Raw genomic sequence first — 144,179 nt, forward strand, 5'->3', positions numbered from 1 at the left:
TGAAAATTAATACCTGAGAAAGATACAAATAAGCAGTGAATGATAAGGGATATATTTCAAACTATTATACTGGAGAGAAAAAAAAAAAAAAAAAAAGAAAAAGACATGACAATGTCTCTTTAACATCCCTGTTCCCAAAAGAGAAGACATGAGTTAACTATTCCTACAATTCAGTCATATATTTAAAATGTATGAAGGAATTCCTATAAATCTTACTTTTTGCAGTGTGCCACACCTCAAATTATTTGGAAACCTGAGCTGAGCTCTGGCAGAAGTCTGTGGTTTTCTTGCTGAAGAGTTCTGCTTTCGGGGAGTATGTGTATTCCAGAATTTCCTCTTGCTCTCAAAATGTTTCTGGTTGCAAATCAAGATATTACTTTTCTTTTTAAAAGACATGAGTGACTTGGAGGAAAACTTTGAGGAATGCCTAAGTGCCTTCTAGGTTAAGTCTCAGTTTTGAAAGTGATTTAGGCACACTACCTAGAGACAGACAGGTTCACCAAAAGACTTCCAATATGTCTAGGCAACTAAATGCTCTCTGTGATGTGGCCTCTTACGCTATGGATCTGTTCTCGGGATGAGCTGTGCTATAATCTTAACTCTCCTAGATCCTAAAGTGAGTGATGAGATGTCTCAAACTTTCACATCGACTTTTCTGTCAAACTCTTTCTATCTGCTCACACAATGGTGATGTCTCACCAACGTGTGACTGGGCTTGCTTTTATATTAACCATTGTGGATTATTCGAAAATTTAAAATATTTCTTTACTTTATCCCTTTATATTTTTTTTTCTCCTTCTCTTTCACACAGCCACTCTAATCCTAGATAGTACAAGTATTTAGAAAGTATATTTGCTAATGTACACAAAACTAGAGACCTGATCTCGAGTCTCCTTCTCAGAGTCTTTCTTCCTGTTAAAAGTCCTTGTTCTATCAGGTTTTTCTGGGGAAGATAAAATCTCCCACGTGTTTATCTTCCCACTTTAGAGTCTTCATTGCTACTAAAAGACTGTAGGCTGAGGATCCCAGTCTCCTTCAAGGAAGATAAAATCACTCACACTCTCATTTTTACTGCTGTGCTTTCTGTTTCTGAAGGTCTGCCCCCTTATTGAGATGACCTCTCTCTCCTAAAAAATGTTTGTGACACCTTTTTCATGTCTTTTTTGAGGCTGGCAATTTCCACTCCACAGCCGCCTTCTCTCTTTCCCCCATTGCTTTTGACCAGAGAGTTGTTAAAAGTCAACGGTGCAATTAGTAACAACCTCATTGCCCTGCCATTTATCACTCATGAGCTCCTCTCTGTCTCCTTTGAGCTTTTATTTTTGCTACAAAGTGGAGTTCTAAAATATAGATGACACCAGCATAAAGGAAGATGGCAAATTAAAAAATATAAATAAAAAATAAGTACTGACTCATGATATTAGTACAGAAATGTTTCTGATTCTCACACTAAGTATTAATTATCATTGTTGCTTTTGAGTATTTATTCTTTCCTATCTATGTACCTTTGGCGTTTGTCATATCATAAAAAATAACCAAGACATCCTATTGAATTAAAAAGTTAATTCATATTCTGATATGAAGTAATGAACCCTCATAGTGAAGAAAATCCTCTATGTTAATATCGAAGCATAGCTTTTTTTTTCCCCAAATCGATTCAAGATGCATTTTATCCAATTTTTCCAAGGGGCAGAACAAGAATATATGCCAGCAGAATAGCTGTTGATACCATAAAGCCATCAAATAAAGAACATAATTTCAAACTAAACACTGGAATCCTGTCACAAACTAAACACCCCATCTGGTGCCATTTAACTGAAATAACTTCTTCAAGGCACCACTCCCATGAAACATACAAACTTCAAACAACATTATTTTACTACAAATGTGGGCTATAAAACTTGATAGAAAAAAAGGAAACCATAAAGTCCTCAAGTTCCCTCTGAGCCTGAGCTAGAATCCAGATCTTCCTGAATTAAGTCACTTTCAACATGTTGCAACAGATCTTCAGACGACTGAGAGTCCCAGTAGATATAAGTTTTATTTTCATAATTCATCCTCAGCTTGGCTGGGAACAAAGTAGCCACCTCCACATTTTTGGCAAGAAAACTTTTTTTACTGGAATAAAGGTCTGACTCTTCAATGGGGTGTTTGGCGAGAGATCAGGAAAAAATAATATCTGATTTCCTTTACACTTGATTTCCCCCTTTTTTTTTTCTTTCAAGCTTTAGTAAGAACTCTCCCTTCATCCTTCAAATCCTTCAGCCAAACTATAATTGCTTTGTTAGTTCCTTTTTGATACACTCACATACCCAATCTTTTATACCTGCTTTACAAATATTGTATTTTTTAATGACACTGAAACCTGTGAGCTTTGGAAACCATTTTTTTGTCTCAACTTCACAATTTACTAGAATCTGAAATTCCTTTACCCGCAGGAAGATTATTATGCCAATGTCATAAACCTGTATTTTATTTTCCAGCGTAACAATGAGTTTTCTTTTACAAGACTTTAAACAATCATCAAGGGCCTTTGCTCAGTATATAACTCTTCTCCCTACAATGCCTTTTCCTTGGGTATTTTTCTACTCTAATTATATATCAATCTGTGCTGTGGACCCTCTCTTCCTGCTAGCCAAATTTAACCTTACCAGAACCAACGTGATATTCCTTCCATACTAGGCTCCACGTATTTATTAGTATTATAAAGAAATGCGAGGGGATTGCTACAATAACTCAGCCTTCATAAACTAAACATGAGTTCTGTTCCTGCACTAAACCGAAAGAAAGCACTAGAGGTTTTGGTGCTAGTTCATAACTGTAAAAATTATTCTGTGCAAATTTGTCCTTAAACTAGTCTGAACAAAAAGGAGAAATACTTAACTACTCAGATAGCAAAACTCACAGGTCAAGAACATGGGATCTCTGTAGACTTCTACAGAACACCATAAGCATACTGCTATCTACAACAAATTTCTCCTGACACAGACCATCTGTCTCATTTCCCTCTGAAAGAGAAACTGCACAAAAACCTGATGGAAATTCCCTGGCTTAGGAGACTAAACTAAGGAGTTCATGGTCTGTTTGGGGCTTGAAAGAAGCCATGCTTTAACTGAAAGTCGTGAAAGACAGTGGACTTGAAGAGGAAGAATTTATATACTGTGCTGGGAAACTCCTTGCTTTGGAGCTGAAAAAAAACAAGTACCTGCAGTTTTCACAGAGGTCTCTTATCCATGACATCAATGCTAAGATGCTTAACAAAAATGGATCTATTAAACATGATAGAGACCACGGTGAAAATTTAAGCAAAACCAACAACAGCAACAAATAAAAAAAAACTTTTGAGAAAGTTGCAACCAACTGAAGAGAGAGTTTTACATTACATTACTGTTCTCAACTTTATCCCATACAACCTATAATAGAGCAGAGTAAATTTGTTATTAGGCAACTCCATGGTGCTACAGGGGAATTACATATAATAAAAAACTAATAGAAATTTTAATAGTGGTGATGTACCAAGGCCAATTTTAAAATGCTTATAACTGTATTTTAAATTCCATAGTACTTGCAGGGATATATCTAAGGTTTTAACAGAATGAGATGCTGGAGGAAGCTCTCAAGGGTTCCTGGAAGCAACTTGTTAAAATTCTGTCACCAAATTGAAGGGAAATTGAGGATAATTTTAAAGTCTCTAATGCAATTCCTACTTTCTCTGGGTAGAAGGAACCATCCCCACTAGAAATGATTGGTCCCTGGTAGTCATGAAAACAACTAACAAAGAGTAATTTATTTTGCTTTTGGAACGCACAGCACTCATCCCAATTACATTATCAAAAATGTCTTGGGGATAATATAATCCAGACACCTACAAGGTCTTCATGTCCACTCCCTTTTCAATTACATGAGCTGAAGCTTGTGCTGTTCTATAGCTAGACTGCATATGTTTTGCTTCCTTGGTCGAAGGAAAACTTGTGGGGTTTGTTTGTTTGTTTATTTGTTTTTTAATGGGTAAGCATATCAATAGATTTTCTGGTCTAGTTCTTTTCTTGAAGTGTGAGGATGGTGGGTAACTTTAGCACAAACTGTAGGAGAAAATGAATGTTGGTGCCTGACAGCAGTAGAGTGTGGACAATAAACATGTTATAGCACAGTCCTCTTGATGCACTTGAGTATGCAGTGTCTTGCATATAATCCTAAAGACTTTGTGATTGACTTTGAAACAACTTTGTGCTTACATTCCATTTTACCATGTATATCATGCCTTTTACCAATACAGAAGAAGCTCTTGTGTGAAAATTCAGGCTCCAGTCCTGTAAATACATAGGACTTAAGCAGTTGAATAGGCCTATTGCTTTCTGGGGGATCACTCCTGTATTTGAAGTGAAGCGTTCACATCTGCATTTGCAATAGAGGAATTTAATGAAAGCATTTGGGTCAATGTGGATTAACATTACAAATTAATTTCTGTTGCAGGAGAATGGCTAAATCCTATCCTTTCCATAGCAGTGGAAATTGGAACTTAAAGTTTGCTTGCCGTTTTTCCTCAGTAGCCATATAACTAATCCTAGCTATTCACAGACCTCATACAATGTTCAAAACCTTAAAAACCAATGGTTTTTTACAGGTTCTGTCAATAAGAAAACTATAGTGGAGAAATTACATTTTTTCCAACTAATGCAATTTTTTTGTATCTTTTGTTTTGAGCTAAGACAAAGTGCAAATATTGAAAAAATACTTAAAACATAAGCAAGAAGTAGTAGTTTGGGGGAATGCACTACTAAGCCAAGACCAATAAAATACCTTTAATAGATGGTATTATAATAACAAAATCATAGATGTTAAACGTTTACTTTTAGTATAAAGCTCACAAAATGCACCCTGAAGGTACTTATCATCCAATGTTTATATTTTCAAGTTTCCCTGTAATATTGTGAGAATTTTAAAAGGCTGATACATCAGAGGAAAAAAAAAATATTCACCTTGAAACTATAGAAATCCATGTGCCCTTGGCCACCTAAACTGTTCCGGTAAATTTAGGTAGCCAAAACCCAAAATGTTGATTCACCTAATGTATCCCTAAAGTATTTCCTTATGTAGTCTCTTGTATGCCTTTTTAAGATACATATGACACAATTTACTACCTGCAATAGAAGCAAGGCAATCTGAGAAAATATTTTAATATTAAACTATAATTTTTCTCTGTAAGAAAAATACAGAAATACTTTACTTAGACTTTCAGTGGTGGTCTATTCAAACACTTTCAAGTTGTGAAGGGACTCTATTTTAATTTGGGTAATTTTCACAAAGATGTAGTAAATGTTCAGATTTTTCAGCTGTACCCACCTTGAATATCAATAACAATATTGCTCTTTGCTTTAATAGCAGCAAATCAATGCCGTGTCACAGCTTATACAAATGAACATACTGTAGCTGAGAGAATGGGAGTTTAGTCTGAATATTCCATCAGCCTTAATGCTGTCTTCTTACCTATCTGCATTAAAATATGTTTTTAAATACACTTTTATCAGGGTTATCCCTTCATCACACCACAGTTAGAGACTGAACATGTTTAACTGATCATATTGTGGTACCAGCTCTGCCTGGTACATATATAACATACTAGCAATGTAAAATGATTGCATTTTTTCAAGTGAATGAAACAATTTTATGTAAAACAGGAGTTTCCAAAGCCTGGGTCTAAGTTTGTGCCCATTAAAATCAGCAAGATCTCTGTAATAGTTAGAGTTAACTGGAAAATGTTATGCACTTTTGAATATCCCACCTTTAATTCTGTAAATATTGTAGTTTCACAGCTGGTGCATTGTATTTCAATCAATCTGCATTTCTTTTAAGCATTCTGGTCATGCTTCAAAGCATTGGCATGATTCTCTCCAAATAAATTAATGTGTAGAAGGGAATGAAATTATAGGAACTTTTGTTCAATTACAGTTTCAACTGATAACACTGTGCCATACATCACCACAATACCTCTCTGTTTCTCCTGGCTTAAAGGTTAAACTATGTCAAGACAGAGTTCAGATGTTCACCATACATAAGAAAACCTTCCAAGTAAAAGATGTGGGGCAATGGTCAGTCCTAAAGAGAACACAATCTATAAACATCAGGTGGACAGAGCAAGTTTTAATTTTACTGAATAAAGTAGCTATGAAAACAGAAAGACGAGACAGTGTATGTTTTGTGAGTGCTCCATAGGCTTCAAAATCATCAAATAAAACACAATACTCTTGAAGCCATAGTTTTGACAGACATTCAGAGGAACCGTTGCCCTTAGTTGACAAAATGCAAGTCATCAATACCACTGACCCATGTGGTCTTTCTTCTGTAAGTTAAATTCCACTTTTCATCAACATCTTTGCACATCTTCACATTTTCCTCCAGAACAGGCAACCAACTTAATACTCTTCTAAAGGAAATTTCACATCTGTGGACAGTCAAATGCCAGCTAGAACTGATGGACTGATAGAGACTATTTTACCAGCAGTTAGTAAATATATCTTGGTACAAGCTATAGCTAAGTGCAGCTTTTTAACTAGCATCAGTGACCACAGATCACATCAAGGAAGCTGTTTTATGGCAACAAAGATGTATGATAGAAGCATTCAGCCTCCAGAAACAGGAGGAACAGACTACTGGTGAAATGGTTCCTCAGAGCTAACAAAGGAGAATTAGCTGTCTCAAGTCTTAACAACTGTCAATCAGAAAAATGAAAATTGGCTAATCATAGGAAGATACTACAACTATCCTATCATCCTGTAGTTCAATCCTCTTTGAAAGAATATGGACATTTCAAATATGTGCATGCATGCATTTATACCTATATGCAAAATACACAAAGCCAGGCTGTGATGTTCATATAAAAAATTCAGCAAAGCTGGTATAACTCCTCCAATGTTACTCAGCCTGGAAAACATGCCTGTTTCATCCTGATGTAACTCAGATAATTTACTTAGTCTGAAAATTTAAGGCTGTCCTGCCATTGAAGTTGACCAAGAACTAGAAAGTATCTTCTAAAATTGGGGTTACAGATCTTGTGTATGGATGGAACTGTAGAGTTTTAGAACTAATGTCACTCTCCATTACTTTTAAAATTTATGCCTTCATCCAACAGAGATGTATTCTTAGAATTAGTCCTTTGACAAATCACAGCCCTGACAAAAGAATTGAGAGACGGAAGGTGAGCTGCTTTGGATTTTAAATTTGGCAAAATGCTCTTAAGATCACCCTTAGGAAAACATGTGGTGGTGTTACTCCATGTGGTCCCAAGCCACCACCGAGAGATTTGTTATTTCACTTTAGGCTATCCTTTTTTTTTCCTGACGATTGAATTTTAAAGATGAAAACATTATAGTTTAAGGACAAAGGTTCAACCTGAACATCCATTTTCCCTGTGGGTTTCAGCGAAATTGTTTTTGTGATCTTGTGCCTAAAAATGAATTGAATGTAACACAGCAGGCATTGGGTAACACAATACTGACATTCAAAAACAATTAAAGTGGCCCCAGCTTTATTAATAGCCAGGGAATATTCTGTTTTCTGAAACAGATGCTTAAGTTATACCACAGAAATGTAATACATGACAGTTGTTATAGAATCAAGGCATACAGTTTGTAACAGTGAGAGTTATTGATCATTGTCTTAATTTAATTTGCTTTATTTGACCATTCACCCATAGTCTTTCACAGGCTATATTAATTATTTAAGCTCGAGATATCTGATAATAGCTAATTACTCATTAGTATAAGTCAGTGGAACAGATTTTTTAATTGGAAGAGTAGCTTTTATCCCATGTACCAAAGTGAGAAATTAATTTAAGCTAGATTAAGCCACAACTCTTCAAGGCATTTGGGGGCAGAAGACATCACAGACCAGCAAAACTTTATGTAATGGAAGCCCACATGAAGAAATGAACAAAACAAGACAAAATTTCTTCCAATTTTTTTTAGTATTGTTTAAGCAAGATTGTGGTTGGAAGTTGGAATTCCTGGCATGTTTCCCCAGATACATTCTGCAAATATATTCCTACTTTGTTGAAAGCACATTTCACCTACTAACATATCTACAACTACATGCTGTTCTGCTGTTATGCTTCCTTAGGTAAGCTGGTATTTTCAAGAGACAATCAAAATGTATTGGAAGTTTTGCTAGCACTTAATTTAAAATGTTGTACCTCAGTCTGTGCAGATGTTTTATTTGCACAAGGTCTGTATCGCTCTGCTCTCTGATTCTCTTCCTTGGCTTCTTTGTCTTTCACATCAGGCCTGAACTTCTGTCCTTGGCCTTCAACTTCTTCTTCTTTGTCATCCCGACACAGCCTGTCACAACCTCTGGGTTACTTTTGCGTAGCTTCTATGTATCTGTCTGTCCTGGAATCAGCCCCGTGTACTATTTAAGTTAGTTAAAATCACTTTTTTAAATTAACTTGTTCTGTCCATTATGCTAATTAATTTCAATAAAGTTGTTATCTACTCAAATAAAAACCTATGCATTTTGGGATGGATTTATCTGATCTGCATATTTGGACTGTAAAATCCTCATGGCAGGAGTTTTGTCTCCATCTTTTCCTGATTCTGTGAAGCAGACAATGCTGGCACCTAGCAAATAATTTGTAATAAGAATAATAAGCTGTGTTTTGTCAGGCATGATCTAATGGTGTCCTTACTAAGGTTATGTGGCAAGTATCAGAGACACCAGGTACTTTTTTCCTGAATGAGGATGGTTTCTAAGAAGTATTCACATTTTAAATTGTAAAACTGTGATCTCTTTTTTTTTTGTTTAACCAAACTGTTCTTTTTCAGACTAAAGCTGTTTAAACAATACAGCTGACCTGATTCTCACCTCAGATAACTGGCAAAAAAGGCACTTTCAAATCTGGGACTTCAAAGTGTTCCAGAAAAATCTCACATGGATTGCTGCTCACATTTGAAGTTAAATTAGACCATTAAAAAGGACACAAATGAGCTCTAAACACAAGGAATTCAGAGCTTAAAGTTAAAATAGCGATAATTATATCATTATAATAATAGTACAATTCTTCCTTCTTGATTCTCAGGCTTTGCACCCTTTGACTGCTGGGACTGTTCAAGGTAATAAAGTTAAGTACATCCATAAGTATCTGGAAAACTTAGGCCTAATTTTATGTTGTGTTTTACAGTGCATGGTGGGTTTTTTCCAGTGTTGAGGCATCTTTTTCCTCTCCAGAACCCAAACTCTTTATATGTATGCGAATGTTAAAGGGTATTAATTGTTTCCCTAATTCAGTACTAATATATGATATAACCCAAACTTTATAAAGTTTGCCCTGAAAAAAATCCCACATATCAGTGCTGGAGCCAGACAATACCTGAGGAAAGGCACTCGTTGGGCGTTCTTGCTTTCCTTTTGAGAATGAGACTTTGCTGGTTTCCGCTGGTTACACGGTAGCAAAAGCAGGGGAAAACTCAAAAGCCACTTTATTTCGCCAAGGATTTTGTCAACCTTCTTATCAGTTGCAATGGCTTTTGTACTGTTTGTAGGCAGCTAGTGGTAGCTCCCATTGGCATGTTCATTTGCACACAGCTCCTGCACGTAAATCGGTGTCAGGCAAATACTTTAAGAATAAAGACATGGGGGACTGTCAAGACAACAGTTTTACTTTTGCTTTTTAAAAAATGCCGTGTGAGTGAAACAGCATGTTAAAAATACCTTTCTAAATATTTTATATTATTGCTTCAGAAGATAACAATAATCATAGAAAGCCTAGAGCTACCAACCACCATTATCATCTCAGCATTTCAGCTAGTTCCACAATGACCAATTTAATAAAACCACGTCTGTCAGAAGTATTTTTAAGGAAAGCGTTGGCCAGACATATGTTTTCAGGTAACGCTTCCCATCCACATACAAACTGTTCCTTCATCATGAAAGGATTTTTTTATACAGCTAACTATTTGTATATATTTTAGCTTTCATACATATGTATGTATGTGTATATATATTATAGGTTTTAAACATAGTCTGAGGAATATTTCTGCACATTGAGGAAGGCACACATTTTATACCAGGCGCTGTGAAGTATTAAATAAACCACTCAAGGAGGTGAGCCTGGGCTCACTCACAAATATGTGAAGGGTGACCCTGATCTTGGAACTTATGTGAAGCTTACTGAAGGCAATGAAAAATCCTCCATTCATTTTTTAGTGTGCTTTTCACAAGGCTTCTAACTATTCAAGCACATTGTCCTTAGACCCGTAACGAAATAATTATGGTGCTAACCATACCTTAGGGTTTGCTCCGAATTTATAGATCGAGATGTGAGAAGTCAGGAGAGAAAATTATTCAGAGTGGTTTATTAAACATTGCTAAGCTGTGATCATTTTTTCTATTTATATCCAGAATTGTATATCTCTCCAAATACATTTCAATTTCAGGATCTGATTATGAATATTAAGTTCATCCAATGGATTTTGGATCAGGCCCAAAAGCCAAATCAATAGTTGGAGCAGTCCTGCACATGCAGCCGATCTTTTTTTAGTTACACACATCAACTGAAATTACAATTAATTACAATTTCATATATTAATATGCTGAATTCCTGCCCAGAAAACATCCACATTATAGTGGCGTACTCAAAGTTCTACCTGCAGTTGCAACTCTTTCATAGATAACGGGGTTGCAGATAAGCTTTTCTGACTTCTTCAAGGGCAGATGGTGCAAAAGGAGCCTGTGAAGTGTTCCAACTGGAAAGGACAGCAAGCGTCCGTGATGGGTGTTTGTAAAGAAAGCAAGCAAACATGTAAAACTGTAGAGCATGCTTCCCCCTGCTCCAGGCCCTGGTCAACTTGGGCTTCTCCATAGCAGTCCCTGCAGATCCCTTTTTTGCTGGAAATACAAATTACGCAGAAATTCCGAGAGCATCCTTTGTGACTGATGCTCTGGGAACATCAGCTGGTTTCTCTGTTTCACCAAACCACTGATTACCCAAAAACTTCTGACATCCAACTCAAGAACCCAAAACGGGGGCAAGGGATAAAATTATTTGGGCTGTCATGCACAGACTGCACCGGCCAACCTTCTGATCTGTCTGTCCTCAAATTACATAAACATTTTTAAAACTGAAACTGTACTGTCCTGTGCCTGAACACTTCAAAGAGGGGACAGGGTTTATACAGAGAAAAGCAAGAGCTCCCAGGTGGAAATATTTTATTTTTGCAAGCATTATTAGTTTCAAAGAGAATCTTATATATGTGGAGTTAGATAAGACCTGGAATTAGACGGATGAAATAATGAGAAATGCCATCAGCAAATGAATGGAGACAGCAGAAAGAAAAGACCACAGAAAACAAAACTAGTGGAGAAAGCTACCTTCGGAAGAGCATCTTTTGCAAAGCACTATTTTAAAAAATGTTTGTATTCAATAAGAACAGGTTAAAAGTGGACAAAGGACTGATAAAAAGGAGTTTTGAGAAGACACCTGATGTTGTAGAAGGTTGAATGACTCCCAAAAGGAAAAATGACCTCTGATTAGTAGGAGGCAGCATAAGCTGAGGGTAATATGAGAAGGCTAATGGCTAAACAACAGAACACAAATCATAAATAAAGGGGAGTAACAGAAAGGAGGGATGGAAGCGTGACTGTCATGGCTTGAACTCTTTGTATCAGGAGCCAAATAGATGTCCTCCCAAGCAGAGAAGGTGGGCATCCAATGCAGTGAAAATGATTTATAGGAAAATGGCATGCATAAAAGGAAGAGGCAAATACAGAGATGTAGATAAAAAGGAAACGTAAGGGAGAGATTATTTAGAAATTTAAAGATCCAAAATGTAGCTCAAAATTTTGCATAAAATATGCATTTTTTTCTCAGATATTTAGCGAGAAGGACTGTTCTACAAAAACTGAACATATCACAAAACTAATTCCTCTCACAATATTTCTCTCAAGGTTGCTTAAGTAGACTATTTCCATGCTTTACAATGTACAAATAAAAATGAATGTTGTCCAAGCAAGAGGTGTTTCAGGAATTAGAAGAGATCTCCAAAAATTAAGGATTTTATCAAAGAGGGAGTTCACAAAATAATAAACCCAGAAACCAGCAACTATTTTGTAACTTTAGAAAATGAAAAAAATCTCTAATTACAGTGAATTCTTATTCTAAGAAAGTTTTCCTTTAAAAAACCAACCAACTTAAAGAAAGAAGTCTCTTCTTTATGTGTTTATAAATGTAAGGGAAATATGAGTTACTCATATTGCTAGTTTTAAGAATATTCCATAAGCTAATAGCTCACATGATTAATTTGAAATGGTTTTTATAATTCAGGAAAACCAAGTGTTTGTCTACAGTTTTAAAAATGGGAATATATTTCACCATGGTCAGAACGTAACTTGTGGGCACCAAAACAAAAAATTATCACTGTCACAGACTTCTGTCATACTTTCCCCTTCTGTAAAGTAAGACTAGATTATTTTGGCCTCTTTCCTCTATCTCTGCTACTCAAATTGCAAGATCCTTGAGGAAGGGAGTCTATTTTGCTATTTGTCTGTGGAGCGCCAAGCAGAGTGAGAATTTAGCCTCACCTGGAGCTTCTAAAATAAATAAAAATTATTGAAAAGAAAACCATGAAGTTGATGTTCAAAGCTGTCCACAAATGCCATATTCAAAAGGGCTGTGAATGGCAAATATTTACTCAGTGTATTCCAGATAAATCAGAATAAACCCATTGTGCTATGTGACATTAGGACTAAAAAAACCTGCTGCTGCGAATGGGCAAGACATAAGGATCCATTATTTTTCTTCACTGTCATTGTCTGGAATCATTCCTAATCCCAAATTGTAAACTTTTATTATTGTCATATTTTTAGATGTTAGCCACCTCAGCATATTTTCAACATAATTATGCGTTGTGAGATTGGTATTTTAACATGCAGTATATCTATATAATCGCAATCTATACCTCAGAGCTCACTTTTCAACTTCTAAATTGAACTACAAACCTCTGCGGTATTGTTTATGGAAAATTCCATATGCTTTTTAGGACTTTTGACCTAGATTCCTTAATGTTTTCCAAACAAGAACTTCCCAGACTTTACCAAGAGACTTGTTAGGGAAAAAAACACAGGAAATAAGAAAAATAGATTTCACTGCTTTGTTTTCTGAAGTTAAAGGTCTCATAATACAGAGGAAAATTCAGTTCTGCCAACATTGCCACTGTACAGAACTGCCATCTGTAAGGTGATAGGTGCCAGTATCCTATTGATATAAAAGTAACACATGAACTCAAATAAACAGCGATTGCAGCTAAAGGAAATGAGGAAGCTATTGATAAATGAATTGACCTTTATGAATAATTTTATAGAGAGATGGCAGTAAAGAAGTGCAATCATAAGGAAGACCTAACAGTTTCTAGAATTTCTTTTCTTCGTCTTACTGAAAGCCTCAAAATTCTTTTTCTGTGAAGGACAAAGACAAAGATAAAACCAGGGTCATACTATAAGAAATGCATATTAATTTATAATGTATTGCTTAATGGTTTCAGCCAATGGTAACAACAGGGCTTACAGCCTTGTGAATTATTATCAAAAAGGGTTAGCTTTTCTGATGAACATGTGCATGAATATGCAGTGGTACAAAGCTGAAGAAAAATCTGGAAGTCTCTGATCTCAGGTTACTAGAGTTCTTTTCTTTAAAGACTTACTTGACCTTATGATGGCATGTCAGCAAATTAGATTTAGGTAATGCTGTTCCCAAGAGCTCTAATTATGGCTCATATGTATATTCTGCAATTCATTAAAAAAACATGCATTATAACAGCCTTACTGTATAGTAATTTGCATACACATCAAAATAGAATCTGAATAACCAGAATTTACAGAATGGCTTTAATTTTTCTGAAGCATTTAGATGTTTCATAAATACCCGTAACTATTATTCACTGTTGACATGCATTTCTTGAACTGTCTGAGCAATGATAATTTACATTTATTTTTGGAAGTGGCCAGCACAGATAACTGGTCTGCTCAAGGACATGTACTAATATGAAATATAATTCTTTTAAAAAAATAACTGAACAGATTGCCCTGGGTATGACATCTATGGAGGACAACGAGAATACAGTAATGAGAATGTCTTACGTTTGCTATTCCTCATTCACACTGAAAACTTGTCAGAAAAATGGATTACCTGCAGTTCTGTGCTGTTTGCAATTCTTGTCATGGTAATAAGACATCAGAAGTTTAATGTTTAATATATCCTGTTAAATACAATAGTATATAAAGATGTGTGGATATCAAAATATTTGCTGCCTTAACTTCTTCTCTTTTACTGTGTATTTACCAGGTTGACAAATCAGCATCACTTGTGGTGCTGCCTACAGTTTTCTAGTTTCCGGGAATAACGTTACATGCTTGCAAGTATCACAGACGCATGGACCTTGACACATAAAAAAAGCCCCTTAGAAGGTGATAAGCATTTTGGATTGCTGGCAACCCCCAGACCTGGCGTTACCTAGCTGATTTTGGTGATATATTTTTGTATTAATGGACTAGCTGCCTTCACCTTTTTTAACTCAAGAGGAAAATCTGCAAGCTGCTGAGTGTCTCTCGCAATGGGCTGTCAGTTCCTGGTTTCTGGTGACCGCAAGGAGACCCTTAGCATCCTGGCAGGATGACTCTGTATTCGGCTAATTTACTAACAGAAGTTCAGTATTCAGGACTGAACCCAATGAAACCAATTAATTTGAGGATATGAACTAAAAATGCTCCAGAGAGATGCCGCACCATTACAAGTCATATGGATTTAGACTTAATTGGCCATACCTTAACAGGTACTTCAAAGCTGATGGAAGGGACCAGAGGGCTTTTAAGCCAAGAAGTTAAGTGGCTGTGTCGGAAAGCCATATACCTAGAAAGACATGAACCTCTTGGAACATGTCCAGAGGAAGGCCACAAAAATGATCAGAGGGATGGAATACCTCTCCAATGAGAAAGGGCTGAGAGAGTTGCGGTTGTTTTGCCTCTAGAAGAGAAGGTCTCCAGGGAGACCTGTTTTGTGGCCTTTCAGTTCTTAAAGGAGACTTATAAGAAAGATGAGGATAGTAGGGTCTGTGGCAATAGAACGAGGGGTAATGGTTTTAACCTAAAAGAAGATAGATTAAGGCTAGAAATAAAAAATATTTTTTTATATAATAAGAGTGGTGAAACACTGGAATGGGTTGCCCAGAGAGGTGGTAGATGCCCCATCCCTGGAAATAGTCAAGGCCAGGTTGGATGGGACTCTGAGTAACCTGATCTAGTTAAAGATGTCCCTGCTCATTGCAGGGGGGTTGGACTAGATGGCCTTTAGAGGTCCCTTCCAACCCAAACCATTCTATGATTCAATTATTCAGTGATTCAATGATTGGTTGTCTATCGGTAAGTGTACCTTACCAAGGCTTGCAATTTAGGGTGCTATGGCTTCTCTCACCTTAAGTGTATTGCCGTTGGTGTTCTAGCATAGACAGTTCTGTTTATGGACTGACACTACATTTACTTGAAAGTGTGTTGAATTAATGTTAGTAAGAGTGGGACTGAGCCCATAATTATCAACATCTAAATTTTGTGTGTCTTCAAAATGCCTTATAGTTATGGAGTTTTCTGAGCTCCTCAGTTCAAATGTAACCTGCTTGAATAGCCTCAAACTTAACAAAAAAAAAAGTAAGAAAAAAAAGACATAAGAGTAAGGCCAAAAAAGTCAGACAAAAAGGAGCTTTTCTGTGGCAGTTAAACAAAAGCAGTGCAAATTTATGTTAACAATAGAAAAAGTGACACAATCTTATCCTATAGAACCATTGCCCTAATGTAAGAGTGTGTGTAATCCTTCTAAAAATGTCATTAGAAGAGAATTTGTCACTCCAAACTGTAGTTACATTTACAGTAGAATATTTGTACAAGCTGTTTGCTGAAATACGTCTGTTTTGATTCCTCAGTAAAGAGAGGAAAGGCAAGAAGCTCTGGCCTGTATTTACCATGGCACGGACTCAAGATAAGCCTTAAAATTACTTTTTGGTGTCCAAACAGTGTGGTTTCCCCATCAAAAGGTTATTTGTTATAAAAGAGCTTTATTTGGCAAAACATTGGGAACATTCACTTTTTAATTAGAGCAGCAAACTTCTGAGCAGTCTGAGGCCAGAGTTATGGCATTTTATGATGCTTCTTTTCCTGATTATAAAAGAAACAACAAGTGCAGCAGAATCTATTTCATCCCCTGGGAATTCCCTATAGGTCAGTTACACTATGAAAAAATAAACCAGAAACTGTAACACTGAGTACGCTTTCTTAACGTCTTGAGGACTTGTTTAAAACCTGTGGAGCTTAGCTCCTGGTGATTTTTCTTTGTTTATTCTCATGGTGCTAGAAATTTTAAAAATGCGTTTCATTAATTTCCTTTTCCTACATACGCATATCCTTATTTTTAACTCCATTTTTATTTGGAGTGTTTTTGCATTTAATTTTATTAGTTAAGTGCAAGTGGGTCAAATGTCAGCTTAAGTGTCTTTCTTGCTCTGTCCTTGAAGGAATGGGAGCTTTTGTTTTACTGGATATTTTTAATAATACTTGCTGCTCCCAGCTGGATATTATGCTGAGTGATTGCAAATCTTTAGGTAAAATAAATTCAGATCTAGTTGACTGACTGTGAAAACTGTATCTAAACCGTCCCAAAATAATACATGATTGAAGGAAATAGTTGACATTTTTGAAAAAATATACTAGATTAAACTAGATTTACTCTTCCCCAAAAAAATGAGGTGAAACTACCTTCAGTTTTTAGACACAATAGATTACATTCTGCTTGTCATTTCACGTGATAAGACCCGGTAAGCCCATCAATTAAAACAGCCACAGAGCATCTGCAGCAGTTTTGAATGAGTGCAAGGTCAAAATTGTCTGTCTTTAAGGATTAATATTTTTGTGAGAAGGTCAAGGGCCTCGTTACCTGCCCCAGAGTTCCCCTCAGCTCTAGAGTTTGCTTTTCTTGGAGTGTGATTAGATGCAATGGTGGTTATCCAGACTGTGTTTATTCTTAGATATCGAGGGTAATGAAAGTTCTGCTTTAAACATCCCCCATGCCTGAGAGCGTAACATTTTGCAAAGCATGTAGGGGAGGTTCAATTGTAATGCTTCAATGTTTGAGAGGCACACCTACCTAAAAACTACCATAGATCACTGCAGCCTGGGCTGCTAGGCAAGATTTGTTTGCCTGGAAGTAGCATGGCTAAGAGTTAGAGGGCCTTCATATTGAGGCAAAAGAACCTTTATCTTAGTTTTAGTTTTGGCAACTTTCTGAGAGATATCTGTAGCTCTGGGCATTTCTGGAATAAAATACAGCAAAACTACCAAAAAGCTGATTTGTTTTGCAGTATGAAAAAAATACCGAGGTTGCTTGAAAGTCATTTTGGGTAACATGAGAAAAATTAAAAGACAAAATCCTATGAAAAATCTGCCATACTGATTTGCTGAAATAACTGAAATAATAAAAATAAATTTAAAAGAAGGGTTTTAAAATAATAGGATAGATTGACCAATTCCCATGGAATCATCCATCATGCCTAAGCAGTTTGGCTTATCAAACTGAAAGCGAGTTTTGGAAAAGGCACAAAAAGGTCCATTTGAGAAAAGACAGTAGAATTAATCAAGGCAGTTTTCACAGGAATAAACCTGAAAAACTACTCAAAGGGAAAAATAGATTTGAGCGTTCTTCAGCTGGTGAGAGTATTAAGGCTTTTATCAGCAAAGATGTGCAACTGAACTCTTCATCAACTCTTAAAACCAGAAATATAACAAAGAATATTCTTATACTGCTGTTTAGGTCTGCATTGGACTAAGACCTTGAACACCACGTCCAATGTGAACAGGTTTCAGCAGAACTAGAAAAACTAGAAAGAAAAGATAATCAGTACTGTGGATCAGCTGAACAGAAAAGACGTAAACTAGGACTCTTCAGCTGGCAAAAGACAGTTGAGGAAGGCTGTGATAGAGATCCATAAAAATGAATGATGAATAAAACTTTTACAGGCAAAGAGGAAGCAGCATGCAAAGAAATTATTTTACAAACAAAAGGAAATGCTTGCATAAAGGAGAGAATTAAACCATGGAACTCAATAGCACAGGATGTTGTGGAGGCCAAAATTGTAAATGCCTTCAAAAAAGGACCAGACGACTTTCATGAAGGATAGGCCCGTTGGTAAATATTAAGTTTGATGGTCTATGCCCACCCTCTGACACAGGATGTCTTTAAAAAACTGAATGCCAGGAGCTGAGAAACAACGGTAAGTGAGGGACCATTTTAGAAAGACTGAAGAAGCAATGCATGGAAAAACAGGTCAGTTGAGGTCACAAATACAAAATCGGGATACCGTATGGCAATATCAAAGGCTCAAACAGTGCCCACTGACCTATAAAGGCAGTTAAGAACATGAGGATCCAAGGCAACAGAAATGCAGTCATATCCTGCTACTCATGGATGTATTCCTGCAAAGTGCGACAGTGATATGAGAGACAGCAAAGGAAATGTTACAACAAAAAAAATTAAATATGCAGACAACATCCACTCCAACTTAAGATCTTTCCCACTTGCTTTCTTCAAACCTGTTCTTTATGACATTTTCAGAAATGCTCAAAACAGCCATGCCTTTCTGTAAAAGTCTCTTCCTTGTCCACAACAGAACTCACAGTCTCTGTCTGCCTGAAGCCCACAGGCGTGTAGCCCTTTCCCTTCTGGTGAGCTGACACGCCAGCAAATCCTTCTTACGCAGTTCTTCAGTCCCGGCCCACAGCAAATGTTTCATTTTCCTTATGGCAGAGCTTTTTTGCCATGTGATTTTCTTTGACAACACGAACATATAGCATGGTTGGGGGATGGAAAACATGCCCTAGCAGAACAGACTCTTCCCTTCAGGTAGGCCTAATAGCATCCTTCCAACATGTACAAGGAGATCATCAGGAAGATGGAGCAAGGCCCTTTGTGGCAGTGAATGACTGGAGCATGAGAGATAAGGGGCACAAGCTGAAAAAGGAGTTGCTCAGACTGTGCATAAGGAAAAAAAATCACTGTGTGGTACAGTCAAACTGAGAAGCAGGTTGCTCAGTGAGGTTGTGTAACCTCCATCTCCGGGGAGTTTCAAGACCCGACTGGTTAAAGCTGACCTGATCCCACAACTGACCCTGCTTTGAGCTGGAGACTGGACTAGAAACCTGAGGTTCCTTCCAGCTTGAACTTCCTTGGATCCTGTATTTGGCACTCTCATTAATTCGGTCCACACTCATAATCCATAACAATTAATGTAATAAAGGCAGGAAGCACACAAGATTTAAAACCAACACACGGTTTAAATATTCTGAGATAGTATATTGCTTATTGGGCATACTTCAGAATGACTAGGTGGCTCAGGGATTTTTTTCAGTGGTAGACGGTTTCCAGGAGGTAAAGGATGGAAAAAATAAATAACTGAGGAGGAAACAGCAAAACTAGTAAGACAAGAGACAGAGTGTGATGCTACTGCAGTACTTTTCCTCCAGTCTTAGGGACTGTAAAGGAATTTTGTGTCAAAATCTTCTCAATAGCTACAGTGGAAATTGTCACTGAGAACAGCTTGCATGTTCTAAGGAGATCCTGCTAGGAAGCTGGCAGCTCAGCGTTGTCTGAGACACCTCCTGCTTGAATGTAAAAGAGCTGCTTTGACATACCAGAGTCCTTGCAAGCAGTGGAAGGTCTGCGTCAGTGTTTTCCGTCTGTTACAGAGAGGTTACAACACCATGGTCTATGTACCTATGGTCTGGGGATAGTGGTGCTCGTGTTTCTTAGTACAAGCTCTTTTACTTAAAGAGCATTATTTTCTTCACAAATATTCATTATTTCCTTCACATTATTTCCTTCACATTATTTCCCTCATTATTTCCTTAACCTATAATACTATGCATATTTTATAAGGTACTTGAACAAGTATGTTCGAGTACTCCAATACGGGATATTACAGGAGATGGATACTTCGAAAGCTCTCATCTCCTTTTCTTTTGTCTTTGGCTACTTTTTTCTACCCTGCATCTCCGTGTTTCGTATTCTTTATGCCCACAGAATTCTTCACGAGGCTGCTTTGTGAAGTGGATCAAGAAAATTATTTAGACTAAAAATCACGCTCCAAAAACCAGGGTTATTTTAGTCTGACAGGAGGGAGATGGAAATTTTATTGCAAATGTTTGAATAACTGGTAACTTCCATACCAACATTCTGTTCCAGTGCTGCTTCGTTCCTAATTTTGTATCTGTATACTTCCTACCAGAAATGGCTAGGTATGCGCTTACACTGATACATGATTACAGCCTGTTGGACCGTAGTTTGCCACAGACATGGCTAAGAAGAGTTGCTTTTTTTCATTGAGAAAAGCTGAAGTTTCTAGCTTTTAAATGCCTATAACTGACAATAATCATGACCTCTAAACAAATAACAGAGTAAACTTCTATATTTTTGAAGCTGAACACTACAAACAGCAATAGACCATAAAAGTAACTGGCTAATTTCAACGTTAAACATTGACAAGGAAATATAATCTTGATGCAGAGGTTTTCCATAATGATATGATAAAATATGACTCAGTACATAGAAGAAAAACCTGTTTTTTATTGTTTATGGTATTTTATAGTCTTTGGGTGTATAAAAGATTGCAACATATTGTCATTCTATGTTTTTAGTAACTAACTGGTAATGTGCAATTAAAAAACAAGTAGTAGTATGCCAGCTTTGCCCAGAGGGTACTCCTCCGGGACAACGATACATACCACGGGGCATATCCTCAGGTGACTTTTGGACAGTGCAGCAGGAAACTCTTATTAACTGCTAAGATTTTTAAAGCACATAGATAGTAATCAATAAAGGAAAGAAGACAGTATAGTAAGATCTCTGAAGTAGTTTGAGAGTTAATTTGATAAAGATTGAATATTTAACTGGGAAAGCCAAGTCAAATCATACCTCAAACAATTCAGAATGTCAAGAATTACATGAATTTATATAAGAGTTTGGACACATGTTAAGCAAAAAGAAGTTTCCCAACCTCTTTACTAATATGATACTTATGGCTGGATCCTCTCAGGTTGCATAATCACATAAATACGGGCTTGCCACACTGGTTTGTTCAAACCTGTCACCATCAGTTCAGGCAACACTGAGGCAGCTGATTTTTCCTATTTAAGTGAAACTTGATTTCCTCAGGATGATTTACCATTTAAAATACTTTTTTGTACAAGAAACTGTTTGTAAAACAAACTGGGATGGATTTCTGAAGCAAAAGATTTATTTTCCTACCTTCACACAGCAGTGTGGAAGTCTGGCCTTCTATTTTTTATATGGAAGATGATGTTTGCTTAGTTATACCTCAGTTTTTAACCTATCAACTTTGAATTTTTATCTGGCATCATTAGTACTGAAGTGGTATAATGTTTATTAGAAATATCCCTAAGATGGTTTGTGTGCCCAGCGATTTTGAGCTACATGGTTATAACATAGATCATTGATAATAGTGGAACAACTTGGAGTCTGTCATCTGGAACAGGATAATAAATCTGTCACAACTGATCCTGAGGTGGAATATGGACCATATGGTGAGATACTGAAAAAAAGTGCAAAAAATTGCAAATGTGAGGTGTCAAGGATCATGAAAACATTGATTTCATGGTGTTTCAGAAACTTAACTGGGATAGAAGGCTGTCACTTCAGGATGCGCACATTCTACTACCACCAAATTCCACCTGCACTGCAGAGTACTTACACAAGCAAATTGCAAGCTCAGGAAATCTGCCCAAGTAATCCGTTTTATGAAATTAAGTATGATTGTGCTTGTAACCTGTGACCTCCATGCGGGGAGCACCTGCATGATGTTCCATGTGGAATCAATGGCTATAACACTGTGAGTTTATTAAACCATCCTACTACAATGTCAGAGGCTTGAAAAAACGCCATGCTACACAAAACATGGAAATATCAGCCATGCTGAAGAAAAAATATGTTTACGGGCCTCTCCAGAAAAACAATACCTAGTTATTTTGATGCCAACCAAGTAATACTTTAGGTTAGCGCCTGGAAAGTGTGCTATAATTTTATTTTATGTTGTGTGTTGCTCTATGCATGATCTGTTTTCTACTCTCCCCTGATCCAACTTCTAGCCCATGGAACTAGATAGTCTTCCATTTTACACCCAGCCTGACTGTGCTTAGAAGAGGCTCTATTTAATGATTTACTACAAAGCCAGTGCCAAAACCTGACATTTCTGTCAGCTTACACTTTCTGAGTACTAGGTAAGTGGAAAACGCAGACTGAGAACATTTTAAGGATATCACCAAAACCCGTATTTTGACTTCTGTTTCTTCTGAAGACTTCTGTCAGGCTTCATTTCCTTTCTGTGGGTCACCAAAAAGAGGAGTCTGAACTGAACAGTAACCTGTCCATAGCAAAACTTGCTGGTAAACATGGTAGCAAGACATTGCAAAGGTCATCAACTCTGCAAAGTCAGCATAACCTTCCACCTATTGATTCTGCAAATCAAGAGACTCGCAAGCTGCTGCAAGTAAATCCAAATCCTATAAATATCAGGAACATGAAGGTTCCAGTAAATAATTCCTGTCAAAGTCAAGTCTATAAACAACTTGTTAAAACATGTCAAACTGTCAGACGTCCTTTATATTTTCAGTACCCTTTCCAATATAGGAGATAAACAAGGACTTGCTGATATTGCCCCACAGAAGGCTGCTGGACATGCTGGTGCCTTTCCAAAGGTCCTTAAGAACTTTGGACCAAAAGGAAGGATCTGGCAAATTTCTTTACAAATACTCATCTGTCTGACAAGCCACCCAAAGAATATAAAGTTGGAAAGGTTATGATCTTATAAGCAAGCAAGGAGTCTATTCTACCATCTAGCAGTCAATAGGTTTGACTGCATAGTGCTTGTCACAGCTTGGTAGAGGGCTTCCTCCTCAAGCAACATAAACCAGGCTTGGAAACAGCTGTCCTAATAGAGCAAGTAAAGACTGGATTTACTAACAATAGCTCTGGTAAGGTTCTAGCATAGTCCACCTTTACTGAAGTCAGCTAATGAAAGAAAATTAAGGAACAGTTGCATTTGTTATGTTTGATTGCCAGCCTTTGCAGGGAGAAATGTTTAACAGTTCAGCTTATTTCTATGTTATCAGACATGCTTAACTTCCACGCAGCTCACTGTTGAACAAAGTGCCCAGCAGTCGGAAATCTGCATACTTAATCAAATTTCTGAATGAAGGCCTCCCCCAAGACCTGCTACTTTTCAATCAGTGATACTCTACCTACCAGTTACTACAAGGTTACTTCTGCAAATGACTTAGCACGTGCAATCAAGGCTGGTGGCTGCTCTGAGGTCAGCAGACGTTCCACAATGATCCTCAGAGCACGAGAATGTATCTATCCTAATTGACAAATTAGACCAGGGAAAGCTCAGCCCTGAAGAGAAGTCACATTGTCCAGCTCACATCTCCATGGAAAATCCTCTTCCCCTGCAGGAACAGGATGGCTACATCTATACTACCTTTTGGGAATGGCCTGTTGGAAATAGCCACTTTGTGCAAGAATATCCAGGCATTTGTCTGTTATCTGGTGGGCAAATCCCTAGCTGGGAGGGGCTAAGCTGTGCCAATGAGTATACTAAAAGTTAAATAGCAAAAGCAGTTGTGATCCAGTGCTCAACTCCATGCTACAGCCCTGTTTTATTCCAGAACATAAATGTAGGCTTAGAGACCAACTTCATAGTTTGGAAACTAAATCCACCATAACTTCTGCTTTCTCCCAGAACAGGCAGAAAATCATAGATAGTTAAAAAAGGTAGGAACTCGTAGGAAGTCATAAAAAGTCTCAAAAGGTTTGTTCAGAAATACAAATTAAATTCCTGAATCAGAGAATAATTCAGGTTAGAAGGGACTTCAGGAGACCATCAAGGCCAGCCTCCTGCTGTAAGCAGGGTCAGCACTGAATAAGGACCAGCTTAGGGCTGTCTGCTGAAGCGTGTTGGAATCTGACTGAAAGCTGCTCACAGCTGCCAAACACATTTTGAGAACAAGCTAAATACAAAAGCCCAGATCTACCCATTAGCAGGTAATGGGAACTACCTGGGGTAACAATGTATGTGCCCTGAAGATTTTAAAACAAGGATTCATCCTATCTACAGCAGACGACTGCTCATCTGTTTGATATAACAGCCTTCATACATAGTTGATCCCCCCTGAAATAAATAGCTCTTTGAGAGTAATAAGCAGTGCATTAAACTCAAATCCAATTCCTTGGCTTTCAATACTATTGAGCATTCTGCCATCCAAATATTAAACGTGAAGCAGCTGCACTATACCAGTGCCAGAAATTTATGGTCAATAAAGATCTGCCACTTGAGGCTAACATAAATGAAGAGCAAGCCATCTGCCTAAAATCCAGAAAACTGCTTTAAATGTATGCCTCAAATCTTTGGGCAGAACAGAAAGATCTAGCATCTTAATGAGATTTAATATAGGTATCCAGTAGTATCCTAAGTAAGAAATGCATTTTTAACCCCAGATAGTAATGCCAGGATTTACCTCGCTTTGGCAATAAAGTTTTATCTAAACTAATTTGCAGCCAAAGAAGTCATGGAACGTATACACATCTTCTGCATAAGCAGGGATAACTTTTTGAAGAGAATTTCAGAGAACTTAATAATTTACATTATTAAACAACTCTGGAATGTGCAGTGATGTAGGGAACATGAAAGAAATTAATCAGGCTGTCCCAGAGTCTACGGTAGGGTTTCTGTGAATATATAGTGTGTTGTTGCTTTTTTGAATGCCTATGTAAGAGAGACAGATAATGTTAATGCATAAGTCTATAGATAAATGTTATTTTATAACTTATTAGGTATTTACAATTTTTATATATGTGGCATTTTTTTATCACTGCTGCACTTAGGTGCTAGGAGTTCTGTGGGCAATGTATCCGCCATTTCCACAAAAGTTCCCTCTTACTATACAATGAACCAAAAACAGATGATGGAGAATTTCTATCCTTTCTATCAGAGATAATGAAAGCATGGGAAGAAAAAAGAAACTGTAAGAACTGTGTTCAATCTGTGGAAGTCAAAGGCCCTGTTAAAAAGTTAAAACCAGAAGGACTAGTGTTCTATTTTGTTATTACTAATTTTGGAACAATATTGGTTTTTTCAGTGAAAGAATACCTTAATACTTCTGCAGAAATGTGAGGAAGATAACAATTTCCATAAAATCCTTTTTAATGATTCAAGGTTTACAAATAAATCTTAAGAAGTTGCGGTTGCAGGAAAAAAAGATATGCATTACAAAAAGGATAAAGCAAACCTCATCCTAGAGCAACGGTGTGAGGATGCTGAACTCTTTTGTTTAATGTAACTTTTGTTCTCAAAGATGAATTGAATGCTTTGGGAATGCAAATTATCCATAGTGTTCAGATCACGTTGTAGACTCATAGCTATAATGCCTCTTTAGCATTACAATAATAAATAGGTATTTAGCAGTATAGAGATATGTGAACATTCTCCCATAACATGAAGCGATCTTCCTCCATGAAAATAAGCTATTTTACAACACCAGAATGTACCTGGAAAGGTTACTTTGGAACTGTTATCAGAAGTTATTTTCTTCTCTTTGTAAAAAGATATTTTGAAAAATAATTTTTTCCTACATCTCATATAGGACACACTGTGTGTAGTTATCAGGCACTGTGTATAATTGTGTCATTCTGACCCTGATGCAATCATTCTAACACGGACTAATTTTTCTAGAGAAATTTCCTAATGTGATATTATTTATAGTCATCAAGAACACCACAGGGGCTTTTTCGTAATTAAGTTTTAACATGGCAAGAAGAAAAAGGCCACATGGCCATCTAGTGTTTACTGTGAGAAATGCAAGTGATCAACTTCAAAACATTACTCCCCATTTGACGATGACTTCGCAGATCTCCTTTACCAGCGAGAAGGTTTTTGGGGCGCACACTATTTCTGCAAAGCTGAAACCTGAAATTCTGGCTGTAACCTAAAAGCCGTAGTAAACGGACTCATTTCGCAGCTTCGGTTATTCCTGTTAACTCTATCCTTGTGTCCAGACTTTCGCGGGACACTCATCAGTGTGGAGCGGAGATACTGGGGCACGCAGCTGGGATTTTCCAAGGCTCACTTGGGCATTGAGCGAATAGGTTGAATTTTGGTAGCAGTCAAGTGCCTATCTCCATTGGTTATGGAAATAACACCAGCTGGTATGCTGATACCCCAAATCACTATTCAAAGCCAAAAACCAATTTCTTGTATTCTCACATGCACAGGCTCTCTGAAGCCGACGACTACCTCCACCCTGCTCGGAAAAAGGGTTGTGCTGAGCAGCCTGGCAGCTCCCCGCCACGCAAACACACCAGGCGCGTCCTGGCATGCGGGGTCCGAGGACGTGCTGCAAGTCTCAGGTCTGGTCTTGCTCTGAGGACAGATTCAAACCCATAGCAAAAAAAGATCAAGACAGATGTAACAGGATGCTTCGGCTGCAATATGACCTGGTGCTGAACCAGAGCAAGTATTTACAGAAGATCCGTAAGTCAAAGCATGCTTATGGCTGTTGGTACGTGTCAGGGTGGAGTTATGATAAACAATTGTTATGATTGTATGGTAATGTTTGCCTGTACATTGTATAATGTATTCAGTGCAAAAAATTCACATGCCGCCACAAACAGAAGTCATTTTGTTCCCTTTGAAGGCAAGAGGAATTTTACCATTTGACTTTGGCAGCATTACATTTCTTATGAAATTAACTCATTTGTGCTCATACGGATTTATCGTATTAGTTATCTTTCACAGAAATGCAGAAATTATCATAGGCTCATAGAGTACATTAGGTTGGAAGAGAGGTCCATGACCTCCAGCCCCCATGACCAGCTGGAGAGGAGCTCTTCTCCTGCCTCCAGAGTACTTCCTGACAACATCACTCAGAAACTCAGAGGCTGAACCTTTTTTTGCAAAATTACATTTTTAATAGACACTTTATACTTCAGCACGCTCTGCCTGTCACTGCGTGGTTCCACATAGAAAGCAACGGTACTGACCGAAATCCTTCAGCAAAATTGACAACCCTTCCTGAGAAGAGAAATCCCTCATGAAAGCTACTTTTAATGCATCTGAAGATGCAAGAGACACAGCTAAACGTCTCATCAGTACATGTTCATTAGGAATGGCCCTTTTGTGCATAGTGATTTTTAATTAGCACTACCTTTGTCCCTGCAGGGGGTACTGCCAACGACAGCTGAGTTCACTAGCTTGCTGCCACTGGGTAAACACTGCGATGTCTCCCACCGACATGGATCTCTTCTGCACTCATAAATGTGGGTTCTTGTCCTACCTCTGCCTCGTTTGTTAATTATGGCCACCGAGAATTTCGCCATCAAGCTTTATTTGAAGGTACTTCCAGCATAAAGAAGGAAGAAATTAAATGACACTACAGCTAATGAGGGACCACCTGAGCCCTATAGCAATTTCTACAGGCATATGGGATCTGGTGGGCTATTCAAGAATGTAGAAGAAACATCTGAGGTGATTTAATTCATTAAATAATTCCCTAGGTTCCCACTAAGTACTACACATACACAGGTCACAGTGTTCTCCTTTTCTTTTTTCCAGTGTACAATTAATGAGATAGCACACTGAGGAGTGGTTGGATTTAAATGTAAGAAGAGATGCCACATATGCAAATGTCCTGAAGGAAGCCCAGGCGGGCATTCCACAGGAAAAACCTCAGTGTAACCTGGCACAACAGCATTCTGCAATCTAGGTAACTGGATTTACCCCACGTAAGAGAATATTACACTAAGCCAAAGGGGAAATCTTTTAAAAACTATCATCTCAGGTGTTGGAAACACACGCTCCAACACATTTAGTGAAAGATACGTCTAAGTCCCTGCAACATTTTTAAAAATCCGATCATCCTATCATCCAAATATTTACTGCTGCCACATTTCAAGAGACCAGATTCAGTCCTAAGAAAGCTGCAAAGAACAGTTCAGTGTAAAGAAAATAGTAGGACTTGAATATGATGGGAATACTACAAGCACTTGTGACTATGTGCAGTATGTCCAACATGCCCTCTAGCTCTTGTCACTTCAGTGTCTAGATAAGGGATGGTGTAGAAACCATAGATAGCACTGTAGCTCATTTCCATCTTAACCTCTCAGGTTTTCTTCCCATAAAACCACAGGAAAAGAGGTAGGACTGTTGACTCCTGTCTTACCTAGGTCTCTTAGTATAGACATAATCCAAGGGTCTAAATTTTCTCCTGCTAAAAACTGCATTGGTTGTACTTCTTTTTTTTTTCAGAAAAGATTGAAATGAGAGACAAAATCCTCACCTTCCCTGTAAAAAGTAGAGGACAGTGTTCACGGCAAAACTCTTTGCTTAGGCCAGAAAGCAGCGGACAAACCCTTTGCTGGTTGCAACTACATCAGTGACTAAAGGAGGACAAAAAGGGAGTTTGTTTAGTGCAGTCTGCTGTGGTTCTATGACCATATGGACACATCACATGCGTAGTGGCAGTCAAGCTCACGCTAGTTGCCAGTCCTGCGTGTGTTCATACACCTAAACTTGAAAGGCAATGCAATGCAGATTCCTATACCAACAGCCCAAAGTGCCTTGCTGCTCCTACCAAAATTCCCTGCACATGTCAAATGCAATCTCCTGGGGTTCCTCGTGTCCATGCTGCAAGTGGGGCGCAGGGGATGGTGGCCTAGCAGGACACTGAGAAGAAAACTGTTTTGAATTCATCCTCACAGCACCAGAGTGTGTACATACGAGTCCAAGTACAGAGAGAAGGCAAGTTCTTACCCAGAGAAGAACCCTCCAACACACCAGATCACCACTGTAGATGTAGCTCTGGTTCTATTCTCCTCCTCTGCACTTTGATGAGAACAGCTTCATGTTCACATGAAAATACAGAAGTACACCTATAAAGAGATCAATCAGAGACAGATGCCACTTTAATTGCTCTTGAAATGTTTCCCTGCAGCCACGTTTAAGGAAGGACCCTTCAACCATTAAAGGGTGAATCTTTGCATGGTCTTACCTCAGCTTCATATCTGACTCCCTTATTGCCACTGTATCAGAACAGTTCATAATCTCTCTATATTTGTCTGTATTCTATACTACCCTGAGACGGGAAAGTATTTGCATATTTTCCTGGTAGACAGGAGAGAAAGGCACAGAGACATTCCTCTCTCTGGTTGAGACCCGTGGCAGAGGGAACAACTGAGTAAAAATCTTTGCAGTCACAAGGCCCAGAGTGCCACTACCTTCTGGTAAATAGACACAGACTCGATTAGTACTATACTATGGTGTAAAATTCCAACATGAAAATATACTTGTGAGAGATTATCTTTCGCTTGCTCGTTTGCTGAATTTTCTCCATTTTCCCCAGGAAGCATAAAGTTGTCAATATCTTACCACCAGCTCAACAGAAGGTTATTATATTGCATTTAACTTCCTTAGTTGTTTCAAGGATTTCATGATGCCTTTTGAACTGCTATTTGATGCCATTTTGCAAATGAAACAGCTTAGGGGATTGGTAACAGGATACACGGCCTTCGCTTGCAGGTCTGTGGTGGCCATCTACCTTCTGTCAATACTGATTACAGTAATGTGTGGTTGCTTGCCGAAAATGAATTGGAATTCCAACTCTGCTTGCTAATTGACAGCAACTACATCAGAAACTACCCTGACAACTGACATCTAAGTTGTGATGCCTCAATGAAATGGGTGAAAGAAGAAGTACCAGACTCCATTCTTATCCTTCTGGGACAGGGTTGGATCACTAGATAATTTGTGGAATTACATACTACCCATACAGTACCTAGTCAATCACCAAATAAGGAACTTCACTTTACAGGACTGTCAATCTATCACTTTTCAGGAGCATTAAGTTCACTTAAAAAAATTAACTTTAGCAGAAAAGGATGTTATTGCTTTTACTAAGGTCACTGAAAGGGTAATACCATTCTCAGTGATGCTAATGTGAAGGTACAGGGGTGACATGAGTTAATTGCACAGTTACCACTCTATTATTGATTTATACTCTCCTGACATTTACAGAGAAATAAAACAGAGTTTACATTTTACACACTCTCACAAAATATAAGCCACAGAAACTACTGCAGAGAGTTGGACTTCAATTTGTTAAAACTGTTAACATGCAAAGGAATGAAATTAAGAAAAGACAAGATTTCTTCTTTAAGTTTCCGTTTGTGAAGGATTAAAACTATAATTAAGGGTTTTGAATGAAAACAGGAAAAGGAGATTCTTCTACTGAAAAAAGTTTACTCTTCCAATATCTATGTGCATATAGAAATGTTCTGACTCTGTGATTAGCACAATTGTCATAATTAAGGCTCACAAGAGGGCTGCATAAATGTATTTCAGCTATACATTTTACTCTACATATATTCAAGTGTCAAAAAAAAAGGCGAAACATGAATATAACTGAATTGGTGTAATTTTACCTGTTTGAAGATTGACAGTAGCTCTAAAGCATGCACATAGTTGTTCTTCCCTTGAAAAAGTTTCTTTCAGCAGCTTATTCAGTCTGATAACTCAATTTGGTCACACTTGTTCATTTGCAAGTCAGGATGAGAGACTTTTTGAAAGCAAGGTTTCTCGAGAAGCTTCACCCGAAATTTTCTTCAGTCAAAGGGCTCATTTAAGATTCACATTTCTGAATCCCCTTCCCTGTTTCATCACATTTTCCTTTATTGTGTGAGTCTGGCCTTCTCTCCAGACCTTCTATTTGTCCCAACATGAGGAAAATCCCATTATACCAGATACATGAATCAGGAACTGGAACACAGAGAGCCTAAGAAACTTGGCAAAATATCACACAGTAAGTCTATTGAGAAAGCAGGGGAAGTAGTACATCCATACAAATGTATAAAAATATATATATATATATATGGATCATGTCTCAAAGACAAATCAGCTGTTCTGGGATGATGGTAGCATAGACAAAACAGCAGCAGCTGTTCCCCAAGGACATCTTTCTCGGAGGATCCAATGTATTCCGCACTGGGGAGAGAATTTCCTTTCAATATACTCTTTTCCAGCAAGCCTGTTTTGGTTTACACCTTTTGTATTACAGAGGCAAACCAATAACTCTTAAAACTGCTATTTTGTAATGAGTTTGATGCATTCCATTTATTCTAACTAACACATCATCTTGACTTAAATGGTCTTTTAGTTTCCTTTTCTCAGGGAAAGGTGGACACGCTCAAATTTACTCATGTTAGCATGCTATCAAACTACACATACAAACTTCCTGGGAAAAAACAATCTGAGTATTTCACTAAAACATACTACTGTCAGGCTGGCAAAAACATGCATCGATCTCTCCCATTCCTTGAAAGAAAATGCTTGTTTGTACAAATCAGTATGAGAAAATACACTGAAAGTTAGGAAGTATTAATTTATATAGTGTGATATGATTTATGGAGTGTGGTTATTTTTACGGTGACCTCAACATATTTCCTGGGGTTAGTGACTGAATTTTACAAATGATTTAATAGGTAAATATATTGTCTCTTAGCAATCTTAAGTGATGTTTGCTTTTACACTTTTTCTATTAAGCTTTTAGTTTTATGTAAAATTTTTAAACAAACGACAACTTTAGGTTCATCCTCTAGAATATAAGAATGCCCATACTGTAATTAGGCTTTAGGTTAGACTGAAGTGAGAGTGCCTTGTATCACACGGTTCTTACTGAAAAATGTAAATGTGGAGTTTTAAATCAAATGTAAATGTGGAGTTTTAAATCAAATGTAAATGTGGAGGTTTAGATCTATAGTTATGCTAAATAGCAGTGTTAAGACAAATTTATCGAAATGCCATTCTTCTCCATTTTTTGTTACCTTAGAAATAAAATTGGTTTCTATTATTAACATAAATATTAACATAGGAGGGCTTGATCATGTGTTCTGAATGTTGCTGTGCTCTGTACAGAGCACGAGCAATATACGATAATCACAGCTGTAGCTGGGTTCTTAAAAACTTTGGTAATTGTATCAGCACATGCAAGGCTGAGGTACGTATAAAACGGACTACCCCTTCTCGATCTGGTGACTTCAGAACTTGAAGATACAGAGAGGTTCACCCCCTCACAGATGACTAAAATCATCCCTTCAAAATCTCCAATACTGTGGTTAACCCAGAATACAGCCACTCATCTTCTGCTGGAAGCTGCCTGTCCTCTTTTGATCTGTATTTTGAGCATTATATCCCCCCTTCGCTTCTCGTATCCTAACTGCACGCGTGCCCAGTACTGTTAGAATCATCGGATTAAAAAGCAAAAAAGTTGACATAATTTTTAAGTTAAGCTGGATCATGTTGACATGGTTGGTGGCAGATCTCAGTAACTGGCAGCTTTCAGCTAGAGGGTGGACAACCAAGGAAGAAGTGCTTGGAGAAAGGGTGGGACTGGCAGGGCTCTTCGGCACTCACCTGGCTCATTCCCTTCAGCCTCCGCTGCTGTAGCCAACGCTCAGGTCTTCTTCTGAGCTAAAGACCTGAGCCAACTGTGTTGAAGCTGTTAAAGTGCAACCAGTTCAACTGAAACCAGCAGGAAGGAGTTGGCTTGTGTTTTCCTAAAGCAGAGCTTTTCAGCTGGTGATCTGTGAATCACTGTGGATTGCGTAGATTAAGGAGAATGTGAGGGGTAACTAAGAAAAGTAAATAAAAACACGAGTATTGCCATGAGTCTGTACCCCCACTGAAAAGAAAAGGTGGTGCTCTACGAATGGAATAAGTTAAAAAACATTCTTTTAAACAACTTAACACCCAAAATGGGCTCCAAAGCTATTCTGTAATTCTTTAAATTCAGTCCCAGTCACAATGCATTCTGGGTTGCTATAAAAATAGCTGCTAAACTTTAAGATTTAGGCAAAATTGAATTGTGTCATCTTCTCTGCATCCATATGAGTGTAAAAACAGCCCAGACAGACCACTTAGTTTTAGCCATTGTTATTAACCCAGACTGATGGAATTTTTTTAAATGGTTGACGAGCCTTCTAGAGTGCTTTTTACGTGCAGAGTCCAACTGAAGTCATTGCAGAAGTTTTCATCAATTGGTGTCATGGAGATTGAATTATTCCCAACTCTCAGCAAAAGATGATTTTCATATGGCATGTCTACACTGTCAATATCGATGTATACACACTGTTTATCAGTATACGCAGTATGAATTATACTCACTTATCGGTAAAAGATGATTTGCTTTTGCCCTGCCTACATTTTGAATTCAATCATCCCTAACTGAATCAATGAGGTGGAACTACTCTGTGTACAAATTATGTATCAGATGCATGCTCATCCTGTTAATCTCTGTTCTAGCCTATTTCAGTTTTGCTGTGATCTCAACATTGGTACTGTTTAAATCTCTTTCAATGGCAATGTCAACTGCTTACCTATTTTACAGTTTCCAAGGTATCTCCCAAGACCTGTATCTCCTGAGAGGCAGTCTAAGACGACCACTGCGTATTCAAACATAGAGGGAGAAGTCTCCACTTGAGTAAGGATCATTTCAGAGTAGCCCATATCGGACAGAGCATGTAGACCATCAGATATGTACCCAAGATGAAATTTCCATTCATATAAACCTTTTTGATTGTTTTTATAGATGAGGTATATTCTAAATCATGTTAAAGGCATCAGATAATGATAGAACAATACGCTTCACAAGTGTAGACCAAGCAACAAACCCTTAGAAAGCTGATCTGCTATGACCAGTGCTTTTAGATATGGTATATTGAAGTACTTACCATAACTATGATATATTTTTCATTTCATCTTTTGTTCATGCATGTATCGACTATATTTTGGGAGGAAAAGAAATTAATTGCTATTTGCATAAAGCATACCATGAACATGGCCTGGATTAAGCAACAAGATCAAAATAATATATCCAAATACGCAGTTACTGTCTTCATCCGGGGAATCGTTTTCATTATATTTGTTCTCATTACATCGGTAACAGCATTTGTGCTTCTGAGCCCTTATTCCTGCTTTAGCCTGGCAGGATTTTTAATCAGAAAAACAAACATGGTGAACATGATTTGTACTTCCACGTATGTTAATGACAGTGTCCTAGATGATAATGTGCCCCCCACCCTCTATTTGCATGATCAGGGGATGTGCTTTTTCCAGAGGCGGGATTGATAGGATCACCGACGTGGGTCAGGCGGAACAAACAGGACGGAGCCCCTGGCTCTCATACCCTATTTTGCAATCTATCTACATGACGAATATTTGTGGGGTGAAAGGGTCAAGATGGGGCGGGGTGGGGGAAGTGAACGAAGCATTCAGCCAGCCTGAAACCTTTCGGCTGCCCATCCTTCCCTTTCCCCCTTGCGACGCGTGGGACCCCTCGCCTCTCACACTTGGGCAGGATTTTTCTCACTTAAAAAGGCGGTCGCTACCGGCTGGGGCGGCAGCAACCACACCCCCTTCCCCCCCCCCCCCGCTACAGCTGCGGGCACCCTGCGGTTCTGCTGTGCCGGGGGCCGGGGGAGCAGGGGGGCGACGGCAGCGGTGGGCAGCGGACGGCCCGGCACCGCTAGGTGGCACGGCTGGGTCTCGCACGGCGCCCGCCGCCGTCTCCGCGCTACCTGCGGCTCTGCCCGGCCCTTCCCGGCGCACCCCGCCGCCCCCGCACTGCCACAGCCCACTCCCCTCCCCGTTAGGTAGAGAGGGGGCCAGCAAGAACCCCCGCTTCCCTCCTCACTCCGCTGCTAATGAACGGAACGGCCCGGGGGGGGGGGCGGGGCGGGGGGGACGACGGAGCAAATCATCTTAAAAGGAGAGGCAGAGAATTACCATGGGCAACCGCCACGAGGCTGGTTTTGTTTCTCCGCTCTCGCAGTAAACTCTTGTAATCTGCGGTCATTAGCATAATCTTCAAAGATCTTTAGGGGGATGATCTTTAAAACGCCTAGGGTGCTCGCTTGTGAGGCGCCTAAATAGGATATCACTGGAGGACCGTCAATACCCTTTGAGGTGTCTTTCTTCGGATTCGAGGGGTTCCTCTCTGCCTTCTGCTGTGGCGGACAATAATGTAATCTCCGCCTTGATGGGGGTCAGGAGAGCACCGCGGCTCTGAATACTCAAATCTGCTCTCTCGCGGGCTTTTAATTTACGAGGGGGAAAGGCATATATTTTCCCTCGAAGTTTACTTTTTCGTCAAGGGTAATTATCTCACTTGCATTTGAACTCTTCGGGGGACTAGAATGAGTTTCCAATCATTTGATTCCCCTGCCTGAAATCTATAGCTCTTTTGTGTGAACCTTCAGAGCCCTGGAAATGAACAACCCAACCCGCGGTTTGCAGAAATGTTCATTGCAGCGAAGGGCGTGTTCGGAGAATACAAACAGCACCCACAGATAGTTGCCAAGGGCACCTAATACATCTTTGCATTACACCTTGAACCAGTCTGCCCATATCGCCGAGTTTTTATTGCACGGATCATAAATGATTGTAAAGTCTGCAAATCTTTCATGAAACCCTGGCAATTAATAGTTTAGCCAGGGAACCTTTAAAGAAAACAGAGTCTCTAAGGCAGCCCTTGAAATCGGTTCACAGCCGCGTGGTGCCGGCGTAATCTCACAATTCAGAGTTTTAAGAGGTTTACAGCTTTTCTTTTTCTTTTGAACAATGCACTTTCTCTCTCACTCTGTTTTTCGAGGCAAGAAAACACAGAAACATTAGTTCGTACCAGAATGCCAGGTGCTCCCTGATCGGGGGGAGGGGGAAAGGGCTCTGCAGAAGTCAGCTTGAACGCTCCATACAAGAACCTGTAAAATTAGATCGCGTTTCCCATTTATAGTTTCAGGTAACCACATAAAACTAGCTGTTTCTTTAAACCGGTTTGCTCCTGATCGTTTCCTGTATTGCGCTTTTAAAGCCAGGAGCACCCCGTGACCCTAAGTGACTATAGTTCCCGGCAGCCGTTTAGATGGTTTTTGAAGGCACGTTGGGGTCCTTTATCAATTTTTCTTGTTAACAAAGAAAAGGTGCTTGCCTGAAGATGGGAAAGTTTTTCAAGCGAAGCTCCTGCGAGAAGTGCCCAGTTCCCCATAAATGATTTACAAGGGATGGATCAGTAACAGGCAAAAAGCAGCCCAGGGGAGGGAGAGAGGGCACACAAACAGTTGCTTCACCCGCAGGTTAATGATACCGGAATGAAGCCAGCGGAGGCCGGGCGGGTTGCCGCGATGGGGGACCGCCCGCCCCCGAGCCTGGCTGCAGCTCCAGCCCCTGCCCCGCCGCCTGCAGAGGCAGCCCCCGCAGCTCCCCCTGTTTTCTCCCCAAATAAACTGCCGGGGGGTCTGCCTGGCGAGGGGCTGACAAACGCTGCCCGGAGCGGGTCGGGGAAGGGCAGACCCTCGCAGAGGTGGCCGGTAGCTGCCCTGCGGGGGTGTAGCGGGCTGCGCGCCCGGGGCGCGGGTCGCTCGCCCGGCGGGTACGAGGGGGCTGAGCCGGCGACGGCAGCCCGGCGAGCAGCCGCCTGGCAGGTGTCCGCGGCCACAGCCAGGGGCAGCCCAGTGCTTAGAGGGTCTTCTCCAAATTGGCGCAGAAGCTATACTGTCTGGGTCTTCCCCCTTGAGGTCAACGCCTGGAAATATTCGTTGTCTCCGCTGCAAAAGGCTACGTGGATTTCCTCCCCTCCCTAACCTCGGTACCGTCTCCCAGTCCTGCCTCCTGGGGTGTAGTTCGGAAGAGACAGGCTGAGCAAAAGGGGGACAGCTGGTGCTTTCAGGGATCCCGGGGAGGGCGTCCCCGCCGCTGCCCAAGTGCCCTTGGTGCTCCATCCTCAAGAGAGGGGGAGCAGGACTGCAGGTGGCGGGAGCAACCACACTTTGGGGGGAAAGCTGGAAAGGGCCCCGGCCACGGGCGCCGGGGCAATTCACAGCTACTGCGGCTCTTTGGGCAGTCGCATGATTTCATCGTGGAGGTGACACGTGAAAATGCTGCTTCAGAGGTAGCACTGGCGGCGAGGTGACCGTCAAGGGACTCTATGCTGCCCCCCACTCTTCCTCAAAAACGTTGTTGATAACTAAAAGAGGCAACCACTTCATAAAAACCATTTAAGGAAACGCTGAAGTCGAAATGAAAACCACTAGTTACATTAAGGTTAAATCAAACGTGGCCTTATGTGATGAGAAATACGCACGCACAAATATTCCCCGCACAGGAAAGAAATTCCATTTACTATTCTGCAAGCTATTTGCTTTTGGCACGAAGCAGTACCTTTCCCGCAGAAAGAATAATAATAACGTTTGTATACGCTGAAGTGACTGGAATCAAAACGTCCTGAGCCCCTGCCCTCCCCCCCCCCCCCCATCAAATCTGCCCGCACCGAGATGCTAGTGTGGAAATACAGTTGCTACAGATGACCACATGGCTTTAGTATCTTAACTTTAGTCTAATTAAGACAGCAAAGAAATTCCGATCAATCCTCTTTATTCATGTAAGAAAACTGGTTATTAGCCCACGGCATGTGGCGGAGATTCTCAGAAGGAGGATAAAAAACAACCCTCACGTAAGTGACAGTCACTGTTTAAATCGGCTATTTGCGCCTGCGGATCGCTCCGAGGCGCGCTGTAGCCAGCAGCAGCAACGTTTATTTCATTGTCAGTGCTGCCCTTGCCTGCAGTATTTTATCTGCGGCAGGAGATGGGCAAGAACTCCTCAGGAACAAGTCTTCCTCGGCGACTTTTATTGGCCTTTTAAAAACCACCTTTGAAATAACACCGGAGGACTTTGGATGTATTTACACCTTCCTTGTGGCTATCTGGGCAGTTATTTCCCGTGATTATTAATGTTTCGTAATGGGGGGGAATTGTCAAGCAAATTTCCCTTTGCTCCCACCAAGGGACAATCGAAAGCCCCTAGAAATTGCATCCAGAGTTTCCACGGGCAAACTCTGGAAATGAGGAATTGGCCATCTTAACGAGATACAACAGCATGGCAAGGTACCATCGGTAAGAAAGTAGAGGAAACTCGCTGATCTCCTCACTGGGGAAACCAATCCATCACCGGCCGCTTTCAGAGGCTGGAGGAAGAGAACATTTTTCATATTATTTTTTTTCCAATCTCCTTCCTTTGTAGAGCCCGCGTAGTCCCTCTCCTGCGAGAGTGTCGTTAAATCACTGACACGGGTGTGCAGTTATGGGAGTCAGGCATGTTCACGCCTCCACGGCGAGACAGTCCCTTTCTACGGGGACTTTCTTTATTCTTGCATGGGAACTTCTGCAGAATATCCTCCTCTCACGTCGCCAAGGAGCGCCCCCCTCCCCTCCCCCCCCCCCCCCGATGATTTTTGGAGTGACAAGACACCACCTTCACTGCCTTGAATTATTTCCATTCTTCCTGATGCTTCTGTGGGTGTGAGCTGGTGATATCATAGGCAAGGCGTTAATTATTGTTTCGAGTCTGTGAATGTTCAATGTCGGAGGACAATGACAATTATTATTTTATAAATACTTCCTTGTGTCACGACCTTCCCGATGGTAAGAGGCCGACGAAGTGTCTCTAGCGCAGGGAATCCAGGGTTTGCAGTGGATCCCCGCACTTGACCCCGTTTCCTTACATGACCAGGCACCTGACTAAAAAGAAGGGGGCTTTTTTCCCCCCCTGTGACAACTTCAGTGGTGCAAACGTTGCCCGGTGGGGAACCCTTGAGGTTTGGGCGCCCGCAAATCTGTGGCTACCAAACACCGGGCAGAGCTGAGGACCGCGGTCCGGGGGGAGGCAGCGGGGGCGGCCCGGCGGTTCGCCGTTCGCTCGGGCCCTGCGAGGCGGCTGGGCTCGTCCCCCGGGGGCAGAACAGGGCGGGCGGGGGGGTTATGTCCTCGCCCGCCGCACAGGAGCGGTGTCAGCCCGGCGTGGGGCGGCGGGGGCGGTGCGGCCGAGGGAGCGAGGGACCGGCCGCTCCCTGGCCGGGCGGCCGGGGGGCGCTGCCGCGAAGCCAGACGGAGGGCAGCGGGGTTCGGGGAGGAGGTTGAGGGGGGGACGGACAAAGCCCCGCCGCGACAGCGCGGCTGCCGCCCGCCTCAGCCCAGCGGGGCCGGGCCGGGCCGGGAGCGCCGGGCCCGCCCGCTGGCGGGGCGCGGGCTGCGCGCAAGGGCCAGCGGCTGTCGGCGGTGGCAGCAGCAGCTTTCGGTTTTCATTGAGGCTGCTGGTTACTGTTTAACATCCCCACCCACGTTTCAGTTTGTTTAGTAAATCGATCTGATGCTTGGGCTGAGGCTGCTGCCCTGTCGCCATTGAGCAAAGTTAATTCCCCCCCCCCCCCCCCCTTCCACACACTCTCTCCTCCTCCTCCTCCTTCCCGCGACAGCATATGGTAGAGACGGTGCCAGCCACACCAAACAAGTCAGGCAGCCCAGCGCCGGGACGCCCGCGGGGAGCCGGGGGGTGCGGGGGAGGCAGGAGGCCCCGGGGGATGCCGCTGTGCTGAGCTGCGACCGCGCCGCCGGAGGCCGAGGGACGGGGCGGCCCCGCCGGTAAGTTCCCGGGGGCCGGCGGCGCCGGCGGCCACCGAGTGACACAGCCCCGCGCAACCCGCCGCGCCGGAGGAGGCGAACGTGCAACGTGGGGAAAGTTGACCCGGCTCGACAGCAGCCGGTCCGGGGGGGGGGTATTTCCTTTTATAATTTTTTTTTTATTTTTTTTTTTAAATTTTATTTTATTTTTTTTATACGCCTGGTCACGTGTCCCCGTTGTCGGCGCCCCGGGCGCTGCGGGGAAAGGCGCAGCCTCGGTGTCCCGGGGCGGGGTGTGCGACTGTCCCGGCGGCGGGACGAGGCCGCGGGAGCCCGGCTCAGCGCGGACCCGTTTCGCGCCCCCGCGGGACGCCCCTGCCCCGGCGGCCGGTCGCGCTGCTTGCCGGGGGCTGTGCTGGCATTCGTGACTCCTTAGTAGTCGGAGTCACGGCTTTGCACCGGGTTGAGGACGATTTTCTATTATTTTTTTTTTTTTCGGTTTTGCCTCCCTTACTTATTTCTCCGCCCCCGCCCTCATGGTCACCTGTGCAGCAGATGGATTTGTTATTGTAGGGCTGCTCCTAGTAAAAGCACTTGGCCAGTGCTGGACGCCTTGGTAGAGAATCCTGAAATAACGTCTCTTAGGGGAAAAATAGTTATAAAAGAGAAAAATTCAAACATGAAACGGGCAAAGCAAGCCAAGGATGAGTTTTGTAGGCGGACCCGGCAGTGTTTGCAGTGCTTTTACAGTGTTGCAGGTGCAGTGTTTACAGGGTACCTTTGATGAAAGTCAACTTTCAGATGTCACACCTGTGAGTCAAACATCTGTTCCTGTACACTGAAATGGGAGGTATAGTCAAGCATTTTGTGAAGCAGACAGTACTTCAGAGACACTTTTCACATTTGCAACAGTGAATACTACTCCATAGTAAATTATGGTTATGTTAAATTGGACGTTCCTTTGTGTAGGCCTTTTCTGGTATGATTCTGCACATACTTTGATTTAATGTGGTTTCTCATCTATATTTCAAAGACAGTAGAGTAGTTTAAAGTGACATCTCCTTTGTTATTGGTGCTGAGTTTGTTAAAACTGAGTTAGTGAATAAGACTTATTATGCTACACACAGCTTTCAAAGTCCCCGAGTCTCTTATGAGCTGAGAAAACTACAAAGTGCTATGTAATTCCCCATATTCCTTAAGAACAGAAGTTCTTACAACTTATATAGGAGGCATATGAAACATTTATATACATGCCGGTGATTTTCAAATATGAACACTATTTTGGTCATTTCATTCTTTTCCCCTTTCCTTTCATAGTCATAGGCTAAGGGAAAAAGGGGCAAAATGCTTAAAATGCTCTGTTGTAACTCAGTTCACACTTCTCATTATCCTTCAGGCTCTGAAGCGTTGAGAGGAAATAAGAATTTTAAAAGTGCTATTTCCATTGCCCAGTACTCAGCTCGCTGTCCCTCTCTCCCTTATTGAAGTGCACGAGGCTGCCTAAGGCTCACTCCATACATATATTTAAAAAAAAATAAATAAATCAGGTGTAGGACAAGATGAGGATGCTGTTATCTTGTTCATGATGTTACTTTTGATTTTAGCAGCTCACGCATTTGGACTCATTTTCCAGAGCACAAAGTTTGTGTTTCCTTACCACAAAGCATAACTTTCTCTGCACCTCATCTCACATAAATAGAGGAATATCTCTATTCCAAAATTTTGTGCTTAGTAGCAGTAGTCTAAAATCAGAGCTACGCAGAGGTTCAGTTTGCATTAAGTACCCTTAGGCAGTGCATTGGGAGTAGCTTCAGGTGGCATTGAGATACCACTGCCCTCTCTCCTGCCTCCCACCGTGGAAGAATGCAGGAGGTACAGTGAGGAAAATGGGGTTCCTGTAGCCTGGCCATAATGGCCAGTTCCTTGGATGACCAAGTGATGTTTACTGCTAATTTGCACACATCATTAAATCATCTCCAGGCCAGCTCCCTAACAAAGGCATTGTGGTATAAACACATCTTTGCTGCCCCCATTCCTCAAAATATGGCCTAGTGTGTTGCTTGGCCAAATTTGAGTCTCCGAATCAAATCCTATTTGATCCCAATGAGTTTACCAAACAATTATAGTAGTGCACGAACAGAACTTGGTCCTTGTGCTTGACATGTTTTCAGTTTAAAACTTTCCGGCAGAATTTATATCAGGTGTATAGGGGCTCAGCATTACAAGAAAGGGGTCCCTGTTGTCTCTTCAAGCTCTTTAGGACTGGGGTGGAAAAATGGCGTCCAGCACGTATCATCAGTGTTACTTGCAAACCTGCATCATGTGCATCAGTTTCTACTGTCTACAGGAAACAAACCATTACTTTGAACAATATGAATTCTTTTTAGCAGGTCATCCATCAGTAGAAAGAGACTTCCTTAAAAAGATTCAAAACTAGTAATGTGGTAATCCACGTGATGGAAAAATCTTCAGCTTCTTGCTTGTTTTTGTTTATTTGGGAACTGAGTCTATTATAACAAAACAATAATAACTCACAACGGGTTTAAGACTGCATCGTTAGTATAATGTGGTTCTGAGCTAAGCAGATTGTGCTTTTACATCTGTCAATTATCAGGGGCAATGTACTCCATTTACTAATTGATAAACGGACTCTTTCAATGAGGGGATCTCCGCCTCAGTGATTTCAAAGTTCCGTCTCTTGCCAGTGAGCTTTGAAATATTCTCTGACTTCTTTATTTTCATTTTTTATTTAATGAAGTGGTTTGGCTGTTCAGAAGTCTTCCATTTCTGTGTTTAAAAATGAATATTAAGCCTGAAAATTAGTTTGATTTGTCTATGTTCTGTGATGTTGATATGTAATATTAGATAATTGCATTATTCTGGTAATGTAGAGTGATAACGTAGACTGCTTTAGAAGAAAGGTGAAGAAAGGTAAAGAAAGGTTTTATTTCTGTGGTAAATTACCATGTACAACAGGTAATATGTTCTGGGATAGAATTTAATTTCTCAATGAAAGCATTGCTGCAACATAAAATAACATACGGTTGCAGGAAGGTACGGCTCTTCGGTTTTAATGTATCTTAATGAATGATGCATTATATAACATATCATGATGAGAAAATACAGAAAAGGCATTTCTAACAGATTAAGATGTTTGAATGTCTTGCAACAGCTTTGATTGAATCAAGTATTTTTCATTTCAAATTTTCAATTTTAAAACAGCACACCCTAAAAATCAGGTCAGAATGCTGTATGTAATGTCAGAGCTGAGATCTATCAAACTGAAAGGCTCCAACAACATTTTCAAACCTTTCTCAATTGTCAATTTAAGTTAATTGAAAATGAAAGGTCTCGCTTTCAGGATTGGGCCATTTAAATAGAAGCCTGCTGCTTTCATTTTGTAGAAGGGCAATCTCCCTCCACATACGTGTTTTTAAAAGGTTCATTCATAATTCTCCCTTCACACTTCTATTGGAAATGACAGAATTCATTATTTTGAGTTCTTGAACTATTTTTCTGCAACTTGGGTGATGAATTGTATGAGATCTAGTTCATAACGTGGCACGGCAAGCCGCAAGATTTAAAATTCTCCAGGCTCGATCTGTCTCTTCTGGCACTCGGCTGGCACGGGTGCAGGAAGCCTCCATGTGCATCTTCTGCCTCTTACGGAGTAGGAGGTTGGGATTTTTTTATTTAATACTGACTAGGAAGAAGACTCGCACCCTTGCTCGGTAATTCACTAGAGGTATCCAGGCAACAAGGACATACATTACAGTCAGCAGTATACGAGGTGCTGTGTGAATTTTCCTTGCCTCCTGTTATCTGGGAATCCAACTGCAATAGACGTATACAAATAACGCTGTTTCCACTATGTATTTCTAGCATGCTAAACTTTGCCCCTAGCCTTCTGCTTTTTCATTTGTATTTAGTTCTCTGATGGAAGCGGATTTCTTGATGTGCATGTATGACAGTACCTGCCCAAACACAGGGGTTCAGCTCAGGTGGGAGAGGAGGATTGAGCCTCCGTGGAATGACAAATACGGCACAGCTTGCAATTGATAGTGCGTCTATGGCAATATCGCACCGAGAATCCCCTTTTTGAGAATCATTTTTGTATGGGGTTGCTAGGCTACACCAGCCTGGTTTGTACTTGTCTGAGAGAGTAGCGATGTCCATCAATAACCCGCTACTTGCTAACCAAAATAGGCCTCGCTGGCAGAAAGTTATGCAGATTGAATTTTCCTTTTTCTTCGTTAAAGAAGACATTTTTTCATTAACTGCTGACATGTAAAGTATCAGCACTGGGCACTGCGTGGGACCAGTTCATACTCTCAGAGCTGGTCCAGATACTTGAAGACTGCTCACTGCAACGACCATGTTTCCTCATGTATCTCAGGCACTTTTTGTGCCTCCTGCAGCCGCACCGTTTCTTTTTTTCTTCTTTTTCTTTTTCTTTTTCTTTTTCTTTTTCTTTTTCTTTTTCTTTTTCTTTTTCTTTTTCTTTTTCTTTTTCTTTTTCTTTTTCTTTTTTCTTTTTCTTTTTCTTTTTCTTTTTCTTTTTCTTTTTCTTTTTCTTTTCCTTTTCCTTTTCCTTTTTTCTTTTTTCTTTTTTCTTTTTCTTTTTTTTCTGAATTGATGACTATGATGAGAAAGATGATTCTTATTGATACTATGTGTTCAAGAATCACGCTCCAAAGTGTCTTGCAGACAGTGTCTTTTCCTATGCCCTTCAGGATAATAATATCTATTCCTTTTTCCAAGGAAATGTCAGACTGACATTACATTAGCAGATGAAAATCCCTTAGTAGAGGTCTAGACACTACTCAGAGAAGTGAGATGGTGACCACGCTGTGACTGCACATTAACACACACTCACTGTCCTCTCTCTGCACCTGATAGGGATAGTCAGGTGCTGGCTTGTACCTGCTGTTGTAGTTCCAAGTGTAAAATTATGATTTTGTAAATGGGTAGGATTTTGTTCACCAAATTGCTGAATACGTCACCTGTTTATTCCTTCCCTGCTCCCAACTGCTAAACAAGTTGAAAACAGCCTTTTCTGCTGGACCGTTTGGTAGCCACGCCGTGACCCTGTTAGGCGGGAGAGAGATCCCATACGTTGTTGGCTGCGTGTGTTTCTGGGCAGTTACCCCTCAATCCGTGTTTCTTCTTTTGTCCTCACAAAATATGGAATTAGGCTTTTTACGTATGGAAGGTGAAAATAACGCATAGCTTTTACTGCTAGTTCTGGTTTTGGTGGTAGATGCTATCTACATAATAGGTATGTATTATCCTTATTTAATATCCTTCTTGCCTTTTGGGAGAACAGTGATATTCCAGGCTTTAATGTCCAAATCCAAAACATTTCAAAAAGATTTACATTTTTAAAGAGGCTTTAATGTCTTCCGAGCCTCTTGTCTCAGTTCATGTTTTACAGTGTCTTACCCTATATTATTGCTTTTAACTTTCTTTTTTTTTTCTTTTTGTCTGACTTTCTGAGCTTCAGTGACTTTTTATATTAATATTAACCATGTAATTTCAACAAGTGGTGTAGGGAGACTTAGAGACAATGCTTTTTAATTTTCTTCAGTTTTGAAGTGCCAAAACTTGCTCTGACGTACGTTTAAGGCAAAACTTTAGATTTGATCATAGCAATATGAATAACTTTGACCATGATAGTAAGACGGGAAAAAAAATGCAAAGGCAGGCACTCAGTTTTAATATTAGATTTATCTTGCTATGTTTAATTTCAGAGTCTTCTAGATAAATTACAGGGATGCAAACTAGTCCCTTTAAGAGTTCGGTGTCGACATCCATACTTGCATGGAAAACCAGATCATTATATCAAAGACAAAACACTATCTGCAAAAATAAAAAAATAAAAGGAAGCCTCCACTGGAATTTCCCCAAAGAGCAAAAAGCAGCCTCAGGATCAGGGGGAAGAAGTTTTAGTTGTAAGAAAGTAAAATGCATTAAGCTAATTGCAGTTGTATTAGGCTGACTTTGTGAGTGGTTTTTGCTTGTTTGTTTGTTGGTTACGGCTTTTTTTTTTTGGTTTAAAGTGAGTCAAGATGAAAAGAGCTTATCTCAAATAAAATGTACTTTACAGGGTCTGTATCTCCTTAACTACTGTTATTTAGCATTGAGAGTAAAGCATAAATGGGATGAACCAGAGCCCCAGCTCCCAGGAATTTACAATCCGTACTACATTTAAAAATCTAGGTGCGTTCTGTACTTCAGAAGTCTGGTTTGAGCTTTTGGGTTAACTTGGGGCCCATCTCCTCAGCCAGATTTTTCATGCTTCATTCAGATGGCCTTGCTTGCAGGTAAGAGCGGAGAAGAAATGGCGCAAGTTCCCTGGCGCGGGCTGATGCATTTCACTTCCATTTTCAGGCTCAGCCGAAACAACTGAGGCAGTTTAAGGCATTAGCACCTCTTGCTTGTCGACTTCATCTCCCACTTCTCCTGAAGGTCATTGTCCTCATAACAAAGGCGCCAGTTTTAATACATATCCTTGTCTGCAGCTGAGATAGTGGCTTAAATTGCCGAATACGGGGACGCTTGCATTGATCTACCGGGTGTTGAACTTCCACGGCTGAGGTCCGGGCGCGTGCCCGCCTCTGCTCGCCCCGTTGAAAGGAACGGTCAGTTCTGAGGAAAGCCAAGGCTGAAGTTTTAGGGTGTTGCAGCCAGACCTCAACAAATTGTTCTGTCAACAAAATCAGTCGTTTCTTTTCTTGTCAAAACGAGTAAGCTGACTGGTGGATATATATTGGTCGGGGTATTTGCCTGCTCAAAAATCAATTGAGGGCAACTCATTTCTCATTTTTAACATCACGTTGATTAATGGTAAGTAGAAGAACAAGTGACTCCACTATAGTAATCTTTACAATAGCAAGTCTATAAAGACCTTTTTAATAATGGAGCAAAACTGGGAAACTTTCAACTAATAGGCTCACATTTCAAGAGCAGGGAAATGTTAAGCAGTTTGCAGGCTCTCGCTGAGAAAGGGATTCAAATTTTAAGAGAAGTTTTACCATGAATTTTGTTAGTACGGGACTTAATAGTAGAGTTTTTATCTTATTTTAATCCAATAGGTCAAGTAATTTTTTCTCCCAAGATGTTTTTGAAGCTGAAAGAGTGTAGAAAATGAAAAACATTCCCAAAGATCATTCCCAAGTTTCTATGGTACCAGAGAGCGTAAATGAGCGTTCTGAAATTAAGATGCATGTATGAATTGCAAAAACCTTGGCAGGCAGAAAACGAGCACAGCTTCAAATGGCCTGAAGAACATATCTATGAGATTGCAGCAAACTTTTTAACCCTTTATGGTCTCCTTTTGCATCTAGTAGCCTTGAATTTGTAAGGCAGAGCTCTTGCTGTCCATAAGAGGATCAAAATCATCGTTGTGGAGCAGTTCAAGCCAACTTGGTAAACCTCAGCTGTATAAGGACGGTCATGAAGGAAAAACTCTCCGGGTAGAGAAGTATTTCCTTAGTTGAGCAAAGTAACGTAGTTAAATAGTTGTAGGGAAGCTGCTGTTTAGAACTAAACACGTTATCAAACCCAGAAAGACAATGTGCTCTAGGAAGTCAGTGTGAAAACAGCTTCCCTGTCTGCCTTGTCTGGTAATTTTAGGTGGTCAAAGTAATAGATTTCTATTTTTCAGTTTAAAACCTCTGTTCTACCTCAGACCAGTAGGACTGCAAGCAGAAACATTCGGGAGCCCTGGCATCAACCCACTAACGGGTCAGAATTCTTGAAAACAGATTGTGTGGTGCACTTCTCTGCAAAGGATACGTCTGCCCACCACAAATGCAACTTGTGATCCTTGAAAATTAAAGATGCTCCATTGCTCTTAGCTAGATAAAGAATTCAATGTGTTCTGTAATCCTTGATAAGTCAAGATATATTTTTTCAGATATCAAGAAAAATCTGTGGCTTGCTAGTGGCTGCTGTTTGCAGGGATACCTTTCTTTCAGCTGAGATGCTTTCCATATACACTTTGGATTTTGTGTGCCAAAGAACACAAACATCCTCATCTTTGCCTCTTTCTCTGTGTCCTGATCCTAATAGCACTGAATTCAAAATCCAAACCCATTTTGGGTCAGACCCGATGTTGGCTATTTCAGATGACCGTGGTCCTAGAATTGGTGTAGTTACATTAGAACTGTAAGAGGAGCTTGTGTACGTACCGGGATGTCTTCTTGCTGGGAACACTGGGAGGTAATTATACCGTATCTCAAGCTTTAGATAGAGCATTTGGATACATATATATTTTCTGTATCTGAATTATACAAGTCTGCAAGTTGCTTGTCTTCTTGCCCTGATAGAAAACATTTAATGCTGTTATTAGTATGTGACATAGTTAGATTCCTGTTGAAAATCAATAACCTTCCCATAAAGCAAGCCTTACATCCTTTCCTAAATTCATTTAGAATCATTTTGTATGCCTCATTAGCCTTGTAATTTAAGAAAGAATAAAAGAAAAAGAAAACAAACCAGCCACCTAATATTAAACAGTGTATGTAATTTAATTTTTCCAGCCAAAGGGGATGTTTATGACACTAAATATATCTGCTAGTCTATAAATACCTGTGTTTATAGTTGAACAGAGCAGAGGTTCTCAAACTGCGGACTGTCAGACACTTAGTGACGATACACAGTGTGCTCTAGGTACTACGATGCCACTGCTACCTTTCTTCTTTCTTTCATCTGCTACATTGCTTTCATGGAAATGAAATGTACCAGATTAAGTACATTCCTAAAGATTTCGTGCAGTCGCCCATTAGAAAGTGGATGGTCAATGTGAATAAATATAGAAATTGTTTTAAAGACAGGCCCTATACTTCAGCACAGTTGACACTTAAAGCAAAAGGTATTAAGTCCCTGAAAGCAAAGACACCATACGACATAGAAGAATATTGTTGATTTTTATAGAAAACTTCCAGTGAGCGTTTTGGAAATTCTTTGAGCAGATTATAGTGAGCGAAAGGGTCACTTACTTATATGCATAGTTGGTAACCTTTCATGATACTGAATCTTTGAGATTCCTTGCAGTAACCCTGTGGGAATTATGCCAAATGAAATAAACGGGACAGGGTAGATGATGACCTACAGAAAAAACTGAAGATAGGCATTATTTGAGTTTGAAAAATATTGAATGTCATCTGTAATGAATGTGTGAAGAAACAAGATTTGCTATGCTTATAAGTACAGTGACACCTACTTTTTTGTGTAGTAAAATGTGCAGTAATACCAAAGCAGATGCAGCTATACTAGACATAGTTGTAAGAAAAAACAAAGCCTTTAACAGCTGCTTTATTAAATAATTCTTATTTTAATAAAGTATATATACTTTATATATTATTTTTATTATTTTTATTTTTATTTTAAAATGCAATCAGTGTTTAGGAATATAAAATTAAGTAAATTCTTTGCTTATTTAAATTTATTTTTTAAGAATAATCTCCGCCAAAATAAATCCAAAAGCAATAAATATTTCAGTGTTGTTTTTTTTAATAGATCCTTAAAATAATATTTAAAATTAAAATATAAATTTTAAAATAAAATTGGACTAAATGATTGACTAATCTAGGTCTTGACCAACAAATTTTTCAGTTTCTAGGAACTTCACTTAGAACACCTTGGAATGATGTAAGAACCTTACTCTAGACTGTTACTAAATAAAAACTTAAGGTTTAGTAAGTTATGTTAAGAAATGGAGTTGGTTGTAATGAAGGAAAGAATCCCACACATTTTAAATTCCCTGAGCAGTTTCTTGATGCCTCTTGATTGAGCCTTGATGCCTGTGTTTGTCCAAACAGCTCATTTCAGGCTTTCTGTGTGTGTCTCTAAAGGAGAACAGCTATGCACATTTTTTATTTAAGCAAAATTGTAAAATGTTTAACCTGTAGGAAGGTAAAACTTGACTTTTCCTGTTATATATATTTTCTCCCATTTTTAGTATATCTGTCTAATTCCATCCAAATTTCCTTGCCCTAGCTGAATCAAGATAAGCGTGTGCAAGTTATTTACAGACATTAGAATTAATACATAAGAATAGCGTGCAGAGGTATCTTTTGCTGTACAAAGGCTGATCATATATGCTTTGGGTTTTTTTTTTTTGTGCATGTGTTTAGGAGTTTGTTTGGCTTTTTTTTCTTTTCCCCCGGTTTGTTTTGTTTTTCTTTCGAGTGGCCCACCAACTTTTGCGAAAGACAGAAGGAGAACAGCTGGCTGTGTATTAAATGTAGCTGGTGGGCAGTCACAGCATGAAAAAATGTGGCATACCACGTTCTTCTTGCATCGCTGTAGATTTCTTGCAAGCAAATTCTTTGGAGAGGGAGAGGGTTAACGTTAGAGGAAATTTATTCTTTTTCGTAACTTACTCGTGGGAGAGGAGCAGGAGCATCATTCTGTGTGTTAGAGGATGGATTACAGTCTGTACATCTGTAGGACTGGAGAGCTTGGCTTTAGGGCAAAAAGAGATGTAGCTGAATTGAAAACAGATGAAAGTCAAGATGAGGAATTTGGTGAAGATGTGTGTAGGGCGTATTTCCAAAGGCTCTGCTCTCCCACCTCATGTTTGGAAGGGATGAAATGAAGTGGCTGGTCTCCAGCACCTGGAGTCGCTATGGCCAGGAAGATCACAGTTCAGACATCAGCCACAGCAACTACTGAAGAGGGTTGGAGTTCTAGGTAGAGTTATCTCCAGAAAGGGACAAAGTCTGCAAAACTTTCCGTTGCTAGGTCTGGGATTCTGAGTAAGCTGTTGCCCTCAGAGTTTTTGGGGAAAAAAAAGCACACTCCAGCTGTGTGCCAAGGCAATTTTTATATACAGAGAATATTTCAGGAATCAGCAGTCAGTTTGCAAGCAGATGAGATGCAGGAGGAGAAGAACCAGATTGATGCTGAAATTATGAAATATGGAAGCAGTTGAGAAAGAGCAGAGAGAGGAGGTAAATAATGAAAGAAATGCTTTGTTTGGGCACATCTCGAGCTTTGGTGTTGTAAGCCAAGAGGAAGCCTAGAACTTAGTTGAACAGCAGGGGCAAAGGAGGAGGTATGTTAAGAGATGTTAAAGTGTCTACAAATAAGCATCACTGAAGCTGATGTGGTGGTGAAGATCACAGGTGACCGATGACCTCAGGTTCAGTGCTTAGGAAGCAGTAGGGTGATGACCTGGGAGAGAACAGAACGGAGGGCTCAGAACAGAGCCTTGCAGGAGTCCACAAAGGAAGGATTCTCTGCTTAGAAGAAAACAAAATGTTGAGACATGAAAAATGAGCGTTTCCCAGAAAAAGCAGTAGCAATAGATTTATGTTACAATACAGCAGTGGGAAAGTTGAAGGAATTAGAGAAACGTGTGTGTATTACAAGGTGTGTATCCGTATGCATGTTAGAGGCTTAATTTTAGTGTGTTACAGCTTGTCGAGTTCATTAATGTCTCATGCTATACCATATGCACACTTATGGAATCACATCAGGGTAAACCTGATAAGAAAGAAGTACTACCCTGAAAAGTCATGGAAAAATGCTAGCATTTTTTCACTGCAACCTAACATTTTAAAAGCTCAGATGAAGAAGTGAAAAATAGCTTTATTAATAACATTTCCTATTTGCAGCTGGATAAAGAATTCTAAGTACAGCTTGTCAACAAAATGAAACTTTTAATAGTCATGGAGACTCCAGGAACATCAGTATCAATATGCTATTATTAGTACTGTCACAGCTGTCACGTGGCATGTAGGAATATTCGCTCCAGTCCTGCACCCACTGTTGCTGATTTCTCTTCTGACCGAATTTCAATTAATTGAGTTGCACCAATTTAAAAATCACTGTGATAGAAGGAAAGATGAATTCCGCCATTTTCATTAAAACACACTTCCATTGTGTGAAACTAATTTTTTAATTCAGTGCTAACTCCCTTTGCATGTAGTTCAATTGAAGTAATTGTATGGGCTTGCCTAGCTTGTACCTCAACAATGGCACAGTATGGATACAGACAATTGCTTGTTCTTGATTGCAAAAAGTACTTACAGCCATTATACGACAAAGTATTTTCTAACTGTAGAGAACTTTAATTGATTCTTTGCTGAGTCCTTTTAACTCGCAGGTTCACGTATAGTGTCTCAATTCCAGCATTTGTCAATGTTTGCTAAAGAAGTGCTTTATTTTTGGCGTTTTTCAGATTTTCAGGTGAAGGAAAAGCTTCCTAATCCAGTCCTATGAGTTACAGCTATTACGGCTTTCTTGGGGAGGCTTTAGCAGGTGAGGCTCTGCACGACGCTATTAAAGGCATATGAAGAGGAGAAAAAACGCGTGCAGAGAGTTGAAGACAGAAATTGCAAAGCTTTTAACAGGCAGTATAAGAAAGTGCAATAAATGTCCTAAATTTTGAAACAAAAATTAATTCGTCCCTATCTAAAAGTTCTTTCAACTGTGGGATCCCCTGCAGCTCCGTGCTTTGTGCAGAGGAATAAACAACATAAACGTAAAGGTTTTTCTTGCCTTCCTGGTTACTAGGGGTGTTAAATGAGAGAAAGCTGAGACGAGCACAAAGGATTTCTAGGTGTTACCATTGCAGTAAATAATTACTGTTTGTAGTAATCATAGTTTAGCAGCAGTAATTCCAGCAGATGTGTGAGAGTCTGCGTCCGCCTTTATTTAAACAATAAAATTTCAGCTGTTTGTATTTCATTTTGAAATCGCCTTCAAGATCAAGAACTGTATTTCGGCTAAATCAGTGATTAACATTGACACTCCAATGTCCCTGGAAGGAGGTCTTGTTTTTATTAACGCTTTCTCCTTCGGCAACGAGAGAGGTGATAGCACCTTCCCGTAGTTCAGGTTTACTTGATGAAGCAAAATAACTTGCAGACCTTGTGAGCATGGGACCCATAGGATTGGTTGTGGTCCACTTTCTCATTTGTGATTTTCTCTTTTTCATTTTGTTTTAGATTGAATTTGAGAGAGAGCTTTGTTCCAGACAGTAGTTTATGGCAGTGGGCTGAAGAGATGAGATTTCATTGAATCATAGAACTAATACACAAAGAGAAAATATGTGAAAATTGAAATGACAAGGTAGAGTAGCTTGGTTGTTGAGGTAGATAAAATAACTAGGTTCTCAGGGAAATGAGGTGGGGATTTCTTTCCTGAACTAGATTTAGTTTGAACAAGAACAGTTGAGATGGAAAACCTAGACACTATAAAAACTGGATAAAAACAAACAAAAAAATATTCGTCCCGCTTTTTCTTGTAACTTTGTGTTGAAGGATCTGTAATGGTGTGATCCGGCAGCCCAATGAAAGCAAACCAGAGTCCATTTTTTGTCAGTGTAACACAGCTAAAGGAATAATAAATAGATTTGATTAGAGTGGATTTCTTTTTACTTTATTGACTATGCAACATCGCTGTCAGAGCACCTTGAGATATTGGTGCACAGGAATGCCGGTAGTACTCAAAGAAACCTGTGTGTTCTGCCAGTTGGTTTGTGTATTATTTTTTTTAAATCTAGAATAATAGTATATTTATTTTCTTCCTTTTTCCTTTGGAGTCACTGGGGCAAGTTGTGGCTGATCTAAGACATGCGAAGTACCCCTTTGTGAACAGAAGAATAAAGTCGGCTTGATGCAATCGTGCCGCAGCACTGTCGGAGATGCACAGTTTTGAGCTAAAAAAGCCAGGGGTGCTGCCAGGGCTCTCCAATTTACAAATAACTGTCCCCTCCTCTCTCATGTGGCTGGAAGAGAGAGAATTATTTTGCTTTTGATTAATAAGGAGTTAATTTCGGTAAAGCTTGCTTTAGCTCTTTTACAAAGGCTCGGGGAGAAAGCGGCTGGCAGTGGCCTTGGTGGCACACAAGGGAGTGCGCTGCGCCCTAGGGAATGTGGAACTTCGTAGCAGGCGGAACAAGCCTGGGCTGAACCCCCAAGCAGGGCAGTATTTCCAGCTTTTTTATGTTCTTGCTTTTAGTGCCTGAAAAAAATGTCCATTGCAGTCAAATCTCATTGACTTTGAACTTAAGAGGACTGTAACAAATTTGTCAGGTTTTGTCAATTTGCTAAGGTTTTCTGCAGAAATGTGCTTTTTTTTATTTGTTTGTTTGCTTTTCAATTTCCGTGTTACTTCCACTAGATTCCCACGCAGTACCCACAACTACCCTGGATAATTTTTTTTCACTCCACCAAAATTATCAATCTGGCACAGAGTAATCACAGTCTCATCCTAGCACTTTCAGCTCCCAATTACTTCCCCAGTGAGGAAGGTTTAACGTAATGTGACTGTAGTGAGCTCCTACTTCTCTCGCATAAGCAAAGGGGGATGTCTTACATTATAGTTTCACTCTCCGTTTTGCTGCTGGTTAAAGTCTGATGTTGACAGCTGCCTTAATTTAGAAGTATCTATGGAGCTGTACAAAAATCTATGATGGGGAAAGTTTAAAAGCCAGTAATTTAATTTGCTGACTTCTAATTTACCCTACATCTGAGGTTCAGAGCAGACCCCAAACTGATCTGAACCATTACTGTGTTTTTCCTATGTTACAGTGATGCTTGGTGGCCTCATGAGGCTGAATGCCTCTTGCTGCCATAATAAAAAGGTAGCCTTTGCTCTAGGATCTTTAGTGCTTGCTAAAGTATTATCAGGAAAGTTAATATTTCTACTGCAGACCTGACTTTCACAGCCCCTTCCCTTCTTTATTTGCCAAAATAAATCAAATCGGCTTCGTTTTCCACATGTGGAGTTTTCTGGCCAAACTGGGTTAGATTTTGAGAAACAGAGTTAACTCGATCCACCTGTTGGCCGGGCTGACAATTTACAACGGGCGGAGAACTTTTAACTTTTTGAAAGTATTCTAATTTGTTGTTGTAGTTGTTTACAACATACCACACTAATTTTCTTGGTGTAAAATTAATTAGCTTGTCCTTCTTTGAAAGTGCCAGTGCCTGTGTTTTAGGAAAGCTGATAGCTGGGTGTTTGGAGCTGTTAAGTAAATGGAGGAGGCTAATGTGTAAATTTGAAGAACCATGCAATGTAATCAAGACCTACAATGTTGGTTGTAGCCATCATGGTCTCTATAATAAATTGACCAAACATTGCAAAATAATGCAAAAGTTAGATTTTTTCAATTACTGATGACATTTTACCAATCCTGTCCCCCCCCCACTTTTGCTGCCACCTGCTGAGGTGGGTTTTTGTTTGATGTTTATACCTGGCCCAAAGGAACTTGGCTGGAAGTGACTCCTTTGAGTCCTCTGGGGACAGCTGGTTATTTGTTAAACAACCGAGTGGGACTGCCAAGTTCCTTCCTTAAAAACCGTGAGGTTAATTAGTCACCACAGTTAGAGCAAGAGGGTGATGAGGCATATTTAATGTGAGTGAGAAGAACGATTGTCATAAGAGATAGTTAAGTTGACCAGGGTGATATTTTCATTAAATTCACTTTCTCATTCTTATGCAGTACAAACATCATAGATGCAAACAGCCCTGGTAACATCCCTAAGTCTTCCTGCCCTTACAAGAGTGTGGCTGCAGTTCAGGTTGTGCTGGGGAGGCTACAGGTAACTGCCACGGTGCTTTCAGAGGCAGAGCAGATGTGATCCCTGTGAGGTACCGACGAAGGAGCACGACATTCCTGCTAAAGCTACTCTTGGTTTGACCCCAGATAGCAGGTAATAAATTGGACCAGAATGGTATTTTCAGGCCTCAACCACCACCACAACTTCCTATCAGCCGTTTTCTTATGAAGTACCTTCTATTGTGTTTGACAATTACACCTTTTGAAAATATAATTTTACTCCTTGGCCAATATTTTATCTTAATTTTATATATTTTAACTTAATTTTTTTTATATATATACACACATATATGTATCATATACATAGACATGTATTTTATGGGTGTGTATATCTATGTATTTCACATATTTCAGTAGGATTTACACATTTCAGCAGGACTGAAAATGCAGCGGTCATTGTCCGATAAAGGAGGAAGACGCAGCCCATTTGATGAATGTTTTCAACTGACTTAAGAAATAAAGTTGTTTTCTACAGTTAGCTTGTCTTTATTCTTATCAAAACTGTGGGGCTTTCCAATGCCAGGACACTTGGTGGGCGGATACTTCTCAGAAGAATAGAGGACTTATCAGTGTTTGCTTAGGATCTATTACATTCTCAGCCATAAAAGTAGCTATGCTGTCTATAGCACTCATAAATCTTCACCTAGTCAAGGCTACTGTCTCTTTCTTCATGCACGTTGGCGTTTAAAATAATGAGCATAAACCAATTGCGTGAAGTAATTATAATCTCAAAACACCTAACTTCTTCATTGCTGGTTTTGAAAAGTGATGCCATAATTCAGTTTGCAAAATTGCCCAAATTACTTACCAGCCCTGCCAAAAAAAAAAAAAATCTCTCTCTTTACCCTTCTAATGACAGTGCATTTCTTGGGCACATACTCACCAGAGGGCACTGTTACACATACTCTTACAGATAATTTTCTTTTGGTGAAAATAATGTCTGATCTTGGAAGAAATGGGGTGTTGGTGTTAGATTTTCATGCACGCTTTTCTTAAGGGAGACGTTGCTAAAAAGGTAGTTTGAACTGGTTTAGTCTCTTTATCCAGATAAAGTACATTTTTCCTATTGAGAAGTGGCCATTGCTACCAACGCTGACATTTCTGTAGAGGGCTTATCTTTATGTGCGTTAATTAACTCCATCATATCAGACTCCATGTAATTTATAAAAAGTGAGTCTAAAAAGCCCGGAATCTTTAGATTTCCACTAAAACAGTAGCAGAAGGGTAAAGACATTAATCCTGCTGCTGTTTATTTTTGTTCAAGAGAATGGACAGGTAATATCAAGTAAAACCAGTAATTCAGCTTTAGATAATTATTATGTCTGCTGTTTATTAATTAAAAGCATGTACTTAGGCAATATGATTACACAAGAGATCTCTGTATCTACGCGGTTACACAGTTTCATATTGCTATTAGGTGAATGAAGATAGTTAAGACAACTAAATAATGGTAAAGTTTATGCTTCGGGCTATATTTTATTGTGGAAATAGGTTAGTTTTGCCAGATGTCTTAAGACAAATCTTATTTCAGTGTCTTTTCTGCCTGATTATGTGTTTCCTGAATTTTTATTAATATTTTTCATAGCAAAAGGTGTTTCAAGTTCTGTAGTGTCGGTCTGGGCTTTTGCATGTGTATTTTTACTTCATGTTTTAGTATTTCCCAAACCACCCCAAACAACAAAAATTAAATAATATGCACTATATTAAAAGTGGACCTTCCACCACAGATGAATGCAGACGTTTTTCCATGATCAGCTACGTTTCTACTGACTGTGCTCCAGCATCTATTATTTGTGAACTTCAGTGGCTTTTTGATCACAGAGTGGATTTTTTGTATTTAGGTGAGTCCGTCAGGTTGCCCAGAGAGGTGGTGGAAGCCCCATCCCTGGAAGTTTTTAGGCCAGGCTGGATGGGGCTCTGAGCAACCTGGTCTAGTGGGAGGTGTCCCTGCCCATGGCAGGGGGGTGGAACTAGATGATCTTTAAGGTCCTTTCCAACCCTAACAATTCTATGATTCTATGATTCTATGATTATCACTGGTCTGTTTGGCAGTGGCTGCAGAGAGAGAGCTGCCATCTGGAGCCCGAGGTGGCTGGGCTGCATTTGGGGTGACCTGCAATGAGATGGTTTCCTGTGCTGGTGTGGGGACCATCAGCAGGGGGGCAGGAGATGGGGAACCAGGATTCTTCTTGCTCTACCTTAAATGTTTTCTGTCTCACCTCTTCAACTTTTCCACATTATGTTCTTGCATATAGTACTGCTAGAACAGGCATTATTCCCAAGTAGGAAGGTATTTGAAGGTATTCTCATTTCAACTATCTTGTTACAGATCAATTCATATTTACTAATCTGTCTCACTGGTCTGTGCCTGTTATGTCACCCTGTACCCCTGTATCAAAGGACCAGAATGTCATGGAAAATGGCAAATGGCATGCAATTCTTTTTAATTTTTCTTTCTTTTTTTTTTTTTTCTAAAAAGGGTTGCAGATGAAATCTGTGGAAGTACAGTGTGAGCTTGCTGCAAAAAAAAAAAAGTTTAAATCTGTAATAACAAGAATTTTTGCAGCAGGAGCGCACACTGCATAAGCTTGCAGGTCTTTCAAGGAGTTGCTAGGTATAGGGAGAAGGATATGTTTTTGACATAGGTGTGCCTCAGTGGATCTTCTGGTGTTGTGTGCTCCCTGTGTCCTGGTCTCTGATTGTCCTGTCTTGAGAGAGAAATCAAATGCCATAGCTCCTCTCCTGCCAACAAGGGTAGTGAGAGGGAAGTGAGGGGCCTGGTGCCCTTCCAGATCTCATCCCAATACAATAAGTAGAAAATCTGGGGGTATGTCAGGCTCAGGAGCTTTGCAGTGCTTTCTAGTTGTGATTTTAGACATTGTCACAGTATAGTTAATTTTCCAAAAAGCCTTTGGCAAATTTCCTCAAAAAGGCGCTTAAGTAAACAGAGCTATCATGGGTTAAGATGGAAGGATTTTTCCTGGATTAATGATTGTTTAATAGATAGAAAACAAAGGGTGGGTCTAGGATTGGGTTTAAGGTTAGCTTTCATAATGAAAGGAAATTGCTAACGAAGTCACACATACACTTGTCCAGATAAACAGATATTCCTGGGACTTCTGTTGGTCATTATATTCATCAAGGCTCCTTGAAAGAGGTTGATTCATGAGGTTGCAAAGTTTGTCGTTGCTGCAGACCTACTGCCACAGGGTACATCTAGTGTGCACCCACATCTTAAGTACTGGATGTGGACCTGTGAACTCACTGAAAAAGTTGAGAGAGAGCTTGCAAAGATCTCTTTACACATCATTTTAGCGTCAGTCAAGATGGCAGCCATCACAGTGACACTGGACAGGTTTTTGCAACTATTTCACTAGCTCTGGGTAAGGAGCAGGGCGCTAATGAGCACTGACACTCACAAATTCTGCACTGAAAATCCTAATAAAACAGATGAGTTAAAGCAGATGAACAGCACTGAGTTCATGGGACTTCTACGCATGTCACTTCCTTTTCTATTAAGTGTTTTGTAATTTCTGCTGATTTTTCTGCAAGCCCATTTGATTATACTTAGTGCAGCCTTGATGCGGTGTGCTTGAATTGCTGTATCAGTGAGATTTGCTAAAATAAGTCACACATGAATTGTAGGCCATTATCTATCATTAACTCATCTAGAATTTCATGGCGAACTAAGTGCTATGTATAATGTGTTTTCTCAATCACTACTGGCTGTATTGTCTTAGTATAGCAGAATGTGGCTGATAGTAGAGTCACATGCAGTTCAGATACATGGAAACCAATTTGGGGGAAAAAAGGGTTTAGTTAATAATTGCAAATATTTAAAATCATTTCAGTTATTTCAATTAATTCAGAGGCATTTAAATTAAAATTTATCATGTATTTATTTTAGACTTGTTAGCTGCATACAATGCCCATGACATTCATATCCATGCAGAAGAAAAAAAAAAACAGAAAAACAAACTTGAGCTCTTTTTTCAGGGTATGTCTACTCCAAAAAAAGGCATTTTCAGATTATTCGGTTGATGCCTGTACTTTCCGAGACTTTGTTTCATTAAACAGATTGCATTTTCACCTGGAACTGAAGTCTAAGAATTGCCTGCTAGCATTTATTATTGCTTTAATCATTTACAGTTAATTGCCAACTGATTAGCTCAAGACTAAAAAGAAAAGGTCTAGCAAATGCAAAGTCTTACCATCACGTTTCTGTAGGGGATACTTAGGGCTGGGGTCAGATTTTTAAAGGGGCTCATGCATCAAAAGATGCAAGTGGATATCTAGTGAAATACAGTCTACCTATCCTACATGGTGTCTGGAAACTCATCATCCTGTCTGCCAGCAAAAAGGAACAGAGTGATCAAAACCATCATAAATAGTTGTGGTTGCTGGTTCTCACGTTGAGAATGGTGATACAGTGAATACTGTGGCTACCTCTGTGTGTGTGTGTGCGTGTGTGTGTGTAAGAGGGAATCCTCTTTGGTTTGGAGAAGTCACTGTACAAGACATCTGCTCTTATTCAGCCTTTTCTGAATGCCAGCGATCCTGTCCTTCCCTCTTTTACTCTTTCAGTTGAGATTCAGTTGGGTATCATGATTTTCAGCGTGCTGGTTCCCAACAGGATGAGTCCAACCATTACCAAGAGTCGTGGAGTCTCTTACAGTGTGTATTTGCATCTTCAGATGCCTGAATACTTTTGAAAAGTCTCTGCAGGTCCTTTTATAGGGGTACTTGACCTTCTGCTGGCTTGTGGTTTGTATGTGCTTCTCATTTCAGTTTGTCCACTGATTTTTTGTTGAGAAGATAGGTTGTAAACAGGTCTAAGATCTCTTTGCTCATCACCTTCAGTGTTTAGAACTGGTGGGGACAGAACGTTCTCTATGAAAAGAACATCGGTAGGCTGGTATATCTCACTGTTTCTTCTTGTTTCTGTTCGTTGCATCTCGTCATCTCATCTCATCTCATCATTTTATTTAATTTTCTGGAGACTAGCTACTGCTTTGCACAATGTTTTCTATACCATGTCTTCCAATAATTAATGGACTGTTTCAATTAAAATCAATGCCAGCCTACAAACACATTAATAGATATTTTTGTGGCATAAAACAGTAGCAGAGTTTCCCTTTTATGGCATAAAACAACTGCAAAATTTCTCTTCTTGGTCTGACTAAAATTTGATTATCTTTTATCAGACTTGCCATCAAGCCATCATCACATGAGTTTCTATTTCTAGATTTACATCTATTACTAGACTCAAATTTGTCTTTTCTAATTCTACTTTTTACTAAGAGTTTTAGATAGCTTTCCCCATAGGCTTGTTTTAAGGAAGTATCCCGAATGTTACACCTTTTTTTAAGATTGAAAGGGATTGTATCCTTTGTCCCTTAGTACTGCCTAGGAGATAGTGCATGTTGCTATTGTTTCAGTTATAGCGCTCCTTTGTAATAATTTCCACGTTTTCTGTGTGTATGTGGTTACTGAGTGGTATACTTTATGACTACGTTCAGTTAAATATTGGAAGTTTATTGTGTGATCTTATTTGTTTATTAGTTTATTTGTTATTAGCTTAATGCAGACATGTTGGAAAATCAAGAACAGTGGCTTGGTAACGCACCAGTCTGCTAACACTTCTGATAGAAGTAATACCGTTTGCTTTTACATACCTCTGATGAGCAATGGTTGCACCCATGAACTTGTCAGAGCGAGTGGTAAAAGTCTGTGTTCATTAACATAGGAAAATAAAAGCCTAATGAGATTGAAAAGGATAAGGAACAAGAGGACTGACATGAAAGGGTAACAGAATGAAAAATTCCAGGGACTTGAGTGACTCGTAAGTTGCGACGTGATTAATTTCATCCAGAGGTTGTAAAAAAGCTGGTTGGTCATTCTGCTCCTCATTGGTCTCAAGTTCCTAAAGAGAATAAAGATTAGTCTTGTTGGCTGGCTGGGCAGGTGGACTTCACTGTGCTGCAACTCTGTTGTATCTCTATTATTTTGCAGAGAAGAGGTAAAGAATTGGTAGAAGTGGAAGTAAATATGCACCTGGCCTCAGTGTTGCATCAACTATTGTTAGAGCTAGTTAGAAAAACGCTTCATTTGCTAATGTTTTAAAGGACTTTTTTTAAACTTTGATTAATAATTTTTCATATTTGGATTAACTAACGTTTTCTTGATTTTGAGAACCAGATTGCTCCCTCCGTTTTTCATTTTTCACTGCCATTATTTTGTGGATGCTTTTTCAAAAAATTTGTATATATTAACCAAATTTTTGACTTAGCCTAGAAGTTATCATTCTTGTCAGGTTTCTCTAATGATGTTACTTCAATAGCCAAAGATTTAGTATGGTGAATGTTTACAGAATTTTGGAAGTTTGCTGCTTAGAAAATCCAGACTTAATTCTATTATATTTATATAAATGTGCATTTTCCAACTTTTTAATTTAGCACATTTCCTTAAAGATAATTTTATTGCTTTTAAACATGACTGTCATAAAATTGTCCCTAAGCCAAACTGCATAACACTTCTATCTCTGTATGTACACAAAAGCACCCTATATATGTGTGATAAAAATAAAATTGCTATATGAATCTGTAGACATTAATTTTTCAGTATATTTTGTTAATTTATTTACAGTATCCAGGTAAATTGACATTGATTTTCATTCTGGAAACTAAAATTGTAACTATTAATGTGAAAATATTTGCTTATCCAAGACTTCAGTGCCAGCTTTAGCTATTAAGATTAGGTAAAGTACATGTTGGCCACATTTTAACTCTGAGTTCTTACAATAGTTTAAACATGTAAGTAAACAAGGCACAGTATAAATAGGCAGTGTAATTTTTTTTTTTTAAAGGTCATCTGTGTAAGTCAGCTGCAAATCACTTTTTTTTCATTGCCAGTCAAGTCTCGTTGCCACTATTTATGTTATGAAACTTCTCTTTAAATAAATTACAAATATTTTCAGGTTTTTTATTGCTGGATAATTCAGACCCCGTTACTGACATTGTTTCCTGATTTATTTTTAGTTTCTTTATTCAGAAAAGTCTTCTAAATTTAGGGAGGCATAAAGTTGACAAAAAGCTGCATATGTTTTTCCAACTCTCTTCCAGTTGCCTGACACTTTGTCAAGAGTGTGTAAAATCATGTAGCAGAGAGTAAAATACGGATTAAACAAAATTCAATCATCCTGAAAGGGCCACTGCTTTGTTTTGGTTTTCTCCCATTATTTTCTTTTTTTTTTTTTCCTCTATCTGTCCATGTTTTGTTCTCCCCTGCTTTTAAGCAAAATGATGTGATTTATCACAGTGCTTTACTTTGGATCCTAGCTCAATGAAATAATTCAACACATAGCTCTTTTTTATTGTTTTTATTTCAGCAAGCCATTTTTTGCACAATAGTGTGCTGTTTGGACACTTGAAAATTCAAATGAAATGGGGAATTTTTTCCTCGGAGTAGTTTTTGACCAACTTTTCTATTTAGAGCATGCTATTTGAAGAATGTTGCCAAGCTACATGCATTTTCTATATATCATGTGCACTTGTTTGCGCAAACACAACCTGTTGTATGTTTTGCTTACAATATTAATGCACATATCACATGTTATCTGGGTCACGTAATTTAGTTGTTCTGAGCAATTGCTAGTTTATGGCTGGGCTTCCACATTTGTGCAACTCATCCCAATTTGAAAGAGGACAGGTTCCTAAAGCTTACAGTAGAAGAACAAACCACTGCTGAAATCTGTTGTAAAAACAATCTCTCTGACAAAAAAGGCTAACCAAAAGAGGGAAGATATCTGGAAAAGTGTAGAGAAGATGGAGAGAGCCAAAGAAGAACAAGCAATGCAACAGGTGTGTCATATAGCAGGGGAAATGCAGTTTAACCCCCACTGAATTATTTTTTAAAAAATCCAGATTTTTTTTTTTCAGACTAAAAAGGAAGGGATTCAAAGACCAGTCCCATTCAAATTGCCACAGGAAATGCATAACTGCACAAACAGACATTTTATAAACATGTGTTATGAAGGTTTTAAAGAAGACAAAGTAAAATCTACTGTCATTTTAATATAATGTAGTAAGAAATCCAACAGTTGCCTCTTCCAGGTTCAGAAATACTATGATTTTTTGATCCTGAAAAATAGTTCTGTGAAAGAATTTCTCTAATTTCAACAGTACTCTAAAGCCATGTTGGCTTCATGATATATATATATAAAAATTATTTTGAAGTGATTTTTGTATGTAGGGAATTAACTAAACAAAAAGAAAAAAACAAAGAGAGAAGAGATTGACTGAAGAGGGGCAAGTGGGACAGCGAAAGAAAAGAGAGAAAAACGTTTGCAAGGAAAGACTGGAACATTCATGCCACATGGGTGAAGTGAAAGTAAAGTGACTCTGTAGACATTTTACATGACATAAAGAGGCAACCCGAAAAAAATAAAAGGGATTATTTTTTGCAAATAGGAAAACCCAACCAACCAACCGGGGATGGTCCAAAGGTGAAACTAGAAGTATCCAGACTGGAAGTAAATGACTGTGTTTTGGCTGTCACTGTAATTGTGACTGTCACCAGTCACTGTGCTGTGATTGGTCCCTAGATTTTTTTGGTAGATTGTTATTTGCCATTTTTAAATCAAAATGCGTTCTTCTAAAGGACAACTACATGTTCTTGGTCCCCATTAGGAATAACTGGATCAAGTTTCACTTTTTTGTGTTATTTAGAAGTCACTGTAGATTATCAGAGTGTCCCCTTATGGGAATTATGTTGCTTAAAGCTTCTTAGAAAATAATATAAATGGTGAAGTAAAGACAGAGGAAACTCTGCTTAAACACTCAGTAGATAACTATAGCTCTTTAAATGGAAAAGATGTGGTATTTTAAAGGAACGGATTTTAGATCGACAGAGAAATGATTGTAAAAATAATCACAATATGCTATAGTTAGTACAGCTTAAATTTGACTGCTTGTCAAGTATTTTGAGGAGAGGAAAATCTGATTTGCCATCAAATTCACAAGTACATAGTTAGATTTTAAATACCTTTCTTACCACTAAGGATACGTCTACAGTCTAATAACAACAGCCACCAATCTCTGATGTTTCAGCCATTTAATGTACCTAATTTGGACAGTACACTCGAAGGCTAAGACCCACATTAACACATTTTAACACAACCTCGGTGCAGCTATACAAATTTTGCGCTGCATCTAACTCACCTCCAGCTGGGTCTCAGTATGGGCAGCAGAAGTGCAGCCAGTACCCGTCTGGTGAGGCAGACCCGATGGCCGCTTCCACCACCATTCTGCCACCCCTGAGTCAACTCCTTCGGTATTGCTCTAAAAGCAAATGGATTTGGGCTGAATTTGCAAAGCATCCTCCCCGTCCCTTCCCCCCAGCCCCCCCAAACTAATCCTTCTTTCTGTGAGGGGTTTTTTGGTTTGTTGTTGTTTTTTTTTTTGCATGGTTTGTGTGAAGCAGGCTTTAAAACACTGGGCATAAGTCTGAGAGTTATGATAGCCAGGGATTTGAGATGGAGGAGAATTAGAAGCAGCTCCGGGTATCAGTGGGTACGAAGGTCTCCGTCATTAAGGACCACGACTAAATAAACATGCTGCGATATGATTGCTTTATTGCTCTTTGCTCATTTTATGTCATTTTATTGCCTTACTAATGGCTATAGGATTAGGTGTATAAGGGGGTGCTGAAAATGGAGAACTAAAAGAGGTACATAAAAAAGTGTGCGCTTCCCATAGAGATTCCAACTTTTCCTCATCATGGATGATGGAGAGGCTAATTTACCTTGCATAGATAAACGAGGGTAGGGAGAGAGGCACAGAGGGACTTAAAGAACATATCCATTTCTAGGCTTCATCCTCACTTTAGTACACCTGATGATTTTTATGTGCCTTTATAGTGGCCCCAGTGGGAGAGGCTGTGTCATTACAAGTAGTGCTTTTTTCCTCCACAATTAGGCAAATGGTATGTTTCTGATCCAGGGTCTACATGTGACAATATGCGGATAAGAATTAATTTTATATATATTTAACTATTAAATAAAACAGTCTGATTTCTGATATTGCCAAAATCAATCTGGTATGCTGGTGTAGCTGTATCACTTCTGAGGACAGAAAGTACTGATGGGCTAATAATTTTACTGCTTGCTATTTTGCATGCACTGCAGTTTAGAAGATCAATAAAGAATGTAGTGCCTCAGCAGACCTACAATTTAGACTCCAAGAATCTCTGTTCTTGACTAAAGTCCTGTTGCAGCTACATAAGGGGAGCTAGTTTCATCCCTGGTGTCTAGAAGTGATATTCTACGTTGGCAGTTTCTTCCAAGGGAAAGAACGATGTATGATGCATAAGGTTTCTGGGAAAGTAAAAAGCCAAGCAAAAAATGCTGTCTTAGCTGAAGCCAGTGGATATATATATATTTTTTTTTTAATAGGAGAACCTAAAAATGACATGCTTTTATTTGGATCTTAATAGCATGGAGTTACATTTGTGATGCAGAAAAAAAAATGTCTTTCAGAACTTTGTGAGTGGTCAGGGTATATTTTATTTGTATTTAAGAATTGCTCATAAATGCATAGACTACACACATATAAGAATGATCAGAATTGATAGGTAGCATTGACATGAATATACATAAAACAAACAAAAAAAGATAGTGACAGCCCAGCTAAAGCTTAGCATTTAAAAGTGCAGTTCACCCAAGAAAAGTCAGCAAACCTGCAAGAGTTGTAAAGTAGTTCTCAAGGTTACTACAAAATGTCCCTTTGTTTCCTTCATGCCTTCATCGTTCTTGAAACCCTCTCCACATAGTCAAATTAAACTTATTTCTCTTTCAGTCCTTCCTACTACAAATCCTGTTTTACTATGTAGTTTACCCAGTACCTAAACATTAGTCATCCAAAGAACAGGGAATCTTTTATTCATACACTTCCATGTCAACAGTTCTGCAGTCTGAAAAAACATTTTGTCTTTTATTCCCTATATGTAATCCTTCCAGATAGTATTTCAAGACATTGTATAAATTCTATGCTTTTTTATTCTACAAGCAGAAGAAAATCTGGCATCAACATTGTCTGATGACTTAAGCATTTTCTTGAAGTTTCTTTAATCTTCAGAAATGCCTTTGTACCTTGAGTGAAAGCACTGTATTCTCAACGTTTATAATCCAAATAAGAATTTTCTGTAGGAGCATAGTTGGTTTGCATTGCAGGTAGCTTAGCATTTATTTTACTCTTATTGGCTGCAGGTATTACCTAGAGGTGAGGATGGAAACACAGCCTAGGAAATCAGCCTTCCCTCATCTGTGTATGGAGAGCTGAAGCTTCTGTACTCTGTTGTTTTCTTTTTTGAATGTAAGTAAAATTTTGCTGCATGCTTCACTAACCTCCTTGCTTGCTAGAGACTCTATCATTAGCAGTCCTATTTCGACACGCCGCTCTCAGAAAATGATGGCCATTTGGAGACACAGCTGTTGGAAAGATCATGTGCTCCTGAAAGCCACATAAATACCTATGAAATCGGAGAAATTGGTGGTAGGCTGGTGGAAGGTATGCACACCCCAAACATTTTTGCTAAATGACAGTTATGTTGCTCACCCAAAGCCGTGTGTGCTCTTTATCAGGCAATTGCTTCCTCATCGTATCTTATTACTTTCCTCAGTTGTCCAGATTTTTCAATATCCTCTGGGAAAGATGAACAGAAGACCTGTGAACCGCTAGTTTCTTCTTCCTTTTTTTAATTGGTATACTTTAGTCAGTTAATTAAGGACTTTGCAACTCCAACATGTATTGACCTTGAAGACCCAGTCCTTGAAAGGTGATTATTTTTTTCTATTGATTTCATTAAATTTTGCATGATCAGATATTCTTCAGTTCTGGGCCCTAAACATACAAGACTTCAAAAAGTATTTTTTCCACTTTCTTAAGTGAATTCTACTGTGAACGTTTCCCTCTGTCCCCCAGTGAACTCCATGATTCTTGTTCCTTCCTACTCAGCAGCAACTCGTGTGTTTTGAATTCAGTCCCACTTGTTCATCAGGATGATTTTTTGCACATTTTCCCTGTTTAATTATATAACGCCACATGTGCTCAATTTGTGCAAACATCCTTTGGACTTGTTACAATTTGATTTTCTGTCAAGGATAGTTCCAAAGAAGAGCAAATGATGGGCAAAGGAAATGATGCTGGTGTGTATCTCATTTGCAATTCTAATAGCGGCTTTGTGAATTTGAACACGTTAGTAAAGAGCACTTCACTCAAGTGCACATTACCGCCGAACTTGCTAAACATGTCTAAGAATAATGCTACTCCAATCTGGGCAAATTAGATGGATAACATCATTTGCAGCAGTTGTTAATTATGTATCAGCTGCAGTCACAGCGTAATTCTGCTAATTGCTTATCGCGCTAAGGTTAACTTTCTGTCATTTATATTTGTTTAATTCATAATTAGAATAACACACTTGATATTGTTTGCTGTCCACTTTTAAAAAAAAACATTAATGATGCAAATGTTCAGCAACATAAGACTAGAAGAGATCTCCTGAATTATCAACTTTGCTGATGTCATCAACCCACGTAATATCTTTCATAAATTTCTCTCTGTGTCTTAAAACCAGTTAGATTCCTCACCTCTGCTACTTAAATGGAGGTTTGTTACAGTGTCGTGACCCTGCCATGTTTAGATGCTTTCCACTTGCCAGCCTCAAATTTATGTCTTTGTTCTTTTGGCAGCATTGTTTTACTGTCTAAATAATTTTTCCCCCTATGATGTTACCATGCATGATTTATTTGTAGAATACTCTCTCACTTCTCACTTCCCGGAGATGGGCAAACCAAGTCCTTTTAGTCTCCTCCTGTAAGATCTACATTCTCATGCCCTGAACATGGCTGGCAAGCCATTAGTGCTCCTTAATTCCAGCTGTAATGGCAGCTTTTAACTCCCCTGCCTCGTGCAGATGGAAGTAGAAATGCCATTCACTGTCAGACGAATGACAGATAGCAGGAGGTGTAGATGAGTTCCGCTGGCTCTACAAAATGTGTCCAGAAGTACTGGTGGAAGCGACTGGCTGACTTCTTATTCTGGCTAAGTGAACAGATATGGCAGTATTTTAATGAAAACTGTTTGAGACAGCTAAGTCAATCTTTTCAAACCAAGTCCATCATAGTAGCTTAATTTATGTATACATCTGAAAAATAGGGAATGCCATAGTAATTTAGCCAGGGGAGGCTAGAAAGGTATTGTGATTCTTAGAGAATAAAAATTCAATCAAGACTTGAGAAACTGGGTGACAATTGAGAAACAAATTAGGGCACTGGCTGGAGAGAACTCTGCTGAGAAGAACCAAGGGGTCTTGGTAGGCAGTGAGGAGAGCATGAGCCAGCAGTGTGTCCTGTGAGCAGAGGGCCAACAGCATCCCAGGCGGTATCAGCAGGATCAAGGGAAGTGATTATTCCCTTTTACTCAGCACTCGTTAGGTAGCATTTAAAAAGGTGCACCCAGTTTTACCCCCTCCCCGCCCACCCGCACCCTTCTTTCTTCCAGGAAAGACTTGGATAAACTGGAGGAAATTCAGCAGAGGGCCACCAAGATGGCCAGGGGCTGGAACAACCTGCCCAGTTGAGGAGTAGCTAATGGACCAGAACTGTTTCAGCCTGGAGATGAGATGGCTTTGGGAGAGGGGGCCTCACAACAGCGTCTGGTACCTCAGGGCAGTTTGTGAAAATATGGAGCCAGGCTTTTCCTTGTGGTGCAGGTGGGAGAACAGAGGCTATGGACACAAGTTGAAACAGGAGAATTTCAGGCTGTATGTAAGAAGAAAATTTCCCCCATCTGAGGACCAGGGGGACCAGGTCCAGCAGAGGAACACGGCGCCCAGAGGTTGGGCAGTCTCCATCCTTCACCGTATTTCATGATATGAGTGGATAAAGCCCGTAGCAGCCTGGTCTGACCTGCATTGAGGAGAAAGTTGAACTCTATGATCTCCTGAGCTCCTTGAAGTTAAGGAGTAGGAATGTATTCAGGATTCCTCATGTCTATTATGGTATTTCATATAGTTCCTCCTTTTGCACTCATGAAACTGATTATTATGTGTCATAAAAATGCCCAGCCTTTCAGTTCACTTCTGTAGCTCGGCTTTCTTGACTGAATTTTATATTAAGATCCCCTTCAGCAAATAACATCAAGACAGTAATATTTTTCATAATTCTTTTTTCATAATTTTTTCTTTTTCTTTTCCTTCTTTTTCTTTTTTCTTTTTCTTTTTCTCTTTCTTTTTCTTTTTCTTTTTCTTTTTCTTTTTTCCTTTTCCTTTTCCTTTTTCTCTTTTTTCTTCTTCCTTTTCCTTTTCCTTTTCCTTTTCCTTTTCCTTTTCCTTTTCCTTTTCCTTTTCCTTTTCCTTTTCCTTTTCCTTTTCCTTTTCCTTTTCCTTTTCCTTTTCCTTTCCCTTTCCCTTTCCCTTTCCCTTTCCCTTTTCCTTTCCCTTTCCCTTTTCCTTTCCCTTTCCCTTTCCCTTTCCCTTTCCCTTTTCCTTTTTTTTTCTTTTTTCTCTTTCTTTCTAAAACAAATGAAAAAAGTGACTTCACTTATGTAAAATAAAACTGCTTACAACAATGATTCTGAAGACTTGGGGGTCCCAAAGTAATTATTTCTGCCACACTTCCTAGGAATGGTTTGATTTCAGATTTTTTTTTTTTTTAACTGTTCTTTCCAAGACAGCAGTAGACAACAGTGCTGTAGTTTTCTTTCATTTTTTTCCCCAAGAACACTATGCAGATCAAACAAGGCAAATCACATCAATCTTTGATTAGAAAGTATTTACTGTGTCTTCTATCCCCGACATTTATTATATGTAAAAAAAAAAAAAGCGTAAAAAAGAAGTTGCAGTGTTTTAGTTGCACTTATTCAAATGCCCAGGCAAGGCCAAGTTTTAGCAAGAAGTTGCATCTTCATTAGACCAAGCAGGACATCCACTTCAAACAGCCAGTGTTGACATTCTCTTTGGTGCAGCGATTGGGTTATTGCTGTTATGGCAATCAGTCTGTACAGTTAGACCTTATATCACCTGAAAAAGAAAATCCTGTTACGCCTATTTTTTCCACTCACCTGCAGATTCTGAAAGTTTTCAAAATACTTCTTCATGGTATTTGTAATAAAACCTTAACATAAATGGTTAGGATACACCCAGCAGTGACCTTTTCATCACCTGACTAAATGAAGTCATCTTTGTTTCCTTGCTTGCACACCACCGCTACTGACTCAGCCTTCCTGATTCCTAAACAAATATGTTCTGCAGTTCCTTCTGATTAGGACATTCTTTTCTACTGTGATTTTGCTGCTTTTTGGAAGTTGAAAGACTTAAGTTTTCATAGGAAGTTACTTTTGCCATTCTCACAAATCAGCTAGGGATATTTAAATACTAATGTGTTTCAAATGCTGACGTATTTACAGAACTTACTGATCAAAAGTGGACTGTCACCTTAGATATTTTCTCAGGTGTCTAATTAAAGCACTGTTATCTGGAAGATGAATCAGTTTTAAGTGTTGTCAGGGCATTTAATCAGTAAAGAGTACAGTTTACAGCTGCTTTTTCTCCTTAATCAGATGAAAAGAGGGATATCTTTACTGCATGTTTTTGAAAAATCACCAAAACCTTGGAGTGCAACAACTTTTGTGTGTCTCCTGTGATAAATTTAACAGATTAGTTGTGATTTCTCCTTTTTTTTTTTGACGTAGAGTGTAGCTTTGGTAAGGCAGCTTAACTTCCAGTGGAAGGCCATTCCTGTGGCTGTATCTACACTCTGGGGTAAGTGCATCACAGTCCTGCTCCCAGGAGGTGCACCTGAGTAATGTCTCTGCAAGGTGGGGAAGTGACCTGTGTTCTCCGCATGCCTTGTATTTCTGGTTCCCTGGGCCAGAGGGGGTATCAGCTAGGCTCTGACTTTGTGTGCTTGGTGTACTTCCAAAGGAAAGCAGAGAGGCCTGTCCTCCAGTCACAGGGATTTTTGGGTACACATTCAGAAGCCAGGAGTGCAGGCAAGACCATGCAGGATAGCTGTCCCACAGTTAGGAATGGTATCGTAACATTTGCTTTGTTGCTTTCTGCTATGAGGGATGATCTTCACCTAGCTTTTTTTTTTTTTGTTATATTACATATCTTTCTATTTTTATCAAATGCAGAGATACCTGGGTCTGATTCTGTTAATCCTCATTTGGTATAGTGTCCATCATTTTGTGACTGCACACGTGGCCATTCTTTTTAAGTTGGCTGACCCTCTTACTGAAACTCGGGCCCTCTGAAGCATAACTTAAGTTGGAGAAAACATTCATTATGTGAACTAGGAGTATAGCGATATTTGAGTTTGTTTTAAAATGTGATAAAGGTTTTTTTTTTCTGGCATTCATAACCTGTAGCAGGTGGGCTATAAGATATATTTTCATTTTTAAGGAAGTGCTCAGGTGGATAGTGCAGGAGGTGGGTCTCCAGCCAAGGTCTCCACCTTCACGTCTCTGGTCAGATTTTGGGGAGTCATTTGCGTAGATTCACCTCACCTAACTCTAGATGTCTGTTGCGTTTGTGTGAGCACTTTAGTTAGACAACCAGCGGGAAGAAATGGGTGTTTCAATTCAAGAAGTGATTCAGTTCAACCTACTGTTAAAGATAAGTTTGATGAATCTGTTTAGATGTGCCTGTTTAAGATATAGAAAGGGAGTTAGGCATTTACTTTACGTGCAGATGACTATATTGTAGACACGTGGACTCAAGTGTTATAAACACTATCTTTAGTTGTCCTTTGCCTCAGTTCTCTGTTCATAAAAAGGGGAATGTAGTTTGTGCCTCTCTCAAAGGTATGGAGATAATGTTAGTGACTGCAAGGTTCTCAGATAAAGTGATGGAGCCTACCTACATGAATACATTAAAAACAAGGAATACAGCCACCTGAATATGTGCAGAAAACCCACCCAGACACAGCTATTATCTGTCATACTTAAAGTAGGCCTGATCACATAGCTTACATTACTGCAGCTACACATAACTTTTCAGATTGTATCTTGATGATTTGCATTGTGTTTTTTCTCATAACTGCAGCTGTGACCATTTCTCAAAGTTTCCTCTTACCTGCTCTTAAGATAGAGACTAAGCACAACTTTTCAGGACTGCTTCTTTCATAGTTTCCATGCCAGGGAGTTTTTTTTCCTGCTCAGCTTGATCGGTGTTCTGGTTTTATTAATCAGAGATGCAGCCCATCTAATTTTTCTAACATTTATCATCAGCTTTTAAAAGGGACTTTTACTGGTTTTGAGCTTATTAAAATCACTGTTAAAAACATCTGTTGGGAGAAGATATATCTGCATTTCTTGGAAGTCACAGAAGTTAATGTTTTATTCCTACCCGAAACACACCTAGCATGTGTTAAATTAAGAGATAACCACTGGCCAATTGCAGAGTGGATCTGTGTGTATACAGCACAGAATAGGCTGAAGCTCCTTCTCCAGAAGATTGTGTTTTATGTGCACTGGGGTCTGAATTTACTGCACCTACAATGTAGATGCCTCTGCCCATAAAGATATCAAGTGTTCATGGCCTCCCCAATCCTTAGGACAGCCCTGTTGTTTGTATTTTCAAGGAGATACTGTTATTTCATGTTTGCTGAAACCAAGAACGACTTTGTTCTCTTAAGGAAAATAATTTAATAATTTTAATGTGAAATTTCTTGGTTTATGACCTAATGCAATGGTTTCCTTGTCCCAATTTAGTATTTTTAGAAGCTTTGGGTTGTTGTTTTTGATATACTTTATGAGCTATATTTTCAGCAGTACTCAATCTCGTCATGTATTATTGTTCTCAGAGGGAAAAGCATCCCTTTGAAAATCAGGGTATTTTACATGCATGCTTCCCCAGGAGGTGAGTTGGTCTAAAAATCTTCATATGTATTTGATGGATAAAATCAAGTTATTTTGATACTTTAAAGAGCTGAGCCAAAATATCATTGAAACAGAAGATATGCCTTTATGCTTTCGTGTTGTTCCTTTAATCGGGTAGTATTTTGAATTTTCTCTCACTTTTTCATATTTTCAATTTAAACACATAGGCTTTAACATGCTCTGAACTTCTCATTAACTGATTTTTGTAACAATGAAAATGAGAGAAGTTGTCAAGTTAAGCATAACCATGCTAGTGTCTTGGAAGAGTTAAATCAAGTGTGTTGACACAACGTTCTTTCTGCAGGAATGTGATGAGTCAGTTTAGACTCTAGTTAAAAATTTTAATTTTAGACAGAGTAACTGAAAATAATGGGACTTGTGTGACTATTCAGTTATTTAATTAGCCTTTTACGTAGGACCAAGAGTTATATAGTCACTAGTATGGGCAGAAGTGTACCGAGTTTGTTTTGAAACATTACGTAGAATATATAACTCAATTCATCAGGGGATAGAATATAGAAATCAGAAGACTTGCTGCGATTAATTCATCACACAGAAAAGAGAGATTCTAGGCAGGCCGAAAAAAAAACCCAAACAAACCTTGCCTTGATACTGGTTAACCTTTTTTTGAACTCTTTTATTGCGTATGACAAAGGCAAGGGTGTTTATCTGTGAAAAAAAAAATCTCATTATATGGTATTTTTCAAGATAAATGTGGATAAATTGTAAGTCGAGTTTATCTAACTGGCTATATAAAACATTGTTTATGAGCAAGTTTGCATAAAAACCTGCCAAGGAGTCTTGTTAAGACATTACTAATCACCCGGGGATGACTGAACAAGTGTTTAGTCTTCCTTATCAATATCACGATGGGTTGGTTTTATCTTACACCTGAACTCTTTCCTCTTTTCTTCTCATTTCATTCTGCTCTCCGGAACAAGTCTCTGATTAATTTTTCTGTGTGTACCAGAAAATAAGTTACCTGATTTAAGCAAATAATTAACAAGTGACTCCAGTTATTTAACTGTAACTCAGCAAATCTCACCACAAAAATCTGTGCTACAAAAATCCTTTAAGCCCTCTAAACTGGCAACACTTCATGGCTATTGTGAGTTTTCAAGAATAAAATGAACTAAAGAATGTTAAGTTAAAATAGAAATATTAAATACTAAAGTCTACCTAGTAGTAATTCGAATACCTAACCGTAAACCTTATCTGTTGCTATGTAAAAAGCAAAATTATCCTATATTTTGTCCTTTCTCCCCATGAAAATGCACAAGTTTTTGATAGTGCCTGCTAACCCCAGATAGGGTTAGCAAATTTACTGTTAATCTGGACACAAAGCCAGCACAGGAATGGATTGAAGTTGCAAAATAACAGATTTACTACTAGCTCATGGAGAGAATCTGCACATGAGCAATACATTGTCAAAAATTATTAGGGTCCAGTTTGGAGGAAGGAGAGCTTCCCCTCTCAAATCCATTTTTGTAGGTATAATGGATAATTCAGGAGGCAAATCCAGCTGTCACAAAAACACCGCAAATGAATTCCTGTGTGTACATCTATACATATACCCATACTTATACATATGTATATATTACCCAAGATTTTAAATCTGCATAACATTTGGTATCTATATATGTTGCAGTCTACTATGGGCAGCCTCCTGGAACAGCTAGGTAAAGGAGTATGACTACTCTGTGTCCTCAGTCTTTACCTCCTAACCCCTGTACCTGGCATACTGTGTTCTGACTGACTAGACTAGACTAGACTAGACTGTTTCAGTTGGAAGGGACCTACAATGATCGTGTAGTCCAACTGCCTGACCAGTTCAGCACTGACCAAAAGTTAAAACATGCTGTTAAGGGCATTGTCCAAATGTCCTCTCAAACACTGACAGGCTTTGGGCATCGACCACCTCTCTAGGAAGCCTGTTCCGTGATTGACCACCCTCTTGGTAAAGAAATTCTTCCTAATATCCAGTGTGAGCCTCCCTTGGCACAGCTTTGAACCATTCCCGCATATACAATCACTGGATACCAGGGAGAAGAGCTCAGCACCTCCGCCTCCACTTCCCCTCCTCAGGAAGCTGTAGACAGCAATGCCACCCCTCAGCCTCCTTTTCTGCTGACTGTCATCAGGCTTCCATTTCGCTATTAGCTATCCCTCTAAATATTCCCATAGAAATGTCTTTCTTCAACAGGCACCATCATGGCCTTGCCTCTTCCATCAGCCAGACACACTGCTCACCGTAAGTGCAGTTGCACGGCTACTTGTTGGCATTTTGTGGTGGCCTATATACAGTGGTCCATGTATGATGTCTCGGCTATGAGATGGCTTTTCCTGGACTATTTCCTGCTCTTCAGCAGTGGTATTACTTGGTGAAAGGCTGTCTTATGCTAAATTGACGACAGAAATCTCAGAGGAAAGTTTTAAGGTTATTAGCTGCTGACACAGAGGAGTTATAGGTGTAATCCAGCTCTCCTTAGTTGAAGAAATTCGCTGCAACATGAGGATAATAAAAAAGTGAAATAATAAGAATAGCAAAAATCTTCCTGAATCTGGTTGGTAATCAAGGGCTAGAGAGTGCAGCTGCAAGACCACCACACACAGGGGGACCACTGGTTTCACTAAGCCATTGACAGAAAGTAGCACAGAACATCTGGAAAATACAGAAGAAATGTCAATAATTTTGATCTGTGCAGATTGTGGTTGAATGCAATGAATACGAGAATCATCCTCAAAACATACCTTTCTGTTAGAGAGAGCGCAACTAAGGGTTTGCGAACTGGAATGTGCCTTGTACTTTGTGAGATGCTACCCAAGGCACTCACTGATGTGTGTGTGCGTGTGTAAGTGATAAATAAAATCAGATAAACCAGATGATAGCTTTGTTTACCTTGACCTGAAGTAGCAGATATAACGTCTTCCCTTTGCATATGACACCATTATATTGCTGCTGCTATGCTAGTAGCATATCCCCTCAATGACAGTGTGGCATATAAAGCGAATAAATCATTTATCCTTTTAGAATAAGCTGCAGAGAATGATATTTGGAATAGGGAGGGAGGATCTGAAAGCGAGCTATATCCTGAGACAGTTTAAATTATCTTCAAAATTATCCTGCAGCAACTGTTCTTCAGGCTCAAAATACTTTAGAGCTTTCATATTCCTTTGCTATTTCCCCTCAAGTTACAGACAGGGCAAAGACCCTACTGGATGCAAGATTAAAATTGTAAATTTCACTTCATAGAATTTGGAGTATAAAGTCTCTTGCTCTGCTTTGAAACTCTGATGTAGACTGTTCATTGACATCTTCATAACTACTTTGGGACTACTTCAGTCTTGAAAAACATGCTAAATAGGGTGGGTCCATAGTGTTTGACAAGTCAGAAGCCAGGCAAGCTCTTTGTTTTCTGTGTTTATTCATATTCATGGCTGCTGAAGTTGTAGCTGGGTGTTCCAAAAGACGGATACTTTATGAAGCCAAAAGTGTAAATAGAAAGACAATTCAGACCTCGCAGTAACGGTCCTTTCCCTGTTACTCCAAAATGAAAAAAAGAAAAAACAACCCTCATCATAACTTATAAAAGCAAGCTATGTCTTTTTGCTGTATGATACAGTGGAACTCAACATAATGAATCACCGATTCAAATGAAAAAAGAGGCAGATTCAATATGTGCAAGAATCTCATTTTTATAGAATGCCTGGGGTGGTCTAAGTGTCTAAAAATGTGTGTAATGGAAAGAGGCTTAGCCTAGATTTCCCACAAAGATTTGTACTTATGTTTCACCTGGCATGATTTGTTGCAGCTAATCTTACCACCTTGCCTAATAAGTGTGCCGTGAAACCCTGTTATTCAATTCTGGTTGCTTTAGCAACTTTTCTAGTGTTTGATATAGCCACTATATTTTTAGGACAAAGTCAAAAGGAAGATGTAAAATGAAAAGGCACAGAAGCATCTAAGTGCCATAAATTTACTTGGTGAAGCTGATGGCTGATGCTGGGTTTGAGAAGTGCATATGAGACGGTGCCTTTGATCATCTTACTGGAAGCAGTTGTTGTGCTGTACATTTACTCTCATGATTCACAAATTGTTCTGAAAAATGCTTTAACCAGCTCAAAGGCAACTTTTTCCTTGTTTGGCTCTCAACTTTTTTTTTTTGTGGGGAGGGGGCATGACGGTATTGAGAGACTTGCTGTAATGTTTTGGAGTTGTAGAGGACTCTAGCCATGTTTCCATCATGGTATCTAGGTCTTGAGCACAAAAGGCTATTTATTTTACAAGAAGTCTAAGAAGGTTGGTAATACACGTTTAGATTTTATCACTGATTTTTAGATGTGATTCAGCTCTGACTTTTTTTTTTTTTTTTAATAAAAAGCCACCTATCTCTAGCAAATAAAGTAATACCACAGTGTTACAAATCACGTCACAATTTTATATGTTTTAGAATAAGAGTAAACATTTCCCGGTCATTACTCATGGACCATTTATGAAATCCATGGGGGTGTGTAGCAGCGGAGATGATGTGACGGTGACCCGCAGTGTTCCCCCGGCGCTGAGGGTGCGTTACAGGAGGGGGACACCCAGTCTCTGTTATTACATGGGCGTGTGTCTTTGCAAGCCAAAGATGAGATTCCTCACTGGCGTGCAGAAGTTTGCACACCCTTTCCTGCGTAGCAGGCTTTTGGCAAATAAACTCCCTAACTCGGAGATCTTTGAGTTTACGGTAGTAAGGAGACATTCTGGCTCAGCTTGTATGGATTCGTTAGGGCTGGTTAGTACAGACTCCCTGCGTACCCCGTCTCACGTGTGTACCAGCAAGTAGGAGGGGAGACGCATCAAAATGTGTGTTTTATCAACATACTGGATAAATACGCCAGCTTATTGACAGAAGTAGGATGCCTTCCGAGTATGTCCACCATAACTCAATGTACCTGCAAAACAAGCAACACTGTGAAGCTGTGTTCCTTACTCAGAAGACATGGGAAACAAAAAAAACCCAAACCGTTTAAATTAAGACTTTCTTCTAGGGACCTGCATTTCTTACTAAGCTGGAATGATGAAAGGACATATTACTACCTATTAAAAAAATCAGAAAACCAAAACTGTTTTCAGTAGTGATAGTAGTTTGAGATTTATTTTTATTTTCAGGAAGGCTTGTATGGAAATAACCTTGATTTTATTAGCTTGTGTTCTGTTTTATACCACAATCAGAAAGAATGATTACATTTAATATGGAGAGCTGAACAATTAACAGAGTTAATAGTCTTAAAGATAAGATAGGAATGCTTTCTGTATGTGATTGTAAGGTCATCAGATTTAAAGAAAAAAACCCAACAAAACCACATGAAGAAAACCATTATTGTGTAGCTTTCTCTTTCTTCGCAATTACTGTGAAATTTATTTTGAAAAATCATTTCTCGCTCAAGTTTACAGTATCAGTTTTCTCAGAGGAGTGGTTCACAGTTTGACTTTCTGCTGAAACTTCTGCTTACCTAAGGCTAATATTTCTTTGCTGTCAGTAGTAGATGACTTGACTTAGAATTTGAGAGAACATCTCACACAACAAGCTGCAAGGTCGTTCAGAATTTGAAAAACAGCGTAGGTGTCCAATCTGAAAAGAAACCTCGGTGTGGTGGTCTGAATACTAGTGAACATTATAAAGCTTGGACTGACATAGGACCAAGAAGCTGTTCATCAGTATCTTCTTTCCTCATCTTCTCTAATTCCAGGGCTGCATTCTGATCCACCTAAGGCAGAAAGAAAGCATATTAATATTTTACAGTAGTCATTTAGTATACATTAATTGTTCATGATTTACTTCATGATGCCGAAAATCCCCCAGAAACCAGATTTTTACAAATGCAAGATTTGATTGTAAGAAGTTTCCTTAGCAATACAGGGGAAAAAATAGTATAAAGAACGTCTTTCCTGTAGTGCACATTTTTCCATATTAAAAAATCAATTGAAATGAGTTTTTATATGACAGAAGTATGAAGGGTCAATTTATTCCCTCTCTTTAGTAGTCACTGAGGGACCTGTTTTGGCAGCACTGAAGAAGTTCTGCTAACAGCGGAGGGAATAGCAGGATTTGATCATGTCATACATGATTTCTCCCATCTTACATTCGTGCCTTTATTTCAAATTTACTCATATGCCAGAATGTTTTTGGGACTGGAGTTTTGAAATAAAACTAAGCTAGTCTTAGATATGTTTGTATTTGTGCAGCATACTATTTTGATATGAAAAAGCCGGAGATTATTTATAGAAAATCTTATCAAAACTTATGCAAAAGATAATTCTGGTTAACATACAAACCTTTGCATATCATTTTAAGTAGCATATTAATGCAGTGAATCATTTGTCATGTAACTAGTAACTGGTTTTGTAGCAAATGCTGTACAAATACAACAAATTTTAGCAAATGCAAGAAATTCTGCTACTGAAGAAACTTTAAACATCGGGTAGCATAAAATTATTCCATCTCATGATGAAACTACTGTGATTTCCTAAACAAATAAGGGCTGTCAACAAAGAGCTTTTCATCAATCTTAATTTAATATGCTTCTTTAAGAAAAATTAAAAAATACTAGCTATGGTTAAAGACAGTGAAACTTCGTACACTTCCAGTACTGTGAAACGATGCTTTCTGAGTAGAATTTCTTCCATGATTGTAGGCATGAAATATTCTAACATTTCAGTCATAAACTTAAATATCTTATAAAATTCCCTTATTTTATTTGTCTCCTTGTAGTGTATAGGAAGTATTTGTAGCTACACTGGTCATTAATAAACATGCTATTCATATGAAGGCAGAACATTATAAGTTTGCCCTTTTAAAAGTAGTAACTTTTGCAGTTTTTTGATATCTCATTGAATATAATAATGGATGAGTGGTATAAAGGAAAAGGAATAGCAGTAGGTTGACCCTCCCAAATCTGCCGAGGATTTGTGCAATGCTCTTCAGTTTGGGGATAGCTCTGTGACTTATACAAGAATCCTGTTGTCATAATTACGTCACTGGACTCTGCTGGAGTCAGGAGGAGAACTGGCCTGAGACTACATCTGTGTGTCCACAAGGAGACAGGATGATTTCTGCCTCCGGTAACCCTGGGGACTTGGAAATAAGAAGAGTGAATTTCAAAAGGCTTTTTTTCTAGGTCTTTTCCTGTAAATTTTGCTTCTTCTTTTTTTTTTTTTTTTTTTTTTTTTAGTCAAGGAGTTATTTTTTGGTGTCGTTTTGCAGCTAGTTTTACCAAACAGCAACTGCAGGCATTTTTTCCATGCAAATACGGATTTCAGTGCTGTGTATCCAATTACTGGCTCTTATTAATTAAATGTAAACTGGGCAGTTTTCCTATATGTGTAAACTTTAATTAATTAATCTGTTGTTCAGCAGTGTAAAGGGTAGTTTTCTGTAAAGAATTTATGGAGAAGTAATAACATTTGAGATTCTGCTATCCAACATTTAAAAGCACCTGATGAGCAAGTGAAATTCAGCTCTCTTGCACAGATTCAAGCAGCTTTACAGGAGGGTTTTTAACTGGGTCTGTACATGGCACGTGTACCAACTGCTGAGCAGGGGACCTACCCAGACATTCTTCTTTTCAGAGAAGGTGAATGATATTATTTTTCCGTGTACACCTGAACGGTGCTTGAAAGCAACATGCTGCCATCGCATCTTGTATGAAGAAGGGTTAGAGCAGGAAGCCACATTCTGAGCGCGTTCAAGGTCCCAGTGCCTAGAGCCATCGGAGCGACACAGTGTGTGATGGGGGGGATCTATAAACTGGCCTTGCTGCAGAGTCCGTGTGGCTTGAGGTCTTGGTTCAGCATGCCTACATGCTCATCGCCACAGTTAAAGCAGGCTAACAGTTGTGAAAACGGGAGGTTTTGCAGCTGCCCTTTAAAATATGATGGTGGACGTTTTGGGTATGAGGATAGTCCATCATCGTATCACACTTCTTTATTGTTCTGAAGAGGGAGAGCAAAATGACATATGAACATACAGTCTCTCTACATAGAACAACCAGAGAGGTTTGTTAGGACCGTTTCTACCCCACATTGAAAACAGAACGTGTAGCAGGGCATGGGAGATAGGAAGCTTCCTGCATGTCCTTGGGTTCACTCAAGAACTGGAACCAGTACAACTCCTGATAAGGTCATTCCATAAAGCATTCCAAGATTATCAGAAGGGTTGCACTGTATCATAAAAGAAAAAAAACCACCAGGTAGAATATAGCATGCAGAAGCAGTTTTCCAGCTCCTCCCATTGCAGCACGTAAGTGACACACAGTTATAGTTAACTTTGGATTATCAATCACTGTGAAACAGAATGGGAAGGTTGTGCATTTGAGCAGCTTTTTCACTGGTTTTGCATTCAATGATGAGGCTCTCGGAACCGATACTAGACATGGAAATGGCAAACTACAGTGAAGTTTTAGATCCGACGTATACGGCACTGGAGTTCGAAACTATGCAGATTCTGTATAATGGCAATGGTGAGTTCTGCTCCATGATGCAAAATCAAGCCAGTTAACAGAAAAAGTGGAGTTTAGCAAAGCTATAAGGTGTTAGCTCAATGTTTTATTAAGGGAGCATTTGGGGGTTGTTTTCAAACTACAAATCGGCTCTTTTACACTTCATCACTAACTCTAAGTTAATAACATTATAATTCTTTAACATTAAGGAAAACAAAAGAGAAGTTATATGTAATAAAGTAACTGAACTGTACTGTCACCAGTCAGTTAATCAAAGGAAGAAAATGGTCTATTCAGCAGTTGTTTTATTTACTGTAAGACAACTGAATAACTAGTATTGACAGTTTGGACATGAAACTATATTTCATATATAACATTCAGAAGGACGGGAAGAAGTTATCCAGAAGCTTATGAAAAAAAATTAGCTACTGTTTCCTGATGCCTAGTTTCTAATATTTTATTTATTTAAATATTAATATAGCCTTTCTAGGTATGTGTATATATGAACTAGAGTGATTTTTTTTTTAGAAATTACATTGGCTTTCTAGAGGGTAATGTTTAGCTGAGAAAAACTATTTGTGTTTGTCTAATGTAGCACTTTAACTTGAGGTGGAATTTTTAATGCAAAAAATTTTTGAGAAATTGCATCAATGTTATGCTTGAAATAGGAAGCACACCATTTCATTCTGCCATCTTGAGTACCTACCAAGAAAAAAAAAGGAAAAGCCAGTCTGTTAAAGTGAACAAAAGTATCAGACAAATGAAACCACTCTAAAATGACTTTCCAAATCTTCTAATATACTTAAAAATAGTTTTATTGCATCATAAAGTATAATTCATAGATCTATGGTAGTATGTATTTTTAAAAGGCAGAACAAATATTTAATGATTTTCAGGAAAAATATTTAGCACATGCATTTCCGCATATTCCTGCCATATACAGCCTAAGTTGCTTTTTATTGCTGAGCTTGAAGTTTTATCTGAATTTCTGATGTTACATTACAGCAAGCTTAGTAAACAGAAAGGTAGATTTGATTGTTGGTTTAGGAAGAAAAAACAAACTTTTATGCCCTAAGTGATTTGGAAGCTATCAACAACGATTATGCAACTTTTAGATGATTTCTCTGCTTTTTGTTCTAATATGAATGATTTCATTGGTCATTTGTTTTTTTGCTGAATAACACCCTTTCAGATCTGTTAATGTTACATAAAATGGGAAAGCAGATTAAGGAGGTTACGCTGTGTTGCGTTACATGCTGGTGATAGAGCTAGTTAAACTATTCACCGTAAGTGATTAGTTTGATAATTATTAGGTGTAGCCCTTTTCTGTTTAGAGCTTGCTTTGGGTTTAGCCTGAGTCTTTTCTTATAGAATTTATAAAAGCATTGTCTTGTAGCCACAGTGCTAGTCTGGAACGAAAGCTGCCTCTTCTGTGTGTCTTTCCTAGCTGTCTAAATTAATCAGAAACACTCAGAGAAGTTTAACAAGCCACATTCAGGCAGATTATGCAGTTCTGTTGAAATCAAGGAATTTTGCAAAATCAGGTCTATTTCCCAGACAAGGAATACTAAGGAAAACAAGTATATCCTTCTGTATATACACAACTTACATTGCTATGAATTATTTCATTACTAAATTTAAATATTGTATTTTTAATTATTCTGCTGTATTATTATGGTGCAAAATTACAAAACTCCAAAAGAAAGGTTTTATATTTTTCTAGCTAAAGTAATTCTGTAACCCATTTCTAAAAATAATTTTCCAATCATGACAAACCTATTTTTAAAATAAAATCTTTACAGAACTGGATTCTTACCTCTAAAATTTCATTTTTATGAATAGTTTTTTAATATAATTCCTATCAATTATGTGTCTGTAAAACTGAAAAAAAATGTTACTTCTTCTCCATTTGTCTAAAGAACTCTGTTTAATTTGTAAGCTCTTCAGGACAGAATGAAAATTTTATAGTGTATTTGTGTAATGCATTCCAGTTGGATCTGAATGAATAACAATATGTATCAATATCAACAGTTTTACTTTTTGACCTGTCCACTCTTCATGAGCTCATGTACTTGACGTTTGAATGCATGTTTGAATAACTAATTAACATGGCACTCTTTCCTCTCCCTGCCTGAACAACTGTGAATGTTTAGGGCATACTGCAAACAGCTTTCCTTTCATAAAACCAGAAGCATAACAGAAAAAGATATTTTGCAATTATTTCTTTGAACGCATCTGTTAAGCATTGTGACTCAAAGAAGAATAAATAGGTCTGTTTTGATTTCAGGTGAATTCCTTCCGTATGGCTTACAATATTCAGTGACTAATTGTTGATCACGTAGCTAATATTCTCTTGTGCAAGTAAAGTCTGCACCAATGTTCCTTTGGAAAACTAGTTCAAGGAAATAACACTTAGACAGTCCTCTTAGCATGCATTTTTCCATTAAGTATTATGCAAAAATTGTGTGGGGTTTTGTTTTTTTTTTTTTGGTCACGTATGCAGTTGTGTATTTGTATGATAGTTGCCAGTTATTGCCAGCTCCTACGTGAACTGATATATGAGATCTTTGCCAGCTTAATAGGCAACACTGCTTTGTGCCAAAGTTCCTCTTCGTGTTAGCAAGAATGTATACAGAATTATACATGCAGAGTTACACTTGAATTTTTAACCCCTTGTAGTCGGCAAGAGTTCAGAGTAAAATTATTTTGTGTTGCAAACTTCATAAATTCTGCTGACCTCTTTATAACTTTGCAAGTGTTCAGCTGAATGAGAACCAGATGTAATTAGATATGCCACGCTACATAAATAGTAAGTGGCAATTAGAAGAGAAGAGGCCAGAAGAGGCCTCTATTTAAGTGCAAACTGTTCGTGGGGTGGTTGTTGAAAGTCTTGTCCGTAACTATGTATGTTGTTTTTGCCTCTTCTCAGACAGTGCAGGAGAAGCTGTCAACATGAATGCTGCTGACAACGGGGTCAGCAGTGTCTGTGCAATATGTGGAGACCGAGCGACTGGAAAACACTATGGTGCTTCCAGCTGTGATGGATGCAAGGGATTCTTTAGACGCAGTATACGGAAAAACCATGTCTATACATGCAGGTATTTAAAAAGTTAATCTAGAGGCGCTAAATTAATGAATCCAAGCAAAAATTGCTATCGCACCTTTTCAGGCTTTTCAGAATTATGTAGGGGTGTTTTCAGCTTTTTCTTAAGGAATTCTAATCAACGCTTTTAATGAGCATGTGATTCATGGTATATTCTCATGGTTTGGAAAAAATGTCTTTTATTCAAGACTACCTGACACTACACATTCTGCATTCCAGATGTCTTTTGATATTGTTGATATCATTACAACACTCAAGAGCTGTTTCATTCTTTTATTTAGAATTAGAAAGGTCATCTCCTGGAAAAAAAAAAAAAAAAAAAGAAAAATCCTCAGATTTTCACTGGCAATGTGAAAACTGTAGTTCTTAGCTGTTTTCTAAGAATTCCTTTCATTTTTTTTTTCTTATGAAGGCCATTTTTGAATAGAAAGTCTAAGATTAATGAGTCTGGTTTTATAGAGTGTACAAGTACATCACTTTGGGTGACGCACTGCTCTTTTGAGTGACTGTTTTGCCCCGTCAGACTGAATGACAGTTGCTAATTTCTGGATGTCTAGCTGCCCAAATTATCATACTGCAGGTCTGTGCACCATGTTTGGCGAATTGCCCTGTGCGTGCATGAGTACATAAAATGTCAGTTTTAAGCTGTCTGCAGAATATATGTCACCTCTGTGAATTTAGACAAATCAGAGAAAACTTTTTCTAAGAAATGCTTGTTACTGGAAATGTTTGCTACACTCTTCATTGGTTGTTTAATACTCTTATAAGGAAATCTTTACCTTATAGACATATCACGGTGATATAGCATAGACATATTCCGAAACTGATGTGACAAAAGCTGATATAAGTGATTCTAAGAAGAGCTCTGCAAAACATAGACCTATTTATCTAACAAACACATGCACAACAAAAAGGCAGAAAGGAGGAGATGCCTCATATACGTTCCCCTTAGGTACACATGTAGGTATGCATGAGAGCTTGGGAAAGCCTTCTTGCAGCTTCATGCTCTGTGTGTTTCCTCATGTCTTTATTTCATTGTGGTGTTAGAAAATTTTCTTCCCATTTCCTGTTTAGATTGTCATCTGTAATGATACAACTTGTAGCTTGTTCATTGGTCTTTCCCAGAAGGAGTAAACTTTGCCAGCCAAAGGTACTGATTTCGCAGCTGAGGTCTCCTCCGTGCCAGTGACCCTTGGCATTTCCCTTGATTGTCCTTTCCTTTTTCTATTTGTAGCTTTTCTTCTTTTTTTTTTCCGCCATCCACCACTATTCAATGCAGCCAGTTACAGACATATCTCACGAGTAAACTGAGGTGGAAATGATGCACATAACTCTAAAATTTTCCCCACCTGCCCATTCGAGTGCATACATGTATCTATACAAACACATATATTCCTGCAAATTAAGCACATACAAAACGTCTCAAAACCGATTAATAAAAATTTAAAAAAAAAACCCCACCAAAACAACAGAAGAAGCAAGTCTGTTGTTACAGACGTTATTCTGACAGGCCAGATTAGTTGGTTTTCTTCTTTGCAATCAGGGTGCTGCTTTTTTAATGCTTTATACATTTACCTTTTCTTGTCTCTGATAGATTCAACCGGCAATGTATTGTTGACAAGGACAAGAGGAATCAATGCAGATATTGTCGCTTAAAAAAGTGTTTTCGAGCAGGAATGAAAAAAGAAGGTAATGGAGTAATTTATTATTTTATATGCAGAGAGAAATAATCTGAATTAGTTTTAAAACGTAATAAACATTCTAAAAAACTCCAGCAGAGTAATTCAATGGAAAGTCTGCTATAGAGCCTTCATGATAGAGAAATGCTTGCATATTGAGGTGAAATATGCATTGTCTAATTTTCAGGTGGGTAAACAGTTCTAACACCTTGAGCATTAGCAAATATATGAGTTTAAAGTAAATTTGCAACTGTTTAATCCATGAATCCTGGCACCAAAATTCATTGGTTTCTAAGTGTCGAGGCATATCCTGGAAAAGTTCAGTGCGAGTTTTTAATTTTTACCAAATTTGAGTGATAAAATCTCTATCTGGGATTTTGTTTCTCCCTTACTGAAGTTATGGCAGTGCCAATTTACTGGTTCTTCCCTTAAATTTAAATGTTTGAAGCATTTAAACCAGAGGAAGGAGTGTGAAGTTGAGTGAAAAAGTGGTGAGAACAGTAGGGCTTAATATGGGATTGTTAATTGTGCATCTCACCGACAGACATAGAGAAACATGGGTGTCACAGGGATCCTTCTGTCAAAGTGGAAGCACCAGATGACCAGAAGAGCGGAACAGTAGGGAAAGAAAGGCAGTGGGAATATCAGAGGATTTTTGTAGCAGGCTACTGGGGCTATTGCTTTACTGGCAATTATGATGTAGAGGCAAAAGATGTCCTGATCTGGTTTAAATAAGCACTCAAAAATGGTTCATCACAAACTTTGCTACCTGTTTTGTTTGAAGCATGGTGTTTCTGCCTGAAGGCCAGTCTGCAATGTGAGTGTGCAGTTCTGTACTGCAACTAGGCTGTTATATTTTTAGTCTATACATAGCTTTCCTAAGAAAAAGGAAGCTGTTTCTTTATGTTCTTATATATCTATACTATAGTATTGCTTTGCTAGTGATCAAGTTTTACTATAAGGTAAAATGGATTTTCTCCTTGCAGCTGGATGGGGATATTCTAAACAGCGTTACACTGTGTATGTGTGAAATAGGTTTGCTAATTCTTGTGGATCTCCTTGAATACAGATTATCCTTTTGGAATTTGAGCCATTAAAATCAGTAACATACTGTATATATATTAGCAATGTGACTTGGAGAAAAGGTGTGTGTCCACAGCAGCCTTAAAAGTTTTGCCAAAACCCAAAGCTTCACAAACTTTCAAAACCTAGAATTAAAGAATAGTCTAGCTCAGAAGAGACATCTGGAAGTCATCTAGTCCAGGCCCCCATGTAAAGCAAGGCTAACGTCTAGGTTCAGTCAGGTTGCTTGGGACCCTGTCCAGCCAGATTTATACAGTCCCTGAGAGGGATGATTCCACAACCTCTCTCAGCAACTTCTGCCTGTGCTTGACCACCCTCGTGGGGGAGAGTTTTTTCCATATATCAAATTGGAATGTGTCGTACTGCAGTTAGGGTAGTGTCCATTGTCTCTTGTCCTTTCACTGTGCATCTGAGAAGAATCTGGCTCCATTTTCTGTAAACTACAGAAATCAGACCCCCACCTCCGCCTTGGTCCTCTGTTTTCCACATAAACAAAGGCGTCTCTCTCTGCTTCACCTTGTGCATCTTGTGGGTTACGACTCCATAGCCCTCCGCTGGACACTGCCCAGGTTTCCAGCATCTTTTGTGTACTGGGGAGCCCAAAACAGAGAAATAAACACTGCCCTCAAGATGCTAATGCAGCCCGGTGCATGGCTACCTGACATTGCCATGAGGCACGCTGCTGACTCATGTTTATGAAGTGAAGATGTATCCTGCACAAAACTTTTAACCTAATTTACACCTCTCTGCCTCCTCTGGTCCCACTAGCTATAAAGCTTTAATTTTTCGTAGCGTCCTAGCCATGTTTATTCAAGGCTTCCCAGTGCTAAAGTAATTCAAAATGCTGAACTGTGAATTTCACTGCTTGTGTGTTGTTTTGTACCTCTCTACACTGTCAGGGGATGTCTCATAGCATAAGTGTAGCATAGTCTATATGATAGTTTCTTAGCTTTTTTCTAGCAAATCGCTTTATTTTCTTCAGGGTGAAGGTGAGAAAGGCTTCAGCTGGTGAAAGCTATACAAGCCCTCGGAGCAAATATTCCCCCTTCCTCACAGAGCCTCTGTTTGAGGCAGTTTTAGCCTGAACTGACAAAAAGGCTTTAGGATAACAGTCAATCCATTCTAATAATCAAAAATTATGCATACACAGGAGAAAACTGAAGAATTTCCCTATGATTCTCAAAGTGCTCCACCAGTGACTTTCACTAGTGATTGTCAGAATAGCTTACTATTTTTCTAATACTAATCAGCACTGACCTTATTTTAATTTTCTATGTAGCACTTAAGCTGCAGAGATTCAGTGAATGTTTTTTTCTCCGTTCTTTTTAAAAAGGTTATATTTTTTGTTTCCTGTCCACATGAACATTTAGCACTTTGTGTTTATCACTGCACATTTCTTACTGTGACCTTAATAAAAGGCCCATCAGTGAGTGTCCTTGGCAAAAAGTTAGTACACCTCTGGAATAAACTCTGTGCATTGTTCAGATAAACCCTGAAAACTATTCAGTGTATAGAATATTTTATTTTTTTTATTGAAGCCTTTGGTACTAGTCCTAAATTCTGTAATGCAGATTGTTTCCCACAAAATAGCAAACATATCTTTGGAAATAAAGCAGCTGCTCTTAAAAGATGATGAGATTCCTTGTGCAATAAAAAGATTTTGATCAGCACAATTCTTTTTTTTTTTTTTTTCTTTTCTTTTCTCCTTGGCCTAACCTTGGACATGATCTAGGTTTTAGAAAAGTCTGATTGATAGTTTTATTTTTTCCTCTTCCTTCAATTCAAAAGTAAGCCTTGTTGCTTCATAAGCCTTGCATGTGCTGATTAAGGATTCCTTATCCAAAGCCTGTTCAACTGCCTTTTTTTGGTTCCCATGAAACAAAATTTACCGGCCTGAAACTTTTTTGGTGCTTTTTAATCATTTTTTTTTTTTTACTTAGTTAATGTTCTGTAAACTGGCTAGGAATGCAGCGTCACTGAGGAGGAGCATGAGATTTAAGTTTCAAAATTATCTTACTAGTGGATTAAGTTCATGATTCATTCCTGTTTCAGGGTTTGGCACAGGAGAGCAGTAGTAGGGCTTTCACGCTTCCTCTGACTGAGACATTTTGTCAGCGGAGGTGCTGTATCTCTTGACCTGTTCAGCAGTCTGGAGGTGTCTGTTTCTACCATTGTCATAAAGCCTTACTTATTAAATTGGTTAAAATAAGAAAATGACAGCATGTGTCCAAATTCAAAGGAAGGAGGAGATTTTACTGTAATAAAGCTAGTCACAAAAGTGCTGATAATTCAGAATCTATTTACAGTTGCTTTTATGTAGTTTTTACAGGCAAACAGTATACAGATAAAGAAGATAAATGTATCGTCATCCTTCCTCATTACTTAGAGCAAAAAGCATAAGGTCTTTTTCAAATGTCATAGCTTTTGATTCTTATAGTTATCTAATAAACTTCTGAAATGGTACTGTGTGGCAATGTCTACAAGTCCATAAATGAGATGATTATTCTTTTCCAGCTGTACAAAATGAACGGGACAGGATAAGTACAAGAAGAACCACTTACGATGGCTGCAATATTCCGTCTATTAGCACATTGTCACAAGCTGAGACACTCTCCCGTCAGGTACTGAGGTCTACCACAAAATTATTTGATGACTAAGACCATTTTTTCTGAAGTTAAATACTTCTCAGTTTCTTACTGAATTAAATATAATTATTGAGATTACTTTTTTCTACTTCCAAAATGCACAGCTTCCTCTTCCCAGTGAAACAATCAGTAATAGAATACCTTCTTAAAGCAAAGTCAATAAAAAAAATCCTGCTTTGTCCAGGACAATATGTCCTAGGCGCCTTTCTTAATAAAGCTTTATGATTCTTACTGCTTTTAAATCAGTTGCTGTCTCAGACAGATGGTGGCATCTCTCTATCCTTGAGGCTGGCTTTCCCATGAAACATTAGGGAAAAAATTGTCCAAAGCCATTACATTCAAAGGGGTGTGGACACTCATTTCCTTACATTCTTTTGAAAATCCCATTTTTAATATCCTTAGACATTATAAATAAGGCAAACAGAAGTGTTCCAGCTACAGTCTATTCACATCTTGCTTTTAAATTTTCTTTGTCTCATCTGAACTTCATTTTCTTTTTTTCTTTTTTTTTCCCCTATCCAATCAATTGCTGAATGGAACAGTCTCCAGTCCTTTTCTGCACCTCAGATAAATCATGGTCATTGATTCTGCATTCTTGCACCTCTTACTAACTTACTTAGAATTTAACTGCCACCTTTATGATTTCATGCTGACTGATTTATACATCCCCAAATGTTTTGTAATCTCATCCTTTATCAGCATCTCTCTTAGGGTGGAACTGTCTGTAAAGAATTGATGCAGGAATTACTGGGTGATAGTCTTTGGTACATATTGCATGTCTGGGCAGACTAGATGAACATAATGGACCTTCCTACCTTTCATACCTATACAGTATAAAAAATATACCTATTTTTACCTCCTTAGTAATTCTTTGAACTTGCTTATTGTGCTTTTTTTTGTGTTACTCCCTTAATCATTTCCAACTGTTATATGCAATTCAGGAATAAGAGCTGTCTTAAACAGAATCACATCCTCAGCCTTTTCTGCCACACAATTCTTTTCAGGCAGTAGGTTCATGGCCTAAAACATCACCTGGAGTATACACAAAATTATTCTACTTGTTATTTGGTATCATAGAATCATAAAATCATTTAATTTGGAAAGGACCTTTAAGATCATCCAGTCCAACCAGCACAAAAGAGATCAAAAGTGGGAACGAGAAAGGGAGAGAGGTTGAGACAGGGATAAAGAAAGAGACCGCCAGAGAGACTGGGATGACAAAGAAAACGGAAGGGAAGACCACAGGAATAAGAAAGAAGATATCCAAGAAGAAAGAAGTTCAGGATATATAGATGAGGAAAGAAAATCCAAGAAGAATCACAGAAATTAAAGCAGTCCAAGTCTTCATCGGTCACCCAAACATCGCTGTGAGTGACGCTACCAGGAGCGACTCTCCTGATACTGATGCTTACCCCAGTGGAGATGATAAAAACAAAAAGTACAGACTTCTGAGCCAGGTTGTGCAGCCACAGGAATCCTGGTCACTGAGCCACTCTCACATTAAAGAAGAGCGGCTGTGTCGCTGGAAAGAAGAGCAAAAATCAGACAGAAAGGAAAGTTCCCAGTGTCATGAAGCATCAGAGTTTAAAGAGAGGGTTTCTTCAGAAGACAAGCAAAGAGAGCAACCAGATGCTTCACAATGCTCCTGGTCCAGGGTTCAGGCAAATCTTAGACATCACCACTCTGAAGAAAGATGCCTCTGATGTAACGCATGATGACAGCAAGAAGTCTAAAGTACAGAAAAGGCACAAAGAAGAACAAAGATAATGTCAGTGGGGTGGAAAGGTACGCTAATGAATCAGTGACTGAGGAAAGCCAGGTCTGTTCACCCAAGAAAGGTCAAAAAAGGAAAAATGTAGAGAAAAAGGAAAAATGTAGAGAAAAAGCAGAACAGGTCCAAGGCTGATTCTGAAGTTTCTGACAAAGAAATTGTTCCATATCATAAAAAGAAGAAAGGCCCAAGAACCCCACCCTGTTACAAAGGAAGGATTGGTTGAAGCACCACCTGAGAAAGCTGTGGCAGAAGTCCCCCCAAAAAAGAGAAGATACAACACTTAGTGACTGGTTTGTTGTAGTAGGAGAGAATTGCTCTCACTATGCCAAGCATATATGAAGACACATTCTTGGCGTCAAAGACCAAGATGTCACTTTAATGTGATGGAAAAGTAAAGTCTTAAAGGTCCTTGTTTTTCCCTCAGTTGAATGGGTCTGTAAGATGAGTTCAGTCCTGAGGAGAGACTTGGAGGAGGTGGCAGCATCACAAATCATTGGCCAAGTCCTTCAGCTATGAAATAAGGAAGGAGGTGGCATCCATCCTTTTTAAAATTTTCATATTAAAATAGGGAAAATGCATTGTTTTTTTCCCTGAAGATCCCTTAGAGGGGGCAATTGTACAAGTACAATTTTTCTCCCACAGACCCAGGAGAGGCTTCTAGGATGCTGGACTCTCGTAAGAGTAAAGGCGTGTGTCTCTGATGGTTCTCAGGACAATAGGGATCTAGTGTTATATTGTCATGCTGAAGTCAATGTTCAATGTTCAAGTCATGTCCGATGTCAATGGGTACTAGTTACATGGGGAGAGGTTTCAGCTCAGTACAAGAAAGCAGTTTTTTACAGTGAGAACAATCAATCACTGGAATAACCCTCCCAGGGACGTGGTGGAGTCCCCATCACTGGAGGTTTTCAAGATATGATTGGGCAGGGTGCTAGATAATCTCATCTAGGCTCCCTTTCCCATGAAAGGTTGGATGAGATGATCTTTTGAGGTCCCTTCCAACCTAGGCTAGTCTATGATTCTATGGATCAGCAACTCCTGTGCTGCACCCCAGAAATGAGAGGCATGTTAAAGCCATAGAGAAATAGAAAGGAAAGTTCACAACTTCGTATCTTTGTGAAGCAATGCAACCCTAGGAGTTCATAATGAAATCCATGGGAGTCATCCCATGAATCTCCAGCTGAATTACCAAGTAATTTCAGCACGGAGTCTATAGTTTGTCCTATAAGACGTAATTTATAAAGATGCATAGCTTTATTTAGAAGATATTAAAGGAAGGACAATCTATTAAGTTCCTGAGTCAATAAGTCTAATGGTTAAACAATCTGTCTGAAGAATTAACTTCTAGTTGGTGCATGGTGGTATCTTTTTCTCGTAGATCGGAGTGCCTTCTGCTGTCAGAACTCTCTTCTTTGTGTAGGTACTTTTGAATCATGATCAAGACTCCTCTTACTCTTCTGAACAAAATGAAATATATTGAATTGAATTTCTTTACTCTCTTTTTGTACTGAAGGTTTTCTAGACCGAGTCATTCTGGTAGCTCTCACCTGAATGATATTCAGTGTTTTCAACTTCTTTTTTGTAGAACAGGTGCCAGAAATGGACTCATGATTACAGCAGGGATCTCACAAATGCTATGTCTACAGAGAGACAATACCTCTAACCCTTTCTCTATGTGATAGCCTTTGATTATATGTCTGAGGATTTCTTCACCTGCCTAGCTGCTGTATTTCCCTGAGAACTAACGTTCAGCTGGTTAACTGCCATTAATATCTAGGCTGTTTTCAGTGTTTCAGACTACTGAATTACGTAGGAAGCACTGAGCTTTAGTTCAGAAGTGCAACTCCTTTTCACCACCCAAGGATAATGGGATTTCACCACAGACCCCACTGGGGGATTTAACATGCATCTGGGAATGAAGGGGATCTGGTGGGAGTCAGCCTAAATAGCATCCACCATCCTTTGTAGGAAATTTGTAGGTACGCAGTTTTAGAAGATCAAACAATTGGGGTTTTTTTTGGGGGGGGGAGGATAATCAAATTACAGAATATCCTGAGTATGTTGACTGTAAGGTGAAAGTCAGTTTTATAGGCCTTGTACAGTGGTGGGGTTTTATTGTTGTTGTGATGGGATCTTTTCCTTTTTTCCTTTTCCTTATCCTTTTCCTTTTCCTTTTTTCCTTTTCCATCCCCTTCCCCTCTCCCTTATTTCTTTTTCTTTTTTTCTTTTTCTTTTTCTTTTTCTTTTTCTTTTTCTTTTTCTTTTTCTTTTTCTTTTTCTTTTTCTTTTTCTTTTTCTTTTTCTTTTTCTTTTTCTTTTTCTTTTTCTTTTTCTTTTTCTTTTTCTTTTTCTTTTTCTTTTTCTTTTTCTTTTTCTTTTTCTTCTTTTTTTCTTGTATGATATCAGTTATAAACTGACCTTCTTTTCTCAGGCTTGGTTTTATCTTAAGTTGTCTTTCCTGCCTGGCTTAAGAGCAAGCCTGGTTTTGTTCCTTTTCCTTGAAAAGTCATTAAGAATTTCAGGATTTGGCTCAGTGATTATGTGAAAGTGCCCCAGCTTCAAGCCCAGAAAGATATTGCTCTCTTCTTATTTCACAGAACACTGTTCACTGCAGGTGGTCTAATGCACACTCATATCCTTTACATTTGCTCTGAAACGTCTCAGGCCTCTGCCTATACTGCTGCTTCATCATTACAAACCATTCTCCTCCAGGCACTAAAACCCCCCTGTTTTACCTTCTAAAGTTAATGATACTTATCTTTTCACTAGAAGAACATGCTACCCCTTTATGTCTCTCTTTCTTTGCTCTTAATGTTACTGCGTGCCCCCGTGAGCTCTTTTTTTCTCTGAAATGAAGTGAATGTCAATCATTTTAAAAGAATAAACTATCACCCACCATCCCCACCCCCCCCAAATAATAAGGGCTCTGGTATATTTTAAAATAGTATTTTGGAATGAGAAGATATTGCATCATGATATGAATAGTGTAATTTTAACATAGTGTAATACACACTGGTAATAATGAGAAATAAAATTTTATAATTTATGTGCAGACTAACGGTCCATATGGTCAAGGAATGTCTCAAGAGTATGCATGATTACTGCTGCCATTTTTTTCATAAATATGCTGTTAACCAGTGAAAATGCAATCATATGAAATTTAACATTGTTATTTTTTTCTCTCACTATGGCCAGATCTCAATCTCCAGTCCCAGTGCTAGCACTGACATAAATGTTAAGAAAATTGCTGGCATTAGTGATGTCTGTGAATCTATGAAGCAACAACTTTTGGTCCTGGTGGAATGGGCTAAATATATTCCAGGATTCTGTGAATTACCACTGGATGACCAGGTATAAGAGGAGACCAAAGAGAGAACTTTAATTATTGTCCTTTTATTTCTGTGATATTTAAATGTTAGGATTAAACACTCATGTATTGTCTGATCAAACAGAGCTAGGTGATAGACCCACCATCTTAAATTTTTTTTAAGTTTTGAAATCACACCACCACAAAAAAATTGATAAGACTCTAGCACGTTAACAAAAAGAAGAGGGAAACTAGTATATATTTCAGTGTTTTGTGCTTTCTGTATTCTTTTGGAAGTGGAGGTACCAAGCTGCATGAAAAAATTAAAAATATCTTGTAAAAAAAAGCCATGCTTTTTTCTGACCTTGCAAAGTATTTATTTCATGTTCACCTTTCATTATAATATGGTTTAAGACAGCATGTTGTTTAATTTGAAGCAGCTCTTCTCTACCTGCAAAAAATAACAGCCATTAGAACCTCAAACAAATGCCAAACATACTGATATCAATCCATAGCAAATAATGTTTCATATAATACAATGTACTAAAATGATTTTATATATAGTAAGTGTGGGGGGAAAAAAGCATCAAACCTTGAAACTTCTTAAGGATTTTTATGACAGAGGTCTGATCTATCATCGCATCTGTAATATATCCTAACTCATCACTGGGTTTCAAAGTGGTGCTGGCACACTCGGAACCAGTGTCTCCCCATTGGGGTAAGCAGTTCTCTCACTGTCCTCCCGGGCGGGAGGTTAATTCATGGCTCAGGATCTCTTGATTCCAGACCACCAAAATCTGATGCAGCTTGAAAATGACTCCATGAAGTTGAATTGTGTAATTCCTCCTTTTTGGCTCTTCAGTCTCTCGGTTTTTGACAAAATCCTGCAAGGAGAGTTAGATCATCCTTGGGTTTGAGACTCAAACTGAGCTCATTCCCTATTATAATCTTCCTCGGGAACATGGAGATGTTTCAAGCCAAGGAGACCCCCCCAAAACAGGAGCATAATGGTGTCTTTGCAGACCCACAGAATATTATATGTGTGCACAAACTCAACGTACTGGAATGAGTTAAAAATCCGTTCATGTGAAAGAAGGAGAATTTTAAGTGCAATGGTTACACAAGGGCAACAAAAACAAAAAATATATTGCTGTTTTTATTGTTAAGGTGGCATGAAGGAAAAAAGAGATCAGACCTAATTAAAAAGTTCCTGTCTGTATTATAAATAAATAAATAAATAAACAAACAAACAAAATCAGCTTACAAAGATAGGCTGAAACACCACTTGAAGAGTCCATGTTGGGATATACTCCGGAACTATAAGTATCTTAGAAGAGTAGAGACAAAGGTATTGGGAGTTAAAACAAATGCCACTTTTGCATTTGTGATAGCCTCTTTCTAAGGGGCATTGTTCATTTAGTTATAAAATAAACCATCTTGTTATGAACAAACGATTCCTGATCTGGGAATCAGCCTGATTTGCAAACCATAGAGCAGGCCAGAGCAGATAAGTTAACTCTACTGAGAACCTGAAAGGTCTTAGCGCCTTAAGTATTCCTAGGTGCTGTGTACTTTTACATCACTCATAAAGTATTGTTTTGGATTCATAAGAAAAGAATTACTTGCCAAGACAGGAGTTCGTTGAGGAAGTAGAGGCCAGCACTGGAGTTTCAAGCTGACATTAAAAACAAAGGAAAGTAAATATGTGACAAAGAGTAAACTAATGATCACATTTTTAAGTGCCTTTCCTGGTATGAATCAGGTTTCTTCTTTGTTGACAGTAGTGGATATTTTAGCATATTTGGGGAAACAGCTCTTTTAAGTGCCACATAAATTTTTGGTTCAAGGTGAGAAAAATGAGACCCTGGTAAGGCTGCATTTACTGTAGCGGTTCATTCCAGCCCACTGGAATCTTTAGTGTCAACTTAAAATTCCAGAGAAACCTTTATTAAGGGAATAGGCACAAGGAAATAAATGCAAGGATTGTATTTATGGAGAAGTATTTTGCAGAGATGATATTTAAAATCTAGACCAAATGCTAGAAGAGACAGAGGATGACAATACAATTTAATTACAGTGTGCTGTTAGTACAGTGTTAAGGTTTTTACACTCACTGTACATTTTACGTTAGAATCTTAACAGTCTTAAACACGTACCTATAGCTGAATACACTCATGGTAATATGCATCCTCATTTCTTTTGCCCTTATTGGAACTTACTGCTTTATCTTCTAATGAGTCTGCTGTTTTTTTTCTTGAGGTTGCCCTGCTAAGAGCACACGCTGGGGAACACTTGTTGCTTGGAGCAGCGAAACGGTCCATGGCGTATAAGGATGTTTTACTTTTAGGTAAATATTGGTTTTGTTTTAATTAATAATGATGATATTATAGTACATTAGCAACCATGTAATCACTTAAGTGGGACGACTGTTCTGGCACAATCAAAGCAATGCATTCTGTGAATGCTAAATAGCTATTAATGACATATTGTCACGTGCCAGCAAAAGCAAGTGGACAGTTTTGTTCCAGCAAAAGCAGGTGGACAGTTTCCTGGGAGTTTACATGGCTAAAGGTTTATTGGATACCAGAAACCACAACTTAAGGGAGTTCCTGGCAAATTGTCTCCTTATGTTATCATCCTTTCTGCACCGTTGTCCCGTAAAAAAAACCAACAAAACAACAACAACAAAAAAAACCCCAACCAACCAATGAACCAACCAAACAAAAACCCTTTGCTTAACAGAGGAGCAGCCAACCTGTGGCCCAGGTTTTTGTCAGTGTTAGGTTGATGGTTGGGCTCGATGATCTGAAAGGTCCCTTCCAACCTAGACAATTCTATGATTCTATGTACTAATTTCAGTCTTCATGAAAACCGTTTATCTGGAGCTTTCTCAAGAGCCCTTCAGACATAGAGAAGACCCTGCAGGCTAGGAAACTGGATAGCCGTGTGGGAGATGGGTGCATCCATGGCACAGGAAGGGCTCATGCCTGCATAAGCATATTCTTGGTCACTTGAAATGGCTCCTTCACTTGGTTATACGAAGAGGGCATAGCTGTTTGGGAGGCGGACGTTGTTGGAATCATGGTGGAAGCATGTCTTCCTTTCGTTCATACAAGAGAGGCACAGTAATACGATGAGATGCATGCCGGTGTGTATAGTGACGTGATGAGGCATTTGTTAGCATTGTTTGACACAGCACCCTGCCAGTCTGAAGTGCACCCTGGCAAAAATGATCTCATTAAATGTGTGCAGCACTTGGGCTGTTTTGTGAGAAAGGGCGTAGGTCTTCTTGGACAGGATTTTTGATGTGAGGGAAGACTACGAGGTGTATGGATTCAAACTAGTTTCTTCACTGGTGGTGTGGTACAGGGAGGTTTTCTACTATTTCTTCTTCCTCTTTGGTCCTGCCTTTTTTATAGCTCTAAATCAGCTTGAATCTATTTTTACACATATTAAAAGGACAAGAAGGGCTTGTTCTGGAGATATGACTCGCACCAGGAATCCTTTCAAGTTAAAAACTATACAGATGACTAGTTCTTTCTCTAGATACAGTTTTACTGACAAAATTAACGGAAATAAAAAGGAAATATTGGCAGTTTTATTGGGATCAGTAGGTAATAAGGAAAATAAGGATAAAATAGTAAGCAAAAAATTATAGACAGTATCACCAACATCAGCATATATAGCAAAAGAAGAAACAATTTGAGGCTCCAAGGTTTATTTCTGATACTTGGAGGTAGATATCTATAAAGCTTATGAGTCATTTTGTCATGGATCTCTTGTGATATAATCATCAGCTTTTCTTTCAAAAACTGCTTGGTGGCTTCTGGAAACTCTGTGGCTTTCCCAGTGTTCTCACCACTTATATCAGATGATTTCTGGACAGAATGTACATTAAGATGCCATGATGGAGACTGCTCCAAAATGTAAATTTAAAATTAAAAGAGATGGGAGAATTAATTCTTTACTGAAAATTTTATGATGCTTCTAAATTTTATTAGGAGTAACAGAGGCATCTGTTGGAAAAACAAACATTCCTAGTGTCTCCTCTGGAAGAAGGATTCTTTGTCCATTGGCAAATTCTGGTCATTCAGCTTGGGATATATTATTTTAATGGGGGAAGTGAAATTTTAAGATCAGTTTACTATTACATTTATCTGTTATGTAAAGATAAAGGCCTGCTTGCTCCATACGTGTGCATTCAAATATGGACCTGAGTCTTGTGGACTAATAAGTAACTGTACATGTTGGCATATTTACATGCACAGATTATTTACTGAGTGACAGCTATATGTTGCACATACGCTCTGTTTGCAAGGAACAGTTTTGTATGAAATGAAGGAGAGTTATTATTTAAAAAAATATTAATTTGATTAAGCAAAATGAATTGTCCTTTTGAAAATGGTTTTCATTTACTATGTTACATCAAAGTCTTTCTATCCATCCACATGTTGGTATTCTTTCTCTCGAAGGCAACAATTACATAATCCATCGCAACAGTACTGAAGTAGAGATCAGCCGAGTGGCAAATCGGATTCTAGATGAATTAGTTCGACCCTTCCAGGAAATTCAAATAGACGACAATGAGTACGCTTGCTTGAAAGCGATTGTGTTTTTTGATCCAGGTACCTTTTTGAAAATATCTCTCAAAATTATTTTACACGTCATTATATTGAAAGTAATTTTTGTTGTTGTAGCATCTGCTCATGTTATCTAGCTGGATGGAAAACAATAAAATGAAAAAAAGTAAGATGCTCCTCCCAAATCATAACCTGCCTTGACTTTAAATTTTTGTCATTTCTTAAGATGCAAAAGGCCTGAGTAATCCAATGAAGATTAAGAACATGCGGTTCCAAGTCCAAATCAGTTTAGAGGATTATATTAATGACCGTCAGTATGACTCTCGAGGAAGATTTGGAGAACTTCTGCTTCTACTGCCTACACTCCAGAGCATCACTTGGCAAATGATTGAGCAAATACAATTGGTTAAACTATTTGGAATTGTTAAAATTGACAGTTTGCTTCAGGAAATGTTACTGGGAGGTAAGCTAACAACTTGTTAAATTTACCATGTGGTATTATCTTGAATTTATCATACTACAGATGGAAGAATCCTTACAAATATTTCATGAAATCCACTGTTAATGCAGTCAAAACACTAAAAATAAACACAGTGCTTAATATGGTTGAAGTCTGGTTAAATTGCTTAATGAATACCCAGAGGCAATTGCCAATCAAAATATTTGCTCTGCGGAAATGTAATTATTGAAGTATAAGTCGCTGGCAACAACATGCTTTTTTGAATTGATATACGCTCATGTTATTTCTGCAGGTACTTCCAATGATGCCAGTCATCTGCATCATCCCGTACATCCTCACTTAGCCCAAGATCCATTAACTGGCCAAACTATCCTCATAGGTTCCATGTCTGCTCCTGTACATGCAGAACAGATTTGTAAGTAATTGCGAGTTAGCTTTCTGTCATAACATTTCACTGTTACATTTAAGAATATTAATTAGAATGGTGGCCTGTCAGTGCTCATAGAGTTATTTCATCAGCATTCTTAAATTAAAATAATTGTGCATTAAAAATGTATGTGTATAAACAGTGTTAAGTAAGAGACTTTGACCTGAATTTAATCTAATTTTAAAAATTCAGCACCATTCTGATATACCATTGTTTTCATATGCACAATTTTTAATAAACTAAAATTTCTGGTAATTAAAATACCCTATTTCCTTAGCATGCCAAATGTAACAGAACTTCCTTTCAGTGCAGTAGTATGTATATGTGTATGCAGAGTAGGCCAGAATGTAAAAATACGTAATTCTTTCTATATTCTTTTTCAGCAACCCCAGAAACTCCATTGCCTTCCCCTCCTCAAGGCTCTGGGCAAGAATACAAAATGTCTACAAATCAGGCTTCAGTCATCGCACAGCAATCTATTTTGAAACAAAAACCATTGTGATAAAGTTTCTGTCTCTGTCTTTCCCTCCCTTCCTCCCTTCCTCCCTTCCTTCCCTTCTTTTTATGCACTAGATAAATTGGTAGGACACTTGCACATTTAAAATCTCAGGATGATAAAGGAAATTATTTCCTCAGCAGCCACGACTGTGGGTGTTTCTTGAAACACCTCATGATTTGGAAAGTAACGCTCACTGTTCTGACTGCTGTGTACAACTGTAACTGTGGACACTGCAGCCTGACAAATATGTATAGGGGTTGATATTATTTTTAGATCTTTTAACTGCACAGATTCATTTTTTATTTCCTGTTTTAGTTGTTGTCTTAATATTATTGGTTTAGACGTGTATATAATTTTTTCATTGTGACGGTACTGGTTAGTGCTTGTTTAGCTGTGAATTCTAGACATGAAAATGCGGGTTAATCAGACAAAAGCCAAGATTCCATTAGTAGTAAAACAGTAGGCTACCAAGCAAAGCACAAGCATTAAATAAAAAGGAGAGAATACTAAATGGACAGAAATACCCAATGCATTTAAAAAAAAAAATAATCTTGATTTGAAAGAACCATCTCTTTCAAGTAAAATTTCAACAAAAGAGTTGAATCCTCCCTACTTACCTCATTGTATGAATCAGAGGGCCTGCCATGGGCAAATATATTTGAAGACTTTTTAAAATCTGTCTACACAGTAATGTCTATATCAGTCAATTGGACAGTGCCAAGGCATGGATGCTAGCATTTATGTTGCTAAATAGTTAGAACAAGGACTGGTATGCTTTTTGGTCAGGACTAACTAGTACTCCTCCTGAACAATTTCTGGGCACGCTTAGGGAATTAGTCCAGTCTAGGGACACTTTTCAGCAGGTGCTTTGGATATAGCCTCCTCTCTTTAGGGCCAGAGAGAGTATAACTAAGAGTATGGCCAGACCATGCCACTTGACCTCAGGGCTGAAGTATAGACTTTGTACTGTTTGATTTACTAGTTGCCTAACTGGCTGGTGAATGCATGTTTCAGCAATCGCTCTGAACTTCACCTACAGAGAAGTTGTACTTGTTTAGTAGCTCTGTGTCTGGAGAGATATGGCTTGATGACTGAAGCGGCAAACATACCTGACTTCAGCTCCAGATGTTCCTGGTCTGAGCCATGATATTCCAAGCCAGAAGACAGCCAGCACAGCAAATACTCATTCTCTGGATTTTAAAGGGGTTTCAGAAGCTTGGGATGAATTGGTTTATTGTGATGAGCCCCCTTCTCCTCTTCCTCCCGTTCCATTCTGGGGGAATCCAACATTGACTAAGTTTTGTGTCTGGAGTTTATAATAACCCATCTGGATTTGGACCCTGTGTGGATTTTCACAAAGGGGACCTTGTGACACATACTGACTTGGGCATATACTCACTCAGTTACAATTTGTGAAAATAATCTATTATGATATATGAAGTGATGTGTTGTTCATACAACAGTGACGTCATAAGAAAATCACCACTTTGCACATTTTATTTATTCCAGACAGCAATTATTTTCCTTCGGTACTTTAAAGTAGGCTTCTTTCCCAGAAGTTATATAAGAGAGAAACAGAGAAAAAAAGAGAGAGTAAAATACTGCAGTTTGCTGAACTATTGCAAAGAGAAAACATAGTGGAGTGAGAAATTCTGCGAGGTGAGACATTGATCATCCTGAACCAGACACCTGCATTAATCACAGCATCCAAATATGGTGTAGTTAAATCTCTGGCTTATAAAAGTTGCCCAAACAAACTGATAGGATTCTTCAGATACATTCTTTGCAGGCAGGAAATGCAACACAGTAAATGCTGAGCTGACCTGAACATTCAAAGAGCTTCAATGAGAATACACTTACCACCAGGTAGATGCTGTGTTTCTTTATGTTATTTTAAAGTAGTTGCTTTTGTAAAGTCTGCTTACAGTAGCTCTTAATGTTTACCTTTTGCTTTTTAGAGTGTTTTTCTTTTTGCTGGTTACTGTTTATTTTTTTGTCAATGCATTGCTCTTTTTACAAGTCCCTTTTAGTATAAGGTTTTATGACAGAATAAAGTACCGACATTTTGCCATTAACTTCAGGGGAATCCAGTTGGTGCTATTTTTACAAGTTGGCCACCAACTCTTTGTGGGGAAACACAAAAGTAATGCATGCGTAAGAGATACTGAGCAGCCCAAAAGTTGATTGATGTGGGTCACTTTCGTATACTTGTCACAGAAAGAATGTCGGACTCAAGTTGGATCTGCATGAATTTACTGGATAATATTGAATAAGTCAGTTGCATAAACATGGCAATATTGGTCTGACTAAAAACATTTAACTGGAAATAAAAAGTAGTCCCCAAGTTGGCCACCCTTGCCTTATGTAAGTGATGTGCATAATAGCTTAATGGGTTTAGTTTTCACACTGTACTTTAGATATCAAGTGTACAATAAAATGTTTTCACACACTGCCAAAAATGTACTGGATGAAAAATATACTTTAGTATTTTATCTGACAAAAAGTTGTTATCTATTTTGTACGATATATTACATTTTTGAATAAGAACACCACTGTAATTTATTGGGAAAAGCTGATTTATTTTATAAATGTAACATTATTTTTGTAAACTTAATTATGAAAAATCATAAATGATTAGCTTTGTTAAATATTAAATTATAATGAGATGTAACTTTATATGTTTGAACTCTGATACCAGGTTTTTGTGTTGAGCATATGGAATTGAAATAGTTGCTGGAAATATTTCAAATGGACTGTTTTTCATCAAAGCTCAATAAAGAAAAATGAATGATCCAAATGACACATTTGCCTTTTGGTAATTTTTTTACTGTTTACATAAACAATGACAATGCTTTATATTGCTTATGAATAAGTATAAAACTGAAACATGCTTTCATCTCTACGGTATTCACAGCATCACAGAATGGCTGAGGATGGAAGGGACCTCTGGAGGTCATCTTATCCAACCCACCTGCTCAAGCAGGATATTGAAATCATATGAAAGAATATGATGGCAACATTTTAGTTGATTCTACTGTAAAATGGTAAAGAATTACATAGCTATGGTTTTCAGTTTTTAGTTCTGACTCACAAAAGAACTGAAGCACATGCTTAATTCCATCTGTGTTTAAAATGAAGCATATGTTCAGCAGCCTTTTTTATTTTCTGGACAGGGATAGCTTAACAAATCACTCGCTTTCATTGCTCTAGTGCATTGTTGTTTAGGCTAATTTAATTGCAACTAAGCAGTTATGTGTTTTGTAGATAAAAACTTTTAAAACTTTAGAAAGACTCTTTAAGATATATATATATATTTTTTTTAGATAACCAGTATCTCTTTGACCTTGGAAAGTATGTTCATTTGTATGCCTCCTTTGAGTAGATTTTGAATAGGGGTGGGTTGTTCGTTTTTTTGAATGGGTGGTGGGAATAACACAATGAATTGGGCTGTTAGCATTTGCTCACACATGCTCTGCTCTGGAGCGCGGAGCTGCAGGGTAAAGCTGCCATGGGAGGAAGAAGAGGCTCCACTTCTGAATGCTGGAGAACTTCAGGTCCCTCTGAAGATACTGTGTCTGTGGCTGATTACTGTAGATGAAGGATTTCTCTGCCCGTTACTTCTAAATGCTGACTTGGGTAAAGGAAGTTTATGATTTTGGGGAAGGGAAGAGGATTTTTTCAGCCTACAATGGAGAAAACATGTAAAAGCCCTACATCTTCAATTCTGCGTCATGCTGACAGACAATTCTTTAAGGATTTTCATAAATCAGCTTTACAAACAGCTCCAATAGGTGAATCAGGAGTGTATATTTTACAGAGAGAGATGGATGTATTAACTTTGAGTTCTAGTCACTGTACCAAATTCCTTCCAACTAAGGAATTCTGAATGTGAGTGAAGGTATTTACTGAGTTCCAGGAACATTCTGTGACAGAAAATTTAACATTCTCAGAATATAAGAAAATCCATTATAGCTCTTGGTTAATATTTCTATATTTGGCAGTTCTGTTTCACCTCAAGGATGTCTGTCAATCTGTGACTGACTAGATATTTTATGTCTTTCCAACAGACTATTTCTAGTTGTGCACCTCCAATATTTGTGTTACTTATGCTAAAGTATATAGTAAGCCAGTGTTTAGCACCACATCTTACAGTAAGTCTTTCATAAATCTTCCGTATTGGTTTGCAAATGTCTACATTTTTCATATTGTCCCTGATGTACAGCCATTAGCTTTCTTCTTTCCTTTCATTCTCCCTAAGAAAAATCAAGATATGAAAAAAAATATTTATCCCCAAATTTAAAGTAATTGTGTTAACAGTGCAATTGTGTTTCCCTCTCTTCTGTAATTTTTGTAATATAAAAAGAAAGAGAACATAGTTGTCATCAAGGCTGGCATCAATCACTGCGTCCTTCTGCATCCTTATTGTTCTGCAGCAAATCCCAATATTTTCATTAATTGGAAAGTCTACTCGTAAATAAAGTCAAAATCTAAATTTGATTACAGAAAGGAGTAAAGGCGCTGAACTGCAGGAAATATATTTTCAAAAATTTCTTCCATAAAAATTAAAATGCATGCCTGGATTCTAATAAAAATGATAAATATTTCTATTAAAGGATAGGAAATTTAAAGACAGAAATGAAATATAAAGACTTACACAGTGAAAGAGAACTTCCATTTTTTGTCACAAGATGGAAAGAGGAAAATAATTCTCTTTGAATATCAACATATCTGAATGGGGTCTAAACAGGATGGGTAAATTCTCATCAAGATGGGGGAGCATGAATTTTATGCCTAAAAAATCTTTTTGTGATAATGATCTCTATTCCTTAATGTTGTGGTGGAGCTATGATTACCACTGACATTATCTGGTAGTTCATTTGAGTCAAGTGTCAGTCAAGTTGCCACATCAACACTAGATTTACTGGTGGGGCTGAGAGGGTTGTCACCTCCTCACTAACAATGCCTGGTGTGACAGCTGCTCCAGGTCACATCATGGTGGTATGGTCTTGCACCAGCACAGAGCTCTTAATTACCCAATGATTTTGGGCCTGTCACCATTTTTTCCTCCAGAAAGGGTGAATGTCACTGATGTCTAATATGATAAGGTATGCTCCACTGAGTGAACAGCAGCAAGTGTTGAAGATTTTCCTTTAGCCAGTTTGATCAAGGGGTAGTTTCATCTAAAGCTTAGACACTGTGGCCTGAGATTAGAGAAGAAAGCCTAGAAATCCACGCTTTTAAAATTTTTTTGACTTGGATCTGAATAGCACTGGCAGGTCTCTTTGAATCTTATTGTAGCGAGTTGAACAGTTGAGAACCTCCTGTATCTGATTAGGCTCAGTGGTTTTATGAGGTTTGGCCTCCCACATAATGTCCTCTGCCGGTTTGTTAGTAGGTTGACTAAACAGAGAGCAGTTGCTGTTTCAATCTTAGAATCCTGAATGTCTTCAAGGAAATGTAGTAACAAAGATTGTGCAGGGAGATGTGTCTCTGGGAGCGAAATTACCTTAAGAAGTTAAAGGAGATATTGATTGGTTAGTAAAAAAAATTAATAGAGTATAGAATAAGGTGTCCTACAGTCTTTCAAGGGTATTTAGTCAAAGGAGGAGGAAAGAAGACACAGAAAAATATGATTACACTGTCAGTTCCACTAGAGATGATGAGAACCTCTACAGTGGATGTATAAGATCAAAGAGCTTTGCTCAATATAGTTTGGTTTATGGTCCAGTATGTCACCTGTACAATGCAAACATCAGGTCAAGTTGGAACAGCTGATTCATTTGCAGTTTTTTAGAGCAGTTAATGAAGAGTACCCCAGCAGCTTAGCATGCCCTCAGGTCCCCACAGACAGCTTGTTGGCTCTTCACTGGGCTGCTGTGCAGGGACGCCTGGGCACATTCTGCATCATTGTGCCAAGACAATTCCTCTAAGTGTTATTTCTTATCAATGGGCAGTAGTACCATGGGAGTTAAACACGACCTTTCATGTAGCCTGTGGCAGTGCTTCCTGTCACCAATCCCCTTTTATCATCGTGTCTTGTTGCAGGTGGCACAGCTGAACAGTTGCATCACCTGCACTACGTGTGCACATGTCCTGACCGCTTCTCCTGGATAAGCTCTGCAAGTTAGAATCACAGAATCATAGAATGTGTTGGGTTGGAAGGGATCTTGGAATGCATCGAGCTCTCACTAGGGGCGGATGAAGAGCGGGTTGAGAGCTTATGGGTGAGGATTAAGGGACAGGCAAATATGAGGGACACTGTTGTGGGTGTTTATTACAGGCCACCTGATCAGGATGGGGAGACTGATGAGGCTTTCTACAGACAACTGAAGGTAGCCTCGCAAGCGCAGGCCCTGGTTCTCATGGGGGACTTCAATCACCCCGATATCTGCTGGGAAGACCACACAGCCAGGCATGCACAGTCCAGGAGGCTCCTCCAGTGCATTGATGACAACTTTTTGACACAGGTGGTACAGGAGCCAACAAGGAGAGGAGCACTCCTGGACCTGGTACTGACAAACACAGAGGGATTGGTGGAGGACATTAAGGTTGGGGGCACCCTAGGTTGTAGTGATCATGAAATGATTGAGTTCAGGATCATGGGTACTATCCACAAAACAACAACAAGAAGTAAAATTACAACCTTGGATTTCAGGAGGGCTAACTTCGACCTCTTTAAGAAACTGCTTGGAGAGATCCCGTGGGCTAGGGCTCTGGAAGGCAAAGGGGCTCAAGAAAGCTGGTTGATATTCAAAGACCACTTCCTCCAAGCTCAGGATCGGTGCATCCCTAAGAGAAAGAAATCGGCCAAGGGACGCAGGAGACCTGCATGGTTGAGCAGGGAGCTTCAGAAAAAGCTCAAGTGGAAGAAGGAAGTTTATAATAAGTGGAAGAAGGGACTGACCCCTTGGGAGGATTACAAGAATGCCACCAGAGCGTGCAGGGATGAAACAAGGAAAGCCAAGGCCGCCTTGGAATTAGACCTGGCTAGGGACATCAAGCAAAACAAAAAGAGCTTCTACAAGTATATTGGAAGCAAAAGGAAGACCAGGGAAGTTGTAGGCCCACTGCTGAATGAGGCAGGAGTCATGGTGATGGAGGATGTGGAGAAGGCAGAGTTACTGAATGCCTTCTTTGCTTCGGTCTTTTCTGCTCGGCCCAGCCCTCAGGAGTCCCAGGCATTGAATAAAGTAACAGGGAAAGAAGACGACTTCCCTTGGGTTGAGGAGGAGCGAGTGAGGGACCAATTAGATCATCTAGATATTCACAAGTCCATGGGCCCTGATGGGATGCACCCGAGAGTGCTGAGGGAGCTGGCGGAAGTCATTGCTGGGCCGCTCTCCATCATCTTTGAAAAGTCCTGGAGAACAGGCGAGGTGCCTGCGGACTGGAGGAAAGCCAATGTCACTCCAGTCTTCAAGAAAGGCAAGAAGGAGGAGCCGGGGAACTACAGGCCGGTCAGCCTCACCTCCATCCCTGGAAAGATGATGGAACAGCTCGTTCTGGGTGTCATCTCAAGGCGCGTGGAGGAAAGGAAAGCTATCAGAAGTACTCAGCATGGATTCACCAGGGGGAAATCATGTCTGACTAACCTGATAGCCTTCTACGATGGCATGACTAGATGGATAGATGAGGGGAGGGCGGTAGATGTGGTCTACCTTGACTTAAGCAAGGCGTTTGACACGGTCTCCCACAGCATCCTCATAGGGAAGCTTAGGAAGTGTGGGTTAGATGAATGGACAGTGGGGTGGATAGAAAACTGGTTGAAAGATAGAGCTCAGAGGGTTGTGATTAGGGGCACAGAGTCTAGTTGGAGACCAGTGACGAGTGGTGTTCCCCAGGGGTCAGTACTGGGTCCAGTCCTGTTCAACATATTCATCAATGACCTGGATGAGGGGATAGAGTGCACCCTCAGCAAGTTTGCTGATGACACCAAGCTGGGTGGGGTGGCTGACACACCGGAAGGCTGTGCCGCCATACAGAGAGACCTGGACAGGTTGGAGATCTGGGCAGAGAGAAACCTTATGAAGTTCAACAAGGGCAAGTGTAGGGTGCTGCACCTGGGGAGGAACAACCCCATGCACCAGTACAGGTTGGGTGCTGACCTGCTGGAGAGCAGCTCTGTGGAAAGAGACCTGGGAGTCCTGGTGGACAACAGGATGACCATGAGTCAGCAATGTGCCCTTGTGGCCAAGAAGGCCAATGGCATCCTGGGGTGCATGAAGAGGAGCGTGGCCAGCAGGTCAAGGGAGGTCATCCTCCCCCTCTACTCTGCCTTGGTGAGACCGCACCTGGAGTACTGTGTCCAGTTCTGGGCTCCCCGGTTCAAGAGGGACAGGGAACTGCTGGAAAGGGTGCAGCGGAGGGCTACGAGGATGATTAGGGGACTGGAACACCTCTCTTATGAGGAAAGGCTGAGGGATTTGGGTCTCTTCAGTCTGGAAAAAAGACGTCTGAGGGGTGACCTTATCAACGCTTATAAATACTTAAAGGGTGGGTGTCAGGACGATGGGGCGAGGCTCTTTTCAGTGGTGCCCGGGGACAGGACAAGAGGCAATGGGCACAAACTGGAACATAGGAAGTTCCACCTAAACATGAGGAGGAACTTCTTTACCCTGAGGGTGGCAGAGCACTGGAACAGGCTGCCCAGAGAGGTGGTGGAGTCTCCATCTCTGGAGACATTCAAAACCCACCTGGACGTGTTCCTGTGTAACCTGCTCTAGGTGACCCTGCTCTGGCAGGGGGGTTGGACTAGATGATCTCCAGAGGTCCCTTCCAACCCTATGATTCTATGATTCTATGATTCTATGATTCTATGATCTTTAAAGGTCACCTAGTCCAACCCCCCTGCAGTAAGCAGGGACATCTTTAGATCAGGTTGCTCAGAGCCTCATCAAGCCTGACGTTGAATGTCTCCAGGGCTGGGGCCTCCACCACCTCTCTGGGCAACCTGTGCCACTGTCTCACCATTCTCATTGTAAAGAACTTCTTCCTAACGTCTAATCTAAACCTACCCTGCTCTGGTTTAAAACCATTGCCTCTCATCCTATCACTACATGCCTTGCAAACAGTCCCTCCCCAGCTTTCCTGTAGGTCCCCTCCAGGTACTAGGAGGCCACTATAAGGTCTCCTGGGAGCCTTCTCTTCTCCAGGCTGAACAACCCCAACTCTCTCAGCCCCTCTTCATAGGAGAGGTGCTCCTGCTCTTTGATCATCTTCGTGGCCCTCCTCTGGACCTGCTCCAAGAGCTCCATGTCCTTCTTGTGCTGAGGGTTCCAGGGCTGGATGCAGTACTCCAGGTGGGGTCTCACGAGAGCAGAGTAAAGGGGGAGAATCACCTCTCTTGGTCTGGAGTCCCATTGTGGGAACACTGCAAGACAGCGAGCACCCAGCTGATGCTACGATGCCAGCAGTCAAGAGTTGCCTTGCAAAGTGATCATGGTAGCAGCTGATCCATTTTGCTAAGTCCTGCTTTATTTCATACTTCTCACAGACCACCGGACATGAGATGAAAACCTGGTCAAGTTTTAAGTTGTGTAGAGAGGCAACATTTCAAATTGATACAACTTTGGAGAAAAATAAAATAATGTTGGAACTGCTGACGTTCTCATCTGTCACCTTCACATCAGTCACTCCACCTGCAGAGTGCTTGTGTCACCTATTAGAATGGCCCCTATTTCCTGTCTTTTTGAAATAAAACAACTAGATAGATTGGGTTACAACTGCTATCTAGCTAAAAGTATGCCAAATTCATAGAAACATTGTTTTGAGATCATATAAAACTTCCTTTTTTACTCTATGCATTTTGCTGTCTAAATGAAATGGTGCAGCCTATGTTACATTTTGATCAGCAAGCATTTTCCCCCCTCCCCCTGTTTTTTTGACCCCCCCTCACAATTGAATGAATTTTCATGAATATGACTGCCCAACAAAGCATCCCGTTTTTCAGATGCCTGGCTTTTGTAATTTAAATAATGCAAGCATATGAACATAGAGATTTTGCATTAAGAGGCAAAGGCAATCTCACCAAAAGAGTTTATTCAATATGTTTCCAACATCATCTATTCCAAGATATAATTAAGATTACCATGGCCCAAGACTAATTTGCTGTGGTTTCCAAAAAGTGGAGCAGATAGCAATTGTAATAGAGGACAAGAATTTTCCATATAAAATTTTTCATTGTCATATTAGATTTTTTAATGAGCATTAGTCTTGATCAGAAATGTAATAAAATGGAACAATACTCTAAAATATGCAGACAGATGTATTATAAAATAACAAACTTTATATATTTAATTTATGTACTGTGAAGTACACTTTTCTTTTGCAACATGAGCATTAATATCCATTTTTTATCTCAACAGCAAAATCACAATCTAACTGTAGCATGATCTGTCCTCTATTTTAATGTGGGGGTTTTTCCAGGTTGATTAAAATTGCATCGTGTGATTAAATACATAGAGGCAGATATTCCATCCCTGTGACACTGCGCCTGTTCAGAGATTGACAGCCTGAGGTGCTGCTCATTAACCAACAAATAATTTGAAAATGAAAATAGGGATGGAGTCCTTCTGGAGGGCAGGAGAGGAATCCACATCTCCCTGATCGGTTGGAAGGCACTGTTGGAGCTTTCAGCTTTTGACTTACAGAAGGAAACACCTGCTTAAGGAGAAATTTGCACTTTGAAGATAGGGGTAATAGTGGGAAAAAATCCCTTAAAAAATAAAGTGTTGTTAGTCTCAAGGGTACCCAGTTAGAGAGGCTACATTCAAGAAGGGTTGATGAGCACAGAAGGATAATCAGCCAAGGAACTCACACAGCAGTATTGCCTTTTTTACATCACTATTGCATTTTGCAATGCCTCAGCTTCTGGAGTTATATGAGTATGTGAAAAGGAATCTTTCTTTTGTCATGGTCAGAGCAAGCTTCAAGGCATCATGATTAACAGAGAACCTCCTCAAACAATGAAATTTACATGCAGAAAAATCAGAAGGAATATTATTTTGATTTGGAAATAATTCAGCTTATGGATTTTTTATACAAGTCGATCTTTCTGGTATTTTGAGTGTTCTTTTCAGATTTTAAATGCTTAGAATTGACCATGCTATGTCAGATGTCATCTTCATGTTCTGCCTGGTGGGGAGGAGTGGGGGCGGTGAATGAAGACCTTAAAAGGCCAAAAAAAAAAAGCCAAAGCAGTGGGAACTCTCAGTCCCAAAGAATACACCTCCATCAGCATGCTAAATAGACTCATGGGACCTACTTCAACTAAAGCATGTGAATGGAACTATTTGCTCAAATTACTGTCTTCAACCCTAATAATATTGTTTGCTGGTGATAAAGGTCCTTTAGCGTAATAACTATTAATTGCATTGCTCTGTCCTCTCTCTCACCTGAATCTCATCTTTCCCAGAGTGAGAGTCCTTATTTATTTACAGTTTAATTTATATTGAATCCTGTGCCTGAGAATCCTTGAACCCATCAAGCTTACAGCACTTGTGCTGTCACACTGCTAGCCCCATTTCACGTGAGCTCAGGCTGAGTTTCCTGGGGCAAAAAAAAGCACACACTAGAATAACTAGAAAGGGCAAGAGAAAACAGCAGCAGATTTAGAAGGATGCAGAGCATCCTGTCATTTCTGTTACTCACTGCTGCTGAACTCACTACCTACTGCTTATGACCTCTGAACATGTTAGCAACTGTACGGTAGTTCCTCATGTCAGAGGGAGACATATGGTGACACGAAGGTCTATACGCTGCCACTCATTTTCTCTGTGCAATCCATATCTGGATTGTTATGGGGGGTGTTTGGAAGGATGCAAGCAGCACAGTTATTTCATCCCGTTCTTTTGTTTGAAAAGCACAAATGCATGAGTCATCCTTTGCCTCTTTGGACTTTATTTCATTCATAAATACTGATGCTGAAGTATTAGTAAAAATGTAACATTTGGACCAGATCTCAGCGGATGCATTTCACTTTCTCTACCACTCACCATACTAAAATCACGTTTCAGCAGTGTTCATTTTCTAATACCACTCAATTTTATTGCAAGGTAGTTTAAAATTTTAATCTAAGTTTATGACATGTGACTGTGGGACGGCAATGAGGAATACCAGTATTTCTGTAAATGAGGTATCTTTGCAGTCAGAGCGTGCGCTGCAATGCTTTAAAGCTGCTCTTCTCTGAAGTTCTGTAATTTGGGTGCAATGGGTATTACAGGTTAATCCCCAGTACACACAGACCAATTCACCAATTTAAAGCTCATTATTTCCTGTCACTTCGCTTTAAACTACGACTAGCACAGGAGACAAAGCTGTGCCCATTGTCCACTGTCATTTGCTTTATATATGGAGACACTGAGAGTTATTTGTTGACCTTTGAAGTAGAGTGTCAAGCTCCTTTAATATTCTTTCATTTCAGACGATGAGGAATACAACTGAGAGTGCTGGGTCGGTTCCACGTGACTCGTGTCCTCGGTGGTAATGAGGCTAAGTGGTGCAGATGACCCCTAATGTAAGAAGGGACCGGCAGAGTGCCTGCTCCAGCACGTCTGCAGGGCTGCATCACCCCGTAACTGGGAGGGAGTTACTTTCTGCTACTTTTCCGGTGGAATAAAGACAGCTCAGCCTCCACTAAAGCTGCTGCTCCGTTGGAATGATTCTTTATTTGCGCGTGAGGCATTTTGCTTTTTTATACAAAAAATATTATAGTGCAATGTTATGACACAATACAAAACATTGCAGTATCATTGGAAGAAAAAATTTGCTAAAGAGCGTAGCAAGCCTACCTTGGAGTGTGAGCAAACTCTGGTGCATAAGTAAGAAAACTTCAGGAAAGATAGCAGGGATCCCATTACGTCTCTTCATACAGAAATTAGGAGTATCTGGTTATCAGTCCCTGTTGTAACCTACTGTACAGGAGTAAGCAGCCGCCCTCTGGGCATGAGGTAGAGCTCTTCAGGCTGCTAAGACATTTGAGATGCAATCTTAGAAAACGCTTAGCACTCTGACCCAGTCCAACAGAGCACTTAAGCAATGCTTAACTTCAGAGTCATGGCTGACTTCATTGAAGCTTCTTACAACTGCTTAAAGGCGAGCGCACTCTGGCATGCCGTGCTGTGCAGGGGCCGGCGGCATGCCGCTGCATGCCACCCTGTGGCATGGAAAATTGTGCAGTGCTGCAGCCCATCATGCAAGTTATTGCTGCTTCAGCCATAGTGTTTTAAAAATCATAACCACTTTCAGCAGAATAGCGGCTCTCTCCTGTCTGTGGGAAACAACGTAAGAAGATGCAGACTGAGCTAAGTGTCTTGTATAAATTGCAAAGGCTCCTCCAGCTCCTCATCACTTTGGATACGAAATTAATAAAAAAAAATAATTTGTTTGGATACACAATTAATTAAATTTTGAAGGGAGCGAGTAGTTCTTTCCAACTGCATACAAAGTGTTGGTGGAACTGACTGCTCGGCCATCAGCTGGGTAGAAACTTTTGTCCTACCACAAAGTTATGCTTGCAAGTAGAGTGACACTTACATCCGTGCAGCAAGGTCTGTGACTGAATGGACTATGAGAGTCTGCACTATGTTCTACACCTTTGGACACAGTCCCCCTCAAAATGAATCTAGTGATGGGAACTTTGTGATATAGCTAATACGTAAATCTAAACGTTGGCACCAGTCTTCAAAGATGTTTGGCACTGACTAATACTGAAATCAATGGAAGCTGGGTACCTAAATACTAATTTAAGTGCCCGTGTATCTCTGAGGATCTGTGCCTTTGATCTCAAAATCTGTCAGTCCAGCTCATTACAAGCTCTACATTTAGTTTAAAAAATATACGAGGTATGAATTAAGGATAAGATTAATTAATAGTGGCATTAACTGTAGCAAAGCAAAGAGATAGATTGCACTGACAGAGAAACTAGAAAGGATAATGGATTTAATGGCATGTGCTCTAATGGAAAAAAATAACCTACTGCATGAGACTGTCATATCTGAAAAAAATGTGGCTACCATTTACAGTTCATATAGGGACAAAAAGGTTTATACACTAGCAGTATATAAATCACTGAAAAGAGTAAGCTGAGATCTTTATAGTAGCAGTGATATATTTTCCCTCGTGGAAGCCCTGGCCCAATTTTGTATCTACAAAATCTCTCTCTGGCTCAAGGGGCTGACCTATCTCAAACACCCAGCACTGGGGAGGGGTGCATCCTGAGTGGAGACACTCAGTCTCTCTGAGCAAAGACCCACTGAGGAACAAGCATAAAACCTCTTGTCTTCATTTACTACTGTATAACACAGGGAAGTCATCATTTAGGCTACTAGCTGCCATGGTTATCATTTAAACTATGTCTCCAAGCAGGGTAAGGACAGAGCCCCTAAATCAAGACTGAGAATTTGACCAGTGGGCAGTGAGCTGGAAAGTTAAATGTTCCTAGTCCAGATATCTCTACATGGGAATTCGCATGTGTGCTAACCACTGAGCAAGCAACTAAAAGGCAGCACAGGTCATTGCCTCCTTCATCCCTTTTCTTGACCAGGCTGTGGATCCCCATGAGGAAACTTGATCGAGTTCAAAGCTATTGAGGCTAAGATGCTTCTGGCTGTGTATACAAGTAAAAACTTTGGAACTTTTTTACAGGGCCTTGGAGTTTGGCAGAGGAGAATTTTGAGGATGGCAGCTGGGACCTCAGCCACTCTGAGCTACCTCTGAGCTGGCATGCCAGCTGTTATATTCAAGCATTATACCTGTGTCAGTACAACGTTAAGCTCAGAGATATAATGCACTGATATGGCTAAACTGCCTTCAGACCCAAGCCCGCATTCCCAGGTACGTCTGTGCTAACTTGGTATTCTTCACCAATGCCGCGCTGTGCAGGGCAGACCTGTATTTCTGTCAGGTCCCTTTGTAGACCTAGTTTTCAGTGCTTTTTTCAGAGGATTCTTTGCCACTTCTCTGAGTCTGACTTCTTAATTGATCCAGATGTTTACATCTGCAGATGCAGACAAAGCAGAGGAAGTAAGTAAATTTAAAAATTAAATACAATTGAATGTGATAACTGTTATACAAACTTATAGTCAAGCTGATATAGAATGCAATACATGATGGCAGCAATAATTTTACGTGGAAACAGTGTGGTGAAATCTGTGAGATTTAAGGGGGGATGGGGTTTCATCCTAAATGCTTAGAAGTAGGAAGAAGGTGCCTAAGTCTGATGGCTGCAATTGGTCCCAGCTTGCTGTTAACATCTCAATTGCATTTGTTCTGCCAGTTCAAAAGTTGTGGGGGGAATGAAAGACTAAAAAAGGAAACCTTTGCAATGACATTAAAATGAATGGTTTCATTTTCATGTTCCCTTGGCATTCGATTTAAGCAGCTGGATAGTGAAGAAGTGGCTAAGGAACAAAGTGCTGATACCTAGGCCAGATCTCCAGGTATGATGGCTAAGTGCATGGTCCAATTTCATAGAATCTTCATGGTTGGAAAGGACCTTTGAGATCACAGAGTCCAACCATACACACACCAAAAAAAAAAACCCAAAAAAACCCAACCCCTACTATGTCTGCCACTAGAGCATGCCCTGAAGTGCCACATCCAGATGTTTCTTAAATACCTCTAGGGATGGTGACTCAACCACCTCCCTGGGCAGGCTGTTCCAGTGCCTGACCACTCTTTCAGTAATGTAATTCTTCGTAATATCTATTCTAAACCTCCCCTGCCACAACTTCAGACCATTTCCTCTGGTCCTGTCATTATTCATCTGGGAGAAGAGGCCAACACCCACCTCTCTCCAACCTCCTTTCAGGTAGTTGTAGAGGGCAATGAGGTCTCCCCTCAGCCTCCTCTTCTCCAAGCTAAACATGCCGAGCTCCCTCAGCCTCTCCTCGTATGACCTGGTCTCCAGACCCCTCACCAGCCTGGTAGCTCTCCTCTGGACACGCTCCAGCACTTCAATGTCCCTCTTGTACAGAGGGGCCCAGAACTGAACACAGCACTTGAGGTGAGGCCTCACCAGTGCCGAGTACAGAGGCACGATCACTTCCCTGCTCCTGCTGGCCACGCTATTCCTGGTACAAGCCAGAATGCTGTTGGCCGTCTTGGCCACCTGGGCACACTGCTGGCTCATGTTAAGCTGGCCGTCCACCAGCACCCCCAGGTCCTTTTCTGCCGGGCAGCTTTCCAGCCACTCTTCCCCAAGCCTGTAGCGTTGCTTGGTGTTGTTGTGGCCGAAATGCAGGACCCGGCACTTGGCCTTATTAAACTGCATACAGTTGGCCTTGGCCCATCAATCCAGCCTGTCCAGGTCCCTCTGTAGAGCCTTCCTACCCTCAAGCAGATCAACACTCCTACCTAGTTTGGTGTCATCTGCAAGCTTACTGAGGGTGCACTCAATCCCCTCATCCAGATCATTGATAAAGATATTGAACAAAAGTGGCCCCAAAACTGAGCCCTGAGGGACACCACTGGTGACCAGCCGCCAAGAGGATTTCACCCCATTAATCACAACTCTCTGGGCATGGCCATCCAGCCAGTTTTTAACCCAGCAAAGAGTACACTTTTCTATGCCATGATTCGCCAGCTTCTCCAGGAGAATGCTGTGGGCGACGGTGTCAAAGGGAGGGAGGGAATGCACATGAAAAGGAACTCTGACCTAAGTCCTCTCATGCTGAGGCTGCTGTGTGCAGGGCCAGCCCTCAGGCACAGGTTAGAGTAGCCCTGAGGCTACCTTGCTAAGTAGACAGATCCCGCTGCAAGTGCAAGATTACTCCCAGAAGAATGTTATTGACTGCTGTGTTCAATTTGTTTTTAAATGATTCATGTACTAATTGAGCTTCTACTACTCACCAGCTGAAATATCATTTGATCGCACACACGGTCTTGTTTCAGTGTCCTGACAATTGCCATTGTGTAATTCACCACCACCACCAAAAAATAAACAAGTGGTTGCAGAATGAATTCCGCTGATTGAATTTGCTGTGTGAGAGTGATCAAGTACATACAGTGTTACAGCTGATTTTTTCAAGCAACAAAACTATGAAATGCTTCAGGGTACCAATGACATAGGCAAAAACCAGAATGTAGGACAAACTGGGAACAAGAGTCCCCAGTGAATTACTTATTCAAATGCCCTAGCTCATGCTAGTAATAGAAAAAATAGCAGACAACAGTATATGGTCTTCTTCATAATTATTTACTAAATCCCAGGACACTTTAAAGATGAGGTAACAAAGGAAAAGGAATGTGATTTAAAGAGTACCTGCCAGAATCAGTCTGACAAATATTCAGTTGACTGGTGGGCCTGTGATTCTAATAAGTATATATTAACTGAAAGAATCCTTTCTTGCCTTCCATTTGTTTTTGTTTGTAGTAGTTAATGCATCTTGAAACACTTCTTTAGATTTGGTGACTGCATCTTTACAAGAATTCATTTGTGCCACAAAATGTTTGGCACAGATCCCTACCTTTCCAGTACTTATTTATCTTTTCCCAGAAGATAGGTTTGCATTGGTGCCCCAAACGGTGTGGTACAACTAAAGTAGCTTTCTGTAAAACCTCAGATTGCAGGGAGATGGCCGCAGTGTCATCCAGTGGGTGTCCAGAAGAACTAAGGAGACACTTGTTGAAGTAACTCAACAGAAAACCTCAAGGAACTAACTAGAAGTAGAAATGCATTTCCATAAGGGTTGGGCATTTCCCCCTACTCCTTCTTCAGAAAAGGTCAATTTTAGCCTTAAAGAAAGGACTGATTGTATGTGTGAAACTCTATTCAAGACCTGACTTCATGAACACTGAGGAATTCTGTATTTAGCTTTGAGTTGGATGAGGGTTTTGATTTGTTTTGTTTTGTTTTTTTAATTCCTTAATTTATCATATAAAGAGTAGTCGGGGCAGATAATAAGACTTATATGAGGCAAAATTGTCCGTGAAAAAAACTGAAAGAGCAAGAGCAGAGCATCGTTGTGACTCTGTCACGTGCGTTCATACAAATGCATCAAGAGAGGGAGTTATCTGGAGCCAGTTTGTCTTCAGGGCTGGTACACTGACAAACCAATACCACCTCAGTACCAATAACTAATTTACTCTAATCTCCTAAACCTCACAGGCTTGGACAGCTACTCTATGCCTGAGAAACATTTTTGTTTCCAGCCAGACCTTGAAGGGCCAGCACAACAGAGCTAAATGTGTGTGATATACCATATTTGGCTTCATGCATTCTGCCAGCTTCAACACAAGCTTCAGTGTGAGCCTCTGGGTTTCAACGTGAGACTGCGTTCCAGATCTTGGCCCTCTCCCTCCCAATGGAAAAGTCCATCTGACCTTCCAGGGTCCACAGGAGCTGGACATGCCTTTGGGAACAGCATAGGCCACAGATCGCTCATGCCTCCTTTAGAGGATAGAGATCAGGAGATCATCTGGCCATAAATGCTACAAGACTGCACAACCCTAGTCTGTATGTCCTGCTTAGAGACGTGATCAAGGCAAAATAACTATTACACAAACTGAAAGACAGACACATTGAGGTCAATCAGCTTAACGTACTGACGTGCAGATACTTGAACTATAACCAAGAGAATCTGTTGTTCTTTGCATTACACAACTGGCAAAGAGACAACATATGTCTTTCTCCTGAATAAACTGTATAAAATGATATTGAGACTTAGAGGTATATTAATCTTATCAGGCACAGTGAAGAAAAAAAAATCACAGAAATTAAATGCACGATTTTGAACCAGTTCGATGGTCCCTTCATTTTATTATAACCCACATCACTTTCATAAAAGAAAATCACATCTTGAAGAACTGACTCAGTAGAACACCCACCTAATTGTGTGTGTCAAAAAGATTGAAACCTGGGATTAAGTGATCTGACGAATCAGAGCTTTATATACTAGAGTTCTCCTGAGCATACTAACAAAATACAAGAAAAGGAAAGTAGAAATATATTTGGTCTTCCAAAAAACTTTTTTAGTCTATTAAGTGACTCAAAAGTTATAGGGGTGAAGGTAATAAACAATCTTTCTCTCAGTAAGAGACAAAAAAAAAAAGAAATAGGAATGAACAAGTGAATTTCAGCACAGTTAAAAGGACAAGTAAGAAAACACTGCTCATTTTTCTTGGTGAAAGAGAAAGCCCTAACGTAAGGCACAGTCTTCCCTACTTGAAACTTTGCTTAATATATTCCCCAAAATCGCATGCAATTGCAATAATTAGGGAAGTCCAGGACCTGAAGGATACCTACAGTCCCCGCTTCCAGTCCTACAGTATTTTGTCTGACTTTGCTCATTAGCTCAGTGACAACTTTGACAGTCCCTATTTTTCACAGTATCTTTCTGACCAAAGATAAATTGGAGATTTTTAAATTTGCTGCTTTTGATCTTTGACTTATTCATGAAAAGATGTCAGATGGATATTAATAACCTAATTTTTTTAGGTTACAACCCAAATGTTTCATAAGAACTCCACAGGCCAAAGATTTGTATAGGAGATGAATAAGAAATCGAGATGCCATATTTCTAACACATAACCCTCATACACATCAGCACACAAAATAACCCACAGCTCCAATTCATTTTAGTGGGACAAAAGCAATCTAAAAGAGAAATAAAAACAACTTCATATTACTAGAAAGAATTGAACTGTGATGTATATTGATGTTCGGACCCTTCAGAATTATATTTTTTGATAGAAAAGGTTCTGTTGCAACATTTTTAGACATTTATTTATTTTAAATGTGTATATTTGTGAGTTTATTTAAATAAAGTATGTGTATTATGGTGCATACACGTATGAATTATATTTGTCTATATTTTTATATCACATTGATCAACTGTCATACGCACTTAAAGACTGGAACAATGTTTTAGGAATTCTTAGCAGATTCAACTTCTTGGTTGCCTGTCAATTATACAATGAACATGAAATTATTGCAACTGTTTCAGCAGCTTCAGGAAGCAACTGGGCACTGCATGGGCCAGTAGTATTATTTCACATCTTATGTATAGATTTAGATTAGATATTAAGAAGAAATTCTTTCCTGTGAGGGTGGTGAGACACTGGAACAAGTTGCCCAAAGAAGTGGTGGATGCCCCATCCCTGGAAGCTTTCAAGGTCAGGCTGGATGGGACTTTGAGTAACCTGATCTAGAGGGAGGTGTCCCTGCCCGTGGCAGGGGGGCTGGAACTAGATGGTCTTTAAGGTCCCTTCCAACCCAAACCATTCTATGATTCTATACCCAAATTTTGATATCCAGAATAACATAAATTTGTCTTCTTTCTTCCATGGAAACTCCAGCTTACTGTACCACCTGAAGACACTGTTATTTTCCCTCATAATCATAAAAGTTTATCACATTATAGACTATCACCCTAATTTACACAGTGAACTAGACTCAAATTTATAAGGATGATCCTAAAGCAACTCAGGAAGTAATACACAGAAAGCTGTTTCTGGCCTAGTTATTTTGCAATAAGAGATCTTCCCTTTCTATAACACTGTTCATTGTAAACACAGATATAAAAAACACTCTTGGTATTCAGGGGGTTTATATTAAAATGCAAGTAGTCCTCTATTGCTTATTAGATCTTGCACACTATAAATACAATTAACTTGTGCACCTGACTAAAGAATAGATATAGAGAGTATTAAAATGGTAGCCATGAAGCTCACTGAGAATTGCTTTACTGTATCATTTAACTTCATGGACAGTTTGCACCACCTAGGCTTTGTGAAGAAATCTGAACATTTAAGGCACAAAGAGAAAGGGGAAGATTTGATACCTCAAGGAAGAAAAAGCTAATATAGAAATAAAGTACAAATACGTCAAGATACAAAAATGGCCGTCAGAAAAAGTGCCACAAAATGAACCTACATATTATCAAAATGTAAAATCCCAAACAAAATCAGTTCCTATAGATTTGTGTCAGAACTGAATTTCTAAAGGTATTCTGAGGGTTTGGTGGTGGTTTTTTTTTTTTTGTTTGGTTGGTTTGTTCCTTATCGTCTGAGATACTGAGGTACTGGTACTTCTTGTACCAGTTTGTACCAGTCCTGCCCACCCCAATGAAAGCAGCAGGTGCTCAGAAGGTCTGAAAAAACAAAGCCATCTAATTTCACGATGGAAACGTATATATTGAAGCAAGTAGAATATGCCATGCCAGGAAATTGGTGATTAGAAAATAAAAAGAAATAGTAATACAATTATATAACACATCGTATTCAAACACTGAAATGAATGATGCTTGAATGGTAAATTTGTAAAAGCTTATACTTTAGAAAATCAGTCTCACTTCTATGATAAGCCAGTATTTATTATAATAGATGTGGCACAGATTTACATAGTCAAACAATTACTGCTGATGTAAAACAGGTCCAACATGCTTTACAGGATGTTCATTGTCTTGGTAGATATTGTAGACTCCATGATTCCCAGAATCTTTGATATGCATTCAGTACCACTATGTGAACCAAATAATATCCTCTTAAAGGAGCAGAATCTAGAAGAAGGTTTTAATAGTGTTTCTTCTAGTGTTGGAACTCAGCCCATGAACCACCATCAACTCATTCTTATTTTGTATAAATTATGTGAAAAATAGTATTATTTTTCTGTGAAAGCAGGGCATGTGCACAAAGTCACTATGTCCTGGTTATAAGCTACAGGGAATCTCTTTAGATTGTTTCACCACTTCTCAAAACAAGCATGTAACGCTGCAAGAAGAGTACGTGAAGCAGCCTTGCAGCTCACCAGTGCTACGTCTGGACTAATAGGAAGGGATGAGGTTTTGTTTCAATAAGGCTCCAAGGACTGATCAGACAACAACCAAGGAGCCTCCTGGCTACACAGAGAAGAGTCTGTTGCAACGAGCCAACCTGTCCAGAAAAAAACTTCTGTGATTCTTGAATGCCCATTTTACAGTCTCTTTTACTTTCCCCAATCCCAACATTATGACAGGAAAAACAATTTAGGAATGGGCAAGGAAGTATGGAACTTTTTAAGTCTGAAATTTCCTCTGAAACTGGACTGCATTTTTGGTCATCAAACTTCATGACATCAGGCTGCTGCTTTTTATGTCTAATATATATTCATAATCTCTGTGCATTTCTTCTTCCAAAACTATCCTCTAAAATAATCTACCCAGCTTCTAAAACTCCGGGCCTGCTTTTGGTATTCACATCAGAAAGCCACTGATAGACAGCTGTCCTTAACTGGAATACTTTTGGGCAGGCTCAGTAAAAGAGAGAAACTGAAAGGATGTGTTAACCTTACTTGCAAAGGCAGTCAGAGTCACACAGACAGGGCCATTGCGTGGTCAAAATTTTATGCCCTACTTCTGTACATTAAAAAGGCTTCCTAGCAATCTTTGATACCTGTCATAAAGAGCTGCTGGCTTTATTCTTTTTTTTATTATTATTATTTCTTCCTTTTCCTATTATTTAAATAAGACCAGCAGAAGAAATATTTTCTTCTGTCCTAGTTCTGGAGAACTTTTCTTACAGTTTGGATAAATATACCCACATTCCAGTGTGGTTAGCATTTTTCCATGAATTAATACTTTTACTTGGGCTCTTCTGTCTGTAAAATGTGATTAATTTTAAATTAAAGAATGACCCAAACAGCACTTGAGACTAAACTGAAATGTTTTATAAAATATGTATATTGATTTTAACCAAATGCAAGCTTTTTAGATAAAAAGACTCTTTGATCCATATTCAGTACACCAAAAACTAACTTTCTTGACTTTGATCATTCAAAGACATAGAGAAGATCTTGTCAAAGATGAAATACAGAAGCGAAAAGAGGTGAAAAATGAATGAAGTGACATAACACTGGTTGAGCTTTGTTGTCCTTGCTGTACTATACTAGAACAAGCACTTCTTGCTAATATGATGGAACAGCTCAACAATTTTCAGGCACAAAGACTACTTGAGGGAAAATTCAATAAGTAAGTTAAGAATACCAAACCGTAATCAGGCCTTGGGGAAGAAACAGTATTGAAACACAACTTTTTTTGACAGTTTTGAGTGTAGCTCTGGTGGTCTGTTTCAAAAACTGTCAAAACAATGATAAGTGGTCTTAGGAGTCTAGTTTGACTCTTAAACCAAATAATCTGGCTGCCTTCCTGGCATTAGTGCCGTTAGCAATTTAAAAAGTCTGCTTTTTGAAAGAGAAGAGATGTTAAAATAGAAAAATGACTATGCTGAATGTAGAGTAATTACTTTTCATGACATCCTCATCAAAATCAATAGGATTGACTAATTAAGACATCTAAGCTGAAATCAATAGGATCTGACAGCTAACACCTCCCTGTAGCGATAAGCCAGCATAAACAATTTTGCATCCACACTGATGTGAAAATTAGCCAATCCTATTTTATCGTTATTCAGTAATTAACATTCTCCCTAACAATAAAGCCATTCCGTACCTAGTGTACTCCCCACCTTCCAAAATAAAAGCTGATGAAACTGTTATACCTTCTGTCTTGTAGTCACATTTGCAGTTTGTTACAAAAGAGTTTTGATACGCCTGATGTTTGGGTTCTCTTTCCTAAGATGCCAGTGGACTAAAACAGGCAATTAAAATGCATGCCATAGCCAAGAGCATCAAATGCAGAGCTAGCAGCCCAGAATGGGAAAAAAAACCCACAATCAATGCCAGCTTTTTGTTTTATTCTTTCATTAATGAAGCTTTAATGGGAAAGCCTAGGGTGGGTAGTTTCCTGCCAGTTCTTCCACTGAGGGTTTGCTCTGCCTTCCTATAAATTTTCAGTCTTCTCCCGGTGGATTTCTGGAGATCTATGCAAAGTCCATGCTACATTACATTGAACCTCAGTGCACAGTAGAGCAGGTTCACGGAAATCATGCCACCTTGAGGCTTTCTTGAGTTGGAAAGGGGAGGGAGTCAAGGAAAGATTTAAAACACAACTTGTGCTATCCAGCAGATACGCAGCTTGAGGTTTGTTTTTCTGCTAGTTAGATTCTGAGTCTTGTTGGAGTTTTTGTTCCTTCAGAATTTCCAGGCAAAAGTAATACTCAGCAATGTTTTACATCTTTAGTTTGCAGTGAGGCTGTGACTCTTCTTCAAACCATGCTGATGAGCATGATAGACTTCATTAAGCCAGCCGCAATTCTTTTGACATTACACCTAAGTGGCCTGGAAGACACATCAGGAAATTCAAGGGGAGCAGAACACATCAGAAATGTCTCCTGAATGATTCTGTTTTCCCTAGAATTGACTTCACATCTGTTAATTTCCTCATGTATTTTTTTTTTCCTTCCAACTGCTGTTGGGGTTTTGCACAGTTTAATTTGCTATTTAATTCAAGGCCAAATGAGTATTATTGGTTTTAATATAGTTGTCATATAATTGTCAGCAGCAGACTAGAGCCATGTCTTCCAACCACTAAAAGTCACAATAAACAGCCATCTGAAGCTCGCTGTGGACCATATGTATGTTTTTTCTTTCTCTCACGTACAGACACATTTGTTTGGAGGTCGAATATGAATTTAAGCATGTCTACATGGGGCCTATGAACTTTGATTCCTGAATTTTCAAGCTAACCCTCAGAAACTTTTAAGAATCCAAAGTAACAGCATATCCTGTCCCAATTATACAATACAAACAAATACAAAATGTATTAGAAATCACAATATTTCATACCAAATTCTTTCTTTGTAATTTCTGAGACAAAGTGCTTCCATAATTTTGTGTCCTCCAAAGGATTTTGCAGATGTCTGCATATCAACAGAAAAGAGGTTACATATTTCAACAAAAAAGAGGTTACATGAGTCATATTAGAGAAGAACTGAAGTCCAGATGCCCTAAGCAAGCAAAAATCTTAATATCGGACATATTCAAAACTTACTGTAGGCACAGCCTTCCTTGCAAGAAATTTCTTTGTATCTGCATGCAATATTTGACTTGAGAAGAATTAAATATGAGTTTAAATTTGAGCGTGTGTAAAATTATTTATCTCGAACTAGGAGTTTTTCTTATTTATGCAATGTCTGCCCCAGCTTTGTTCAAGTCAATGGAGTTTTTCTATTGGATCAGACCCCAGAGAATCTAATCACCTGTGCTGATCCCACTTGCAGTAACATGGCTTGGAATGAGAGTATGGCTTTCAAGTAGAAAGCTGTAGCCCGCTTAGGAAACCGTGCTGAACCTGATTCAATGGCCTCTGAACTCTCCTTCTTTACAAATACCACTGCTAAAACAACAACTTCACTATGTTGCTCAATTACAGTATTTTCTTCAAAACTATGGCTACAAAGGAGATCAAAAGCAAAAGTGATTTTGCTTTTACCTAGCAAAAGTGAGAAGATGGTAGAACACCAAGACTGTGAAGTGGCATGAGACAATTTGTGTTGTGACCAATCACAGGAGATGCCATAAGATGCTCTCCCTTTTTCCATTTTAGAAGGTCTCATACCTAGGCTATGGACATAGGAGCGATGGGTTCAGTTTCTCCATGTTTTTCCCTTGTGTGTCTTCTGGCAAATCTCCTGGCCCAGGTAGTTCTTAGATTCCTCAAAATAGGCTTTAAATAGTTCTTAGGTACCATCCTCAATATCAATGCCCAAGGCTGTGCAGGAGAATATGGACAGAGCTGCACAAGAGCTAACACTTCCTCAGAACAAACACATTAGAATAAGAGCTCATGAAGCACACATTTGAAATAGATATTTCTTTAACAATATTTTTGACTTGTCCGTCCAACACAACAGTGAATAACTGTTAAGATCACTTCCCTTGGGTGTGGGGAAAACTGGATTCAGATCCCTGTTCTGCTTTTTTATGGCAGTGAGCTAATACAAGACCTTCCACATGATAGATGAAAATTGCTGGATTAAGGAGACACTCCCTTTTTCCTTACTAAATCGTTTATAAAGGACAGAGTAACTCCAATAAGATAAATCTATGCTGGAAAGCCAAGTATTTTACAATTAAGCTACTCACATGGAAACCAGCAGAGCTATGCTGACAATTCTTGGTCTAGCTCCAGCAGCGGCAGAACTTGAAGGCAGATCTCCTACCTCTGTGTGAGTGCTTTAAATTTGAGTTTACTCTATGCTCTTTCTGTCATTTCCTTTGCAAAAGCGCAAACCAGGTTTAGGTTCATGTGTCTCACAGAGGTTTAATAACTGAGGGTTCCACTAGGTGATGGCTTAAATTTTGAATACAGCATCTTGCTATTTTTAAGAGGCCAATCACAGAATCACAGAATCGTAGGGTTGGAAGGGACCTCTGGAGATCATCTAGTCCAACCCCCCTGCCAGAGCAGGGTCACCTAGAGCAGGTTGCACAGGAACGCCTCCAGGCGGGTTTTGAATGTCTCCAGAGTTGGAGACTCCACCACCTCTCTGGGCAGCCTGTTCCCGTGCTCTGCCACCCTCAAAGTAAAGAAGTTCCTCCTCATGTTTAGGTGGAACTTCCTATGCTCAAGTTTGTGCCCATTACCTCTTGTCCTGTCGCTGGGCACCACTGAAAAGAGCCTGGCCCCATCCTCCTGACACCCACCCTTTAAGTATTTAGAAGCGTTGATAAGGTCCCCCTCAGTCGTCTTTTTTCCAGACTGAAGAGACCCAAATCCCTCAGCCTTTCTTCATAAGAGAGGTGTTCCAATCCCCTAATCATCTTGGTAGCCCTTTGCTGCACCCTCTCCAGCAGTTCCCCGTCCTTCTTGAACCGGGGAGCCCAGACCTGGACACAGTACTCCAGGTGCGGCCTCGCCAAGGCAGAGTAGAGGGGGAGGATGACCTCCCTTGACCTGCCGGCCACACTCTTCTTGATGCAGCCCAGGATGCCATTGGCCTTCTTGGCCACAAGGGCACATCACTGGCTCATGGTCATCCTGTTGTCCACCAGGACTCCCAGGTCTCTTTCCACAGAGCTGCTCTCCAGCAGGTCAGCCCCCAACCTGTACTGGTGCATGGGGTTATTCCTCCCCAGGTGCAGAACCCTACACTTGCCCTTATTGAATTTCATAAGGTTCCTCTTTGCCCAACTCTCCAACCTGTCCAGGTGTCTCTCTGTATGGCGGCACAGCCTTCCAGTGTGTCAGCCACCCCCCCAGCTTTGTGTCATCATCGAACTTGCTGAGGGTGCACTCTATCCCCTCATCCAGGTCATTGATGAATATATTGAACAGGACTGGACCCAGTAATCCTTTAAGTTTCTCCCTGTGTCTTTTTCCTTGTCCACAAAATGGGATATCGGTGCTTCTCACATCCTACAAGTGTAATTATAAAATTGCAGGAACAAGGTTAATGGGACCATGTAAGTTCTGTGCACGGATATCTAATAACAATAGTGCATGAAGATAGTAAGCCGGTGATTCACAAAGGCGAAAATGAGAAACTAATTAAGAAGAAACACCTCTGGATTACAAACTTCAGTAGGCATTTCTTTTCTGGAGGTTCCAGGTGTTCAGCATAAGATGAGCCATAACAGAGGTACTACAGAAAGGTAATTTCCATGTCTGATGGAGAAAAGGATTTCTGTAACAATTAAGCCCATAACATGAGCTTTGTAATGATAAGGCTATTGCTAATCTCATCTTCCATGTCTGTGGTACCAAGGAAGAAGCTCCATGCTTTAAATATACTATAAATATTATAAATATTTTTACATCAGCATTCCCATAAAGTATTTTCATCAATTCAGCCAAATAAGAGTCGATAAGCAAAGCATTACACAGATTAAATAACAAGGTGCGGGTGCCCTGGTTTAAGTCTGCAGAGCTCTGTGATACTTCTCATGAGAATACCTTCCATTTTAAGTATATTATATTCATTATTCCTTTCCTCCCCCTCCTTTCTTCTTACATTTTAATTCATTTTGCGGCTTCCTCTTCATCACATGAGCTTTTATTTTCAAAATAAGCGATTTGTGCAGTATCTTTTCAAATGCCTTTGGAAAATTTAAATATATAATGCAGCAACATTCCCTTTATCTGTCATGCTAGCAATATCTTCAAAAAGTCTAGTGTATTTGTAAAGCAAGAGCAGCTCTCCTAGCATTCTTACTGCATCTTGTTAACTAATCCCCTTGTCACCACCTCACTTTCACTTTCTTCTGTCACAAATTAATCCATCAACAATCTTGTAATTCGAATGATCTGGTTTCCTTCTTTTTCCGTGAAGTGACATTAACTCGTATTTGAGTTGTAAGAAGGCTGCATAGTTCTCGCTGAACAAAATATAATCAAATCTTACTTCTTTTAAATGCTATCCGAGGGCTTTGCTAGTTACCATGCAATGCTGTCAAGGATATTTAAGAATCTAGACAGAGGTAAAATGCAAATGGGTTAAGATGTGGGATCCAGACCCCGCTGGAGCCGGTGTAAAGCTTCCCATTGACTTTTCTGCCATGGCATTAACGCATCTTCTTTTGCTGGGAGCAAGCAGCTTGATTTTCCCGTGTCCTGGGGAGGTGAAAGTAGAGCTCCTTAACCACCCTATTTAACTGAGGGGAGAGAAACAAGGCTGATATTACCCCATAAAAACCTGTCAGAAATGAAGCCTCCCCAACACAACAGAACTAAGCATGTATCGGTGATGAAAGTAATACATGAGGGATTGTGGAGTCACCTGTAATTAGGCTTTTAGGTTTTCTGGGCTGCTACAAACTGGAATGTGCTACTAGCAGGCAGAACCAGTTCAAGCACAAATTAAAGCCATAGGCAGATGCTACTGACTTGTTTCAAATAGGAAACAAAGGACTGTGGCAGCAATAATGCAAAAAAGTATAGTTCTAACAGGCAGACACATTTTCTGGCTGACTAGAGACTCTTGACCTGTGTTCTTGCTTTTTACAGTGTGTCCAAAATAAATGGAAGTTTCATTCAATGTACACCTTTCTAGGTGGTCTACCTTAAATATTTTCCAAGTCAACTTGATGGGACTTTATAAGCCTCTTGCTTTTTATGATGAAGCGCATTTGACAATAAGAGGTGAAAGACAACAGAGAATAAAGCCATAGGAATTAGCCCAAAACAGCAACTTAGTATCTTTTCTGTGACCAACCTGCACAAAACTTCCAAACAATCTTTACAACTTTTAATTTCTTTAACCTCTTTCATCTCTCCAAGATTTTTGAAATTGGGAACTCCAAAGTCACTAGTTTTACATAAAAATTATGTCTTAAAACTTTGTGGAAGACCTTAACTGCATCCTTTGGAAAGGAGGAGATTTATAGTAAGAAAAAAATGACTATATTGCTCTTACATGATACTGATGAATCTCATTCAGTATAGCATCTTTATCATCTTTTATATGGTAAAGCATCCTTTATCATCTGTTATAGGTAACATGAAAGATTCATTAGTGTGAACATTTTAGGCATTGCAGGCTTTTTTAAAATGCACCTCCCCCTCTCCCAAATACAACCAATATACAATTTTAAAAGGCTAACTGAAATAATTTTTTTTTTTAAATAGGCCATTTGGGCACTAATCTATTTGCTCTTCCTTACTTAGGCCAAAATTCAGCTTTTATCGAGAACTATTTTGTTTCTGAACCTCTTCAACATTTAGATTTAAAGGACTTTTTTTTTTTTTTTAATGTTTATATGTCTTTCTGCTAACACTTGGAAATAGATGGGAGACTTTTACAGCTTAAATAATTTCATTTTAGGAAGAACCTACACCCAGGTAATTTCAGACCACAAAACAGGTATGTCAGGAAGTTATGAAGGCCTGAATTTGATATGATTAACATGAAAAAGGTTGTAACATGCTGTATTGTAATGGAGTCTGTACCAACAGTCTCCCATGCTGAGAAGGAAGACTCATGTTTTATACATCTGATTCACACGATGGCAGGAAAGACACCCTGTTGAAGACAGAGACGCGTTACAGTCATGCAGCTGAGCGTGGGGGATGCACAGGAATGTCTCTAGGAGAAAAGAACAGTGTCTGGAGCTAGGAGTTAAAATATATAGAGAGAAGTCGTGTTTCTAGCTAGAACTCTCGTGCTTTGGGTGTAGAGAAGTGAGAGCCTATGTTACAGGACACAGGTAATGGTGGGGTCAAATGGCAGGGAAGGGTGAGGAGACTCAGCTGTACATAGGGATTGCGCGAAACCTTGCAGCTTGCAGGGGCAGCCCTTCGCCCACGGGAGCCAAGGGGCGCTGTGGCTCCTCGCCCGGGAAGTGCTGTTGCACGCTACTTTCTGCCTTATGGCAGAAAATCCTTCTACAGGCTTCACGCTTGGTGGTAGGGACTTGGCTGGTCACTAGAGAGAGGGCTTGGAGATCGGTCACTGTTAAGGAGGTTCCCACAGCAGCTTGTCATCCCTGCCACCGAGTCCCCATGGGACCATATGCAAATTCTGCCTTCTGTAGGTCTCAGTTTCCCCATTCGCAAACCAAGAACATCTAATCCATGCCATTTCCACAGCCCTTGGAGACCCCTGAATATAACCAACAGTTGAGTGCAGGTGTCTACCAAATATTAGCGCTGTTAGGAGCAGGTTATAAAAACTGTGTGGACCGGCTCCAGAAATGTGTTTGGGCACAGGCAGAGATTTGCAGAGGCAGAATGGGCACAGAGAGAGCAGTCAGACACAGTGGGACCCAAGTGTTCATTATTATTTTTCATGTTATTTTTCTGCTTTTATGGCTTTGTTTTTTATTTTGAGCACTAGCCAGTGGATGCAAAGGCAATTATTGCCCCTGCATGAAAGTTGTGCTTTTTCATTTCCATCTCTTTTATTATGGCAATTGAATTCTCATCACTGACCCATATTCCTCCTTATCCCTATAGGATATAGACTTTTTCAGTTCTTCTCTCCATTGCTCCACTGTATTGATCAAACAATTTGCAACCTGTCCTTCCTTTAATGTCATTTACAAACTTCCAGCTCTCTAGCCTCCTGTCTCTCCCAGGCAAATATTTGGTGGATGCAATCTTCTCCAATACAGCGTGGCATTATTTCTGTATTTAAATGCCATATTATATACATAAATGGATGCATGGTGTGCAGAAAATCATGAAGAATCTCCCTGTAGATGTCAAGTAAACCCTATTGCTATTATGAAGGCGAGTGAGATAGAAGGATGGCTTAAAAATAGATGAATAAACAAATAAAAATGATAAAGAGAGAGATTTATAGAGGACAGTCCTAATAATTGGCTCCTTCAGCAGTCAGAACAGTAGAAAACAGCCCAAGGAAAAAGAATAACCTGCCTCTCTGTAGGAGGACACACATTCATTCCATTTCTCCTGAAAAAGCTTGAATGGTCAAATTTGGATCATTTTGTACTGATGTAACACAAGCTGTTTTAGAAGGGTGATTTTCAGCCTGTGTCAGTGATATGAATCCAGATCCTTAAAGCAACACAGGTGCTTTCACTTTCATTTTAACACAACTGTTCTTTAAAAAATTTTCTCCATCATGTACAAGCTGGGTCCTAAAACCTAAGCCTTCTGACAAGGGCCTGCTTTTATGAAGACAGAATTTTTATGTCACAGGAAGACAATTTTCATGTTTTTTTTTGCAAATTAAAGAGTTTTAGTTTGCAACGTAGAGTGGATCAGACTCTCAAAGAAAAATGCCTATATAGTCCTTTAAAAAGGAAATAAGATTTTGAGAGGACCTTCCTTATGAATGGAAGTAAATGAGGTCTTGTAAGAGCTTTTCCAATTTTCCATTGACTACAATGTATATGTATTTGTAAGTACTTCTGTATAAAAATAAATAATATATGTATATATAAATATTTAATAATAAATAATAATAATAAACAAATAATAACAAATAAATAATTTTACAACTTTTTATTTTTTCTGTTAGCCTCCTGCTTTAGAAACCAGATCTGAACTGTTCTTGCTGTGCTGTTCCTCTTTTCATAGGTCTCGGCATTCCTGAAGTTGGGATGGATGGCGAAGGGCTGCTCACAGAGTCCTTCTAAGTTGCCTCATAGCCCTTAACTGCAGGATTGGGACCTTGATGTTCAGTACATATGAACTCTCGCAAGAGAGTTTCACTCCTGAGAAAACCTGCAAAACCCTAGTGTGTTTCCTAGCATTGGATTTAAAGATTCTGCATGAAGCGTTGAACTAAAACCTGTTCTTAGCCTTTGATAACAAGACTTTTCACACAAATTTGCACTTAGTATCTCCCTAAGTTTGCACAGGAGCCAGAGTGCTGAAAGCAGATGAAGAGTAGCTCTGTGCTCCCATCTGATGTTGGTTCAGATCACTGGAAGGATGTTCTTATAAACAAAGAGCTGCAGGCCATGTCAGAGCCCCTTTCCTCCTCCTAATCCACAGATCAGTTAAGAAATAACACATTTTTCTTCATTCAGGACTCCTTTTATCTTTTCTCCTTCTCATGTGTCTGTGGGGTGTTTTTTTTCTCCTCTTTTCTATCACACTACTGCTGAATGTTGATGAGAGACTACTTAGGCCAATCCTACAGTGATTTTGTGTTATTGTTGTGTTTTTTTTTCTTCGGGTCTGGCAATACCTGATCCCTGCTTTTAAGAATACCAGGTCGCTTAGATTGCCTGAACACTGGATGTTGTCCTGCGATGACACCTTTCCTCACCTCTCCTGAGGAAAGGAGACGCATTAGAAGACAAGGCAGAAACGTTTCTCTGAGTGAATCTTCCGAAAGAACAAAACTACTCTGTCTTCTGTGCCTTCTGAGCAAAAATCACAGGATGGAGTCGTATTGGAGAGGAGAGAAAACAAAGGTTCAGCGCTGGTGTTCTGGGTCAGTAGGTTCCAAATGTACACTTGCTTTTACATCTGTTGCACTGATTTATATACAAGGTGGAGGTTAACTGTTTTCTGTTTTCCTTTTGCTACAGCTTACTCTGCACTCACAGCATATGCTTTCATGATACTATTTCGAAAGAACCTTTTTTAGAGGGGGTGCTGTTTGATTAGACCTGGCGAAAAGTCCCATTTTAAAATTCTACCCTCTGTGCTTGTTAAAAATGTACAGAAATCATTTCCACTTTGCTCTGTTTGCTAGGATCTAGCTGTGTTTTTAGCAGCAGTGTTTAGTAGAGAAAATACATGGCCCAAACTCTTTGTTCCCACTGTAGCTGTGACTGCTGGGGGTGTTTGATGGTTGATGGTTTTCTGTGCTGGTTTGTGCTGCAAAGGTGAAAACATTAAAGCCAGCTCTGTCGAGTGGAGAGCAAATAGGGTATAGCTTGACAAAAAACTGCCAAGAGAAAATTTGGTAGGCCAAGGGAACTCCAGGGAGTCTCCTACCAGCTAGGGTGAGATTTGGCTAACATGAGTGTTGGTATAAACCCCTGCTTCTGTCTTACATTGATGCACTTCTGCTAAAGGTAGGGAAGGCATAGGAGAAATAATTGCCTTTCCTTGTAACAGCTGAACAGTCCTGATAGGCTCACACCAAAGAGAAACCTTTCCATAATTCTGCCGAAGAAAATGGTACATAGCAGTGAGACCTTCCCAAAGCTGGGAGGAGCTGTGCTGGTGCCTCTCAGTGGGGCAAAATGTTTGCCCAAGGGTTTTGTAGTAGGGCAGATACCCTGATGTAGCTTTATTAGTAGAACAAAAAGTCTATTGTGGACTACTTATGTGCACCCTTAATGGAGAGTATGCAAATCCGTTGGCCTCAATGGCACTATTCATGTATGTAAAGTTGGACACGTGCTTTAGGTCTCCGTTACTTCCACCCAAGCCATTCTGTTAGTTCAACAAAAAAGCAAAGCAGTTCCTCCAGCTTTTACCTTGGTAACATTTGTGAAAGTACTGGTAGGAAAAACCTGCAATGAAAAAATGCTTTTGAATGTTTACAATGAAAAGGGTTCTAGTTTTGTCACAAAAAAATGTTAATAGAAAACAGTAATTTCTGTGGAATTCTTTTTTTTTTTGGTGTCTTTTTGAAAAGCTCAAAGCTTAAAAGCCTGCAATAACTGTGGAAAGCAAAAGCTTGCTGCAATCTCTGATTTGCATGGTCTTTCAAAACAAGCTGTGCTCAACATCAGGGGGACTGCTTATAGGTTGCAAAGACCTGAAGATTGAGTTCAGTCCTCTGAGGTGACGTACTGCAAAAATCATGCCTTGTTTGAGCAATGGCGGCTTGGAGAATATGGTTCACACCCAGTAAAATATTGGAACCATCTGTATTACAAAGTAGGCAGCAACAAACAGTTCTCGGTAGAAGTGTGTAAAAATACAATGATCTGTTTTGCAATGGAAATCCCTATATGAGGTAATTCTACCATCTTGCAATCACATGCCTAAAGATGTTAATAGCATAAAGCAGATTTTAAAAGCAAGTGGTAAAACTATTAATTTCTTACATCTCTATGTATTTGTAATTTACCATGAAATACTTACAGGTTTTTTTGCATTGTTTCAAAAAACCTGTCCATATTTAAATAAAAACCTCCTTTCGCTGCCCATGCTACATATTTCATTTTATCTGTATGAGAAATGTGAAACTAGGGAATTAATAATTATTTCACTTGGAAAGGTATGAAGCAAATTCCATTGCCTTTGTCTGATTAGAATCTTCCCTGCTGGTTTAATTAAAAATGGCCATGTGACAAGCAAAGAAAGCATCCCTCCTTTGGGGTGGAGGGGGGAGGAGGGAATGGTATTGTATTTTCCGGTAAACAGTGAATCCTGAAGCTCCAGAGTTGTAAAATTTAAATGCTTAATGCAAATGAAAAATGCAGACTCAGGTCAGCTATAGACAAATGTCACTAGACTGGATGCAAAATGCACTGCAGGCAGAAAAGATGACATTTATCAGTCATCCATACATCAGTAACTAAAACAATTTTAGGGTTGTCTAGACAGGCATCTATTATTCCTTAAATTTAAAAGCTTTAGTAGAAAGACAACAGCAAATGCTCTATTTATATTTAGGGCTTTTTTTTCCAGAAAAGACAAGATAGGGAAAGGAAAAATGATAGTTTTCAAAATGAAAAGTACAAATTTGTCGTGCTTTCTTTCTGTCCTTTTTTTTTTTTTTAATCTTTTTTTGCTGTCTGGGTAAAGGAGATTTTCTTGGCATGTTCTGAAGGCAATTTAAGTGAATTATCAGAGTGTGCATGCAATGCTGGCTGTAATTATTACAGTACAGCCCTGTAATATTGAGCTTAATTACTGTGTACAGTGTTTGGCCTTTATGTTTTCTGCTTAATTTACCCTGTATAGTTAACGTGAATTTAGTGAAATCATTATGCACCTTTCAGGTTTCTTCTTTGGGAAAAAAATATTTACATTCTCAGGAGAATCAAGCCAGAATAGATACAAATATTGAAGTAAATAATTCTGGTGGATGGATCTCTTTCTTCTGTTGCTTATGTGGAGCCACACTTCTGCAAATATATATTCACGTGCTGAATTAAGGTCTGTGAACTGTCAAATTAGCTGCAACAGGAATACTTGCAAGCTTCAATTTCAACATCTGACTAAATATTTTCACTATTTAAACCACATACAGTAAGTTTTTTTCTTTTCTTTTTTTTTTTTTACCCCAGACAGTACCAAGCATTTCTGTAAGAATGTGCACAAAATTGCAATTATTCTCTTCGCTGTGCAGAACACATTCTACGTATTTTGGAATGAATGAAATTATTTTTACGATGAAATTATTTATACTGCTGCTTTAAATTAAAGTTAATCTCTGGGTACGCTACACTTCAGCAGAAGCTGTATAGCCCGACTCATCTGCGGTCTGTTGTCCATTAATATCTCTTGTGTTCGCAGGTCTCTCTTTTATATCGCCTCCTCTAGCAGGAGGAAACAGCTCAGTGTCAGATCACCCCGCTGGCAGCAGGGCTGGAGCGCTGGCTATTCAAGCCCTGGTCTTTAGTGCCAGCGGTGTAGAGCCCTGCAAAACATAAGGTCAGCTCTGGCTGTCACACGCCGAGCAGAGAAACTGAGTACTGGAGCAACTCGGTAAAAATACAGAAGCAAAAGATGTTGCTTACACAGTAGGCCAGTAGGCCTTAACAGAGCGCTCTGACTTTTAAAAAGATGGATGCTTTTTAATGGGCCACAATGAAACACAGGCTGCTCGCGAAAGAAACGATGAGAAAATGTTCGAAAAGTGAATAATAAAAGTAAAATTATCAAGGGTTTCAGCTGAGAACATTCAATTGTATCCACTGCCATTTAGAAAGGAAAACTGCTATAGAGCATAACACCTAAACACATTGAAAGTGTTTGGGGATTTTGTTCTGTTCTGTTTTTTCTTTCCTGCCTACAGTTCTTCTACAGTTCTCACTGTCCGTGTCTGCCGTGAAGAGGTGAGGGGTTTGTGTGGCGTCATGATTCCCACATTTTGTCAATTTGGGAATGTCAGAGAAAGGTACAGATACTGAGGCACAGAGATATATCAGTAACTATCTTCTGGATTCACTCATGTCTAGCTACATGTACAGTACTGACACGTTAATATTTGGAAAGAACTTTGAAGCAATTAAATGTATTGCAGAAGCACAAATTAATACTGCAGCAAAGTGTGTACACAGCAAATCCCCCTTACCTGTAATTTGGCAGGGGTCATAGGAAAATTCTGAAGGTATAGGAAAATTCCGACTCCTTTTGCTTAGCAGCATACATCACCCCTGGCAGCTTTACCTTTGCTTTTGATGGCTGACCCTGCCGGTATGGACCAAGGCGTGCCGCCGTCCCGCTGCCCCCCCTCGCTGCCGGGTACGCGGTCCCCGAGGGGTCGCGTCCCGCCCCCCCCCACCCCCGTCCCCGGGGACCGTGCTCCGGTCCCTGTATTTCCTCCCCATTTCCACTAGGTGGAGCTGCAACAATATTTTTCCCGTCTTTATGCTAAGGAGGAACTAGTTCTGAACCTATTTGAAAGGCAATGCTCGTCTTAACAATTCAAATGTATTCCTGTTAATTTGTATTTGATAAAGGTTCAGAAGTCTTTTGTTGTATGTCTAGTTAGCCTGCATGTTACATTTAGAGCATTTGCAAATTTTCTGTTTGATTGTGAGCCTTACTGTGAATTTTTATGTGACTGTGTACCTGCGCTTATTTGTTTATACGTGTGCCTGTGTGTGTATTTCTGCATTTGCAGGGGTGTGTGTATATAAAAGGCAGGAAGAAAAAGCTATGTTTTCACAGTTGTTATGAATGAAATGGTAAAGCACAGAGCGATGCCTAGTATGTACACAATGCCAATACATTTTTCAGAGACAAGCAGAGATTAAGGATTTGATTGTCTTCGGTGCAAAGCTCAGTGGGTCCAGTGTTCAGTACCTGAAACTGAAACAGGACAGTGCTTAGCTTTCAGAAAGCTCCTTTTCTGTTTGTGTTCCTTTTGGACAGAATATTCAAGGGGGAGCTCAACAACCTTGTACCAGTCTTTAGCATCTAGTTATCACATCCTCTTTTTAAAGGGTCAAGACCCCCAATGGCAGACACCTCTAAACAATGAAAGGTGAGGAAAAAAAAAAAGGAAAAGTCAGGTGTGGCAGATGTACAAGTGTGCCTGCCCTTAGGGTTGACTGTAGATTCTGGGCTACCATTATTTGAAGGGAAATCCCTGTGTTTTGTCACTCAGAATCGCAACCATGGATGCACCTTTAGACCTTGGCTGTTTGTGGAGGGTGGGACACTTGAACTGGCCAAGCATATCCTTTCCCTTCCCTATTAGGCCCAGCTGTGGCAAAATCTTCGTTCAGGTGCAAGAGCTCTTGCCACCGTCTAGACCTTTGCTACCTCTGGTTTGCTTGGCTGCAATGTGCCCCTAAAGGTGTCTCAGGGTTCAGCAAGGAGTAATGTACCTGGTTAGGGGAAGCAGGTTGATATCTATTCCCCAGACATTGCACTGGCTTCCCATTTGTTTCTTGATTAAATGTGAGATGTATCTCTAACTAATAAAGTCTTCTGTAGTTTAGACCCTGTGTAAATCAGATTATGCCACTTTTGATGCTGGATCCAGCATGAGACTGGTAATCTGACATTCCCAGAAGAGTCTGGGTGATTTTTGACAAGTAATTGGAAAAAGTACTTAAGTCCTGTAACCTGTTTTAAGAATCCTTGTCAGGGATCAGAGGTTCTTCTATACCGGGGATTGCCTCTTCTTTGTACTTTAGCATCAAGAACTGAAGGGTTGTTGACCCAGTAGCACCTTTTAGGTAATGACGGTGTGCATGTGTGGTGAGGGCGTATCAATGGGTGGTTCCAGCCTGCAATACAGCATGGTCTCAGTCTGAGGTAATTAAAGTCTGATTTTCATTGTACAAGCCAAAGTTTTTATTATCTTAGACTTCGTTAAGTCTTATGGATGCAGAGAGGTGTGGAGGCGGACAGGGGGGGAAATGATGTTGGGCTGTCACCTTTTTATACAGGTGGATTTTATGATGGAATAAATACACTTAATTTTTGTGCTGATCAGCTCCAAGAATGCGGAGTGATTCTTTTCAACCTCCATGTTTCTTTTTAGACTTTTTTGAAACTCCAGGCAAAGTTGCTGAACTGCTGTAGGTCAGACTAAAGTAGGAAGCACAGAAGGACTTCTGAAATGACATTTTATCAACAGGAGAGTGCCTGTCTCCGTCCTTTTCTTCTTTTACTTTAAACTGTCCTGTAAGCTTAAGAAAAGGAAAGAGGGTTTTAGAGCCTTTTGCCTGCAGGATAATGGCTGAAAGAACTGCAGAAAATGGGAAAAAAACTTCGAAATGCTACCTGAGCCCCCACAAAAATGACCAGTCATGAAGAGATCTGTGAAACTGAGACTCTCATGGTGTGACTAAGAAAATTGCTAAAAAGACTAGAGTAGGCCATGTGAGCGGTTTCGGATGTGCCTGTCCCTGATATTGTGCCCGTCCCTGATATTGTGCCCTCATTCCACAGTGCATGCTGAATTTGACTATTAATTTTAGATAAAGCAGTAGGTATGTTCTGTATGCAAACATAATAAAGGGTGAAAAGTTATCGGTGACATGTACCTCACGGTGAGGCAATACAGTAGGAAGGGCAAGATGTTCCTACAGTGTGTAATGGTGATGAACACGGTAGGAAAAGATTAGCTGTAACGTAACTTGTTCTTTCTTGCTTTCTCGCTTTCTTGCTCCTTTACTTTCTCTCTCTTTCTTTCTTTCTTTCTTTTTCTATTTTCCTTTCTTTTTCTATTTTCCTTTCTTTCTTTCTTTCTTTCTTTCTTTCTTTCTTTCTTTCTTTCTTTCTTTCTTTCTTTCTTTCTTTCTTTCTTTCTTTCTTTCTTTCTTTCTTTCTTTCTCTCTTTCTTTCTTTCTTTGTCTCTTTCTTTCTTTTTCTTTCTCTCTTTCTCTCTCTCTTTCTTTCTCTCTTTCTCTCTCTCTTTCTCTCTTTCTCTTTTTTCTCTCTTTCTTTTTTCTTTCTTTCTTTCTTTCTTTCTTTCTTTCTTTCTTTCTTTCTTTCTTTCTTTCTTTCTTTCTTTCTTTCTTTCTTTCTTTCTTTCTTTCTTTCTTTCTTTCTTTCTTTCTTTCTTTCTTTCCCTCTTTCTTTCTTTCTTTCCCTCTTTCTTTCTTTCTTTCTTTCTTTCCCTCTTTCTTTCTTTCTTTCTTTCCCTCTTTCTTTCTTTCCCTCTTTCTCTCTTTTTCTTTTAGGCTGCCATTTGGGCTACAGAGCGCTTGGAATTGCATCTGTCCATGTTGTTAGAAGGTTTGCATTACATGATGTAATTAAAATTGAACAATCTTTTAGGGAGTCTTTCTTAAGACACAAGCCTAAGAGCAGGAACCCCTTGGGAGGGTGGGAAGCTGCCGTTCCACCAGGAACGTGTGCTGGTCAGCAGCGGGAGGCTCCACACAGCGGTCGACCATCATTATAGCTGTGCATTATAGCTGTGCTTCTGGAATGGATTGGGGAAATCTCCTGCCAGGAAAAAGGTGCGTCTGGGAAAGAGTAAGCTACACATTATTTCACTTTAGGTCCTGTAAAAGCTAACTCGCTACTCTTTGAAGACTAGTAACTGTATTTATGTAAGTGGTGTAGTACAGGGAGACCTGTAGGCAATTAGCCTACATTCATTGAATAATCAAAGCTGTTGCAGGTTTGCGAACTAGTAAAAACATTTGTGAGCAAAGCAAGTATCTAAACTTTTTAGAGCCATTTAATTTAATTCTGACAGGATGCGGTAACCTAACTCAAAAAATGGACACTGCTGCTGCAGTGGTTATGGTTGTAAAGAGATTTTTTCTTCCATACTGATTATTCAAGTTCAGTAACCAAACCAGAGTTTTTTAATTGGAATATAATTTTGGAAAGTCATTTCAAGTCATTTCTGACATTTCAAATCAGAAGCACTGCTAGGAGCATCTTTCAAATGTTTGGTCTTTCAGAGAATTCTCAAAATGTATTGGCGCGTGTGGGTGGAATATACCAGAGGATAATACATTCTGGTATCTCTGAGGCCATCACAATTCATGATAGCTGAGATGTGGAGCTCTTCCATAATTATCTGTACTTACAGAAGAGTCTGTTGATGCAAGAAATACATTGTAAGCCAAATATGCAGGACAACGAGAAGTTGAGAGAGTGGTATTTTCACACATTGCTTTCCCAGCTATGAGCAGCCCCCTCGGTGCAAGGTGTTATTCTACCTACTGTGATTACCCACTGCATCCATACAGTGAGTAAATACACACTCTTTCTTTCTGGCAACAGAAGAAACAGCAAATTTCCCAATACATGTGAATGTATACAGCCATATTGTCTATTGAAAAATAACCAAAAGATAACTTAGAAGGGAAATACATATGTATTTAATTTCTGTTCCGCTTGACAGAGTGTGAGGCTATTGTGATATCCACCCATGCTATAAAACTGGGGCAGGTAAGAAGAGGTTCAGGCCAAATATGCTGGCATAGTTTAACATAGTGTCAATCTAGAAGGGAAGCTGTTGATCCTCTGATCATTGCTAGAATATAGTGTAATCGTTCCTTTGACACCTTTGTCTTTTATTTCATCAGTATGTAGTACATGACATTTTGTACTTGTGAAAGGTGCTGAACTGACAGGCCTTGAGACTGAAGTCTTCTCTTTGTACACATATCAGACGATACATAGACAAACACAGCATCCCTTCTCTGCCTCTTTCTCTGTCTTTCCTACACTTCCACTGCTTTCTTGCTGCGGCTTTCTCATATGACCACCATTTGAAGTGAGAAGATAGTATGATCTCTGCTGTGATTCAGTAGTTACTATTTGCTGTTAATGTTACCAAGAAGGCTGCTTGTCCTCTGTGGTTTTTGTGGGCTTTTTTTTTTTTTTTTGTGATACAGAACTGTATTTCCATGAATTTAAATAATTCCAGCTCATTTCATGTGGGTCACAAACCGGCCATTAGGCTGTAATATCTTTAGGTTACCAGTGACCTGAACCAGACTTGATCTGGTAACCTGTAGCAGAGGTGAAATGCTCCATATCCTATTTCCATTCCTGCTCATATATGAATTTGTTCAGTATAAGGTTAATCATGCATACAAGAGAATTGTTTTTTTCTCTGAAGTGCACAGTAGATCTGTGTTTTTGTCATTTCTCTCTGTTTGGAGCAGACAAAGGGGATTATGAATGGGTAAAGTAGAAATCATAGTGTTAACAGTACCAGTGAATGCATAGTAAAATTATTGTGTTTCATAATATTAGTGAAATTTGTCTCTTTATTCACATAGCACAGAATTCCCATTGGGAATATTGGATCCACCATGCAGATCAGAGAGAACAATTCTGCCCGTAGTATGGACTTCTAATGGTTTTACCATTTTTGCACTTGAAGGGGAGAGGGCTGTGGGGGATGGAGTTATTGTCTTCTTTCAGTTTTGAATAATGTGCTCACTTAGAGAAAAAGAAAATATGAAACAATCCACATTCAGGACAAACAGCTTGCAAAATTTAACTACAAAATGTGTAGCTAGTTTCTGTGGTTGTCACCTTCCCAGAATATTCAAGAGTTATTTGATATTCGTCTATGATGTACTTAAAAATAAAATCATTTAAGAACTCAAAAAAATAAAAAGTTGCGATGATCAAATTAAAAAAAAAACCCAAACACAAACATAATAAATCTATAGCTTTCAGGCTATTTGCATTGAGCAGCAGAATAACTTGGGGTAGGGTGGTGGTGCAGGGATAAAATTCAAAATTCCTGGAAAGGGAGTTTTTTGACCACAATTTTGGTCAATGTCTCTACTTAGATATTTTTATACCATAATTAGTAAAATATAGACCCAATATGTAATTCCATTTATAAACTGCAGAAATATATATCTTCATAAGCTTTTTTTTTTTCAAAGTACTTTGATTCTTTTTTGTCTTCTCAGTGTGTTTCTTAGTGTACAGAAACACAGAAATGTGCTATGTAATTAAGTCTTCAGTTGTCTTTTACCAGATGTTGCAAATTAGTCTATTTTTTCAAGGAATATGACAAGAGGATAGCCCAGTTGTATAATTTGTTAATACTGTGGTAGGTTATAGTACAAAATCAGTAATATAAAGGAAAAAGTATAAACGTTTGAGTTTGTTGATTTTTTAAAAAATAATCTCTATCTCTACGATAACATAGGATTAGGTTAATATTTTCAGCAGTAGCATCATATTCCTATTCCACTTAGTCATATAAGGTATCATATGAACATAGACTTAAATTATTTTTGTCAGGACTGGGTTTGCATTAAGGATCTGTTTAGTGATTAAGGGCAAAATCTGCCCCCTATCATTTTTCACACTTGCATTTACTCATACTTTCAGACTTGTCTCAGCTAGATCAACTAAATTTTCCCTGAAAGATTGAGAACATATCCGGCCTCACTCAGTCACAGTCCAGAAGGAATTCAGTTATTTCAAGAAGTCTCATTACACAAGATCCTTCTATTGCCTCTTGTTATTTATCTTTCAGTACTATCACCTTTTACTACCCTTTCTTCTTTCTTAATTCAAATTAATAAAGTCCCGCAGTGAATGATTCTTCAGTTCCTTTGAAATTTCTTTTGAAAGAGTGAGAAGTCCTCAAAAATCACAATACTCATAAAATGGTTGAGGGGGAAAAAAACCCTTTATTCTTTCCTCTAGACTTCAGTGACACT

General features: G+C 39.3%; 1 protein-coding gene across 4 annotated transcripts; it reads left to right on the forward strand.

Annotated features, from left to right (window-relative positions):
- The first annotated feature begins 39,471 nt into the window (after positions 1-39,471).
- On the forward strand, positions 39,472-103,937 carry HNF4G (hepatocyte nuclear factor 4 gamma). 4 transcript variants are annotated; one of them, XM_063327077.1, is made up of 12 exons: positions 39,480-39,610; positions 66,430-66,535; positions 70,916-70,985; positions 84,519-84,687; positions 86,287-86,381; positions 89,969-90,075; positions 95,069-95,224; positions 97,440-97,527; positions 99,653-99,805; positions 99,987-100,223; positions 100,513-100,635; positions 101,031-103,937. In XM_063327077.1, exons 4-12 carry the CDS (start codon positions 84,542-84,544, stop codon positions 101,147-101,149), a joined length of 1,224 nt encoding a protein of 407 aa, XP_063183147.1. In that variant the 5' UTR covers positions 39,480-39,610; positions 66,430-66,535; positions 70,916-70,985; positions 84,519-84,541; the 3' UTR covers positions 101,150-103,937. The 4 variants fall into 4 exon arrangements, with proteins under 4 accessions (XP_063183148.1, XP_063183147.1, XP_063183145.1 ...); XM_063327075.1 differs by lacking the exon at positions 70,916-70,985; XM_063327078.1 differs by lacking the exons at positions 66,430-66,535; positions 70,916-70,985 and having other exon boundaries at positions 39,472-39,610.
- The last annotated feature ends 40,242 nt before the right edge of the window (positions 103,938-144,179 follow it).

Source organism: Chroicocephalus ridibundus, chromosome 2 (assembly GCF_963924245.1).
Source record: "Chroicocephalus ridibundus chromosome 2, bChrRid1.1, whole genome shotgun sequence".
Classification (NCBI taxonomy): Eukaryota; Metazoa; Chordata; class Aves; order Charadriiformes; family Laridae; genus Chroicocephalus; species Chroicocephalus ridibundus.

Bases quoted from the DNA above. Each gene is read 5' to 3' on its own strand.
- HNF4G (XM_063327074.1), top strand. From the start codon at position 81,493: ATGATGAGGCTCTCGGAACCGATACTAGACATGGAAATGGCAAACTAC. The intron at 99,806-99,986 runs GTACCTTTTTGA...TCATTTCTTAAG, and splicing joins GATTGTGTTTTTTGATCCAG to ATGCAAAAGGCCTGAGTAAT. The intron at 100,636-101,030 runs GTAAGTAATTGC...ATTCTTTTTCAG, and splicing joins TGTACATGCAGAACAGATTT to CAACCCCAGAAACTCCATTG.